This window comes from Scleropages formosus, chromosome 1 (genome assembly GCF_900964775.1).
Source record: "Scleropages formosus chromosome 1, fSclFor1.1, whole genome shotgun sequence".
NCBI lineage: Eukaryota > Metazoa > Chordata > Actinopteri > Osteoglossiformes > Osteoglossidae > Scleropages > Scleropages formosus.
Window position 1 is genome coordinate 5147152 of NC_041806.1, and position 144179 is coordinate 5291330.

General features: G+C 42.7%; 8 protein-coding genes and 1 long non-coding RNA gene across 9 annotated transcripts; all 9 read left to right on the forward strand.

Moving 5' to 3' along the window:
* Nucleotides 1-2420: 2420 nt before the first annotated feature.
* Nucleotides 2421-6819, forward strand: LOC108927844 (lactose-binding lectin l-2-like). Its single transcript, XM_018741425.2, has 7 exons — nucleotides 2421-2608; nucleotides 4143-4238; nucleotides 4579-4671; nucleotides 4837-4979; nucleotides 5214-5314; nucleotides 6417-6537; nucleotides 6769-6819. The coding sequence occupies exons 1-7, from the start codon at nucleotides 2509-2511 to the stop codon at nucleotides 6817-6819; spliced, it is 705 nt and encodes a 234-aa protein (XP_018596941.2). The 5' UTR covers nucleotides 2421-2508.
* A 4376-nt stretch (nucleotides 6820-11195) lies between these two features.
* On the forward strand, nucleotides 11196-12465 carry LOC114911081 (C-type lectin domain family 4 member E-like). The gene is made up of 3 exons (XM_029254268.1): nucleotides 11196-11259; nucleotides 11758-11906; nucleotides 12355-12465. The coding sequence occupies exons 1-3, from the start codon at nucleotides 11196-11198 to the stop codon at nucleotides 12463-12465; spliced, it is 324 nt and encodes a 107-aa protein (XP_029110101.1).
* A 5921-nt stretch (nucleotides 12466-18386) lies between these two features.
* On the forward strand, nucleotides 18387-31374 carry LOC108927843 (C-type lectin domain family 4 member E-like). Its single transcript, XM_029254276.1, has 5 exons — nucleotides 18387-18465; nucleotides 28953-29087; nucleotides 29399-29541; nucleotides 30282-30382; nucleotides 30901-31374. The coding sequence occupies exons 1-5, from the start codon at nucleotides 18387-18389 to the stop codon at nucleotides 31049-31051; spliced, it is 609 nt and encodes a 202-aa protein (XP_029110109.1). The 3' UTR covers nucleotides 31052-31374.
* Nucleotides 31375-33938: 2564 nt separating this feature from the next.
* Nucleotides 33939-36776, forward strand: LOC108927842 (C-type lectin domain family 4 member E-like). The gene is made up of 5 exons (XM_029254292.1): nucleotides 33939-33998; nucleotides 34219-34392; nucleotides 34657-34805; nucleotides 35958-36064; nucleotides 36734-36776. The coding sequence occupies exons 2-5, from the start codon at nucleotides 34242-34244 to the stop codon at nucleotides 36774-36776; spliced, it is 450 nt and encodes a 149-aa protein (XP_029110125.1). The 5' UTR covers nucleotides 33939-33998; nucleotides 34219-34241.
* A 2778-nt stretch (nucleotides 36777-39554) lies between these two features.
* LOC108927841 (lactose-binding lectin l-2-like) lies at nucleotides 39555-45118 on the forward strand (the record flags this gene model as incomplete). The annotated part of the gene is made up of 7 exons (XM_029255262.1): nucleotides 39555-39560; nucleotides 39655-39715; nucleotides 41491-41592; nucleotides 41845-41937; nucleotides 42497-42639; nucleotides 42857-42957; nucleotides 44924-45118. Coding segments are annotated over 7 exons (657 nt in total), but the record flags the coding sequence as incomplete, so codon positions are not given.
* An 8246-nt stretch (nucleotides 45119-53364) lies between these two features.
* Nucleotides 53365-70516, forward strand: LOC114911085 (C-type lectin domain family 4 member E-like). Its single transcript, XM_029254305.1, has 7 exons — nucleotides 53365-53505; nucleotides 58601-58702; nucleotides 58855-59088; nucleotides 68568-68801; nucleotides 69429-69571; nucleotides 69936-70042; nucleotides 70369-70516. The coding sequence occupies exons 1-7, from the start codon at nucleotides 53373-53375 to the stop codon at nucleotides 70514-70516; spliced, it is 1101 nt and encodes a 366-aa protein (XP_029110138.1). The 5' UTR covers nucleotides 53365-53372.
* A 56990-nt stretch (nucleotides 70517-127506) lies between these two features.
* Nucleotides 127507-129913, forward strand: LOC108927838 (uncharacterized). Its single transcript, XR_003797956.1, has 3 exons — nucleotides 127507-127524; nucleotides 129552-129653; nucleotides 129806-129913. It is a non-coding gene; the product is annotated as an uncharacterized LOC108927838 (long non-coding RNA).
* An 89-nt stretch (nucleotides 129914-130002) lies between these two features.
* LOC114909090 (CD209 antigen-like protein D) lies at nucleotides 130003-131623 on the forward strand (the record flags this gene model as incomplete). Its single annotated transcript, XM_029254360.1, has 4 exons — nucleotides 130003-130039; nucleotides 130650-130792; nucleotides 130939-131045; nucleotides 131393-131623. Coding segments are annotated over 4 exons (438 nt in total), but the record flags the coding sequence as incomplete, so codon positions are not given.
* A 5519-nt stretch (nucleotides 131624-137142) lies between these two features.
* Nucleotides 137143-138823, forward strand: LOC114911096 (CD209 antigen-like protein C). Its single transcript, XM_029254368.1, has 4 exons — nucleotides 137143-137338; nucleotides 137947-138089; nucleotides 138232-138338; nucleotides 138673-138823. Exons 1-4 carry the CDS (start codon nucleotides 137143-137145, stop codon nucleotides 138821-138823), a joined length of 597 nt encoding a protein of 198 aa, XP_029110201.1.
* Nucleotides 138824-144179: the final 5356 nt, after the last annotated feature.

Here is a 144179-nt window from a genome sequence, read left to right on the forward strand (position 1 = left end):
ATGCAGTGAGTAGTTTTTCATTTCTTAAACAACCCTGTGGGAAGACATATCCTGTGTTTAGAAAAGATGTTACTCCGTTTCAGAAGGGTCAAATTATTGGCCTCCATCAAGCAAAGAAGACAACTAAGGAGATTGCTGAAACTACTAAATTTGGGTTAAGGATTGTCTAATGCCTTATTAAAACCTGAAAGGGTAGTGGTGAACTGTCATCTCTGAGGAAGAAATGTGGTTGAGGAACAAAGTCTTGAATGATCGGAGATCACTTAAACATTTGGTGGAATCAAAACATAAAAAAAACAGAACTCATGGCTATGTTTAATAGTGAAGGTAGGGATGACTGATGGAGGCAGCAGTGGAGAATTAAGGTAGTTGGACCAAAAAGGGCTTATTTTTCTTTACTAAAAGGTGTTCAAAATGCATTAATCCCAGCCAAATACAAAACAAACATTAAGTTACAAAGAATGCGAGGCCTATGAGCCATGGGCTTAACCCCTTGCATCAACAGCAATGCAAGGATCTCCTGTTTACTGCAGGACAGTCTGTCTGCATAAGTTTGCATCAATTGGCAACCTCCACTAGTGACCTAATACAAAATTATATAGCAGTAACTCTGCCCTTCTGGCTATACCATAACAGCCTCAACTATTCCAAAGTGCATTTCCCCAGAAATTACATCCAACATAAATACTAAAACATACAAAGCCTTTTCTACTATAAATATCCCTACATTACAACTTAAAAACATTTATATTAGACAGTAAAACACCCCTGTCAAGTTGGTTGTGCCCAAGGACTCTCACCTAGAAATATCCCAAATGGTTCACCCCATCTTGTTTGCAATAGAAAATACCGCAGAATGCCAGATAGCTGAATGGTAAGCAAAAAGTTTACAGAAATGATTTTTAAAAACAAATGCATTTACTTTTCACAACCAATTGCATGTACTTGTCATACTTTGATAAAAGAATTAATGACAAACAGACAGATACTGGTAGGCCTTTCCCAGCACCCAATCTAGTTCAAACAGAAAGTGTTAAATGGAATACTGGACCAAAACAAGAAATGTAGCAGTACAAAGTGAAATGCATGTGAACAGGCAACAACAGCAACAAGGTTCAGCACTTCATTGATGGTATTTTGCTGGCATCTTACTGATTCCTTGCTACCAACTTGCTTGTCATAGCTCAGTCTGTGACGGAACGTAAGAGCATTTGCACACGCACAATGCAAAGAGAACTCAAGGGATTGGGACTAAACAGCTGTGTAGCCTTAAGAAAACCACTTATCAGTGACGCTAATTGGAAAAAGAGGCTTCAATTTGCTAGGAAGCATAAAGATTGGACTCTGGAGCAATGGAAAAAGGTCATGTGGTCTGATGAGTCCAGATTTACCTTGTTCCAGAGCGATGGGAGCATCAGGGTAGGAAGAGAGGTGGATGAAGTGATGCACCCATCATGCCTAGTGAGAACAAGAGACAGGAGCAGGCAAGAGGACAGATTAGGACAAAGACAAAACAACCAGTATAGGAACTTGGGAAACTGGTGAGAAACTGCCAGGAGCCTTGTTTTCACTAGTACACCAGCTAGTGGTTATCCAGCACCCACAACTGCACTACCCTCCTGGTAGCCTTTTATACATTTACATTTATTCACTTGGCGAACGCTTTTCACCGAAGCGATGTACATCTCATAGAAAATACGATGTGTTCATTACGTAAGCAGAAAGAGAGACATAGTTGCAGACGTGTGATTCTTAAGTGAATAATGTTGCTAAATAAATTTAAATGTAAGTGGTTAGTTTGCTTCTTTCCATCATAAGAACCATTCATCGCACAAGTAGCTACGTTAAACTTTATCCGAATATCGACAATTCCTAATCATCTCTTCCTGGTAATTATTATTTTAAATATATAAACATTTGTCGTTACATTACAGAAGTACTTGCGTAAATAGCTTGTTTTGTAGTTTCTTCTGTAGTTAAGAGAAGTTGCACTCATTTCTGCCAGTCCGCTCAGGATTGAACCTCTGATTGCTGCTGCTTATGACAATAAATAAATTAATAACTCACACTCTGAACTGCTCATCCCATAGTACGGGTTTGTGGGGAGCCGGAGCCTAACCCGGCAACACAGGGCGTAAGGCAGGAGGGGGAGGGGACACACCCAGGACGGGACACCAGTCTGCCGCAAGGCACCCCAAGAGGGACTCGAACCCCAGACCCACCGGAGAACAGAAGCCGGTCCAACCCACTGTGCCCCCTTTGTAATTTTTAAAATTAATTTCAAAATATTGCAATTCTCAGTATTTTCTTTTATGGTTACTTACTCTTTACATTGATGAACTTTGAAAAGGCAACAACGTCACACAGTGTAGAAGGTTACTACAACGAGATAAGGAAGTACAAATGAGATTCTGCACAGACTTGCAAAGCAGCGCAGGTCGAGACAGGAACTTCATAAATACGTGAAATTAGGTAATACAGAAGGAGAATATCTGCAATAGTGCAGACATGGATGAAAATATAGATGTCAATGCAGACAACACTAAGATTCATTCTAATAAAACAGAGGAGAAGGCATCAAGCTGGAGCCCTGGAACTGGACCCAAAGGTGAGAACACAGACATACACACAACTTGTTTATATTACATTCATTGACTCAATTTTTTCTAAAAATTATTTTGTGTTGTGTTGATAACTTTTCTAGTTAAGATTCTCAGTTCTGGCTCTGTGGTGGAATGACCTCCCCTTTTCACTCAGAACTGCTGAAACTGTCTACATTCATGAAGGCTCTGAAAACTCACATTTGCAGACTCGCTTCGCCCAAGACTCTCAAGCTCATGTATGGTGTAAATGTTCATGCACCATAACTTTATGATCAGCCTTTACGCAGCTGCTGCTCCTGCATTGTATGTTTGTGCATCTTAAAAAAAAAAAATATTGTTGGAAGGTGATCAGGAATCGTCTATTCCTGATACCTATACCTATACCTACTCGTGCAATGAACATTGGTGCGTCAAGTGGAAATTAACTAAGTTTACTTAAGAATCACACATCTGCAACTATGTCTCTCTTTCTCCTAATGTGCAAATTGTATTTTTTCTGATCTACGTTGCTTTTGGAGAAAAGCGTCTGCTATATGAATAAATGTAAATGTAAATATCAAATATTTTTTAGATTCAATACTGGCTTGTATTTTTATGGATGTCTTCAAAAATCAGTTTTAATAATGGAATTTAAGTGGTTACAATGATTTTCATTTCAATATCTTTTCTATTTTTCAATTATATAATCTCACTCATTTCCAGTAACTAACCTAGATTTTCAGACATGGATTTTTACAACAGGGTTTTTAGATATGGATTTGAATCTTGGTCAGTATACAAGACATTTGCATGTTCCGTTCGTGTTTCTGTGGGTTTCCTCCTAAATTCTAAAGACGTGTTTCAAATGGATTGGTAAGTCTAAATTGCTGTCGTATGTCAAAATGAGTGTGTGTGTGTGTGTGTGTGAGTGTGAGAGAGTGAGAATGTGTGTAGTTACTCTGCAATGGATTGGTGTTTTGTCCAGGGAATGTCCAACTTAGTTTAATAAGTTTAATAGTTAGTAGTTTAATAGTTTAGTTTAATAAAGCTGCAGTGAGAAAAATTGTGGTGAATTGCTGCACAACTTCACTAATGTAAAGTACTAATAGATACTAAAAACTTTCTTGTGCATTATCTAATGTAAAAGGATCAGTATGTATTGCAAAATTCTTTTAAAGGGTGTTTACTTCTGACATGCTGATATAATCTTTCATTTCTGAGAACTGGAATATTTAAGTTGTAAATAAAGCAAGATAACTTTCACTGAGAAATCTAGCAGGGACGAGTCCCTTACTCAGACTTCTTCCTGTTCTTAAGAGATTTTCAAAACAAGAGGAGACAGTAAAGATCTAGTCTGACATTTTTTTTTTTCAGAGCGATTACCTGATTCACACAGTCTGTTTTTCGAAAAATCGCTTTCGAAGAATCATTTTATTTGTAAAATGGCAAGTACATCATTTTTTTTTCTCGGAAGATTTAGCCTTACAGCACCAGCTGAGTCTGCAAGTTTTGTTGAGTAAATATGAGTTTCCTTACTGAGATGTTTGTGTCCCACTACAGAGTCTCCCGGGAAACGACTCTACAGAAGAGCTTCAGTGTGTCTAGGGTTGTTGTGTGTTCTCCTACTTACAGCCCTCATAGTGCTGAGTCTTTACTGTGAGTTTCATTCTTTCACATTACTATACTTAGAAGTATGGTGAGTTAAGTCATTGTATGTATGCTGTCTGTCTTCGGTTACATACAGCTCAATAATACATGCTTACTAGTCACAGAACTAATTTATATTTCATATTGCTAGACATTTATTTCAGTTATTCTGGACATGAAAATCCTCCAGCTTAGTTCTACCGATATCGTACAGTTGGGTGAATTGCATTGTACATGTACAGTATATTCAGCCTACTTTTGTAGGACTCTTCCAGAAACTCATCAATCTTACTGTGTGTTTCAGTGTATATTTCCTTTAATTACACCATTACTTCCATACCCCTTTCAGACAAAACAAGTGCTGAGGACACTGAGGTCCAGCTCAATGGTCTCAAAGGTGAAAGAGACCAATTGAAGAACTATTATCATTACTGCCTTGCAAGTAAGGAAAACATTTGATACTTTTTAACCAAAATGGAAAATATCCATTAAAATATATATTTGTGTTATATCCAGTCTGTAGTGTTTCTGGGTGCTTGTGCGAAGAGTAAATCCAAGGAGTAAATCATGTGCATCTTTAACACAAGTCTATGTCTTTATATTACAGAGCAAATCTGCCCCCAGGGGTGGGTAGATTTCAGCTCAAGGTGTTACTACATCTCCTGTCAGCAGAAGAATTGGTTCGAAAGCCAGCAGGACTGTAAACAGAGAGGAGCTGATCTGGCGATCATCAACAGCGGAGAGGAACAGGTGAGAAACAATGAAATAAGATTATGAGAAATTTGACCACTTCATTGTTTTCTCATTTCTCAGTTAAGATGGAAAGATGTCGTAAACACATTATGCCCTTTACCTTTTAGCAGAGTCTAATTCGTGTTATGTGAAGTACGTATTCCATGTTTTCATGTCATGCAAATAAGACGTATCTTATTCTGTTAGTGATGGTCACATATCAGGTATAATATATTTAAAATGCCAATACAGGAATTCATCAATAACTTGAACAAGAGAATTTGGATTGGACTGACAGACACAGACAAGGAAGGGTCTTGGAACTGGGTGGATGGCACAAACCTGACCATAAGGTAACAGAGCTTTTAGCCAACAGCACTACAATATCATGACTAAACTTTCAAAGCTGAAAAAGACAGTCTTTGGAAGATTACAGGTGTTCCGTGATCGCTTTGTATTAGCTTGTAAAATCACTGAAGTTTATTTTTCCTCATTTGGAACTGAAAAACTTCTTAGATTTGATAAACTTTTCTGTTTGGGTTTTGTTAAGTTCAATAACACACACACACACACACACACACACACACAGGCTGAAACCACTTGCCCCAAGCGGGGTCACGGTGAACCGGAACCTAACCCGGCAACACAGAGCATAAGGCAGGAGGGGAAGGGGACACACGAGGATGGGATGCCAGTCCGTTGCAAGGAACCCCAAGCAAGACTCAAACCCCAGACCCACCAGAGAGCAGGAGCCAGCCAAGCCTGCTGTGCCACAACGGCCCCTAAGTTCAACCATTACCACCTCATTCTTAGTCACAGTCATTCTTAGCAAAATTAAAGTTGTGCAGTGCCCTAGTTGAAGTCCAGACCTGAATTTGAAAGAGAGGCCTTGGAATTCCTGAAACAAGCACTTTGTGCCTGAAGAGTTGCCAATATTTCTGAATTTAAGTTCTACAGGAAAGAGTGGTCTCCTTCACAGTAATAATAACTAGGAAGCGTTTGGATGCAGTCATTGCAGCTAAAGGTGGTGCAACCAATTAATGAGTGTAAGGGGGTATTGCTTTTTCACCGTCCCAGCTGTTATACTGGCTAGTCTTGTTTGTCAAATATTTCAAATAAATTGGATAAAATGTTTGCTCAGGTGCTCTTCATCTGATATTATATTTTGTCTGAAGACTTGAAAACAGCTGGTGAGGCTTCAGTTGACAGAAGCTGGTCATCTTTAACAAATTAAGACAGGGGTAGGAAGGGGGTGCTGCTATATACTCATAAAACCTATAGTGTTCTGCTGTGTGAGTCAGAAACAGTCTTAAGTGCTGAATTATGTCTTTTGAACGCTTGTTTGAGAAATACTGAATTGACTATAACATAACAAAATTGCTTTACTAAAAAACTGTTGTTGAGAGACTTGACTACTATCCTTCTGGTGAATGCTTCTGTGTCTCATTGCTTTAGGTTCTGGAAACAAAATGAGCCCAATGATGCCGGTGGAAAAGAGGATTGTGCAGAGAGTGCGGTAGAATTCAACCCACAGATGATCTGGAACGATATACCATGCGAACTCCAGCGATACTGGGTGTGTGAGAGGGGGCCTGAACTAAATTGAAGCACTCCACATCACACATGGGTGGGTGAACTAGTGAAATGAAGAAAGAAATGGCCTGGTCCTTGAGGTCCTAGATGACTGTAGGCTGAAGACTGATGCTTTTTAATGCCATAGTTGCTGTACTTTGTGTACAGTTAAAAGTTACATTCAGCAGTCAATGATAACTCTGTATTTCTCTAGTCGCTGTCATGTCCTTCACAGAACATTCAGAACCACAACCTCTGCTGCACTGCCACCAACCTTCAGCCCTGAGTGAAGACCATGTGTTTCACTTACCATGGGAGTGTGTCGTATGTATAAATAACCAGGTGTAAATAATGAAGCAGGCGGTTAGTGTTCATTGTATCAGATACAAAATGCTTTATTTGAAAATTAAATTTACTTACTGAACTACTTTGATTTTTTGTGTGTATTTTAGCATGCAATTTTAAGGGGATATGAAAGGAAAACAAATTATTCACAATGTACTGTTACATGTTTTTTTTATTCTGCATACGTCTAATCAGTATGAAATAGAATTCAGTCCACCAGTTATCACTTATTGTAACAATCTGAGTGAATTACCTTAATTATAGGTATAACTGTCAAGAGGCAATACCAGGTTATCTTTCGCTGGTGCAGTGTAACTGCAACTGGCCACTGCTGCCACATGTCACCGTCATGGTCAAACAGACTGGTTTGTCAAAAAACTTTTTTTTTTTTATTTAAATAAAATTATCATAAGTCCAACTGTGCCATTACACTGTTCATTAATCATGGAAACTTGCTGTGGTCTTTGCTTAGCTGCATCATAGCCTCTATCCCAGTGTTGCCCAGTAGCAGTTTGACAGTGAATGTGGTTGGGTCTTCCTGTTTGAGCTGTACGTCACTGAGGTTTTCAGAAGAATAATTAGAACAAGTTGCCACAGGCTGCTTGAACCCACTGCCACTGAAGCCACAGGCTGCTGGAAGTGCTTTTGCTCGGTGCTCATTATATTTCATGCATGATCTTCATCACGGTAAAAACAAACACGGACCCAAAGTGCCCAGGTTCGAATCCCACCTGTAGGTGTAACACCCTTTGCCAACATACTTACCCTGAATTGCTACAGTAAAAAAAAAAAAAAAAGAATTACTTAGCTCCATAAATGGGTAAATAATTGCAAATCCCTTTGGAGAAAAGTGTCAGCTAAATGATTAAATGTAAAATAATGTATGCAAATATATGTGAAATGCATTTATTCACAATAACATTGCTTATTTTCAAATCTGGCATGGAGGAGAAAAATCCATTGTATTTCTTTTGAATTTTCACTTTTTTTTTAATGAAGAGTTGCAAAGTAGAAGTTTCCAGTGTTATCTGATAAACGTTAACCCACTGATGGCATTTAAATGAGGATCAGACATCTTGTCTTATACTGTAGTTAAACTTTTGAGGAGTTTACTTCTTCACATCCCTGTGTATGTTGATTATACTTTTTGACTTTTTATGTGCATATCTTTGTTAGTGGAGTAATTTAAAAGCAAAACTTCTTTACTTCCTTAGCTCTTAAATTTCGAGATAATAGATAAGGGCAGAAAAAAATCTTTTCAGAAAGAAACCACAGTGCATGCATCACACACTTTGCTTTGTAGCGCTGCTTCCAGGTTCATACACAGTGGTTATCGAATGGATTGAGGACAGGACAGGAAAGACACTTCTACTGACATATATCACATAGCACTGCACTGCTACACATGGGTAATAATACCTGCACCGACAGAAGCATTGATGTCGATGAAAAAGTTTACGCGAACAGAGATGTCTGTAAAATTCATATGTACGGTAAAGATGATCTCACAGCAAGAGGAAAATGTGAAAATGAACCTTCAGGTAAGAACATGAGAAGAGTTATTATACTCAGGTGTCCTTTGTAATTTTACCATAATTAATAATATATCTGACATAACTTAAAAGTGCTTTCTGATACAATGTACTTTTTAATGTTTTCTTTTGGAATTTATGCTGCTAAATTTGTATTTCATCAAATTCAGTTATTTTTGTGTCTACTGTGAAGAACTGCTTCAGAGAATTTTGTAATAGATTATATTGTGATTACTCAATGTATTAGGTTTTCAATAATAAGAAATAGTGTGTTTTAGTTGCACAAAAGGATAGTGATTACATATAGAGTTCTTGCACTGTACCTCATGCCGAGTTAAGGGACCGGTAGTAATCGTTTGCTGCAGCAACACTTTAAATACAGAAACTCTCAGAAACAGTAAATGCATCTTTACGTAACAGTTCAGGATGAGTTTGAGATCCCGCTGTGTACCAGGTGAGGACCTGGCAGGCTTGCAGTCCCCAGTCCATCGGCATACAGATGGTCCCCGACTTACGGACATCGTAGCCTAGCATACGTGCGGTGGCCATTATGGGTTTGCTGCCTTCATGCTGGGCAATTATCTTGAGTTTCTCCTCAAGAGTAATTGCCCTCCACTTCTTCTTCCCACCAGTAGCAGGGGGCACAGATGAGCATTCCTGTGACATTTTGGATGCACAAAACACAATGTAGATATGGGGGGTATCCAAAAAAATGCTGGCAACACAGAACGCTGTAGAGCATTGATGTACTATACAGCTATTGCGTGGCAGACTGGGAGATGCGGATCACTGCCTCTGCCAAGCATCACAAAAAAGTATTGTTTTGCATATCGCTTGCCTGGGAAAAAACATCAAAATCCAAAATCCGAAGTACAGTTTCTACTGAACGTCTATCGCTGCTGCACCATCATAAAGTCGAAAGATTGTAAGTCAAACCATCGTAAGTCGAGGAGCATCTGTATGCCAAATAATATGATAGCTGAGCACAGATATGCAGAAAACAGACAGATAAGAGAGAACTACACACAAACTGGTCTCTGAAAATAACAAAGACAAGCAGATAAATAAAAGTGCATTCATGCATATTTGCACCCTGCACAGCTCCTGCCCTGTGGTTTGTCTGCATACCTCTAGAATAGATCAAGAAGCACAATGTTGATGCACAGTACATTCATATAGTAGATCAGCTGAAGTACGTTCATGGAAATATCTGGTTTGTAAAATGATTTGAAAACATTTAGTAATTTACTGTTTCCGAAGACTTCCTTCATTTGCATCATAAATGTATGCAGTACAGAGCACTCTTTTTGCCATGTATTGATTAAAATGATATATACATGAAAAATAGGGTTATGATGTGAATGAAATTATTACAGGAATATGTCTGAAAATATCAAAACAATTTTGTATTCATGGAAATGTAAAGGAATTTTGAATTGTAATATAGCTTTGACTGAATTACTAATTGATGTATACATTGAGAAAAAAAGTTTAAAACATATATAAAATATATAAAGAAGAGTGAAGACCAATCCAACACTAAGAAGTGAAGGTCAAGGCAAAACGCTACTGATTTCCTAAACGTGACGCTCCAGCTCCGACCTTGATGAAGAATAAGGAAGGCAATTTGTTCCACTACTAGGACTCAGTTTGAGATGTGTGGCTGGACTTGTGTAAATAAGCCATTTTCTAAGTCAATTATAGTTATTTTAGTCACGTTTTGTAGGGGGGTGCGGTGGCGCAGTGGGTTGGACCACAGTCCTGCTCTCGGTGGGTCTGGGGTTTGAGTCCTGCTTGGGGTGCCTTGCGGCGGACTGGCGTCCCGTCCTGGGTGTGTCCCCTCCCCCTCCGGCCTTACGCCCTGTGTTGCTGGGTAGGCTCCGGCTCCTCGTGACCCCATATGGGACAAGCGGTTCTGAAAATGCGTGTGCGCGTGTAGTCACGTTTTGCTACGTATGAAACGGTGTGGATAATTTAAAGACATATCTACTTAAAGGCATGAAGTTATGAAAACTTTGACAGAATGAGTTTCAAAAGGGACCCCTGTTGTATCCTTGAGTAAGGTATTAAACATGAAAAGCCCAAAAAATAGAAAGCTGAACAGAAAAGTAAAAAGTACAAAATAAGTGGAGAAAAAATCTTGTTGGTCACTTTCATTACAGGGATCAACTGAGCGACTAAAGTAAAATGTAATAACAACAGACAGCAGTAGATACCAATAATTATAACTGGAATAACTCAGGAGATTAACAATACACTATTACTGTACAATGCACTGTTATACACTGATTAACAATAGAGTGAGTAAAACTGTTATTGAAAAAAAAAAAAAACAGTGCAACCCAGTAATGGTGTTAATTCCTTTTCAGAGAAACAGCACTACAGACGGGCAACAGTGTGTCTGGCGCTGCTGTGTTTTCTCCTGCTGACAGCCCTCATAGTGTTCATTGTTTACTGTGAGTTTGCTGTGGAAAAGTCAGTACTGTTCTACTGTATATTAAACTAGTTTACGTTTACATTTATTCATTTAAATGTCATTTTTCTCCAAAGCAACTTACAATATGAGGCTAATTTGTTGACTATGTATCCTATATCTGTTACGTACATACTTATTAGTCTTGGGATCAATGTGTGTTTAAGAAAATTAGAATTCTGCTTTCCTACCCCTGCAGATATAGGAGTTGCACATAAGGCAATGAAAGTTGAGAGAGACCAGCTGCAGATGAGTTACAGTCTCCTGGAAACAGAAAGAGACCAGCTATGGACCAATTACAATTTACTGGTAATGGCGGAAGACCAGTTACAGGAGAATTATGGCAACTGCAGCGCCACAAATGAACAGTTAAGAGGTAAGTAATGTATTTATGGCAACAGTTGTAAAAAGTGGTTAAAAAGTGGTAAAAAGCACATTCATTGTATTAACTATCTGGTTTCATATCTGTTTCACGTTACTGTGTTTAGGCGGGAAACCCGTTAAGATAGTTGCATTATGGCGAAAAACGTGGATTGTAAGTGTGCAACCACTGGGGACACTTCTGGGGAATATGATGGGGTTACCGTGTTTGCCGGTGTGTTGTGAGAGAGCTGGGGGGTGCTAGGCAGGCTGGGAAGGCTGGCTTGAGGTGCAGGTCCTGAAGGACACGGAGTCCTTGAACTGAGAGCATTCTTTCCTTGTGTGCTGGTGTTCAGTAAAACGTTCGAGATGAACGCTGCCTCTGCCTCCTTCTTTGCTTCATCCAAACCCACAACGCTGCGTGCCGCAATAGGAGAAACAAAGAAAAGTACCGAAGTGAAAAACACAATATAGCCAAGAGCCAAATTTCTCTTGTGCCACTTTTGCTCTGCAGAACTTCTAACAGCCTGTCCTCTGGGGTGGAAATGCTACAACTCAAAGCTGTACTACATCTCCACTGAGAGGAAGAGCTGGAGCGAAAGCCAAAAGGACTGTAAAGAGAGGGGAGCAGATCTGGTGATCATCCAAAGCGAAGAGGAACAGGTGAGAGATACATGTACCATTTAGTAAAATGCATACTTTAAATTGCCCAGTTATGTTAAATCGATAAATTATTGTAAGCTTCCAGCGCAGCAGCAGGTGGTGACGTGGTTACGTGGTAAAAAGGACCCAGGTTTGACTCCAGTCACCTGCTGTTGTACCTTTGTTGTACCTGTTATACATCCCATCACTTTTGTAATTTCTTTAATTTTTTTTTTAAAATTTACATTCTCATTTTTGTGTCTTTTTTTTTTAACTCCGTAAATATACTATTTCTTCTGTAATTCTGTTGCAGCTGTCTGTTCTTGTCTGTCTTGTTGTGGGGTAAAATGAAAAGAAAGAAAAGAAACAATAAAACAAGTATAAATCTTTTTGGCAGTTTCAGTAAACAGGATGTCATAATTAAATTTCCTAATTTTTAGTTATCTGTTAATTCTTTATGAACCCTCAGGACTTTATTGTTAAACATTCTGGGCCTTTCTGGATTGGACTGAGTGACACTGAGACAGAAGGAACCTGGAAATGGGTGGATGGGACAACGCTGCAAGAGGGACAAGGGTAAGAAGCGATTATTTATCATTACAAAGTGACAGAGATGATAAAATCTTACTCAGAACTTCTTGTGTGAGACCACATCACAGCTTAGGGCTCCTCACTGCTGTCAACAGTACTGGATACTCATTACCCCACATATTGAGGTGCAGAGCTATAATGCTGCTAAATCGTTTTTATACATTTAAAATTCTGGAACATGTCTTTTTGTCCACAGGTACTGGAAAGAAAATCAGCCTGATAACTATAATGAAAATGAGAACTGTGCTGAGACAAGAAAAACTGATGAAAATAATCAGAAGTCATGGAATGACCTTGAATGTGACAGTAAACTACCTTGGATCTGTGGGATAGACTTGTCTTTAACTTAAGTTTTTATACACAGATTACAGGAATCACTGAAACTCACATCTCAGGACACAGATGTAATACATGTCAGTGATTTGAGTGGATTTAAATAATGAAAAAGTGAGCTGTGCTATGAAATGTTTTGTATTCTGAGCACACGCAATAACAGTACTGCGTTGTACACACATATTGTTTAAATACGTAATACAAAACTCAACTGTTTTCCACATCTTTCAAAACTCACCTGTTTTCCATGCTCTTCTACATCTGCCTGCTTGGTGGTCCCGGGCACGAGAAGTAAAGCATGGAGGTTCTCGGTTCTGGCTCCGTTGTGGTGGAAAGACCTCCCCCTCTCACTCAGAACTACTGAATCCCTGTCCACGTTTAAAAAGGATCTTAAAACTCACCTCTTCCAGACTCACTTTGCCCACGATCTCTTAACTTCATCTAAGGTGTAAATGTTAATGCACTATAACTTTCAAATCATGCTTGGATAAACTTTTACGCAGCTACTCCTGTAATGTAACACAAAAGTTTATATGTATCTCAAAAAAGAAAAAAAAATTATACAGCTCCTCCACACCAGATTTGACTGAAACCTTTACAGGAAGCCCCCTGTTTCCTACGACCTGTGGTACCAGAGTTAATATTTTGTTGCCAGTGTTACTGTCAAGTGTTTCTTGTCCAGTTTTTCAGTTTCTTTCGTCGCTTATAATTTGAGTATTCAGTGGGTTTTAGAAAGTGGGTGTTTACTGGATGCTGGGAAAATCTTTAATCATATTATTGGGCCAAACGTATATGATGAGTTGTGCAGTTAGTAGATGTTAAATCCTCAGATCTTAAACTTCAAGTTTATTGCTAAAGTCCTGGGTTTTGAGTGGCTTTTCTGAATGCTAGAGAAAGGAACGGAGAAGCTAGACTCATCTTTGACAATATGCAGAAATAAATGGCTTTCAGTAGATTTAAGCTCTATGTGGTTTGGGTCAGGATTGTTGCACAGGAGGTTACAGTGCTGCCTTTCAGCTCCTGGACTCCTTCAGCCCTCTGGGGTGCCTTACGAGGCACTGGAGTCCCGCCCTGGATGTGTCCCCTCGCCCTCCAGCCTTGTGCCCTGTGTTGCCAGGTTAGGCTCCGGTTTTCTGCAACCTTGCTTTGGACAAGTGGTTTCAGACTGTGTGTGTATTTTCCTTGTATGTCCTCCCTTGTCTTTGTCTTCTGTGGAAATTCTGAGAAACCAAACATCTCTGTTTAGACCATTAGATGGTTTGTGTTATGAGTTGAAGAATATAACAGATAGTGGTGGTATATAACAGTGGAGAGACTGTGGGCAGATGTCTACATTTATTAAGATCTACAGATCTCTAATAAACCATTTTTAAGCTTCTTTGTGCCTCATTATTGAGACCACAGAGAAACACAAATTATTTGAAAGATATCAATTGCAGTTTTTGGTGATGATATTGATATGAGATGATAATGATATATACAGAATGATAATCTTCTATATAGAGACTGAGTGACAGACTGAGTAAAAAGGTCTGGTTGACAAGACAGGAAATAAGAAACGGGTGCATCTGCTATCTCAGTTAAGAAGGGAAATATAAAGGACTGGAAACTGAAAGCTGGAAAAGGAAGGTCTTAGAGAACAAGCTGTGGGGTTGGGTTTGCAGCAGCAGAGGATGTTGGAACTGTCACCCCCTCACACGGCGGCTCATCGACGGCACCTGGAGCTGATCATGGGGGCACGGTGTAAGAAGGCATGCCGGACTCCGGTCAGCACGGACCTCTGACGAGCAACCGCAGCATTTCCCGAGGAGCTTTTGATGATCTTTCCTGTTTTCCTGGCTTTTAACCTGTGCTTCACGTTTCCCTCGACCGCAATCCTGCTGATATCCCCTGGTGAGGTTTGCTATGCTTTCAGCCTGCACCCGACCCTGGATTTCCCTGTTTGCTTTTCCCTCTGGCTTTGTCTGCTTACCACCGATGACCAGTGCAGACAGGAGTCCTTTGCTCAATTCCTTCCGGCAGCCACGACAGGAACTGAAGCTTATCGCGACCATGCCCGCACATCAACCAGCAGGACCCGGCTCAGATTAATCAGCTGATGTTAAACGGAGCAATCGGCTAAAAAACAGCTCTCAGCCTCTTCTCAGTTGCGAAATCCCGAGCAAAGTTTAACAAAAAAAAAAAAAAATTACCTTTTGAGCTAGAGCACCGTTCTAGTATAACTTCATGTCACCACCTGACAGCTCAAAGCACTTTACAATAAAGAAGGAAGATGTACAGTATGTGTTCAAGATTTTAAATATTTACAATAAATAACATTTTAAGAATCACAACGAAAAAACGACAGAATGAACAGAGTAACAGCAACAGTTTCCTTCTCACAAGAGGAGATGGACACATGGTCTCTCTATTCAGTTGGCTTATATTCACACACTTGAAGATGAAAGAGTTTTTTGGAGAGAGGGGAACAAGACTGAGTAGCTGGCAGAGACTCAGATTTCTGAACTTTGGTATTCAGTCCCTGTCAGTGTCTCTTTGGACCCTTCAGCAGGGTCACAGGACATCTCACTGTGGATTTCAATGATTATTTTCACACTGTGCTAACATAAATTCCATTAGAAATCATTTATATCGCAACAAGAAATGAATTTAAATGGCAGATATCAGCACAAACTATTGTTCCCAATGTATGACTGCTGTATCCTGCCGGCTTATGGCAGAAGACAGCCTCACTAATAAAAGGTGTGACATTTTTTGTGCTGTTTGCACAAAGCTCTTTCGAATTCAGGGTTTCACCATTAGTATTGCGCCATATCCTCTTTCACAAAAACGAGATTTGCAGGAAACCAAAGCAATGTGGAAAAGTTTGGCACCACAAATATCAGTATGAACTGGGCAAGGACTGTTGCAAGGACTATAGACAGAACTCGATAAAGACTCACTAGTGATCGCAGGGGTTTTAGAGTTATGGTTTCAGTAATGCAGGAGAACAGTATTTACAATATAGACATGGATGAGAATATTTATGGCAGTACAGGCATCTTAAATGGAAATTCAAACAGAACAGTTGGGCAAACACCAAAGAGGAGCTCAGGAACTCAGCCCAGAGGTGAGAACATACAGTGACAATCAATTGCTGAATAACAAACTGATGTCAGCTTTTATTCAATAACTTATGATGATTATCTTCTTGTACATTTGCACATTTTATATTACAGCTAATTAAAGCAGAAATTAAAATGAAAAGGTAAAAAAAAAATTAGTTACGATTTAGACCAGAGATGCAGATGCTTTTCTGCAAAGTGACGTACAGCTCCTCCCGATTTGAACCGCACAGTCATTTACAAAATTTTAACATGCAGCCACTCAGTTGCCAAAGCATAGTCAGTTTGTCTCATGCTACTGTTACGGTCTAATGGGAAACACAAAGGTGATTATGACAGACAGAGTGTATTTGCCCTGTTGCCAGTACTGTCAGAATGGATGTGTGTTGTTATAGATGCAAGTTACTGCGTTGGACAATATAGTTTGTCACAGGTGTGATGCAAATTAAAGGAGCTGTTACATTAAAAATGAGCTTTTGAGATCCTTCTTAAACTGAGTAACTAGAAATGGATGGATACTATGACAATCCAAGTTAATTCTAATCATGAAACTAATGGAAAACAAAGCCTTAATCTTACAATTCAGAATATCTGAGTTATCATTATCAATACCCCTGGCCCCAGAAATGTGCTCTGCAACAAAATAAGACTCTTTATGCCTAAAGAGAGGCACAGTAGCCATCTGAATGAGACCTGCTATCCAATGCTTCATTACTGAAGTACATGTGTGATCAATGGTTGGCAACCCGAATAACTTCTTTGTCTTCTGCAACTAAAGACATGACACTGGTCTACGTCTTGCTTCATCCTTCAGCAAAGTGTCATGCTTTCCCATTGTTTTTAGAAGTCAAGTCCAGAGTGCTTACAGTCAAACAGAGCAGATGTGCACCAGGGAGCTGAAACTATTCCTTAGGACACAGGGGGAGGGAAGATACAGGATGGGACTTGGGCATCCTGACATGGGGTGGAGAACACAGACGAGGTGATGGCAGTTACCGTGAGCATGGTCTAAAGTCGTTATCCAAAGAATCATGGTCATGGTTTAAAAAGCATAGGTCTTGGGTAGTGTTGTGGGAGGTTCCTCCTTTAAATGATGAATACTAATGAAGCAATGATGCTGTGCACAACGTGACACATAGACCACGAGCAGCATAAGTATAAATATAAGGACAGTACGGGCTGATGCAAAACGTGCACATAGAGAACAGCACCAGATAATGACTGGTGATTCCAATGGTTTTAGTGATTTCAATAATTTCTGGTGAAGAGTATTTATAGTACAGTAGTTTATGGTAATTTTTATATGAATACACACTACTTAAAGGAAAACTCAGACAAAACAGGGGACCAAATGCCATGGAGCATCTCAGGAACTCAAACCACAGCTGAGAACATTTACAAACACACTTGTTTATTTGCATCAATCAATTATTATTATTGTTTCTTTTAAAACACACTAATTCTCAAAAGTTATAATGGTGAAGTGGTGTGCAGTGTAGGGGTTCAGGGTTCCAATCAAATGACACCAGGGTAGTGGAATGCATAATTTTGAGGATGTGTGTCCTTGTATGTCTTGTATACGGGTATTGTGTGTGTGTTTTGTATTCCATTATTGCACACCATTGTATTTATCACCTCCTGTATGCTACAAACAGCATTTAAAGATTAATGTTCCGTGCTGGATATTGATCACTAAATGCTATTTGTACAGGACATGAGGCAGAGCACCCCCTGGATAATATAGTCTATTGCAGTCACACACACATGCACACACAACAGGCAATTTGAAACCTGAAACATACATGTGGACTGAGGAAGGAAACATGAGCACTAGAAGGAAAGTCACAGGAATGCAGATAAACATGCAAACTCTGGAGAGTCTTAATTTGAATATCACATGTGCTATTAATATCTCAGAAAGAAAGGTATACAGCATTACAATTAATGGCAGAAATTAGCAGAAGCTAGTGAACCCAATTTGCACTTACAAAACAGCAGCATTAACAAAACGTGGGATGTTTTGTTTGCGCCATTTGCAGGGATGCAGCTGCATGAATCTTATACTGAACACAGTGTTCACCATTAGTGTTGTGGTCATTACCTCTCTCATATGTAAATGTGAATACTGGCGGAAACATGAAACTGTGCATAAGGCTACTGAAGCCCCACAAGCAGTACCAATAAAAACACGCATGTTGTCTTGCAAATAGTGCAGAAAGCAAAGGACTTGATACAGGCTCACTTGTGATTCCAGTAGTTTTAGAGTCATGATTTCAGTAATTCAGGAGAACAGTATTCACAATATAGAAATGGATGAGCCCTTCCTGGATTGGGGCCTTGTCGTGGCAGAATGGGTTGCGTGATCTCGGGATCTCTAGCGTTATATCGCTGGAAGCAATGTGCTCCTGGTTGGGTCTCCCAAGGCGAACAGGTCTGGAGTGAAGATCCAGACTAACAAGATCCAAAAACCCCCATGAAAAATAGTCTAGACATTGTTTACCCTGGTCACCGGGACCTACCCTTGGAGCCAGACCTGAGGGTAAAGTTCCTAGGTGAGCGCCTGGTGGCTGGGCACCCCACGTAACCCAGCCGGGCTCAGCCCGAAAAGGCAACATGGGGGGGCCATGTAGGCCCACTACCTGCAAGGTCCAACATGGGGGTTAGGTGCAATGCCTTTCAGGCAGCAGGAGGGGGTGGGGTGGCACGTGGCATCACGGCCCCTTGCAGCAGAAACTGGCTCTTAGCACATGGAATGTAACCTTCCTGGGAGAGAAGGAGCCGGAACTGGTGCCGAAGTTTGAGAGATACCAACTAGATATAGTTAGGCTCACCTTCACTCACAGTGTTGGCTCTAGTACCAGACTCCTTGATAGTGGGTGGTCTCTCTTCTACTCTGGAGTTTGACAGGGTGAGAGGTGTGCGGGTACTCACAAGCCTCCGCCTGGCTGCCATACAGTTGGAGTTTGTCCCAGTGGATAAGAGGGTCGCCTCAATGCGACTTAACGTTGGAAACAGCAGCTCAGAGAATTCAACCTTTTGGAGAAAGTGGGTGGGGTTCTGGACAGGGTCCCACCTACAGACGCCATAGTCTTGCTGGGAGACTTCAATGCTCATGTTGGCAATAACTGGGAAATCTGGAGTGGGGTGATTGGGAAGAATGACTTGCCTGATCTAAACCCAAATGGTGAAATGCTATTGGACTTTTGTGATAGCCATGATTTGTCCATAAAAAACATCATATTCAAATGCAAGGATGCTCATAAGTATACTTGGTACCAGAACGACTTTTTAGTCATTTCATCTGGCTTGACGCCTTATGTTCTGGACACTCGGGCGAAGAGAGGTGCAGAGCTGTTAACCGATCACCATCTGGTGGTGAGCTGGATCAGATGGCGGGGAAGACTGACAAACAGACCCAGTCGACCCAAGCGGATAGTGAGGATGTGCTGGGAACAACTGTCACAGGACCCTGTTCGGAATGATTTTAACTCCCACCTGCTTGAGAACTGCTCCCATGTCCTGGAGGAGGTAGGGGACATGGAGTCTGAATGGCCCGTGTTGAAAATCTCCTTTGTGGAAGCAGCCAGGCGCAGCTGTGGCGAAAAGCTCGTTGGTGCCAGTCACGGTGGCAACCGAAGAACCGGCTGGTTGACACCAGTAGTGAGAGAAGCTGTCAAGTTGAAGAAGGAGCCCTGCAAGGCCTGGTTGGCTCTGGGGACTCCTGACTCAGCAGACAGGTACCGGCAGGCAAGAAAGCCGGCAGCAGCTGCAGTTGCAAAAGCAAAATCCAGAGCATGGGAGGACTTTAGGGAAGCCGTGGAAAATGACTTTCGGTCGGTCTCAAATTGGTTCTGGATAACCATCTGGAATGGTCGGAGGAGCTCGGCTCTGGAAGGGTCGGAGGAGCTTCGTCCAAGCTGTGCTCAGCAGAAATGGAGAAACTTTGACCTCAAATGAGGACATCATTGAGAGGTGGAAGGAGCACTTTGAGGAATTCCTAAACCCAAGAGATATGCCTCCCTTACAAATGTCAGGGCCAGAGACTTCTGGGGTGTCAAAGTCCATTTCCTTGGTGGAAGTCACTGAGGTAGTTGGAAAGCTCCATGTGGCAAAGCACCGGGAGTGGATGAGATTCGCCTGGAACTGCTTAAAGCCATGGATGTTGTAGGGCTGGCAAACTGGTTGGTGGTCTCTATCTTTAAGAAAGGGGACCGGAGAGTGTGTGCCAACTATCGGGGTATCACACTTCTCAGTCTCCCTGGGAAAGTCTGTGCCAGGGTGCAGGAAAGGAGGCTCTAACCAATAGTTGAACCTCGGATTGAAGAGGAACAATGTGGATTCCATCCTGGCCATGGAACAGTGGACCAGCATTTTACCGTCTCACAGATAACTGAAGGGGCATAGGAGTTCGTTAATCCAGTCTACATGTGTTTTGTGGACTTGGAGAAAGCCTAAGACTGGGTTCCTCGAGAAATTCTGTGGGAGGTGTTTCAGGAGTGTGGAGTGCTGGGACCACTACTGTGGGCCATTCGGTCTCTGTACACTCTGAGCGAGGGCTGTGTCTGCATACTCAACATTAAGTCAAGCCCGTTCAATGTGTGTGTTGGACTCCGTCAAGGTTCTGCTTTGTCTCCACTCCTGTTTGTGGTTTTCATGGATAGGATATCAAGGTGCAGCTGAGGTCAGGAGAGCATTCTGTATGGGGGTCAGAAGGTGATGTCTCTGCTTTTCGCGGATGATGTCCTTTTGGCACCGTCACACGGATGCCTCCAGCATGCATTGGAACGGTTTGCAGCTGAGTGTGAAGCAGCTGGTATGAGGATCAGCAACTCCAATCAGCAACCTGCAATCTAAGGAATCCTTGTTGAAGGAACCATGATATCAGTGGTTAGTAACATGAATAAATTCTTTGTCTTCTACAAGTAAAGGTTGGGGACTGTGTCTTGCTTTGCCCTTCATTGCTGCCACCATGCTATTCCCAGTCAAAAAAAAAATTATGCTACTACTCATTAAATATGAAACAAAAACATTCTTGATGTCTGATAATTTCTGTTGTGATGTGAACATGTGTAACAAGTTAAACATGAATGATTCCTAGAATTATATCTTGCAGAAAAGCATCTACTGAATGAAAAAATGTACATTTAAACATAGAAACATTTCAGACTACTTCATTAACATCTTCATACATGTTAATTTTAGGCTGGTTCCTCTATTATACACAGCATTTTAAAATAGAATATGGTGATATTTTCAGTTTCAAAAGGAATTAAAACGGCCTCAGATCTTCATCTCATCCTCACATGATGGCAATGTCCATTTCATGCATACAGGTTTGTTGCTGTAGGTCTGATTCCAGCCTCAGCTGTGAAACGGTCCTTTGGCAACACGAAGAAAATGCAGTGGATGAATAACTATTATAATATTACTTTGCTTTGTCATTCACAAAGAAAAACTTATCCTGATGTTCTCTCATGTCATCTTCGAACAGAATCAAACTCTACAGAGAAACAACCCTACAGACAGAATACAGTGTGTCTGGTGCTGGTGTGTCTTCTACTGATGATAGCCCTCATAGTGTTGAACATTTACTGTGAGTTTGAAAATTTCACATTACGACTGATCTCTTTCAGTGAGTGAGTCTGGTTGCAGTAGTGGGTGTTAATTTTGAGTGTTACAGTTTTTTTTATATATATATATATATATATATATTTTATATATAAATGAAAAAGTGGCTGGATAATGCAGTGTTAAGATTGCTCCCTTTCGCATGGGAAACTGGGGTTTGAATCCTGGTCATGGCCTACCTCCAGTAGGGGCAAAAAAAAAAAAAAAAGCCTCCTTACACTTGGCTCTGCTTATCTTGGCTATGAGTTGTTGGATAGTGTAGTGGTAAGCTTACTGCCTTTCACATGGGAAACTGGGGTTTGAATCATGGCCAACCTCCAGTAGGGGGTTCTTAGGCAAGACCTCCTTATGCTTGGCTCTGCCTACCTTGGATATGAGAGTGAAACTCTTATGCTGGCTCAGATGTTGCCTGGATTAACAAGGTCTATGCCAGATGTTGGGGAACCAGGACATACTGATGATAAGTGGGCTACTGGAACTAGAACAAGGCGTGCATGGACAAGAGATGAGAATAGGGAACTGTTGGAATGCTACTACACAAGCAACCCCAGTGAAAGGGACTACATGAAGAGGATGTGGGACCTATGGATACTTCAAAACTAAGGCCTAAACAACTAGTAGCTCAGTGTTACAACATCCGCAAGAAACAACTGCTATCACAACAAGAGATTGATGAGGTACAACACAAATGTTATGGCAAGGGGGAGCCAGGACAGGTCAGGGGGGAGATATCATCATCCCCACACTCTGAGATTGGGTACCAAGTGTAACCCTGTAAATATATTGCACAATATATTACATGATTAGCAGATTTAACATAAATTAAGGGAAATAATTTTATGATAGGGAAGAATTATTTTTATTTTTTCCTAATTTCTTAGAATTGATTGACTGGGTCAATCATCCAGTAGGATGAGAGCACAACTGGAAGTCCCGCCTTCCCACGTGGCAGTTCTGTGAAGAGCGCCACTGATTCAGTCTTGTAACTGAACGTCGTGAATAGAGTGCACACGCGAAACTTTTTGACTGAGTGGGATAAAATTTAAGAAATTGAGAAAATCACTCCACTGCTGTTTCCGTTGCACACGGATTCAGTCAGTTTTAATTTTTTGGAGCAACAACGATTTTTTACGTGAAGGCGTAGATGGCGAGCCACCCAAAGAACTGAGCCTTGGATTCGGAAGACTGAAAAGGACTCGATTTCCAATCTTCAAGTGAGGAGTTTGGCAAGTTTTGTGTTATAACGAATACTATCACTACTTGATGGACACGATTCCCCCTGTTGGAACTAATTTAAACTTCGGTGACTGAACTGCTGTGTTGAAACTGGAAGCACTGAGAAATTAATATTTGAACTGTAAATACTGATTGTTTTACTGGTGTGTTAAATTTTAATTGTTAAACAAGTGTTAGCTTGGGTATGCCTAATAGTTATAATATTGGGGTGCACCCTTAGTCTAGCCCTTAGTTCCTACAATTTGTATGCTGTGTATTGTGTGTAAGCAAATTATTATTTTTTTTCCCTTGTTGCTTTAAGTTATCAGAGTTCAGTTTTATGTTATTTAAGGTAATGTTTTACTGAAAATAATGTACATGAGAAATGAGAAAAATATAGTTTTTGGTAAAGTTTAATAGTTAATTTTAATAATTGCCAAATCGAGTGGTCCTTTATTTACACCTCCACGGACTAACCTACTGGCCTTAGAACAAAACATTACACCACGTGTTGCACGTGTGTTACACAAGCTCAAAGAACAATGAGCCCTTGTAAGCTGAATGCAAGAGCAGCTCACCTAAGAGATAAGATCATGGCTAAGAAGGACGCCTGGAGCCCCTGTGGCCGATTACCAAGACCAAGTGAAGTACCTACTGAAAGTCTACTAGAAGATATGAATGCAGCACTATGAACAATCCCTACGGTGATCATCACTGAGACCAACCAGCTGATGTACAACACAGCAACAGTGATCGTTGAGATGCTTGGATACAAGATGAATACCAAGCATAAGAAGCAGTATCCTCCATGGAAAAGAAGGCTAGAGGCCAAGATCAAGTCAGCACGAAGGGAAGTTAGCCAGCTATCGGAACTGCAGAAAGGGGTGATGAAGACCATGCCTAAGAAGTACAGCAAGCTGTCTATACCTGAAGCCTTAAAAACTGCCAAGCAAAGACTCACAGCCTTGGCTAACCACCTGAAGAGGTACACAAGAGAGACAGAGGGCAGAAGAAGAAACCAGATGTTCTCCACAGAATCATCCAAAGTGTACTCTCAGTGGCAGGGTAATAACATGAGAGCGGACCCACCAAGGTTGGAGACTGAGCAATACTGGAAAAACATATGGGAGAAGGAGGCATGGCATAACAACAAAGCCCAGTGGCTAGTGAATCTAAGAGCAGACCACAGCAACCTCCCTGAACAGGATCCAGTAACCATCACAGTGTCAGACATCCAAGAAAGAGTCTCAAGTATGAAGAAGTGGACAGCACCAGGCCCTGACATGATCCACACCTTCTGGCTAAAGAAGCTAACTGCACTCCATGAGCGCCTGGCAACACAAATGAACCAGCTGCTAACGGATGGGACCCACCCTGAATGGTTAACAGAAGACCGGACAGTCCTGATCCTGAAGGACCCCCAGAAAGGAGCAGTCCCATCCAACTATCGCCCGACAACCTGTCATGGTCGCGTCAGAGGGAAGCGGCGGACCCAAGTGCAGAGCGGTAATCGTGGTGTCTTCAGGGAAATCCAAGAGAGGAGGTCAGAGGACGGGCAAAGGGTCTTCGAGGTGCGAACGTCGTAACAGGGAGGATCCAAAAGGCGAGGTCAGTGTGCAGGCAAGAGGTCGATAATCCGAAGGAGGCAGTAGATCGGGGGAACAAGGGACGGGTTCGGGGAAGGTGTTCAGGAACAGGAAATGGCTGAAGAAGGTCGCTAACGAGGAGGCAGATCAAGGTTCCGCATCAGCTGGTTGTCCGACGCAGCCTTTTATGCTGCGGTCTGCGTTGGGTCACAGGTGTTCCGTGTTGGTCCGAAGGTGTGGGCGTGGCACTCTGGACAACATGGAAGCTGCTCTCCGGTATCATAGCGGCTAAGATGAACAGGCATATGGCTCAATACATGAGCGGGGCCCAGAAAGGAATTGGTAGAAACACCAGAGGAGCAAAACACCAGCTACTGGTAGACAGAACAGTCACTCGAGACTGCAAGACCAGACAGACCAACCTGTGCACCGCCTGGATTGACTACAAGAAAGCCTATGACTCGATGCCTCACTCATGGATCCTGGAATGCTTAGAACTATACAAGATCAACAGGACACTAAGAGCCTTCATCAGGAACTCAATGGGGCAGTGGAAAACAACCCTAGAGGCCAACTCCAAGCAAATTGCGCAAGTCACCATCAAGTGCAGCATCTACCAAGGACATGCATTGTCCCCACTGCTGTTCTGCATATGCCTGAACCCCCTCAGTGAGATCATCACCAAGACTGGCTACAGATACCGACTACAGAAGGGAGTAAACATCAGTCACCTCCTCTACATGGATGACATCAAGCTGTATGCCAAGAGTGAACAAGACATTGATTCCCTGATCCACACCACCAGGATCTACAGCAATGACATCGGAATGTCATTCGGATTAGATAAGTGTAGCCTGATGGTAACAAAGAGAGGGAAGGTAGTCAGAACTGAGGGGATTGTGCTACCAGAAGGCAACATAGCAGATGTTGAGGACAGCTACAAGTACCTTGGAATCCCACAGGTGCATGGGAATCATGAAGAGGCCGCAAGGAAAGCAGCAACCGCCAAATACCTGCAGAGAGTAAGGCAAGTCCTGAGAAGTCAGCTGAATGGGAAGAACAAGGTCCGGGCTATCAACACCTACGCCCTGCCGGTCATCAGATACCCCGCTGGCATAATAAGCTGGCCAAAAGAGGAGATAGAAGCCACTGACATCAAGACAAGGAAGCTCCTGACAATGCATGGAGGGTTTCACCCCAAATCCAGCACCCTGAGGCTATACACTAAGCGGAAAGAAGGAGGCAGAGGACTAGTGAGCGTCAGAGCCACTATCCAGGATGAAACAACAAAGATCCTTGACTACATCAGAAAAAATTGCCCCGACTGATGAGATACTTAGTGAATATCTCAGGCAGCAGAAACCCGAGAAGGAGGACGAGGAAGAACAGGAACCATCATGGAAGGACAAACCCCTACACGGTATGTACCACCGGCAGATTGAAGAAGTTGCTGATATCAAAAAATCATACCAGTGGCTGGACAAAGCTGGACTGAAAGACAGCACAGAGGCACTAATCATAGCAGCACAGGAACAAGCTCTAAGTACAAGATCAATAGAGGCCGAGGTCTACCACACCAGGCAGGACCCCAGGTGCAGGCTGTGCAAAGATGCCCCTGAGACAATCCAGCACATAACAGCAGGGTGTAAGATGCTAGCAGGCAAGGCATACATGGAACGCCATAACCAAGTGGCTGGCATAGTGTACAGGAACATCTGTGCTGAGTATGGGCTGGAAGTCCCAGGATCAAAGTGGGATACACCCCTAAGGGTGGTTGAGAATGACCAAGCTAAGATCCTGTGGGACTTCCAGATCCAGACTGACAAACTGGTAATGGCTAACCAACCGGACATAGTAGTGGTGGACAAACAGAGGAAGAAAGCCGTAGTGATAGATGTCACCATCCCAAGCGATGACAACATCAGAAAGAAAGAACATGAGAAGTTTGAGAAATACCAACGACTGAGAGAGGAGCTAGAAAAGATGTGGAAGGTGAAGGCAACAGTGGTCCCCGTGGTAATCGGAACACTTGGGGCTGTGACCCCTAAGCTGGGAGAGTGGCTCCAGCAGATCCTGGGAACAACATCCGAGATCTCTGTCCAGAAGAGCGCGGTCCTAGGAACAGCTAAGATACTGCGCAGAACCCTCAAGCTCCCAGGCCTCTGGTAGAGGACCCGAGCTTGAAGGAGTAAGACCGCTCGCAAAAAAGGGGGGGGAGAGTGGGGAAATTTTTTTATATATATAAAATAAAAATAGATAAAAATATATACAAAAATCTCCCTCTCACTCCCAATGGTGTGTGTGTCTTCATCAAGCTTAGGTCCTCTACCAGAGAACTTGAAGTTTGAGGGTTCTGCTCGGTATCTTAGTTGTTCCTAGGACTACGCTCTTCTGGACAGAGTCTTCAGATATTGTTTTATTCCTGGAATTTGCTGGAGGTGGGGGGTGCGGTGGCTCAGTGGGTTGGACCGGGTCCTGCTCTCCAGTGGGCCTGGGGCTCGAGTCCTGCTTGGGATGCCTTGCGACGGACTGGCATCCTGTCCTGTCCTGGGTGTGTCCCCTCCCCCTCCAGCCATACGCCCTGAGTTGCCAGGTTAGGCTCCAGTTCCCCGCGACCCTGTATGGGACAAGCAGCTCAGAAAATATGTGTGAGAAATTTGCTGGAGTCACTGTCCTAGTTTGGAGGTCACAGCCCCAAGTGTGCTTTTTACCATTTGGACCACTCCGGACTTAACCTTCCACATTTATTCCAACTACATGCTGCAGCTGGAGGGCACAGAGGTAGTGTTGCTGACTTTTGCATAGGAGATTGAGATTTGAATCCTGGGCAGGGCAAGCCTCCAGTAATCATTTAGCAGATGCTTTTCTCCAAAGTGACGTACATCTCATAGAAAATACAATGAATTCATTACATTAGCAGAAAGCGAGACGTATTGCAGATGTGTGATTCTTAAATACAGTTAGTTTGTATATTTCCACCATATGAACCAATGTTTGCCACACGAGTAGCTGCATTATACTTTATCCCAATAGCTTAAGAACAGTTGCACGGATTTCTTCCAGGTAGCTCAGGACTGGACCTATGATTGCTGCTGCAGCTGCTGCACATGACAATAATAATTATTAAAATTATTCAAATTCAAAATATTACAGTTCTCAGTATTTTCTTTTATGGTTCCTTACTCTTTACATTAAAATGAACTTTGAAAAGGCAACAACGTCACACTGTAGAAGGTTACTATAATGAGATAAGAGGAAGTACAAATGAGGTTCTGGACAGACTCTTTCAAAGCAGCGCAGGTCGAGATAGGAACTTCATAAATACGTGAAATTTAGGTAATGCAGATGGAGAGTATCATGCAATCATGGCAAATGTTTTTTAGATACAATACTAGCTTGTATTTTTATGGATGTCTTCAAGAATCAGTTTTAATAATGGAATTTAACATGTAACTGTGGTTACAATAATTTTCACACACACACACACACACACATTAACTGCCCTGTGACTCCTTTATAGGGTCCAGACCTCTGAGATCATAACTTGGACAAGAATAAAGCTGCAGTGAGAAAAACTGTGGTGAATTACTGCACAACTTCACTAATGTAAAGTACTAATAGATACTAAAAACTTTCCTGTACCTTATATAATGTAAAAGGATCAGTATGTATTGCAAAATTCTTTTAAAGGGTGTTTACTTCTGACATGCTGATATAATCTTTCATTTCTGAGAACTGGAATATTTAAGTTGCAAATAAAGCAAGATAACTTTCACTGAGAAATCTAGTAGGGATGAGTCCCTTACTCAGACTTCTTCCTGTTCTTAAGAGGTTTTCAAAAGAAGAGGAGACAGTGAAGATGTAGTCTGACAATTTTTTTCAGAAAAAATAACTGACCCAGTCTGTTTTTGAAGAACCGTTTACAAAGAATTGTTCCCGAAGAATTGTCAAAGAATCCATTTCTTTGTAAAATGGCAAGTATGCCTTTTTTTCTCTGAGGATTTAGCCTTACAGCTTCAGCATTGTAGGTCTGAATCCAGCACCAGTTGAGTCTGAGTTTTGTTAATTAAATATAAGTTTCCTAACTGAGATGTCTGTGTCCCGCTACAGAGTCTCCCGGGAAACGACTCTACAGAAGAGCTTCAGTGTGTCTAGGGTTGTTGTGTGTTCTCCTACTTACAACCCTCATAGTGCTGAGTGTTTGCTGTGAGTTTCATTCTTTCACATTACTACGTGATGTTTATTTCAGTGGGTGAGTTAGGTCACAGTGCTCAGTGTTTACTGTGAGTTTGTTACAACTTAGAAGTATGGTGAGTTAAGTCATTGTATGTATGCTGTCTGTCTTCGGTTACATACAGCTCAATAATACATGCTTACTAGTCACAGAACTAATTTATATTTCATATTGCTAGACATTTATTTCAGTTCCTCTGGACATGAAAATCCTCCAGCTTAGTTCTACCGATATCGTACAGTTGGGTGAATTGCATTGTACATGTACAGTATATTCAGCCTACTTTTGTAGGACTCTTCCAGAAACTCATCAATCTTACTCTGTGTTTCAGTGTATATTTCCATTAATTACACCATTACTTCCATACCCCTTTCAGACAAAACAAGTGCTGAGGACACTGAGGTCCAGCTCAATGGTCTCAAAGGTGAAAGAGACCAGTTGAAGAGCAATTACAGTGCACTGGCTGCAGATAGACACCACTTACAGACCAATTACCATAACTGCATTGCAAGTAAGGAAAATATTTAATATTTTAGACTAACTCAGAAGCAAAAACAAAGATTAGGAATAAGTCATCAAGAAGCCAGCAACCCTAACCCTGCTCCCTCCCAGCATCCCCCTCTTCTGAGTTCTTCACCAGCTGCCTTAAATGTTCCCCTTGACTCTCAGTAGCTGGTCTTCATTGTCTAGATATTGTATGAGGAGACAGAGCCCATCAATAAATCCCCATCGCATCCCATGGCTCCACCTGACATCAGCTCCCAGAATCCAAGGAGTAAATCATGTGCATCTTTAACACAAGTCTATGTCTTTATATTACAGAGCAAATCTGCCCCCAGGGGTGGGTAGATTTCAGATCAAGGAGTTATTACATCTCCTGTTGGCAGAAGAATTGGACTGAAAGCCAGCAGGACTGTAAACAGAGAGGAGCTGATCTGGCGATCATCAACAGCAGAGAGGAACAGGTGAGAAACAATGAAATAAGATTATGAGAGATTTGACCACTTTATTCTTTTCTCATTCCTCAGTTAAGGTGGAAAGATGTCGTAAACACATTATGCCCTTTACCTTTTAGCAGAGTCTACTCATTGTTATTTGAAGTATGTATTCCGTGTTTTCATGTCATGCAAATTACAATACAATACAATACAATACAAGCTTTATTGTCACATCATCATCAACATAACATGTAGAGAAGAGTGAAAAATCTTGAGTGCAGCTCCAGAAAGTGCAATATTAAGAGTATGTCATAAGAAGAATAAACAAATAAAAAATAAATAAATAATTAAAAAATAGAGAAATAAAAAACAAACTATCTATATGTATGTACAGAGAATACAGGGAAATTAGACGTATTGAATGCTGTTTGTGATGTTCATGAATCAGGTGTAATATACATTTTTGCAGAATTCATTTTTGTTTTACATAATTTACAAGGATATAATATGACGTAGGTATTCCATGTTTGCCTGACGACGGACTGGTGTCCCGTCCTGGGTGTGTCCCCTCCCCCTCTGGCCTTACACCCTGTGTTACCGGGTAGGCTCCGGCTCCCCGTGACCCCGTATGGGTCAAGCGGTTCAGACTGTATGTGTGTGTGTGTGTGTGTGTATTCCATGTTTTTGTGTTATTTAAATTAGACATGTCATATTATCTTGTAAAAGTACACACAATCATGCAAAATGTATTTAAAATGCCCATACAGGAATTCATCAACACGTTCAACAAGAGAATCTGGATTGGACTGACAGACAGAGACAAGGAAAGGTCTTGGAAATGGGTGGATGGCACAAGACTGACCACAAGGTAACAGAGCTTTTAGCCAAGAGCATTACAATATAAAGACGGAACTTTTGTTTTGTGATGGGTGTGTCAAATAAATGGGTGGGGCCAAGGCACGGGATAGCAGGTTTTCCAGTGCAAAAAAGGAGGCTTTAAATGCAAACCAAACCAAAGGGGAAGGGAGAGTTGGCCCCTTGAAATCTAAACAAAACAGGTTCTGTCACAAAGACGCACACAGACCAGCTCCCTCAAGTCTCAGTTGGTGAGGCTTCAGCTGACAGACGCTGGTTGTCATTTTCCAATTAAGAAAGTGGTGGGAAGGGAGAGCTGCTATGTAGTCATAAAACCTATAGTGCTCTGCTGTGTGAGTCAGAAACATTCTTAAGTCCTGAATTATGTATTTTAAAGGCTTGTATGAGAAATACTGAACTGACCGTAACTAACACACAACCAAATTGCTTCTGTAAAAAAAGACTGTTGTTCCTCAGGAAAGACTCGACTGCTTTCCCTCTCATGAATGCTTCTACGTCTCATTGCTTTAGGTTCTGGAAACAAAATGAGCCCAATGATTACCTTGGAAAAGAGGATTGTGCAGAGAGTACGGCAGAATCCAACCCACAGATGGCCTGGAACGATATACAATGCGAACTCCAGCGATACTGGGTGTGTGAGAGGGGGCCTGAACTAAATTGAAGCACTCCACATCACACATGGGTGGGTGAACTAGTGAAATGAAGAAAGAAATGGCCTGGTCCTTGAGGTCCTAGATGACTGTAGGCTGAAGACTGATGCTTTTTAATGCCATAGTTGCTGTACTTTGTGTACAGTTAAAAGTTACATTCAGCAGTCAGTGATAACTCTGTATTTCTCTAGTCGCTGTCATGTCCTTCACAGATCATTCAGAACCACAACCTCTGCTGCACTGCCACCAACCTTCAGCCCTGAGTGAAGACCATGTGTTTCACTTACCATGGGAGTGTGTCGTATGTATAAATAACCAGGTGTAAATAATGAAGCAGGCGGTTAGTGTTCATTGTATCAGATACAAAATGCTTTATTTGAAAATTAAATTTACTTACTGAACTACTTTGATTTTTTGTGTGTATTTTAGCATGCAATTTTAAGGGGATATGAAAGGAAAACAAATTATTCACAATGTACTGGTACACGTTTTTTTTATTCTGCATACGTCTAATCAGTATGAAATAGAATTCAGTCCACCAGTTATCACTTATTGTAACAATCTGAGTGAATTACCTTAATTATAGGTATAACTGTCAAGAGGCAATACCAGGTTATCTTTCGCTGGTGCAGTGTAACTGCAACTGGCCACTGCTGCCACATGTCACCGTCATGGTCAAACAGACTGGTTTGTCAAAAAACTTTTTTTTTTTTTAAATAAAATTATCATAAGTCCAACTGTGCCATTACACTGTTCATTAATCATGGAAACTTGCTGTGGTCTTTGCTTAGCTGCATCATAGCCTCTATTCCAGTGTTGCCCAGTAGCAGTTTGACAGTGAATGTGGTTGGGTCTTCCTGTTTGAGCTGTACATCACTGAGGTTTTCAGAAAAATAATTAGAACAAGCTGCCACAGGCTACTCGAACCCACTGCCACTGAAGCCACAGGCTGCTGGAAGTACTTTTGCTTGGTGCTCATTATATTTCATGCATCATCTTCATCATGGTAAAAACAAACATGGACCCAAAGTGCCCAGGTTTGAATCCCACCTGTAGGTGTAACACCCTTTGCCAACATACTTACCCTGAATTGCTACAGTAAAAAAAAAAAAAAGAATTACTTAGCTCCATAAATGGGTAAATAATTGCAAATCCCTTTGGAGAAAAGTGTCAGCTAAATGATCAAATGTAAAATAATGTATGCAAATATATGTAAAATGCATTTATTCACAATAACATTGCTAATTTGCAAATCTGGTATGGAGGACAAAAATCCATGGTATTTCAATTGAATTTTTAGTGATTTTTATTTTTTTAAGAAATAGCTGCAAAGTAGAAGTTTCTAGTGTTATTTGACAAACCTTAACCCACTGATTGCATTTAAATGAGGATAAGACACCTATGTGTTATCTTTAAACTTTCAAAGAGTTTATTTACTTCTTCACATACCTGTGTATGTTGATTATACTTTTTATGTGCATGTTTTTGTTACTGGGGTAATTTAAAACGCAAAACTTCTTTACTTCTGTTCCTATTAAATCTTGAGATAATAGATAAGGGCAGAAAAAAATAGAAACCACACACTTTCCTTTGTAGTGCTGCTTCTAGGTTTACACACAGTGGTTTCTGAAAGACCTGAGCCCTGCAAAGCTCTGTAAAGGACAGGAAAGACACTTGTGCTGACATATATCACATAGCACTGCACTGCTACACATGGGTAATAATACCTGCACTGACAGAAGCATTGATGTCGATGAAAACGTTTATGCGAACAGAGGTGTCTGTAAAACTTATATGTATGGTAAAGATGATCTCACAGCAAGAGGAAAATGTGAAAATGAACCTTCAGGTAAGAACATGAGAAGAGTTATTATACTCAGGTGTCCTTTGTAATTTTACCATAATTAATAATGACATAGCTTAAAAGTGTTTTCTGATATGATGAACTTCTTAATGTTATCTTTTGGAATTTATGCCGCTAAATTTGTATTTCATTAAATTCAGTTATTTTTATGTCTACTGTAAAGAACTACTTCAGAGAATTTTGTAATAGATTATATTGTGATTACTCATAACATATTAGGTTTTTAATAATTAGAAATAGTGTGGTTTAGTTGCACAATAGGATAGTGATTAAATATAGAATTCTTGCAGTAAACCTAAACAAAATGTAACAGAAACATAGACTCAACTCTACTACGATAATTTTTCCACAGTACATTCTAATATCTGAGTAATGGAAAGCCAAGAAGTATTCATAGGAAACATGACATACATCGCAGTTTGAGGATTTAAAAAAAAAAAAAGAGTTCTTTTGGAGAGTGCCATGAAGCTGGCCCTCCTATGAACAGTATTGAGTCACCCAGGATGACACAACGAGTGATGAAACCAACACAGTTAACGTCAAGATTTTTTTTTTTTAATGAACAACGGAACTCAAAACATGTACATGTACGATTAACTGCAATGATTCCAGAGTGCTGTGTACACAACACATGTATTTTTTTGTAAAACCATGCCTACTTAACAGAAAACTTTCACAGAATGAGTTTCAAAAGGGACCCTTGTTGTATCCTCAAGCAAGATATTTAACATGAACAGTTAAAGTGGCTTCAGCCAATGTTTGTGTGTGTGTCTGAGCCCAAAAATATAAAGCTGAATAGAAAAGTAAAAAGAGGGAATTAAGTGGACAAAAATTGTTGTTGGTCGCTTTCTTTACAAGCATCAGCAGAGTGACTAAAGTAAAATGTAATAACAATAGAAAGCTAGATACCAATAATTATAAATGGAATAACTCAGGAGATCAACAATAAAGTAAAACTGTTATTAACAAAACCAGTGGACCCCAGTGATGCTGTTGGTTCATTTCAGAGAAACGGCGCTACAGACGGGCAACAGTGTGTCTGGCGCTGTTGTGTGCTCTCCTGCTGACAGCCCTCATAGTGCTCATTGTTTACTGTGAGTTTGTTACAGAAGAGTCAGTGTTGTTCCATATTAAACTAGTTTACATTTACATTTATCCATTTAGATGTCATTTTTTTCCAAAGCAATTTACAATATGAGGCTAATTTGTTAACTACATGTATCCTATGACATTCATCTGACTACTAGTTTCTTATTAGTCTTGGGGTAAATGTGTGTTTAAGAAAATTAGAATTCTGCTTTCCTACCCCTGCAGATATAGGAGTTGCACATAAGGCAATGAAAGTTGAGAGAGACCAGCTGCAGATGAGTTACAGTCTCCTGGAAACAGAGAGAGACCAGCTACAGACCAATTACAGTTCACTGGTAATGGCGAAAGAGCAGTTACAGGAGAATTATAATAACTGCAGAGCCACAAATGAACAATTAAGTGAGTAATGTATTTCTGGCAAAAGTGTTAAAAAGTGGTAAAAAGCACATTCATTGTATTAACTATCTGGTTTCATATCTGTTTCACGTTTCAAGAGGTAAGTAATGTATTTATGGCAACAGTGGTAAAAAGTGTTAAAAAAGTGGTAAAAAGCGCATTTATTACATTAACTATTTCTATCTGGTTTTAAGCACTGAAGAGAAATTTCTCTTTTGAGAAATTTGGCTCTCAGTTATATTCCGTTTTTTCACCTTTCATCTGCAGAACGTCTGAAAGCCTGTCCTCAGGGGTGGACATGCTTCAGCTCAAAGCTGTACTACATCTCCACTGAGAGGAAGAGTTGGAGTGAAAGCCAGAAGGATTGTAAAGAGAGGGGAGCAGATCTGGTGATCATCAACAATGAAGAGGAACAGGTGAGAGGCACATGGAGAAAGATGAGAGCGTAGAGTTATGAAACATCTGTTTTTAAAACATTATCTTGGTTACATTAAATACCAATCGGGATACAAGAAGTCAAGTCACTGTAAACGGAAAGTACCATTAAAAGTAGTGAGTAAATACAGTACTGTTTTTACATACTGCAGGTGTGTTAGATTCATCTGATACTTTTCTCTAAAGCAACTTACAGCGTTAGGGTTAAATTTATTCACCCATCTGAGAAATTTTACTGGAGCAATTTAGGGAAAGTTAACACTCAATGATTCCACAGCAAGAGCTAGGGATCAAACCTATAAGCTTTGGTTCTAAAGGCAGTAGCTCAAACCCCTGTGTTACTGTTGGGGTTTGCTTACAACTACTGTTTTGCTGTGACAAATGGCATATTAAAAAGGTTAGTTAAAAAGTTATTAAAAAATAAAAATGTGTGTAGATGAAACATAGAAGCAGGTGGTCAAGTGGTTGCAGCTTCCACCTTTTGATAAAAAGGACCCAGGTTTGACTCCAGTCACCTGCTGTTGTACCTTTGCTGTACCTGTTATACCATCCCATCACTTTGTAATTTATATTCTCATGCTTGTATATATATTTCTAACTTCTGTAATTCTGTGTCAGCTGTCTGTTCTTGTCTGTCTTGTCTGTTGCCAGAAATACTGCAAGCATCAAGCACCAAAGCAAATTCCTTGTGCGCGTCAGTGCACTTGGTCAATAAAACCCATTATGATTCTGATTCTGATTAAAGTGCAAAGTCTAAATTGCTCAGCTATGTTAAATAGGTAACTTATTGTATGCTTCCTTGGGGTTAAAGTGTCACTTAATTAAAAAACAGAAAAAGATTAAAGTTAGAAGACAGAAATACCAGTAATTATACCAATAAACAGGAGAACATATTGTAGTCTAATCATTGTCACTGAATTCTGATTGTGATCTTGGGGTTCATCTGGGAAATAAAAATACACACTCTCTCACTGTTCTTACCTGTTTGTTCAGGATACATGCTGGATGGGTCCATTGTGGGGTGAAGTGAACAATAAAACAAGTATAAATCTTTTTGGCAGTTTCAGTAAACAGGATGTCATAATTAAATTTCCTAATTTTTAGTTATCTGTTAATTCTTTATAAACCCTCAGGACTTTATTTCTCAGTTTACTGGGCCTTTCTGGATTGGTTTGAGTGATAGAGAGAGAGAAGGAACCTGGAAATGGGTGGATGGGACAACGCTGCAAGAGGGACAAGGGTAAGAAGCGATTATTTATCATTACAAGGAGACAGAGATGTTAAAATCTTATTCAGTACTTCTTGTGTGAGACCACATCACAGCTCAGGGCTCCTCACTGTTGCCAACAGTACTGGATACTCATTACCCCATATATTGAGGTGCAGAGCTATAATGCTGCTAAATCGTTTTTATACATTTAAAATTCTGGAACATGTCTTTTTGTCCACAGGTACTGGAAAGAAAATCAGCCTGATAACTATAATGAAAATGAGAGCTGTGCTGAGACAGCAAAGAGTAATAGTCAGAAGACATGGAATGACTTTCAATGTGACGAAAAACTGTCTTGGATCTGTGAGAAAGAAGGCTAGTCTTTAGCCAAAGTTTATATTCTCAGATTACAGGATTCACTGAAACTATCATCTCAGGACACAGATCTAATACATATTAGTGATTTGAGGGGAGTTAAAGAAGGAAAAGAGTGAGCTGTGTTATGAAATGTTTTGTATTCTGAACACACACAATAACAGTACTGCATTTCATTTACATTTACATTTTACACACATATTGTTTAAATACTCCATATAAAACTCAACTGCATGACCCTGAATGTTATCGGTGTGTATTCAGAAACTCACAGTGATGTTCTGCCCACAACTGAGACTTAACAACCTCTCCCCTCCTCCACAGTGTATTTGACTGGTATCTTTACAGGAAGCCCCCTATTTCCTAAGACCTGTGGTACCAGTCTCAACATTTGGCTGCCAGTGTTACTGTCAAGTGTTTCTTGTCCAGTTTTTCAGTTTGTTTGTTGCTAATAATTTCAGTATTCAATGGTTTTAGAAAGTGGGTGTTTACTGGATGCTGGGAAAATGGTTATTCATATTATTGGGCCAAATGTATATGATAAGTTGTACAGTTAGTAGATGTCAAATCCTCAGATCTTAAACTTGAAGTTTGTTGCTGAATTCCTGGGTTTTGAGTGGCTTTTCTGAATGCTGAAGAAAGGAACTGAGAAGCTAGACTCATCTTTGACAATATGCAGAAATAATTGGCTTTAAATAGATTTAAGCTCTACGTGGTTTGGGTCAGGATGGTGGCAAAGGAGGTAGCAGTGCTGCCTTTCAGCTCCTGGACTCTTTGGACTTGGGTTCAGCTAAATGGACTAGTTGCTACTAAAGGTTTATATTCAAACTTTACTATCCAGGAAGGCATTTTTCAAAGTATTCTTCATTCCCCCTACTGAACGCTGGCATTTTCAATGGGATTCAGTGGGACTTACAGCATGTTTTGAGACTAAATTATATGTGGTTTTCTAGAAAAGTGTTTGCTCAATGAATGTTGACAGACAGAGAATTTTGTGGCAGAACTGAATATTGAAATGTACTTCATTTGTTCACAGTTATAACTGACTTGATTATTTACTTTTAATTATTTGTACTTACACTATTATATTACTCACTCAATTGTATTATTTTTTTTGTTTTATTTTTACTCACAATCTCATTTATTTTTACAACAAGTATAGAGATTAAACTATTAAACTGTATGCAAGGTTACGAAAACTCGGTATTGAGGAGCTATCAACCCGATGCACGTAAAAATGATGAGGACTGTGTCTAAACCCGAAATGTTGATGGTGATCTGTGAAAAAGAAGTCTGAAATGGCAATGAAGGTAAAAGCTACTGGAAGCCCCAGACAATTTACGTGGTCACTGCTTGCTGGGTACGTAACAAAACTATTTTATTTCTTCTCTTTCACCAAATGTTGTAACAGGAAGTGTACAAGTGTCAGTTTATTGCGAGAACACCCTTAGACAGGAAAGACAGCACGGTATTTCAAAGAAAGAAGAACTGAAGTTGCATGTGATTCATCGCTTTAAAGCACTTTTTCAAAGTCTGTACACAAAGTACTGATTCTACTGTGGTCTATGTGTTCAGTGTGTTGTCACAGAAGGGTGAGCGGTCACTGTGATCCGGACCCTTGCACGCATATATTTCTCCGCTTTCCTTGCCCTGGGAGTTTTCTTTTTCTTGCTTGTCAGATGTCTTTTTTTATTTCTCTGCCTTTTATTAATGTACCAACAATATGCTGTGTCACACCCTAATGAGGACTGGAAATATGTTGTACTTAAAATATCAGTGAATGTCCTGGAAGAAGCTATAATCTCTTAAAAAATTAAATATATTTATTTCTTATTAGCCTGAAAGAACATTAAAGCTTAAACTAGAGACACACTGGCTGAAACCACTTGTCCCAAGAGAGGTTGTGGCAAACTGGAGCCTAACCTGGCAACACAGAGTATAAGACTGGAGGGGGAAGGGACACACCCAGGACAGGACACCACTCCATCACAAGGCACCCCAAGCAGGACTCAAACCCCAGACCCACCAGAGAGCAGGACTTTGCCAAACCCACTGTGCCACCATTTTGTTATTTTTTCTCCACAAAGATGAACAATTTTTTTTTTCTCTTGGTATTGATCACAGACTCAGACACTAGTCACAAACTGCAAACGCTGTTGAAGAAAGTTGAATAAAGGTGATTCCACACTCCTTTTAAGGTGTGTTTTGCAGCCACATTATGTCAGGATGTTCTGCAACGGGGGGCACGATGGTGCAGTGAGTTGGATCGAGTCCTACTTGGGGTGCCTTGCGGCAGACTGGCATCCCGTCCTGGGTGTGTCCTCCCCGGCTCCCCGCAACCCTGTATGGGACAAGTGGTTTCAGACAGGGTGCGTGCGTGTGTGTCTGTGTATTCTGCAACAGAGAGCAGTTTAAGTAAAGGAGTAAATTAAGAAAATGCCATGATAAATAAAAAATTTTGTCTTCAAACATTCATAACATGAGGAGCCTTTATGTATTGAATATCCCACAATGGTACAGCATTTACAGTGCTGAAGTAAATCTTATAGGGCTCCACTGTTTCCTAAAGACAGTGTTATCAGTCCAGTATTTCTGACAGCCAGGTGTATCAGTGTTTTATGTGTCCAACATCTGAGCAAAGGGCATTACCTGAATTTTTCCAGCCATACATCCAGCTGTATAAATGGACAGTATTATATGTGGCATTGAATAAAAGTGACGGGGGGTGCGGTGGCGCAGTGGCGCAGTGGGTTTGACTGGGTCCTGCTCTCCAGTAGGTCTGGGGTTTGAGTCCTGCTTGGGATGCCTTGCGACGGACTGGCGTCCCATCCTGGGTGTGTCCCCTCCCCCTCCGGCCTTACGCCCTGTGTTGCCGGGTTAGGCTCCGGTTCCCCGCGACCCCGTATGGGACAAGCGGTTCAGAAAGTGTGTGTGTGTGTGTGTGTGTGTGTGTGTGTGTGTGTGTGAATAAAAGTGCTGGCTCAGCAATTCAACAACTACACAACAGTGCAGTCCTCACCATTTCCTCTTGTGGCTATTTCCTCTTTACTAAATTATGTCATTACACTCCAGAATTATGAAATACAAGGCTACTAATACACCATAGTGTAAACTGAAACACCAGTAGATGTAGAGACTGGAATGAGATAAGGTATGGTATTCAGTTCATGTAGATGATGAAAATCTAAAATAATACAGACATGGAGCTAAGCGATAATGTTTATGTCAATACAAAAAACTTAAAGGTTCACTCAAACGGAACATCAGACCAAATATCAAGAAGGAGTCCTGGAGCTCAACCTGCAGGTGAGAATATATAGAGACTAGGGTTTGATGCCAGTCTCCAGTATTAGCACCATATCGGTTACCATTTTATTTTATTGTGGTAAATATCCATTTTGCAAATTTACTGTACCATTATCAGTATTTTAACCTAACAAAAGCTTTGTTTTCTATATTGTTCTCCTGAAAAAAAAAAAAAACCAAAAATGTAATGTATTTTATAAAATCATGCTTTTTTTAAAAAAAAGATGGTGATATACAATCCAATGACCAAAATGATACCCCTTTGATTTAACCACAGCATCATCCAAGTTCCTTTTTGTGTGTGGTTTAAGTTGCCAGTGTTAACAGCCTTGCTGATAAAGTAGTTTTGTGTGCCATCAGTTTTCTTTAGCAGGTAATACAGTCATCCAATAGAACTCTTACATGGATGCACTGAAAGTCAATATGCTTTTTTTATTTACTTTTTGAAAGAATGTTATTATGTATTTGTAATAGCTAAAACTGAAAATACATTAACTTCTTCAGCTTAAGTGTAACAAAAAACACACACATTTACTTGTTCACTTTGAGCTTCATTGTCAGTATCTACTTTTTAATGTGTTGTGCATGAGGTACACATTATTAATACTGTTAATGTTGCTGGTAGAACACCGCACCATCACATTGGTACCTATAGTGTCATGTATCTTTTAATTGTTAATGGTGTCTAACCCTAGAACAGACACACTTTTGTTTGTTCATTCTTCAATGTGGAAATATCACAATATCACACATTGACCCTAATTTTCACTGAATCAATTTCCCTGTTCAATTTGTGTATATGTTTAGATTTTTAAAGCAATCTTAAGTAATTTTTAAATTTTAAATTTATCCCTGATTTAGAATATACAAAGAATCATATACAGAGGTAGCAAGAGAAGCCAAAAACTCAAGTACTCAAGTATTCTTCTTGAAAACAATGTCTCCTACAAAAGTAAAGGTAGTCATCTATAATTAAGTATGAAAAAGTAACTGTCAGGTCAAAAAAGTACACGGAAATCATTAAATTGATTCAAATTATGTAAAAAAATATGCAATTTATGTGAAGTTCCATTGTTGATGACGTTCTTGTTAGAAAGAAAAGCAGACCTCAGAACTTGAATAGTTGGTAAGCCAGCTACAGAACGATTTGCTGCAATGTTTTCTTTTACGATATGATTTGAGTGGATGTGTAGTCAATTTTACCTTTTAGGTTGGATCACATCCACAGGCCCGTACTTCTGTTCCAATGGCAGATAGTACTTTGGTAGTAGTGATACTAGCAGAAAATCTGAACTGCGGTGCAACGTTCACTTTGATTCAAAGCACGATTTATCTATAGCATTTTGCGTCACTGCTGCTCTCCGTTAAAGATTTTATAGACAAAACAGACTCTTTTCAGTATGAATAAAAGCTTGGCCAATTCAAGGTTTAAGTGATCTAAAAAAGCAGGATGTGAGGCATTGTGAGCTCTGGATGTCAGTCCAACACCGGACAATCACACACACTCATTCAGTTACATACACCCACAATATGGCAGTTGTGAGCTACCAGTTCATTTAGAACACATCTTTGCATGTGGACGAAGCCCAAAGACACCAGTGCTACATGCTGCCCTACTGTGTTACTCAGAAACAGACATTTTGATAAGTAAATATACTCTGTCACGAGCAAAATAAAGGTGTTGACGATTCTGAAAGCACAGCTGTATGCTATCTTGTGATCCCATGTATTTCCAGCTATGGAGGTCTTTGTAGTTTCTTTGTGGTTCCACATAGGGTCAACGTGTGCAGGGAAACGACTCTGCAGATGCGCTACAGTGTGTCTGGGTCTGCTGTGTGTTCTCCTGCTGACAGCCCTCATAGTGCTGAGCGTTTACTGTGAGTTTGTTACTTAAACATTACTAGCGATCTCTTTCAGCAGGTGTGTTAGGTCATAGTGCTGAGTGTTTTCTGAGAAATTTTTACAGCTAAGTACTAATCATATTGTACAGTTGGATGACTTGCATTGTGCATAGTGTATACAGTATATTCAGTCTACTTTTGTAGCACTCTTCCAGAAGCTCATTAATCTTATTGTGTGTTTCAATGTATATTTCCACTAATTAGACATTACTTCCATGCCACTTTCAGATAAAAAAAGTGCTGAGGACACTGAGGTCCAGCTCAGTGCTCTCAAAGGTGAAATAGACCAGTTGAAAAGCAATTATCGTGACTGCATTGCAAGTAAGGAAATATTTAATATTTTTAAACTAAATAAATTCTAAAGCTTCCATTAGTATATATTTGTATTATATCCAGTTTGCAGTGTTTATGGGTGCTCATGTGATGAGACCTGGGACGACTATGGGGCATAAGTTTCCACATGGGCAGGAAAAAGTCTCAGGACTGCAGGTTTTGACAAAAAGGCATTTTTTTATATAACACACATCAAACAAAATGGAAAAATAGCCTCTTTAAGGCAAAACCCCAAATCAAAGACTAACTCAGAAGGAAAAACAAAGAATAAAAATAAGTAATATAAAAGCCAACAACAGAAAGCCTTAACCCCAACCCTGACCCTGTTCCCTCCCAGCATCCCCCTCTTCTGAGTTCTTCACCAACTGCCTTAAATGTTCCCCTTGACTCTCAGTAGCTGGTCTTCATTGTCCAGATCTTGTATGAGCAGGCAGTGCCCATCAGTCAATCCCCACTGCATCCCATGGCTCCACCTGACATCAGCTCCCAGAATCCAAGGAGTAAATCATGTGCATCTTTAACACAAGTCTATGTCTTTATATTACAGAGCAAATCTGCCCCCAGGGGTGGGTAGGTTTCGACACTAGTTGTTACTACATCTCCAGTGAGGAGAAGAATTGGACCGAAAGCCAGCAGGACTGTGAACAGAGAGGGGTTAATCTGGCGATCATCAACAGCAGAGAGGAACAGGTGAGAAACAATGAAATAAGATTATGAGAGATTTGACCACTTTATTGTTTTCTTATTTTTCAGTTAAGATGGAAAGATGCAGTAAATTCATTATGCCTTTTATTTTTCTGCAGAGTCTGCGAAGGTTTAGTCGAAATATGTATTCCGTGTTTTCGTGTCATGCAAATTAGACGTATCTTATTTTGCTAGTTCTGTTATATTTAAAATGCCAATACAGGAATTCATCAACACGTTCAACAAGAGAATCTGGATTGGACTGACATACAGAGACGAGGAAAGGTCTTGGAAATGGGTGGATGGCACAGAGCTGACCGTAATGTAAGTGAGATTTTCAAAGTATAATTAAAAAGTGTGGAAACCTTCACTCAAAGAACCTTACAAAAAGAGCAAAAAAGGAGAATAGCTGATGATCAACGGTGCTACAAAAATACAACCTGAGTAAAATACACTATTCAGCACCGAGAGAAGTAAAAGTGTGGTAAAAATATTTGAAAAGCAATCATTCCTTGCTTAGCTAAAAGTTGTTCTCAAACTAGATCACAGTATTTGATGCTTGTATACATGAGTATTTTTACTAAAGCTGTTTGCGGTTAGTGTTTTAATCCTGGGTATTATAGCAGTAGCGAGACTCCAGCTTTCAAACTTTCATGTTATAACAGTATTTCTTTATCCATTTTGCTATCTGCTATCATAAAACTCTCAATATCAACAAGAAACTTCAGGATGTTCAATTCTATATCACTACAGAACTCAACTTTACCACCTTTGCAGGGAAAGGTTAAGAATTAGTGGTTGGACATCGTGTCATAAATACGTACACGAGCCATCCCAGCTCACCAATAAAAGCAACTGTTTTCTTCCTTAATCTCTGTCCTCTGGGAGAGGGAGAGAGACAAGGAGAGACAAAGGCAGTTGGTGTTTCTTTCCTGTTCCTTACTGAAACCTCACCCCCGTTGACTTAAAATCAGTGGAGCTATCAGGGTTGTAGACGTTGACATTTTTTAATCACCTGCAGTAACCAGTAATAAAATGTTTGTTTCTCAGTCAAAATGTTTGTCAAAACAGGGTGCAAATATCAGACAATTTATCCTCCACTTTTGTTGAATTTTAGTTGCTCTTTCACCATATGTCAGCTATTTCAGTGTGAAAAATGATTTCGCAGCAAATTACTTCAGTTCTGTGTTTTACCAGGTTTATACCACTACCATATTAGCACATCACTCCTTCTTCAATTTCTTAGACAAGCCAGCCACCACTGCAACAATTTGACAATAATTGTGCTAATTTTGGAGTGCTGAGAGGGTGCTGCTTTGGTGTTTAACATCTTAATTTGCTATTCATTGAAGAATTTGATATAGGAAGAATTTTACATAGGGAGTACAGTTGGTTGTATGCTCAAGCTATGAAAGGATATTTTATTTCTCATATGTTCTACAAGATTAATACTTTTATTATTATAAGTGTGTGATTGTGTGTGCATGTGACTACCCTACAATGGATTGGTATCATGTCCAGGGTGTACTCTCTGGAATCGGTTGTGGAGCAGAGTAGGATTCAAAGTGGAGGACAACAGATCGGCCGAACAAAACAGGTTTTATTTTAACCCAAAAGAACCCAAACCAGATGCTTTTACGGTCCTTGTCTTGGCCATCATTATTCACTGAGGATAGCGGTAGTTCACTGGGAGCTGTCCATCCACCAAAAATAGTGGGAACTTATGTGACTTCTGTGTGTCGGAGCTTCATGATGCACATGGACAATTCTGCCAACATTTGTCTCATCCTGACCTCTGAACAACAGGATTCATTGCAAGAGAAATACCAGAATCCAGAAATATTCTACTTTAATGCACTGGCATTGAACAATCCAATCTGATCTACACTGGAATGAGGTTTTAAGACTTCTTACACTGAGCAAGATAAATCCAATGTTACAAATAAAAAAAGCAGAAAGATTATTTGGTAGTAGATCCTAGAGAAATTAGATTAGTTTTTATTAAACATAAATTAACTAAGTCTTGTTAAAAGGGAATCACATGGAATCACTTGCAGAACTAGAATTCCCTTATAGGACACCTTGTGGTGCAGTTGATTACAACCCTTCACCATATTAATTTTAGCAAATATCCAGTACAACAAATGGATGAAATCCGTAATTCTACCACCTGTATGCGCATTGGATAGCAGGATATACAGTATATAGCACTTCTACAACTGAACTTATGTATGTACTGTGTATATTTATATACATACAGTGTATAATTTCTATATCTCATTACCTTGAGGTTCTGGAGATCTGGGGAGCCCAATGATGCAGGTGGAAAGGAGAACTGTGTTGAGAGTAAACCAGAATCCAACTCACTGATGACATGGAATGACCTGGAATGCACTCAGGAACATTACTGGGCATGTGAAAGAGACCTTGACAGGTCTTGAAACCAAGAGTTTCATATCTAGAAGTCATGCGGTGAAGAAGCTGGAGAAAGGAATGAGGCACCATGTCTTCCCAGCTCTTCCAGAGCAGTTTTCAGAGATGTAGGACACATGCATGTTGCTTTACGTTCACTCTTCTTTCCAGATAATCCCAGAAAAGTGCTGCAAAGGGTAGCTTGCATGTGACCAAACTTTTTGACAGGCACGATGGGATACTACAGATGTTTTTGATTCTGCCTGAGTTGCTATGCTTTGCGTCCATTTTTTGGAGCTTTCACACTGTAAAAGTATGCTTTTCAGAAATGTATCTTTTAAAGGAATATAACTATTTTATGCAACATTCAGTAATTATTGTTGTTTCAGTCTTGATGTTCTCTGGCATCATTATACTGTTATTGTGTGGGAATGGAGATAATAAATCATATTTTTCTGTATATTTCCATTTATTTATTTAATTGACACTTTTGTTCAAAGAAACGTGCAACTAAGAGAAAACAAAATGCATTACACCAACAGATGGAGAGATGGAAATGTACAATTTTAAAAGTATGGTCAATTAGTTCAATAGCACCATTTAACCAGCATACATTACATGAATAGCTGCATATAGGATTGGTAAAGAGCACATTTATAACAGGTAATGTAGCTCATGTTTACGGAGTAGATTGGAGCCATATGTTTATTGTGAGCAATTAGTAATAGTAATATTTTGAGGGGTTCTGTCATAAAATAGAGAATTTTCATACTCCAGTTAAAATTTGTGTAAGAAAAATGACAAATTTAGAATACCTGACTGATGTCTCTACCTGTAGTGTATGAAAGTGAGTGACTACCCTGTGATGGATTGACACCCCATACCCTGAATAGCACTACATGTTTAGATATTAATTTTCATGATTCTTTTCAGCTTGCAATAACACATCACATATTAATCATTATTATCTGAAAAAGTTAAAAGTGATACTATACTACTTTACTCTAAATGCTACAACCAGTTGCAAACTAATGAGCTATTTGGAGCCTTTGCACTCAGTATGAGAGTAGTACTTGTGATTGTCTTAACAGAAACATATTGTAATTTTTAATAGCACAAAAACAGAATAAATGAAGTATTAATGAAACATACAGAATTTATATTTGATCCGTTTCTAAGGGTTCTCACAATTAGCGTTTTGGCTGTTTCCTCTTTCCAAGCTTCCAGCTGAGAAACCACAAGTAGGACAAGTATAAATATTGCGCAGTGTCTTGCAAGCAGTACAGATAAAGAAACGTCCCTGGTAAAGATTGATTTCACTGAAGCAGGTGAGAAAAATACTTACAACAATACAGAAATGAAGGAAAATATTTATGTCAATGTAAACGATTTAGAGGAAAATTCAAACAAGCCGGTAGAGCAAATAACAAGGAAAAGCCCACGAACTGAATGCACAGGTGAGAACACAAACTGACATTAAAGTCCCTTTCACTTTTATTGAATTATTTATTCCTATTGTTTTTCAATATTATGGCTGACGAAAGCAGAGGTTAAATCTGTAAAAAAAAAAAAAACATTTAAGATTTAATAATTAAAACAAATATTTATCTCTGAATATTATATTTGTTAATTTAGCGGGTGCTTTTGTGTATACTGACGTAACAAACAAATGTGCATTTCAGAGCAGTCAAAGAGCTTTAGATATAGACGCCAGTTGTCGAAGCGCCGTCAGGTTGTCTAGTACCACTGACATGTTAATATTAAATGAAATCTTTTTAAAGGATTTTAAAATTGTGACTTTTATGTGTCTTTGGGGAAAACCATCTGCTAAACGAACTAATGTCAAAGCAGAAATTCAGCCTCTATCATGTTTAGGGCTGCTTAAGTTTTTTTTTTTTTTTTTAACAGAGCATTTTAAAAATAGAATACAGTGACTTCTTTATGAAAAAATCCTGACTTCAGGAATGCTACTCACATATTGGGAATCTGGGTTTCCTACTTCAGCATCAGTTTTAATGTTTCATATTTGAATCCAGGCTTAGCTCTTAAATAGCAAACAGCCCTAAAGGAACATAAAGAATTACAATGGATAAATAACCTAAATTACTTTGTCGATCCAATGGAAAAGTGATTCCAGTGTTCTCCCATGTAATCTCCGAACAGGGTTAGTGTCGAGAGAAAAACGACTCTACCGACAGGCTGCAGTGTGTCTGCTGCTGCTGTGTGTTCTCCTGCTTACAGCCCTCGTGGTGCTGAGTGTTAGCTGTGAGTTTGTTATTTAAACTTTACCACTGATCACTTTCAGTTGGTGAGTTTGGTCACAATGCTGGTCTCTCTCACTGTACATCTACAGTAGCTCTGCTGTTACAGTTCATTACTAGTTATAACTATTTACTACTGATGGGATCAGTTTGTTTGAGTAGATAATATGTTTTCTTTCTTCCTGCTACAGATGAAGCAGGTGCTCATGATCATGTTAATCCGGAAGCCCTGAAAGCTGAGAGAGACCAGCTATGGACCAACTACAGTTCGCTGGTAACAGAGAGAAACCAGCTGTCGACCAGTTACATCCAGTCGACTGCAGAGAGAGATGAGTTACAGAAACATCTCAGTAACTGCCAAGCCAATGAAAAAAAAACAAGTATAAAGAGCTCGGAGACATACTTCAGGCTGACTGTAAACGACAGCTATCAGTAACACTGAATTGTGTTTTCACCACAGAGCAAGTCTACCCTGAGGGCTGGCGTAACTTCAGATTCAGATGTTACTACATTTCAAGAGAGAAAAAGAGCTGGTCTGACAGCCAGCAGTTCTGTAGATGGAGAGGAGCAGATCTGGTTATCATCAACACCAGAGAGGAGCAAGTGAATTAGAGAAAACATGAGAGGAGAATGGACCACTTGACAGATTTTGCTTCTCAGCTGAGCTGGAAAGATCCAAAAAACGCTCCATTGTACAGCTTGTGACAAGCTTATAAATCATATGGTGGTTAAGGCTCTGGCTTTATCCCTCATCGTTCACTACTTTCCACGTTAGTCTGTCCACAATTGCCCATTTTGCAGTAAGAAGGAGACTTAACATGGCACAATAACTTTTTGGGGGCGAGGACAAAGACTTCAATGCAAATATATCTAGAAGACCACCACCTTAAACACTTACACCTTCAACCATCTTATCCTTTCTCTCCTCTTCTGCTCATCCCGTTTAACATACTACCCTCTTTTTCCACTGTTACTGCTGTTTTTGTTTTTCAGAGAGAATCATTTTGTTATGTAAATTACACTTGTATTTTTTACATGTGCATAATCCTGTCTGATGCGCTTTTAATGACTTTTCAGGATTTCATCAAAAACTTCCACAAGAAAGTCTGGATCGGTTTGATGGACAGAGACAAGGAAGGCTCTTGGAAATGGGTGGATGGCACACAACTGACCACAGCGTAAGGCAGCCTGTCTTAACATTTAATTTAGATTCAGACAAGAGACTTAATTTAATCAAAATTGTAACAAAAAGAGTAATTCTTTTGTAATTAAGAAGTAATTTCCTAATAATTAATACATCCCTTCTTCTGTTTCTATGGTATGATCTAGTTACTTTATTAGATATTAGTACAGTTATGGGAGGGTGCGGCAGTGCAGCGGGCTTGGCTGGGTCCTGCTCTCTGCTGGGTCTGGGGTTCGAGTTCTGCTTGGGGTACGTTGCAAAGGTGTCCCGTCCTGGGTGTGTCCAATCCCTCCTCTAGCCTTGCACGCCGTGTTGCCGTGACCCCATTTGGGACAAGCAGTTTCAGACTGTGTGTGTAGTTCAGTTATCATTGCTTTGATTTTTTAATAATTTCAGTGTTGGAGTTGAACAGTTTTGCGATGTTTTTGAGTACTGATGAAGTATCCAAGACTGAAGTTCCCAAAATGACGTATCCAAGACTGGCTCAGTAAAACCTCTCATGTCAAAAGTTCTATGAATAGTTAGCCCAGCCAGAAAATCAGAAATTTTCATTAATATTGAGAAAGCGATGGTTAAGTGCTGGTTTGGACAGTCATCATGGCCAAAATATTGGTTATAGGGCTTCAAGAAATATTATGGCTTGAGTATTGTTTTACATTGTTTACTTGCTCTTGCAACTTTAGCAACTGGTTCATTGCTGAAGATGTCTTTGATTGCTTTACTGATGGAAAATCAAAAAGCAGACCTGAAATTCACATTATGGAGAAGAAATCAAGCATCCATGACTGTTAGTGACAGCTGAAGAAACTGATAGTTCCTCTGTTCTGTCATGCCCTCAGGAACAAGTGAAGCACCTGCGGTTAATTGAACCCCTGGGATATAAGGAGCTCTGAGTCCACACCATGACGCGGATTTTCGCAAACACTTTTGTGGTTTTGCAGTATCAGCATCTTTGCCTTGCTTGTTCCTGTGCTCCTGGTTTCTGACTCTCGACTCTCCTCCCTTACTACTGACCTTTGGATTGCCTGTATTGTGACGTTCATGCCCTGCAAGACCTTCACCTGTCCCTGACTTCGTTTATGTCCAGTCCTATGAACTTCGCTGAAAGATTAAAACCAACTTGCAATTGGGTCCACTACCTACCAGTGTGCACAGCTGCTTTCATAATATTGAATTTTGATTAAGGTCACGGTAAAACACTGGTAAGCATTGCTGATCTATAGCCCTTGATCTCCTTCCACAACACAAAAGTTTGCACACACTTCAGCAGCAGAAAAGCTGGAAATTTTAAATGATTGAAATTAAACTGTTATTGAAATTTTTTGGTTGCCTAAGGATTTTCATTGCTTTCTCACAGTATCCAGTAGTTCATGGTGTCAGATCACTTGAACCGGTTCAGCTCTGTGCCACCTGCCAGTGACCACTACTAACAACACATCACTTCTGCCTCCTCATGTTTCAGACACACCAGCCGCTGCTGCAGTTCTGTGACAATGACTGTGCTTAATGTAGACTTGAGGATCGTTGTTCCTACATTTTTACAAACGGAAACTTGCAGTGATTAAATTAATTATTTTTAACCACAAAGTAAATTTTTGAAATTTGTTTTCAAAGCCTTTAAAAGACATTTTGTGTTTTCAGGAATTCCCACGTGAGCCTGTTTCATTCATTTACTATACTGTAATGGGACACTGTGTTTTTCTCTGCCTTCTTCTCAAGGTTTAGAAAAGAGATTTAAAACACCAAATTCCAAACATGTTTATCTCAACAGACTTTTACATTTACCTTGCATCATATTTTTCAGTCTTCACAAAAATGTAAAGAGTAAAGATGAGTTTAAAGAAATGTTACACAAAATTCAATCTGAGATAAACCCATAATTTGTGAAAAATTATTATTTTTAATCAAAGTTTTATTTTAGCTGTTGTCACAGATTGTTCTTGCTTCTTGTACTCATGAGGTTCTTCTTCAGCAATTTACTTGGGGAATGTTTGGTGTTGGGGGGGGCGCGGTGGTGCAGTGGGTTGGACCATGGTCCTGCTCTCCAGTGGGTCTGGGGTTCGAGTCCTGCTTGGGGTGCCTTGTGATGGACTGGTGTCCTGTCCTGGGTGTGTCCTCTCCCCCTCTGGCCTTACGCCCTGTGTTGCCGGGTAGGCTCCGGTTCCCCGCGACCCTGTATGGGACAAGCAGTTCTGAAAATGTGTGTGTGTGTGTGTGTGTGTGTGTGTGTGTGTGTTTGGTGTTGTTTTCAATCCCCAGTCTCTGGCTCTTATTGTATAAAAATTCTTGATAGTGGTTTACGTACGTTCAAAGTGATTAGGATTAATACAAAATAAGCAAGAGAAGCTTTAATCAATATTATTCATTAATCATCATTAACTGATCAACATAACACAATTAGACATATGGAAAAAGAAAATCAAATGTGGAAAATACATAGTAAAATGTTCTACTTAACTAGAGTAATTTAGATGTGTTTCAATTACTTCTTACCTTTAGCAGCAATATGGTATTATCAAGAAATGATTTTGCAAGGTTAGGGTTGCTTCTTCAATTCACTGCATGGATGACTATGGGCTGTGATGAAGGATTCTGAATATCAGTAACTGAACCAATCAAGAAACCATGATGGTTTGATGGTGTTCTGTCACGTTCCTCAGTCACGGGGTGTTGACATTGCTCTGCAGGATCTACAGAGAGACAGTGCTACAGACTGGCTGCAGGGTGTCTGGCGGTGCTGTGTTTTCTCCTGCTGATGGCCGTCACAGTACTGACTCTTTACTGTAAGTTGGTGAATTACACACTGCTACCGATCTCTTTGTAACTGGGAGAGCCGGGAAATACTGAGTGACACACCTGAACATGTCCGGTGCGGGCAGTCTCCAGTTCAGGTCTTCGAGTTCTTTTTATCAACAAAAATCTCAGACTCTTGTGAAACTCTTCCCTCTAGGCTTTCAAAGCCTAGATATTTTATTCAGTGATGAACTGATTGTTTGGCTGCACCTAGTGCTCATTTCCTCTTTGACAAGCCCATCTTTAGGCGTAGCCTCCAGCTTGGGGAACTCGACATGTCAAGGCAGCAGCCAGTCACATTTACATTCATTCATCTAGATAACTTCCCCCCCAAAGCAATTCACAGTGAGCTACGCATTTAGACAATGGAGTAAATTACTGCATCAATTTAGGGTAATCTTATGGGTTGGAAATGGTAGAGAAGATTGATGGTATTCGTAGTTGCATTGTTGATTCAGATGTTCAGGTGTTCACCAAGCTTGGCATTCAGACTGCAAGCATTTCATCACCAGTCAAGGTGACATCATCAGGTGGTGACATCATCATCAATACCCATAATGTTATGGGCATTACAGCAGGAGGTGGTATTCAACCCATGTCTTCCAAGTGGAAGGTAGTAACTGTAATGGCTGCACTACGTTTTTTACCAGTGAGGGTTGCTAGCAATTGACATCAGTCACTGTTCATTTATAGCGTACAGCTCGCTATTAGAACCTGGCAAGGATCACTGTTTTATTACAGCACCTTAGAGCTTTGCTCTCCTGCCCCTACAGATAAAGAAAGTGTTGACAATTTACATTGCATTACATTACATTGCGTTGACAACATTGCTTGGGTAGTAGAGAGAGACCAGCTATGGACCAATTACAGTGCTCTACTGCTGGAGAGAAACCAGCTACGGACCAACTACAGTGCACTACTGCCGGAGAGAGACCAGCTACAAACCAATTACAGGACACTTGTTACGATGAGAAACGAGTTTCTGTCCATTTACAAAATAGTTGTAGCTGAGAGAGACCAGCTATTGGAGCAGAGCAGAAAATGTAGCGTCACAAAAGAACAGTTGGCAAGTGAGTACATTATGCTACAGCATTAAAAAAAAAAAACAATGAATAGAAGGTATCTGTAATTGGCAGATGAGTAAATTATGCTATAACGATAAAATAAGCAAACAGGTGAGTAAATGAATATGATGTATTTGTAAATTAATCTTTTTTTATTTTTTACCTGCATGTTCTTGTGTTGAGAGGGGGTGCAGTGGCGCAGTGGGTTGGACTGCAGTCCTGCTCTCCGGTGGGTCTGGGGTTCAAGTCCCGCTTGGGGTGCCTTGCGGCGGACTGGCGTCCCGTCCTGGGTGTGTCCCCTTCCCCCTCCGGCCTTACGCCCTGTGTTGCCGGGTAGGCTCTGGTTCCCCGTGACCCCGTAAGGGACAAGCGGTTCTGAAAATGTGTGTGTGTGTGTGTGTGTGTGTGTGTGTGTGTGTGTGTGTGTGTGTGTGTGTGTGTGTTCTTGTGTTTTCTACATATATACACTAAGAAATGTATTTGAAATAAAATGAAATGCAAGTTAAAGCTACAATACATCTAATGCTACGTATCTAATGTCAGTGCAAGTCTGCCCTCGGGGATGGAACAGCTTCAATTCAAGGTGTTACTACATTTCTGCTGAGAAGAAGAGTTGGGCTGACAGTCAGCTGTTCTGTCGAGAAAGAGGAGCAAATCTGGTGATCATCGACAGCAGTGAGAAACAGGTAGAAACAGAGAAAAGTGAGACATCAGCAAACACTTACTGTAGCTGTTATCTAAATAAGAAATACAACACTCGTTAAAATTGGTGCATAAATGGTTTAGTCTCTCTGTGGCTTGGGGCAAAAGTGAAACTCCTAAAATAAGTTTCATAGTATTGAGTTTCTCACATTTTTCTACGATGGTTTCTTCCTCTTTATGTTGAAATGTAAAGTGAAAATAGTGCTGCACTGCAGAAGGTTACTAAAATAAGATATACAGTTGAAGTGCAAACAATGTTCTCTATGAGCTCTTAAGTAGTAAGAAGTAGAGATCGGAACTCAAAAAAGATTCGCAATTCAGGAAATGCAGTTGGATAATATCTACAACAATACAGACATGGATGAAAATATTTATGCCAATAGAGACAACTTCAGTAGTTGTTCCACTAAAACAGAGGAGGAGGCATCAAGCAAGAGCCCTGGAACTCAACCCAAAGGTGAGAACACGCACATACACACAGCTTCTGAGGAATGTCACGCCTGAACAGGAACAGATGTTCATTGTGAATAGTAATGGACATTGGAAATTGTAGGAAAAATGTTAAATAATAGTCCAACCGCTGTGGGTCCTGACAGAGACTATAAGAGGGTGAGTGCCTGTTGGACAGTGTGAGAAGGTAAAGGAAAGCTTGAGAAAGGCTAATCAGGCTGGGATGGCTGGATTGAGGTTCAGGTCCTCGAGGAAAAGGGATTCTTGGACCAAGAGCATTATTTCCATCAAATCTCTCGTTGTGTGTTGGTGTTCAGATACATGATGAAAACGGTCCGTGCATCCGTTTCTGTCCCATCTGAACTGAAAGCGCAGCGCATAACAATGATTTGTTTTGTATCGCCTTATAATGTTTTTTTATTTATAAAAATGTTAATTAAATTTTTAATATTATATATTAATTTATAATTTCTGTATTATTGTTACGGTTGTTTGAAGAAAAGATTCATTTGAAAATCTCCACCTTTTGACATTGAAACAGCACTTCAGAAGATTATTTTCAAATCATGCCAGACCGTTTCTAAATGCGTTACTGCCTTGTTTCATGTTAAAGGAAGTCTTCAAACTCCTCCGTGAACCGCCACCTTATCGTGGTGGAGGGGTTTGAGTGCCTGAATGAGTCCAGGAGCTATGTTGTCTGGGGCTACATGCCCCTGGTAGGGTCTCCCATGGCAGACAGGTCCTGGATGACAGACGAGACAAAGCGCGGTTCAAAAACCCCTTATGACAAAAAAATCAAGGCGTCCGTTTACCCCGCCCGGTATGGGGTCACCGGGGCCCCACCCTGGAGCCAGGCCTGGGGGGGGGGCTCGCATGCGAGCGCCTGGTGGCCAGGTCTATGCCCACGGGGCCTGGCCGGGCTCAGCCCGAAGCCACAACGTGGAGCCGCTCTTCGGTGGGCTCACCACCTGCCGGAGAAACCATAAGGGGCCGGTGCGTTGTGATTTGGGCGGTGGTCGGGGCCGAGTGCCCGGCCGACCCAAACCTCGGGCGCCAACTCTGGTTTTTGGGACTTGGAATGTCACCTCACTGGCGGGGAAGGAGCCTGAGCTGGTGCGGGAAGTTGAGAGATACCGTCTAGATATAGTCGGGCTCACTTCCACTCACAGCTTGGGTTCTGGAACCACTCTACTCGATCGAGGGTGGACTCTCCACTATTCTGGCGTTGCCCAAGGTGAGAGGCGGCGGGCTGGTGTGGGCTTATTAATAGCCCCCCAGTTCAGCCGCCGTGTGTTGGAGTCTACCCCGGTGAATGAGAGGGTCATCTCCCTACGCCTTCGGGTCAGGGAACGGTCTCTCACTGTCGTTTGTGCTTATGCGCCTAGCGGCAGTGTAGAGTACCCGGCCCTTTTAGAGTCCCTGGGGGGCGTGCTGGAAAGCGCTCCCACTGGGGACTCTGTCGTTCTACTGGGGGACTTTAACGCCCACGTGGGCAGCGACAGTGATACCTGGAGGGGCGTGATTGGGAGGAACGGCCTCCCTGATCTGAACCCGAGCGGTGAGTTGTTATTGGATTTCTGTGCTAGTCGCGGTTTATCCATAACGAACACCATGTTCATGCATAAGGGTGTCCACCAGTGCACTTGGCACCAGGACACCCTGGGTCGGAGGTCGATGATCGACTTTGTAGTCGTTTCTTCTGACCTTCGGCCATATGTCTTGGACACTCGGGTGAAGAGAGGGGCTGAGCTGTCAACTGATCACCACCTGGTGGTGAGTTGGATTCGATGGCGGGGGAAAAAGCTGGACAGACCTGGCAGGCCCAAACGCATAGTGAGGGTCTGTTGGGAACGTTTGGCGGAGGCCCCTGTCAGAGAGGTCTTCAACTCCCACCTCCGACAGAGCTTCAACCAGGTCCCGAGGGAGGTGGGGGACATTGAGTCTGAATGGACTATGTTCCGCTCCTCCATTGTCGGTGCGGCTGTTTGGAGCTGCGGCCATAAGGTCTCCGGTGCCTGTCGCGGCGGCAATCCCCGAACACGGTGGTGGACACCGGAAGTAAGGGATGCCGTCAAGCTGAAGAAGGAGTTCTATCGGGCCTGGCTGGCTCATGGGACTCCTGAAGCAGCTGACGGGTACTGACGGGCCAAACGGAGCGCGGCTCTGGCAGTCGCCGCGGCAAAAACTCGGGCTTGGGAGGAGTTCGGTGAGGCCATGGAGGAGGACTTTCGGTCGGCCTCAAAGAGATTCTGGCAAACCGTCCGGCGACTCAGAGGGGGGAAGCGGTGTTCCACGAACACTGTTTACAGTGGAAGTGGTGCGCTGCTGACCTCAGCTGAGGATGTTCTCGGGCGGTGGAAGGAGTACTTTGAGGATCTCCTCAATCCCTCCGACACGCCTTCCGTAGAGGAAGCTGAGGCTGGGGACTCGGAGGGGGACTCGTCCATTACCCTGGCTGAAGTTGCTGAGGTAGTCAAAAAACTCCTCGGTGGCAAGGCTCCGGGGGTGGATGAGATCCGCCCCGAGTTTCTCAAGTCTCTGGATGTTGTGGGGCTGTCTTGGCTGACACGCCTCTGCAGCATCGCGTGGAGTTCGGGAACGGTGCCTCTGGACTGGCAGACCGGGGTGGTGGTCCCTCTTTTTAAGAAGGGGGACCGGAGATTGTGTTCCAACTACAGGGGGATCACACTCCTTAGCCTCCCTGGGAAAGTCTATGCCAGGGTACTGGAAAGGAGAATCCGACCGATAGTCGAACCTCGGATTCAGGAGGAGCAATGCGGTTTTCGCCCTGGCCGTGGAACACTGGACCAGCTCTATACCCTCACTAGGGTGTTGGAGGGTTCGTGGGAGTTTGCCCAACCAGTCCATATGTGTTTTGTGGACCTGGAGAAGGCATTCGACCGTGTCCCTCGTGGCATCCTGTGGGGGGTGCTTCGGGATTATGGGGTTCGGGGCTCGTTGCTACGGGCTGTTCGTTCCCTGTATGACCGGAGCAGGAGCTTGGTTCGCATTGCCGGCAGTAAGTCAGACCTGTTCCCGGTGCATGTTGGACTCCGCCAGGGCTGCCCTTTGTCACCGATTCTGTTCATTATTTTTATGGACAGAATTTCTAGGCGCAGTCAGGGAACGGAGGGTGTCTGTTTTGGTGGCCGCGAGATCTCGTCTCTGCTTTTTGCGGACGATGTGGTCCTGTTGGCTTCATCAAGTCAAGACTTGCAGTGTGCACTGGGGAGGTTTGCAGCCGAGTGCGAAGCGGCGGGGATGAGAATCAGCACCTCCAAATCCGAGGCCATGGTTCTCAGTCGGAAAAAGGTGGATTGCTCCCTCCGGGTTAGGGGGGAGTTGCTCCCTCAAGTGGAGGAGTTTAAGTATCTTGGGGTCTTGTTCACGAGTGAGGGAAAAATGGAGCGGCAGGTCGACAGACGGATCGGTGCGGCGTCTGCAGTAATGCGGTCATTGTACCGGTCTGTTGTGGTGAAGAGGGAGCTGAGTCGTAAGGCGAAGCTCTCAATTTACTGGTCGATCTACGTTCCTACCCTCACCTATGGTCATGAACTCTGGATCATGACCGAAAGAATGAGATCGCGGATACAAGCGGCAGAAATGAGTTTCCTCCGCAGAGTGGCTGGGCGCACCCTTAGGGATAGGGTGAGGAGCTCAGTCACCCGGGAGGAGCTCGGAGTAGAGCCGCTGCTCCTCCACATCGAGAGGAGCCAGTTGAGGTGGCTCGGGCATCTGTTCCGGATGCCTCCTGGACGCCTCCCTGGGGAGGTGCTCCGGGCTTGTCCCACTGAGAGGAGGCCTCGGGGCAGACCCAGGACACGTTGGAGAGACTATGTCTCCCGGCTGGCCTGGGAACGCCTTGGGGTTCCCCCAGAGGAGCTGGAGGAGGTGTGCGGGGAGAGGGAGGTCTGGAGTACTCTGCTCGGACTGCTGCCCCCGCGACCCGGCCCCGGATAAAAGCGGAGGAAGATGGATGGATGGATGGATGGAAGTCTTCAAAAATTCAGTTTTCAAAACTAGAAATGAATATGTCACAGCTGCGATTTTAACTTTGCTATTATTTGAATTTTTATATCATCTCAGTTCATACTCAGTAACTGCTGGTCCAATGCAGGGTTGAGGTGGTCCAGGGCCTATTCTGGAAACACAGGGCAGACCCTGGACAAGACAACATTCATTGATTCATTTCGCAGACACTTTTCCCCACAGCAACGTACATCTCATAGAAAACTAAAGTGAGTGCATTACATCAACAGAAAGAGAGACTTAGATGCTGATGCGTGATTCTAAATTTAATTTGTTACTTTCCGCCATATGAGCCATTGTACACCACACAAGGAGCTGTGCACAGCGTTATCTGTTCTTCAAGTTATTGAACATAAACATTTACACAGTAACATGCACGAAAAAGATTGTGGGAGAAGTGAGATTGAAGAGGAGAGTTTGAACACCCTTCCGTTTAATTTAGGATGAACAGAAACGGCAGTATGGTGGTGCAGCGGGTTGCACTGTTGTCTCACAGCACCTGGTGTTGAGACATGGGTTAGAATCCAAGATGAGCTCTGGTCTGCTGATAGTACAACATGGACAAGCTGAGAATAACAAAAACGATGATAAATAAAACCACAATTTTGGGGGAATAAAGAAGTACCAACAAAATATGTAACATAAAAAAGATCAGCGTGTGTTGCAAGTTCTTTTTAATGCTGTTCACTTCAGACATGCTGTCGTCATGGATTCTTTTCTAGAAACTCTGAAGTTAAGTTGCAAATAAAGGAACTTGGGTTTTTCAAGGAAACTCAAGGCACATGATTTCCTCATTAGAATAGATTTTCATTTTCAAAGGTTCTATAAGTGAGATAATATTGTGAGAATAAATTTTGACTTGAGAACAGTGAACAGACCCACACAGTCGGTTTTTAATGGTGTACAATTCATGCCAGAGCTTTTTATTCCCCTAACAGAAGTTCTGTCATTTTTCCTGAAGAATTAACCTTACAGCACCACAGTATTATGAACGTGAATCCTGTACCTGTTCAGTCCATGAGAATTTGTCCATATATAACAGTTTCATAATTGAGATGTTTGTGTCTCTACAGGATCTGAATCTCAAAGGAAACAACCCTACAGATGGGCTACAGTGTGTCTGGGGTTGCTGTGTGTTTTCCTGCTGACGGCCCTCATAGTGCTGAGTGTTAACTGTGAGTTTGTGTCTTACACATTATTACTGATCTTTCAGCAGCTGAGTTATTTCTTCCTATGTCTTTCTGTCTAATCCTAGATGTCACTGTGATTTACTTACTTCTTTACATTGGGGTAACTGTGTTGTGTTATTTTTTTCTCACCACTACAGATAAGAGTTCTGATGGTCTTCATACAAAATACAAGGCCTTGAAGGCTGAGAGAGACCAGCTCTGGACCAATTTGACCTCAATGGTGGCAGACAGAGACCAGCTACAAACCAATTACAGGACACTTGTTACGATGAGAAACGAGTCGCTGTCCATTTACAAAATAGTTGTAGCTGAGAGAGACCAGCTATTGGAGCAGAGCAGAAAATGTAGCGTCACAAAAGAACAGTTGGCAAGTGAGTACATTATGCTACAGCATTAAAAAAAAAAAGCAATGAATAGAAGGTATCTGTAATTGGCAGATGAGTAAATTATGCTATAATGTTAAAATAAGCAAACAGGTGAGTAAATGAATATGATGTATTTGTAAATTAATCTTTTTTTATTTTTTTACCTGCATATTCTTGTGTTTTCTACATATATACACTAAGAAATGTATTTGAAATAAAATGAAATGCAAGTTAAAGCTACAATACATCTAATGCTACGTATCTAATGTCAGTGCAAGTCTGCCCTCGGGGATGGAACAGCTTCAATTCAAGGTGTTACTACATTTCTGCTGAGAAGAAGAGTTGGGCTGACAGTCAGCTGTTCTGTCGAGAAAGAGGAACAAATCTGGTGATCATCGACAGCAGTGAGAAACAGGTAGAAACAGAGAAAAGTGAGACATACTAACATAAATGTGACATACTTACATAACAGAAAACTGAAATTAGTAAAATTAGGTCTCAAACATAAAATGGTGTGTCTACTGTAAACGGAAAATTAAATATAAAAAAAAAATTCAAAACTTGAATATAAATTTATAATTTTAATCCATTTCAAAAATTTAGATGTTTGTTAACAGCTTTAAAGAGCTTTTCTGGATTGGGCTGAGTGACAAAATGACTGAAGGAACCTGGAAATGGGTGGATGGCACAACACTGTTGAAGGGAAAAGGGTAAGAGTTCATTAAACACTGTCCCCATGAGTCAAACAAGGTAAAATTTCACTCTGTATTGTTAGACAGGTAGATGCATAATCCCAACTCGGAGATTTGACGCTTTTCAACACACAGTGTTCTCAGTCAGTAACGTCCAGATGAGATCTTTACTGCCAGGTCAAATAACAAGAATTTCTTGCACACAGAAACTGGAGGAACGGACAGCCTGATGACTACAGAAAAGATGAAGACTGTGCAGAGACGCAATATATTTCTGGAGACCCTCAGGCGGTTTGGAACGACTCTCCATGCAACAATGAACGATGCTGGATCTGTGAAGGCCGTCCTTTAAATGTACGGATCTTCTGAACGTGTATTTAGCAGGAAGGAACAGGAAGGAACAAATTCCAGTACTTCTTTCATTTTTCAGTGTTGAGGTTTATGTCACAAGGTAGAAGGTACTGTGGGGGGGTGACCATAGGAACTGCCAAATTCAGCACGCACCTGTTGCTTTGCGGCAGTTTGATAGGGTTGTGTCCCTCAGCACCTGGCCAGGCTTCCGGTGGCAGGGCCACGTGGTACAGGGACTCTTTCACGGCACCAAAATTGCATCCTACCGCTCACGCCATAGGTCACTGAAACCTGCTGGTGATGTTATTCCTTGTTGTTTGCAAGCCCTGCAGCTTGTAATTTCATTTATTTCTTATATTTCCCAGCTTGCAATGAAATAACAGCGCATGACAGGTCCTTTAAGGCCAGTTTAGTACCTTCACTCACAAAAACTACTATACTAGTTTACAAATAATATTTACTAACACATCTTCTTTTTTGGATTCAGCACAGAAAATAAATTGCACTCTTTTGCAACATATTGAAGTCCTGCTAAAAATATTGTTTTTTTTTTCTTGGCCTAGAGTCTTACACAGCAGATGTGACATTTTTAAATAGCCCTAAGCAGTCGCTGAGCTGCTGTGTGACTGCAGGTGTGTGAAAACCTCAGGAACCATCATGAGAAAATGCATGATATTAGAAAATCCCTCGCTTCTGAGTTAGTACTTATGTTGATATGTACAGTTGTTGATTTCACTGGTGCTTCTCTCCAAAAGTGACGTGCACTTCAGAGTATACAACAGTTTGTTTTACAGCGAGTACAATAATTTTTCATACACACTTTATTATCCAAGCACAGATTGTCTTGTACCGTTGTTATGCTGCCAAGCCTTGATTGATGCCACAGTGTAACAAATTTAATTTAATAAATTGATTTTTTTATTTGCCTTTTCCGTTGAGTTTTGTTAGATAAATTATACTTTTGGCATTAGCTATACTATATTTCAATTTTTAGAACAATACTTCATGTGTTTTTTTTAATATGTCAGTTTTTAGAAAAATATTCCACATTCCTGAAATTAGCCAATTTGGCATATTTTGGCTCTGTGTTCCAAGCACCAAATATTCCAGTACCTTTTAGGATCTGTTACTGTCTAGAATGTTTTGGTACTTTTCAGAATGTTCTGGTGCCTTCTAGAATCTGCCAATGGCTGCTGTGTTTCAGTATTTTTTTTAAAACGTGCAGAACATCTGTGTAATTTTTTTAATGCATGGTGCTGAAAATCTCTCAATAATATTCCTTGTATGTGTGAGCAAAAAATGTATTAAAACAGTGAAAGCAAGAGTTCTGTGGCTAAAACTGACACTCCAGAAGAACTAGTTGTTTTTTTTATAACCAGTAAACTTTAACTAATCATAAATCGTAAATGTTAGTTTCAGGTGTTGCAAGTAAGTTAATCCTGGCGGCTCACATCCAAGCACTTCATTGCAGTGTAAGGGAACATCTGTTGATAATACTAAAAAATTTAGTTATAAAAAAAAAAAGAAAAAAACAACAACAACAACAAACCCAACAATAACAAGTTCTCTAAACTGAGGTTTCCTGGGTGTGTTACCTCTAAGAATGAAACCAAAAATGCTGCAGGTTTCTAAATAAAATGACATGTAACACACATGACGAAACACATCAAAAGAAATGTCGTAGAATTCCCCATTAATATTGCCCGTTTTTTGTTCCGAGTTTTAATTACGCAACGTGTCTAGGCTATTTCTTTTCCTCTTTTCATATATTTCTCAAGAATCTTACAATAATATGTACTGGAGCAGGAAGCAATTTAGATGTTTCACAAAAATATTTTTTTAGAGAGTTATTTAATGTCTTCTGCATTAGTGCCAATGGGAAAGAGCATATTTAAGATATCCAAGCATTCCTATTGCAAAAAAGTTACAGTATTACAGTAAGGGTTTGTATATCATTAAAGAAAGAAAGTACACAGACACACACACACACACACACACACACTTTCTGAAACCACTTATCCCAAGTGGGGTCGTGGCAAATTGGAGCCTAACCCGGCAACACAGGGCGCAAAGCTGGAAGGGGAGGGGAGATAACCAAGACGGGATGCCAGTCATCGCAAGGCACTCCAAGCAGGACTTGACCCCCAGACCCCCCGGAGAGCAGGTACGGTCCCACCCACTGTGCCACCACACCCCCCTCAATTCCTGGTCACCTTCCCAGTAATTTTTTTTCTTTTTGGAGATACATATAAACATTTGCGTTAAATTACTGGGGTAGCTGCATAAAGGTTTATCCGAGCGTGATTTTAAAGTTATAGTGTATAAACATTTACACTTTACATAAACTTAAGAGATCATGGGCGAAGTCAGTTTTAAGACTATTTTTAAATATGGACAGGGATTCAGCAGTTCTGAGTGAGAAGGGGAGGTTGTTCCACCACAACGGGGCCAGAACCGAGAACCTTAGTGCTTAAGACAGTAGGATTTAATCAGTCATACTTCTGACATACTTCAGCATGTCAGAAGTATCAGACTGATAAAATCCTAATGTCTTATGTTCATCTTTCACAGCTTTGACCTAGTCTTCATAAGCTGAGTCAGGTAAGGCAAGACATCTGGGCTTTTCATTAAACTGTAACACTGGCAACCCACTTCTGTTCCTCCCTTGCCATGAAAACTACATGGGTGGTCAGTATGGGGCAAGTTTGACTTGATGCCAACAACATAGTGACGGACAGATTTAGAGGTCAAACAACACTTTGATGCACAACACTTTTAAAAAATTAGTTTTCAATTTTTTATTTATTTATTTTTTAATAATTTCACTGTTAATATCCTATTCCCCACAACCCTGGGGCAATCATTACAAGGCATTTATGTGAACAGCCATAGCGCACTCACATCATTACACATGCATCAGTTAGCAGCAGCACCTTAGTATTCACAGAGAGTGGAGGAGAGCAACCTGATGACTATGGAAGTGGTGAGGACTGTGCTGAGACTGACAGTGTTAAGGGTAAATCCTGAAAAGGCTTGGAATGACTGTCCATGTCACTTTGGAGTGAATTGGATCTGCACAACAAAAGTGTTTTTCTTAAGCTAACATACTTTTCTTGAAAACACACACACACAGATTGGTAGAAGCTGCTTGTCCTGAGCAGGGTTGTGGTGAGCCAGGGCCTAACCTGGCAGCACAGGGTGTGGGGCTAGAGGGAGAGGGGAGACACCCAGGAGAGGATGCCAGTCTGTCACAAGGCATCCCAAGCGGGACTCGAAGCCCAGACCCACCGGAAAGGAGGACCCGGCCAAACCCGCTGTGCCACCACGCCCCACACCCTGCGAAAACTGTAATGCAAAATTTCAGCGAAGTTACTTTCCAGAAAACCAAGCGGAAAGGAATTTTTTTCCTGAAATGTAATCCAAATGGTATGACTTACAAATTAAGTACAATTAAAGGTAATTTATAAATGTACATTTTTTTTCTTAAAATTTGTCTGAAAAAAGTTTATATGTGGTTCAAACAAGCCCCCACGCACCACAATATAACTTGTAGTGGTGTATTCATTAAAACTGTCAATCTGTTGAGCAGCGGTGAAACTGAACCTGTTTAGACCTTCAATAAACTGACCAATGACACACAAAATGATTAATAGAAAGTTTGTTAAAAGTAAAGTACAGTTCAAATTGATTAATAAAATACCTTCCACTGTATTTGTGTGTTGACAAAAGTTATCTATTAAAATGGAACAAATCTGACTCTGTGGGGTCACATCATATTTTCTTCATTAATAAATAGACTGTTCAGCTGTGAAACACAAAATTATCAGTAAAACATACAAAATGCTCATGACTGGCACTACAATATACACTTTGTGTATATTTCGTTCTGTCATTAACTGAGTTACTGAGTACCTCTGAGTTCCTCTAGCTATACAAAAGAGTTATGCGATATTTTCCATTTGGAAACTCCCTGAAAAGGGCCTGAAGGTTAAAGAATGTCCACCCCGTACAAATTTTGACAGCTTAGCTATTCATTAATCATTCTGGAAAATCAGAGCTAAAATTTATTTCCACTGACCAAGGGTACATAAAGCAGCACAGATTAAGAAGAGAAGCCTATTCCGTCTGAACATTATTGAAATTATGGCAACAGAGAATAATATCTACACCGTTACAGAAACTGATGCCGACAGAAATGCTTACAAAAATTCAGACAACAAAGCTCATACCATCAGCACATGGGATCTAATTTCAGATGGGGACCAAGGAACTCAACCCACAGGTAAGAACACACAAATGCCTGCATAATCACAATCGACTGTAAATAACACACAATTCTGATATACTCTACGCTCACATATATAGACATGTACAGTACATACACAGAAACACTGTATTGACTACAATTTACATTTACATTTAACATTACATACAATTTACAAAACATACATTTTGCATTAATTTACATTTGACTACAATTTACATTTACGTTATATACAATTGTATGCACACAGACGAACCATCAGGAATGCATTTTACGAGTGATACATTAAGAAGCAAAAGGATGATTAAAAGATTCAGGGGGACATGTTTTTATTTTCTACATTGCCTGTTGTGTTACACTTGGAAGTGGGTAACTGAACAATCAAGGGCCGTTAACCACTAACTAAAACCTCAGAACACAAAACTAAAAGTAATGGCTTATTATGCTGATAAATCTTCATATTGCATAACATTCAAATTTTGCACTACCTGCTAAGCAGCCTTTTTATAGCAGTAATAGCACCAATGCCAAGTACTAATACCTGAATGTCCCTATTTTACTCAGATGTGCTATATACACTCTATTTTACCTTACTATTTTATGCCCCCCGTCCTGGGTGTGTCCCCTCCCCCTCCGGCCTCACGCCCTGTGTTACCGGGTAGGCTCCGGTTCCCCGTGACCCCGTATGGGACAAGCGGTTCTGAAAATGTGTTTGTGTGTGTGTGTGTATTTTATGCCTTAGTTCTATATCATACAAAGTAATCACATATGTTCAGATATCAAAACAAAAACTCGTAGTCATAGTGCCAAGTGTTTATTGTGAGCTATTTACACTTTATTACTGATCTCTTTCAGTGGTTGAGATGGGTGATAAATAGTTATGCAGATAGACACTTTTTTTAACATAAATTAAATCTTTTATTGTTATATTTTCATTCTTTTGTTTATTACAGGGGTGCGGTGGCGCAGTGGGTTGGACCACGGTCCTACTCTCCAGTGGGTCTGGGGTTCGAGTCCCGCTTGGGGTGCCTTGCGACGGACTGGCGTCCCGTCCTGGGTGTGTTCCCTCCCCCTCCGGCCTTACGCCCTGTGTTACCGGGTGGGCTCCGGTTCCCCGTGACCCTGTATGGGACAAGCGGTTCTGAAAATGTGTGTGTGTTTATTACGAATGACTGATTGTTTAATGTGAGGGTGTTTAGGTCTGGAGTCTGTTTTAACTGACGTCGAGAGATTTTCATTGATCGCAACACAGTGGCTTTATTTGCGCAGCTCTAATGTTATTATAGCACTTTCAATTATTCCATAACTGAGTTATTAATTACCGACAGTTTATTTCGCTAAGAACTCCACATAAAATATAAATTTCATTGATGCTATTCCACTCCCGTCAGCGTGCAGTGTGTCTGCAGCAATACAGGCTGAACCCAACGTGGCCACATACTGACTTTGTGTTCACACTTGGGAAGTGAGTCTGAGGAAGTACAGTCACCTGGTGACACTGGACACTGTTTCAATGTCTAGTGTCTCTTACCATGAATGTTGTTAGTTGGAGTTCAGTGTCATCTACAGTCAATTTGATCACACACACACACACAGACATTTGCTGAAACTGCATCTCCCAAGGGGGGTTGCGGCGAGCCGGAGCCTAACCTGGCATCACATGGCACAAGGCTGAAGGGAGAGAGGACACACCCAGGATGGGATGCCAGTCCATCACAAAGCACTTGAAGTGGGGCTCGAACCCCAGACCCACCAGAAAAGAGGACGCAAGCAAACGCGCTGCACTGCTGCGCCACTGCACCCCCTCCTTGGTGTGATCATTGCTCAGTTTTTCCTTCAGACCCTTTAGAAAACTGCATTTCAGCATGATTGCATCCTGCTGTATGAACTGTTTCTTTTTTAACCATCATGCATTATGTACAATTCAGACAATAAAACCCATTCAATAAGAACAACAAATGTTCACTGCATGAGGAACCTTAAAGACCAATTAAAAATTATACCCCAAGACTCTGAAGTCTAGACACCCATTTAAAAACGTATTATTGTGACAGGGGTGCAGGGGTGCGGTGGCGCAGTGGGTTTGACCAGGTCCTGCTCTCCAGGGGGTCTGGGGTTTGAGTCCCGCTGGGGGTGCCTTGCAACGGACTGGCGTCCTGTCCTGGGTGTGTCCCCCTCCCCCTCCGACCTTATCCCCTGTGTTGCCAAGTAGGCTCCGTGACCCCGTATGGGACAAGCGGTTCTGAAAATATGTGTGTGTATTGTGACATGATCCCTTTAATGCATTCTTACATGCAACAAATAAAAAGACCATTTTAACAGAAGATACAAAAAATTCTTGACAAACACCCACATCCAATGAAAAAACTGCAGTATAGTTAACTACACCAAAAATATGTTAAAATCACCCAAAATTTAGTATTTGTTTTAAAGGGCTTCTTAAATCCTGCATGCATGGTGATGCACAAAGGAGGATAAAAAAAGTTAAATGGATTAAGTAACAATGTTTATACATGGAGGGGGGTGCGGTGGCGCAGTGGGTTGGGCCACGGTCCTGCTTTCCGGTGGGTCTGGGGTTCGAGTCCCTCTTGGGGTGCCTTGTGACGGACTGGTGTCCCGTCCTGGGTGTGTTCCCTCCCCCTCTGGCCTTACGCCCTGTGTTACCGGGTGGGCTCCGGTTCCCCGTGACCCAGTATGGGACAAGCGGTTCTGAAAATGTGTGCGTGTGCGTGTGCGTGTGTGTGTGTGTTTATTTATACATGTATAAAACCCAACATCCTACACCCTTCGCTAACATAGAACCCAACACACAACAAAAAACACTGGGCAGGAAGGGGAAGAAGGTCAGGAACAGGGATCCTTGGACCGAGAACATTTTTTCCTTGATGCCGCATCCATATCTCGTGTTGTGTGACGGTGTCCCGATTCATAAGATTCATAATGAAAATTGTCTCTGCGTCCTTTCCTGTCCCATCAGAACTCAGAACACAGCACATTGTCTGAACCACTTGTCCCATACAGGGTCATGGGGAGCCAGAGCCTAACCCAGCAATACAGGGTGTAAGGCTGGAGGGGAAGGGGACACACCCAGGATGGGATGCCAGTCCATCATAAGGCACCCCAAGCGGGACTTGAACCAGACAGACCAGTGAGCAGGACCCGGTCCAACCCACTGCGCCACCCCCTCCCTCAGAACACAGCACCTTACAATAATTTATTTATGTATTCTTATTAAGGTTGGTTAAAGAAAGGATTCATATGAAAATGATGACATTTTGATATTGAAACACCCTTTCAGAAAATTGTTTTCAAAGCACTCCAGATCGGTTCTAAATGCATTATTGACATGTTTATTTTTTAAGGATGTCTTCAGATATCTGTTTTTAAATCCGGAAATGAATATGTCACAGTTGCAATTTTCATTTTATTATTAACAAAAAACCATGATAAATAAAAACAGAATTTTATTGGGATAAAATACTAACAACCTCCCCGTAAAATATGCACGATTAAAAAGTTCTGTTTACCGCTGTTCACTTCTGACATGCTGTTTTCATGGAATCTTTTCTTGAAACTTTGAGGTTAAGTTGCAGATAAAGGAACTTGGCATTTTCAAGGAAACACAGAGCCCATGATTTCCTCATTAGAATCGATTTTCATTTCTATAGGTTCTTAAAGTGAGATGATATTGTGAGAATGGATTTTGACATCAGAGCAGTTAACTGACCCACACAGTCAGTTTTTAATGGTGTACAATTGTTGCCAGAGTTTTTTTCCCCTAACAGAAGTTCTGTGATTTTTCTCTGCAGAATTAACCTTACAGCACCACAGTATTATGAATGTAAATCCTGTACCTGTTCAGTCTGTGAGAATTCATCCATATATAACAATTTCATAATCAAGATGTTTGTGTCACTAGAGGATCTGAATCTCAAAGGAAACAACCCTACAGATGGGCTACAGTGTGTCTGGGGTTGCTGTGTGTTTTCCTGCTGACGGCCCTCATAGTGCTGAGTGTTAACTGTGAGTTTGTGTCTGACACATTATTATTGATCTATTATCAGCTGAGTTATTTCTTCCTATGTCTTTCTGTCTAACGCTAGATGTCACCGTGATTTACTTACTTCTTTACATTGGGGTAACTGTGTTGTGTTTTTTTTTTTTTCTCACCACTACAGATAAGAGTTCTGATGGTCTTCATACAAAACATGAGGCCTTGAAGGCTGAGAGAGACCAGCTCTGGACCAATTTGAGCTCAGTGGTAGCAGACAGAGACCAGCTACAGACCAGTTACTACACTGCAGTAAAAGAGAGAGACCAGCTGCAGTCCAGTAACAGCGTACTGACAACAGAGAAAAACCAGCTGGAGACGAATTACAGGAACTGTTCTGTCTCAAAAGAGCAACTGGAGAGTGAGTTCTTCAGCACAATAGAAATACGTCAATGAATTTATATTCACCACGTGTCCTGATCAGGGTCACATTAGTTCAGGCCCTATCCTGGAATCACTGGGCACAAGGCGGGGGGTGTGGGGGTGGGAGTGAGTAGCGCTGCCCCCTCCCGGTGCCTGGGTGGGGCGAGAGATCATGGGTTTGATTCTTGATTGGTCGCTGTGGAGTTTGCATGTTCTTCCCGTGTGTGTGTGTGTGTGTGTGTGTGTGTGTGACTTCTTCCTGGTGCTCTGAATTCCTCCCTAAGACAAGCAGTTCAGTTACATTAGTCACTATGTAGCTCATGGAGTGTGAAGGGGATGTGTCTGCGGCTACCCATGACCTGGGTGTACCACCCTCAGCCTTGTGCCCAGTGCTTCCAGGATAGGCTCCAGATCACCAGGACCCTGCTCAGGCCTACCAGTTGTTGAAACTGGAGGAAACACATTGAAGAAAGACTTGGATGTGTCGTAGGGTAGAATGTATATGTTTATGTGACACAGTAAATCTTTTCGCTCTGTGGTCTTATCAGAGTGCAGCCACTCATCTGTACCCAGTAGGGAATAAAAATTACTGTCCATTTTCAACACATACCTGTCTGTGCTGCAGAGCAAGTCTGTCCAGAACGGTGGAACAGCTTCAAGTTCAGCTGTTACTACATTTCTAATGAGGAGAAGAACTGGGATGACAGCAGGCAGTACTGTACAGACAGAGGAGCAGATCTGGTGATCATCGATAGCAAAGAGGAGCAGGTGAGATGATCAAGAAGAGGGAAAAATTTAAATCATGTAAATGTTCGACAGTTTGCATTGTGTCCCTATAATTAACAAAAGCTGCTGTTAAGTAAAGCAGAATTACAGTGAGATGATACCACACACACACACACACACACACATTTTCAGAACCGCTTGTCCCATACAGGGTCACGGAGCCAACCCGGTAACACAGGGCGTAAGGCCAGAGGGGGAGAGGACACACCCAGGACGGGACGCCAGTCCGTCGCAAGGCACCCCAAGCGGGACTCGAACCCCAGACCCACCGGAGAGCAGGACTGTGGTCCAACCCACTGCGCCACCGCACCCCGAGATGATACCAAATTGTGACATTTCACTTCAGGCCTTCATTGACCTCTTTAATGGTTATTTCTGGATTGGACTGAGTGACAAAGAGAGAGAAGGAACCTGGAAATGGGTGGATGGCACAATAATGCCACAGTACGAAGGGTAAGAGCTCAAAAAACACTCTTGGAGAGTAACCCAGGCTCTTACTCAGACTAACACTCCTCAAATCCCTTAACAAATGTAAAAATCTAAAGAAAAGTATTGAGCACAGACCTCTGCATAATAGAAACCATAACAGTTCTTTAACAAGAAAGCTGAGTCGAACCCTTGAAAAACACCACTGACACCTCCAAAATAGTTCATATACAGACAACGTCATCACTGTTACCGTGACACAAAAATCACACACAGCATTCACATTCAGAGCAGGAGTTTTAGAGTCAGATCTCATTAACACATTTCTTTATGTTTATTTTTGATGCCCACAGAACCTGGTGTTCTGACCAGCCTGACAACTTTGAACGAAGTGAGGACTGTGTAGAGACCAGGCTTATGGAACCTGAACCCAATAAGAGATGGAACGACCTGTCCTGTGACAGTGTTCTGCGATGGATCTGTGAAAAAAAAAGCCAGTAGCTAACGGATTACATTCACAAGTGAATTTTTCCTTGCTCTTGTTGTTATTAATTTCTGTCTTCTTAAAACATCGCAACTCATTTCCAGCTGCCTTGAGTGTGTCTCAAAAACTTATGTACACACATAATATACATCGTCTCACAAATGTGGAAGTGCCTTTGCCTTCCTTTGCGTTAGCCGACCGTTCTTAACACCAAATATTTACCTCCAGTAAAATATATGCAAAGCATTTTTTGTACATTGAAGTGTGTATGCATTTTCTGAGACACTATGTTTACCTAATGCAATTCCTTTCTGTATGAAAAATATTTTGATTTTACCACTGATTAATTTTTACATTTTTATGTTTACGCTCTACGTAAACTGATTGTTCTTATGTAAGTCGCACACAGTAATTGTGTATATTCATTGCTCATTGGGTCCCACTTTGCTGGCGGAAGGAGGAGGAGCTGGTACCGTGGTTCTTGAGGACCTCTGTGCTCCTCAGTGTCTCACTGTGTGTCCGCACTCCACTCCACCAGCCCAAGTCCACCTCTGTTCCACTTTTAGGCTCCTATAACCGTTCACCTCCACATTGTCTTTCCCGAAAACTTCATTCTGTGTCTTTGATTCCCACAATCCCACATCACCTCCACTCAATCCTATATCATTGTTTGGGCAATTCCCATTGTTATGGGGTGGAATTGCTAATGTTGCTTATGAAAAAATGTCATAATTGGCTTCTTTGTGGAAAATATGCCGCCTCAAATCAAATAAAATACTTTCATTAATTACATTGACCCAGCATATTTTTTACATACATTAAATCTTCTATTGCTATATTTTCATTTGTTTGTTTAATACAAATGACCGATAGTTTAATATCAGGATGTGTAGGTCTAGAGTCTATTTTAAGTGAGGTCAAGTGATTTTCATTGATTGCAACACGGCAGCTTTATTTACTCAGCTCTAATATTACTAAAACAGAGGGATGCAGTGATACAGTGGCACAATGGCTTGTATTGGGTCTTGCTCTCTGATGGGTCTGGGGTTCAAGTCCTGTTTGGGGTGCTTTGTGGCGGACTGGTGTCCTGTTCTGGTTGTGTCCCCATATATATCTATGGAGTACGTACACAGTAGCAAGGATAATGCACCATGTATGTACAGATAATATACATATTATATATCTATTTTATACATATAAATAAATAAATAAATATATACGTTTATCCATATTATATACACATACATACACATATATATATATACATATACACAAGGATAACTAGGACATTCTATGAATTATCAATTATTTAAAATTATAATTATTATTACTATATAGAGATAACATCGGAAGTACAAGGTGGAGCAGAACTGCACAATGCTTACAGGCAGTTAAAAAAAGTAAAGCGTCAGTGAGACATCAGTGACCTAAACGGTGGAGTGTAGAGTTCAGTAGGGTGATGACTCTAAGGAAGAAACTGGCCCTGAACCTGCTGGTTCTGGTACGAATGGCCCTCTATCTTCTCCTGGATGGAAGGAGGTTGAACAGTTTGTGACTGGGATGTGAGGAGTCCTTGATGATTTTGTGTGCTCTGCGCAAACATCCGTTATGTTGAAAAAGCTCAATGGCAGGTAGTTGTGTGCCAATGATGCGTTGGACATTTTTCACCACCCTTTGCAGGGCTTTTCTTTCACACACTGTAGAGATGCTATACCTCACTGTGAAGGAGTTTGTCAGGATGCTCTCAATGATACAGCGGTAAAAGTTAGTTAAAATCTCAGGGGGCAAATGAGCTTTCTTCAGTGTTCTCAAGAAGTAAAGACACTGTTGCGCCTTCCTAACCAGAATTGAGGTGTTCTGATGCCAGGACAGATCCTCAGAGATGTGGACACCCAGGAACTTAAAGCTGGAGACACGCTCTACTTCAGTACTGTTGACGTAGACAGAGGGGGTGTCTGCTGCTGTTAGATTTACTGAAGTCCACAATGAGCTCTTTGGTCTTCTTGGCATTGAGGGTGAGGTTGTTGCTGGAACACCATGCTGACAGGCGTTGTATCTTCTCCCTGTAAGCCGTTTCATCGTTGTTACTGATCTGGCCAATCACTGTGGTATCATCTGCATACTTGATGAAGATGTTGGAGTTATGCAGAGGAACACAGTCATGGGTAAACAGGGAGTAGAGCAGTGGGCTCAACACGCAACCTTGTGAGACACTGGTGTTCAAAATGAGGGTTGAGAACATGCAATTGCCCAACCTTACCGTCTGGGGTCTGTTGGATAGAAAGTCCAGAATCCATATGTGTATGGGTGTGCACATACCCAGGTCACTGAGCTTTGTGATCAGTTTTGTGGGAATGACCGTGGGTGAGAATGATCGTGTTAAATGCGGAGCTAAAGTCAATGAAGAGAATCCTTACGTATGTGTTCTTGTTTCCAGGTGGGTGAGGGCTGAATGAAGGGCAGTGGAAATGGCATCCTCTGTCGACCTGTTGGGCGGTAGGCAAACTGGTGTGGGTCCAGTGTAGGTGAGAGGACTGCTATGATGTGATTCAGTACCAGTTTATCAAGGCACTTCATAACAATAGCGGTGAGTGCAACAGGATGAAAATCATTCACACACACACACACACACACACACACACACACACACACACACATTTTCAGAACCGCTTGTCCCTTACGGGGTCACGGGGAACCGGAGCCTACCCGGCAACACAGGGCGTAAGGCCAGAGGGGACACACCCAGGACGGGACACCAGTCCGCCACAAGGCACCCCAAGCAGGACTTGAACCCCAGACCCACCGGAGAGCAGGACTGCAGTCCAACCCACTGCGCCACCGCACCCCTCAGTGAAAATCATTCAAACACTTTGCATTTGAATGCTTAGGCACAGGTATGATAGTTGTACTTTTCAGACATGTGGGAACAGAGGCCTGGGCCAATGACAGGTTGAAAATGTCAGCGAAGAGTTGTGCCAGTTGACCAGCACATGCCCTGAGCACATGCCCGGGTATGCCATCAGGGCCAGCTGACTTACGTGCATCCACTCTACTCAGTGCTGAGTACACCTCAGTTATGGAGAGTGATAGTGGGGGGTCAACAGAGGAGGAGTTAGCATTTGTGGTGTGATGTCTGATACCTTGGTCAAAGCAAACAAAGAAGTGGTTGAGCTCGTCTGGGAGGAAGGCATCGCTGCTTGGTGGGGACTGTGTTGTTAGTTTGTGGTTGGTAATAGATTGAATGCCTTTCTGCATGCGTCTGGGGTCGGAGTTGTTGTGGAAGTGATCCTCAAATGTGAAGTTTATATGAATGCTTGGCTTTCCTAATGCCCCTTTTCAGGTTAGCCCTGGTTCTGCTGTAGGCCTCTGCATCGCCGGATTTAAAAGTAGCATCTCTTGCTTTCAGCAGGAGGCGGACCTCATAGTTCATCCACGGCTTCTGATTAGGAAAGTTTTTCACATGTTTAACGGTAGTGGCGGTGTCAATACACATGTTGATACGGTCCAGTACAGAGGATATATAAATATCGATGTCTGTGTGTGAGCCCAAGGTGGCCTGTGAGGAAAACATATTCCAGTCAGTGTCCTGAAACTGTTGCTGTAATGAAGAAATAGCCCCCTCTGGCCATACCTTCATTGTCAACACTGATGGCTTCACACGTTTGATGAGTGGTGTGTTTTTGGGTAGCATGAACAAAGAAAGATGATCAGACTGACCCAAATGAGGGAGGGGAATGGAGTTGTACGCTTCGGCAATGTTTGTATGTAGCCCACCCACTCGATTCTGATGTTTTTTTCTCTAGCATGGGAGGTGAATCGGTGGTGTCTACAGCACAACTTTGGGATGCGTGTACTGTCGCCCCCCCCCAACTTCGGGGTATGGCTCTTGCTAGGGTGAGGAGAGGCCCAGTTAGCGTAGTACAGCTATACTGTTATATTACAGTCGTATAAACCTCCCATACTTCACACACAGCGACCCAGCCCCGCCTTCCTTTGCCGTAAAAAAGAACATTCACACCTACACAGGGACGGTTACAACATTCAGGTGAAATAAGCCCAACAAACATTTAATATAAAACGTCCACACAAATAATTCACACCACCAAAACGAACACGTTTTTTTTTCCTTTTATGCGACTCAGTCTCTGGTGCCGGCGTCGTCTCGTTGGCGCGCTTTAGTCTGGAGCTCCTTATCCACCACCGAGGGAAATTCCCGCCGTTACTCACGGTTTTCGTGCAGGGCAGGAAACCGACAGCGACCTGTCCTCACAGCCACTCTCTCTCCAGTGAGGATGGCGGGACGATGATGGCGAGTCCTGGCGACCTTCTCTCCGGGGCCAATCGCGCTGGCCAAACCCTAATCCTCCACTCCCCAATCCTCGCGGGCTGGTTCTCGCTCGCGCCGGTTTTTTTTTTCACAAAACCCCCTTCGCGCGAGAACGAACCCAAAACTGCTCGTTCTCCTCGCCCGGTCTCCCCCAAAAAAAACAACTCCCCTTTTTCCCCCGGAACATCCCGCCCCCAAACATCCAACTACACGAGAACAAGTTGCGTAGGGGCTACACTCTTCCCCCACCAAAATTTGTCATGTCCTCATGACAAGCAACCCACATCACGTCCCATCCTTTCAACATCATATTAGAACAGAATATATACATTCCCTTCAACCTATCCACTTGTACAAAGTGCTGGTGTATCTCCGGATAGGAGGTGAAGAGAAACTAGCGAAACCTTCCCCAACCTTAACTGAAATAGCTCTATGTGTGCTAACAGCTACTGTAGTGGGGCTCCCCAGCTTATCATAGGTGAGTCGGGTAGGGGCCCTTCTCAGTCGCTGAGGCCGCGCAGACCCCGCCGAGTTCTCTGCGACATTATCCCGTCCCTCACTCACTTCTTCTGCTGTCCGTACCCCAGCACTACACTCGACTTCATCTCCCGGAACATCCGTCCTACAAGTTGCAGTGGGTCCATCCACGTCCATCACTGCCGGCCCCTCAACCGCAGTCATTTCCAGCCCTGAGCCATTCGTGAGAACATCCAGACCCAAATCCAGGTCAACGAGTTCAACAGATCCACTGCTTAAAGGCTCTGGCTCCGGTGACCTCCTCTGAGGATAACAGTCATACCAGACCCCCGTTTCTTCTTCTTCTGAATCAGACTCAGGCTCCCTTGCACATTCCAGTTCAACCGCTGGCAAGCATGAGCGACCACAACTCTCATCTCTCGTTTGGAGCCGCTTACTAGCCCTCCTTTTAAATTTGGATGCCTCTGTAGTCTTTTCAGACCGCCACCGTACCTCCTGCCCAATAGGCAGAATGTGATTGCGGTGCAGTACTTTCCCAGGGCCCAATTCACCCTCTGGCTTCAATCTGAACACAGGCAACCCAGGAAGTTGATCCTCCACAACATAAGGGGTGTCCTTCCAGCGGTCAGCAAGCTTGGCCTTCCCCTGCAGTCCAAGATTTCGAATCAAGACGCGGTCACCAGGAGCTAAAGGGCAGTAACGGACCCTCTGATCGTACTGTCGCTTGTTCCCTTCATTCCTCTTTTTCGACACACTCTCAGCCAACTGATATGCAGCTTGAAGCTCACGCTTCATGTTTTTGACGTATCTTGTATAGGATTTGTTGGAGGTACCGTCACCCGATGCTCCAAATGCCACATCTACTGGCAACCTAGCCTCTCGACCAAACATTAGGAAATACGGCGAGCAGCCGGTTGACTCATTCAGCGTGCAGTTGTACGCATGTACGAGATAGCCAATGTGCTTACCCCATTTCCTTTTGTCTGGCGCGTCAAGGGTCCCGAGCATATCAAGCAGAGTTCGGTTAAACCGCTCCGGCTGGGGATCGCCCTGAGGATGGTAAGGTGTAGTTCTTGATTTCTTTATGCCGAGCATGCCCAACAACTCATGGATGAGCCGACTCTCAAAATCCCTGCCTTGATCAGAGTGCACCCTCTTGGGCAGCCCATAGTGGATGAAGTATTTCTCCCACAGAACCTTAGCGACAGTTTCCGCCTTCTGATCCCTAGTTGCAAAAGCTTGAGCATAGCGGGTGTAGTGATCTGTAATCACAAGCACGTTGAAGAGGTTGCTGGAATCAGGCTCAATCGTCAAGAAATCCATGCAAACGAGATCCATCGGTCCATCACTGCGAAGATGCGACAACTCAGCAGTTCTCTTGGGCAGTGTTTTCCTCTGAATACACCTGAGACAGCTTTTACAGTACCTTTCAACCTGTGTCTTCATGCGAGGCCAATAAAACCTCTCTCGTAGCAGCCCATAGGTCTTCTCAAACCCAAGATGGCCCGACTGGTCATGTAGAGACTGGAGTACTGTCTCTCGGAACTCTTGGGGAAGCAACAGTTGCTGGCGAGGCGGCTTGTTGGGTGGCTTACTCATCCTGTACAATACGGAATTCACAACCTGTAACTTATCCCACTCTTTCAGCAGCAAAGACACATCAGGATGTCTCACTTTGTTGGCACGCTCGGCATTCTTCTGATTAACCGCATGCCACACTTCGCCAATGCAGGGGTCTTTCTGCTGTGAATATGAGAGGTCTGTTGGAGTCAGTTGGGGCAGCTGCTGAATATTCAGGAAAGACAAGTTGCAATAGGCTTTGGGTACCGCCCCTTTTGATGAGCCCATGAGATCAATCGCTCTGCAGTGACGATAGCGAGGTGGTCTGACTGAGGACATCTGGCAGATAGCTTGGACTGAGTCAGCTGGCATGGCCCCTCTCCCCTGAGATGCCTCAGGAGGGACATGTGAGCGCCGTGACAAGGCGTCTGCCTCAACATTCTGCTTCCCGGGGCGGTACTTCAGGCTGAAATCATATGTGGCCAGTTCTGCCAGCCATCGATGCCCTGCTGCATCCAACTTGGCTGTGGTCAGGACATAAGTCAATGGGTTATTGTCTGTGTGCACCTCAAACTTAGCTCCATAGAGGTAATCATGCAGCTTGTCGGTAATCGCCCACTTTAATGCCAAAAACTCTAGCTTATGGGTGGGGTAATTTTTCTCTGCTGGGGTAAGGCTTCTGCTGACAAAAGCCACAGGGCGCAGGCCTGCTCCCTGATCCTGATAGAGGACACCCCCCAAACCTTCTCTACTAGCATCAACATGTAGCACATAAGGCAGTCCTGGATTGGCGATGGCCAAAACTGGGGCCTCTGTGAGACTCCTTTTTAGCGTTTCAAAAGCTTTCTCGCAGTCCTCATCCCACCTAGGACCAAACGGCTCTGAAGGGTGGTGCCACTCCTTTGGACACAGACCTGATGTTGGTTTCCTTCCATGCTGAGAGGCAGTCTTAGCCCCTGCCACTCTTCTTGGTCCTCTAGCTACGATGCAGCCCTGCAGCAGCTGATTTAAAGGATAACAGACCTTGGAGAAATCTTTCACAAACCGTCTGTAGTACCCACAAAACCCGAGAAAAGAGCGAAGAGCAGTAATGCTCTCTGGGCGTGGCCACGACTTCACTGCGTCAACCTTCGAGGGATCTGTAGCAATGCCATCTCTGGACACAACATGACCAAGGTAAGTCACCGAAGGGCAGCAGAACTGGCACTTGTCCAAAGACAACTTCAGTCCCTCCTCCTTTAGTCTGTCCAGCACCTTTAGAAGGCGCTGCTCATGCTCTTCCAATGTTCGCCCAAATACAATGATGTCATCAAGATACACCAGGCATTCCAGAAGATTCATATCTCCTACAGTCCGCTCCATGACCCGTTGGAAGGTTGCTGGGGCCCCACATATCCCTTGGGGCATCCGCTCAAACTGGTAAAATCCTGCGGGACAGATGAATGCGGTCTTTTCCTTGTCTGCCGCGCTCAGAGGGATCTGATAATAACCACTTCTGAGGTCCAGCACACTGAACCACTGGCTACCACTCAGGCAAGCCAAAGCATCCTCCACCCGAGGGACTGTGTACTGATCAGGAATTGTTCTCCTGTTCAGGGTTCTGTAGTCCACACACATACGTATGGTTCCGTTTTTCTTCCGAACCACCACTATCGGAGAAGCGTAAGGACTCCGAGATTCTGAGATGATTCCAGCCTCCTTTAGATCATGGAGATGTTTCCTCACATCCTCTAGATCCCCTGGCGGTAAACGTCTAGAACGCTCTCTGAAAGGCGTTTCATTCGTCACTCGAATGTGGTGCTGCGTACTCTTAGCACACCCTACATCAAACTCACTGCAAGAAAAGACCTCTTTCCTCTCCATCATTTTCCAACACAGTCTATCCTTCCACTCAATAGACACAGGAGAGTCCCCAAAGTTGAAAGAGGAGGGGGATAGTTGAGACATATGTGGCATCGTCTCCTCCCTACCTAGCCCCTTATTCATCACATCCACTGGGAATAGGTGCGCAATAGGCATTCCACGTTTTAATGTCACCGGCTGCTGAGACACATTCCTCAAAGTGACTGCGAGGTGACGGCACTGGACAGTTCCTGGCTCCTCTACAACAGGCATTACCAGCAGCCCTTCCGGGAAAGGGCCCTCCTCTGGGTGATCTACAACCACGGCCTGACTATTCAGGTGCCCAGGAAACTTTGGAGTGCCAATCACTGTAGCAACACCCCCTGGGGCCAGAGTGAAAGGCTTGCTCCTCGTGAACCAGACGGTCCCTCGCCTTTCCTCGGCCAGGCCGTCAGAAGCTTCCTGGAACTTCTCATACGCTTCTTTTATTACTGGGTGAACAGCAAGGGTAGCTAAGAAATTTCCCCCCTTTTGATTTATGCAAGACTGGAAGAGCCTCCTAACTATGGAGGTGTTTGTACCAATCACCCCAGAAACCTCCCCTTTCACAACCGGGTCTGGACACACAAGCACAAGCGTTTCTATGGTCTCCACTACTCCAACTACGTCTCCAGTGAACTCCAGTTTCACGCACAGATAGCCATCATATGGATATTGCTCCACACTAAGGCCCCAAATCTCTAGGCACTCGATAGGGGTCAAAGGCAAGTGCTTCAAATACTGGTCATAGAAGGAGCGATACAGTAGAGTAATCTGGGAACCGCTATCGAGCAAAGCTTTAGCGTAAATGCCCTCAATTTGTACCGAGACAATAGCACTGGGTCCAACTAAACCCTCTGGCAATATAGCCTCCCTTTGCCGTAGCATATCACACCTGGTGGAACGTGTCTTCTCCGGGGCGGCAGGCCGTTCCTTCACTGGGCCCCTGGGAAGTTTCCCGGCGGCTGCCTTAATTTCAATAGTCGGTTCGTCACCTTTCGAAGGTTCTCTGGATTAGGACACTCTCGCTGGAAATGCCCATCTTCACCACATCGATAGCAAAAAACACCAGCACGATACTGGGGTCTGGGAGCACCCTCCCTTCCGCAGGCATACAAGGTCCCTGTACCCTTCGGATTGAGATTCTGCATGGTCTGCTGTGGTATGCCATCGGAGGCCGCTATCGAGGCAGAAAACAGCCGGGCAACCTCCGTCTTTAGCCCTCTGAACTCTTCCCTGAGCCGTTCTATTTCCTGACCATTCCCCGCTACCACAGGTACTGCAACATTTTCAGGCTGCACTGGTACGGGGGAGGGTGTAGCGCACCCCACACACCTAACCATTGCTGGAAGAGCAGCGTTCCCCACACTTTGCCTTGCCAGGATCATTTCCTCTTCTTCTCGGACATCACGGAGCAACTCTGTGAAACTTGGAGGAGGTTTAAGCTTATACATCGTTCGGATGCGCATGGCAACAAGATCATGGGACAGAGCTCCTCGTGCAACCTGCTCAATGCGAATTTGGTCCAGGTCGGCCACCTCAGCCCCACCTTTACGATGAACTGCATGCAACAGTTTGTCTAGACGGAACAAGTATGCTGATAGTTTCTCACCTTCCTGCTGGAATGTACCACGGAACCTTACCATGAGATCAGCCGCACTGTCTGTGGTCCCAAAAGCTGCCTCCAGGGCTTTGAGGTAATCATTGGCAGTGACAGAGGGGTTACTAACCCTTAAGCACCGGACAATGTCTGCTGCCGGCCCTTTGAGACTCTCAGCTATCCTCTGCTTCTTGACAATATCTGAACACTGCCATTCATCCAACATGTGAGTGGTCTGCTCAGCCCAGGCATCATACTCTTCCTCTCCCGGTGGAGTTGGTTTCACACCGGAGAACAAGCGAAGTTTACGATAGCCGAGTCCGTCCATAGGCGTGGCTTGGCATTTCTCCACAAGTGAAGAGATGGCATCCACGAGTTTGGTGTTCAAGTCTGGAGCGACAGGTGGCGCTGGAGTAGGCCCAAACCAGCCTGAGACATCAGCTAGAGTCTTCCCTTCACTTGCTAGGAATGACAGGAATTTTGCCTGGAAACTGCCTCTTTCACCAAGTATTGGACATTCTCGGGTCTCGCTGACATTAACCACCCAGGGCCCCGACTCACCTCCAAAGGCTAACTGTTCAGGTATGGTAGCCTTAGTCATATCATTTGTGGTTTCAACCAACACAAGTTGGTTGTCTCCAGCCGGTTCTAAACACCGTCCCCTTACCTTACAATGACCAAATACTCCCACCCCATCCAGCACCTTGTACACAGTCTCATCAGTAATGTCAACAGAAACCCCACTAAGCACAACAGCTTTTCTTATATCAATACCCTTGTCGTTACACCATTGGACTATCTGCTTTGACTCCATGTTACAACAACTTTCCAGACATCAAACCACAAATCATATCAAAGAGACATCAAATCATACAAAAATATACTCACAAATACAGAAAACAGTAATCATATCCCGGACGAGCCCCCAAGTGTAGCCCACCCACTCGATTCTGATGTTTTTTTCTCTAGCATGGGAGGTGAATCGGTGGTGTCTACAGCACAACTTTGGGATGCGTGTACTGTCGCCCCCCCCCAACTTCGGGGTATGGCTCTTGCTAGGGTGAGGAGAGGCCCAGTTAGCGTAGTACAGCTATACTGTTATATTACAGTCGTATAAACCTCCCATACTTCACACACAGCGACCCAGCCCCGCCTTCCTTTGCCGTAAAAAAGAACATTCACACCTACACAGGGACGGTTACAACATTCAGGTGAAATAAGCCCAACAAACATTTAATATAAAACGTCCACACAAATAATTCACACCACCAAAACGAACACGTTTTTTTTCCTTTTATGCGACTCAGTCTCTGGTGCCGGCGTCGTCTCGTTGGCGCGCTTTAGTCTGGAGCTCCTTATCCACCACCGAGGGAAATTCCCGCCGTTACTCACGGTTTTCGTGCAGGGCAGGAAACCGACAGCGACCTGTCCTCACAGCCACTCTCTCTCCAGTGAGGATGGCGGGACGATGATGGCGAGTCCTGGCGACCTTCTCTCCGGGGCCAATCGCGCTGGCCAAACCCTAATCCTCCACTCCCCAATCCTCGCGGGCTGGTTCTCGCTCGCGCCGGTTTTTTTTTTCACAAAACCCCCTTCGCGCGAGAACGAACCCAAAACTGCTCGTTCTCCTCGCCCGGTCTCCCCCAAAAAAAACAACTCCCCTTTTTCCCCCGGAACATCCCGCCCCCAAACATCCAACTACACGAGAACAAGTTGCGTAGGGGCTACATGTATATACATGGTCCAGTGTGTTGTGCCCTCTAGTAGAGCAGGAGACATGCTGATGAAATTTGGGAAATACAGTTTTTAAGTTGGAGTGGTTAAAGTCTCCAGCAATAATAAAAGCTCCATTGGGGTGTACAGACTGTTGTTTGCTTGTTGCTGCATGCAGTTCTTCCATAGTTAACTTAGCACTAGGATCCAGAGGGATGTACACTGCAGTCAAAACAAATGACTGAGAATTCTCTTGGTAAATAGAAAGGTCTGCACTTAATCATCAAATACTCTAAATGAGCCGAGCAATGACTTTCAGTTACAGCAGAGTCTGTGCACCATGATTTGTTAACGTAAATGCACAGTCCTCCACCCTTGCGCTTACCAGAGTCCACTGCAGTTCTGCCTGCCCGGAAAACACTGCGACCCTCCAGCTCAATGGCGCTGCTGGGAATATTGGTGTTAAGCCATGTTTCCGTAAAAATCATGACGTTGCATTCCTTAGTCCATTTGTTTGTTGTTATCTGGAGTTGCAGTTCGCCCATTTTGTTCACCAGAGACTATACGTTATACGCTATACTAAAAATATGATAAAATCACCCAAAATTTAGTGATAGTTTCAAAGGGTTTCTTAAATGCTGTTTTATGGTGATGCACAATGGAGGATAGAAAAAATTAAACTGATGAAATAACGTTGTTTATGCATGAATAAAACCTAACATCCTGGGCCTCTTCTGAAAACAAAGGGTAGACCCTGCACAAGACAACATTCATTGATTCATTTCGCATACACTTTTCTCCATAGCAAAGTAGATCTAATAGAAAAATAAAATGAGTGAGTCAACAGAAAGAGAAAAAAATATGATAATTGGCTTCTTTATGAAAAATATGCCTCGTCAAATCAAATAAAGTACTTTCACTCATTACATTGACACAGGATTTTTTTTTTACATACATTAAACCTTCTATTGTTATTCTCTGATAGGCCAAAAAAAAAAGTCACCACCTGGATTTAACTAAGCAAATAGGAAAGAGCCTTCCATTGGATAATTACTGCAGTGATTAATATGTTTCAGCTGGCAACAAGTTATTTAACTCTAACTGATGCAGTGGGTACAGGGGGGCGTGGTGGCGTGGTGGCGTGGTGGCGTGGTGGCGCGGTGGCAAGGTGGGTTGGACCAGAGTCCTGCTCTCCAGTGGGTCTGGGGTTCGAGTCCCGCTTGGGGTGCCTTGCGACGGACTGGCGTCCCGTCCTGGGTGTGTCCCCTCCCCCTCCGGCCTTACGCCCTGTGTTGCCGGGTAGGCTCCGGTTCCCCGTGACCCCGTATGGGACAAGCGGTTCCGAAAATGTGTGTGTGATGCAGTGGGTAACTTCTCATTTCTTAAACAACCATGTTGGAAGACATATCCTGTGGCCATGGAAAAGATGTTACTCTGTTTCTGAAGGGTCAAATTATTGGCCTGAATCAAGCAAAGAAAACAACTAAGGAGATTGCTGAAACTACCAAAACTGGATTAAGAACTCTCCAACGCATTATTGAAACCTGGAAGGATAGAGGTGAACCATTATCTTTGAGGAAGAAATATGGTCAGAAAAAAATCCTGAATGATTGTGATCGAAGATCACTTAAACATTTGGTGAAATCAAAACTTAAAAAAACAACGGTTGAACACATGGCTATGTTTAATAGTGAAAGTAAGAACATTTCCACATGCCCCATGTGAAGAGAACTCAAGGGATTGGGACTAAACAGATGTGTAGCCTAAAGAAAACCACTTATTACTGAGGCTAATCGGAAAAAAAGGCTTCAGTTTGCTAGGAAGCATAAAGATTGGACTCTGGAGCAATGGAAAAAGGTCATGTGGTCTGATGAGTGCAGATTTACCCTGTTCCAGAGTGATGGGTGCATCAGGGTAAGAAGAGAGGCAGATGAAGTGATGCACCCAACATGCCTATTGCCTACTGTACAAGCCTGTGGGGGCAGTGTTATGATCTGGGGTTGCTTCAGTTGGTCAGGTTTAGATTCAGCAACGTTATGTGCCCAAAAAATGAGGCCAGCTGACTACTTGAATATACTGAATGACCAGGTATTCCATCAATGGATTTCTTTCTTCCGATGTCACGGGCATATTCCAAGATGACAATGCCAGGATTCATTGGGCTCAAATTGTGAAAGAGTGGTTCAGGGAGCATGAGACATCATTTTCACACATGGACTGGAGACCACAGAGTCCAGACCTTAAGCCCATTGATGTGCTGGAGAAGACTTTACGCAGCGGTTCAACTCTCCCATCATCAATACAAGATCTTAGAGAGAAATTAATGCAACTATGGACAGAAACAAACGTTGCGACATTACCTAAGCTTATCGAAATGATGACACGGCGAATGCGTGCCATAATCAAAGCAAAAGGTGGTCCACCAAAATATTAGAGCGTGTGACTTTTTTTTGGGCAGGCAGTGTATTTTGCTATATTTTGTTTATTATGAGTGAACATTTGTTTAATTTGAGGATGTGTAGGTCTGGAGTCTATTTTAACTGAGTTCAGATGATTTCCATTTATCGCAACACGGCGGCTTTACGCAGCTCTAATCTTATTAAAGCAGTTTCAATGATTCCATAACTGAGTTATTAAATACTGACAGTTTATGTCTATAAGAACTCAACATAAAATATCATTTCATTGATGCTATTCTTCTCCAGTCAGAGTGCAGTGTGTCTGCAGCGCTACAAGCTGAACGTATTGTGGGCACACACTGATTTTGCATTCACACTTGTGAAGAGTGTCTGAGGGTGGGTGGGGAAGTACTGTCTTCTGGTGACATTGACACTGTCTCAGCATGAATTTTGTTAAGTATCCAGTCTTTCTTACATGCAGTGTTATTGGAGTTGAGTGTCATCTACAGTCGCTGTGCTCAGCGCTCAGTTTTTCCGACAGACCCTGAGAAAACTGCATTTCACCATGATTACATCCCACTGTACAAACTGTTTCTTTTTTAACCATCATGCATTATGTAAAATTCAGACAATAAAACCCATCAAAGAGAAGAACAAATGTTCACTGCATGAGGCCCTATAAAGACCAATTAAAAACTATATGCCAAGACTCTAAAGTTTACAAAACAATTTAAACACGTATTATTTGTGACATGACCCCATTAATATATTCTAGATGAAAAAAATAAAAAGAACATTTTAACACCCACCTCCAGCGAGAAATCTACAGTATAGTAACAATACAAAAAATATGTTAAAATCACCCAAAATTTAGTGATTGTTTTGATGTGTTTCTGAAATGCTGCATGCATGACGATGCACAATGGAGGATAAAAAAAGTTAAACTGATTAAATAATGTTGTTTATGCATGATGCATGAATAATACCCAACATCTTACACCCTTCCCTAACATAAAACACAACACACAACAAAGAAATACAACACTCATTTAAATTGGTGCATAAATGGTTTAGTCTCTCTGTGGCTTGGGGCAAAAGTGAAACTCCTAAAATAAGTTTCATAGTATTGAGTTTCTCACATTTTTCTACGATGGTTTCTTCCTCTTTATGTTGAAATGTAAAGTGAAAATAGTGCTGCACTGCAGAAGGTTACTAAAATAAGATATACAGTTGAAGTGCAAACAATGTTCTCTATGAACTCTTAAGTAGTAAGAAGTAGAGATCGGAACTCAAAAAAGATTCGCAATTCAGGAAATGCAGTTGGATAATATCTACAACAATACAGACATGGATGAAAATATTTATACCAATACAGACAACTTCAGTAGTTGTTCTACCAAAACAGAGAAGGAGGCATCAAGCAAGAGCGCTGGAACTCAACCCAAAGGTGAGAACACACACATACACACAACTTCTGAGGATTGTCATGTTTGAGAAGGAACAGATGTTAATTGTGAATAGTTATGGATATTGGGAATTGTAGGAAAAATGTGAAATAATAGTCCAACCGCTGTGGGTCCTGACAGGGACTATAAGAGGGTGAGTGTCTGTTGGACAGTGTGAGAAGGTAAAAGAAAGCTTGAGAAAAGCTAAGCAGGCTGGGATGGCTGGACTGAGGTGCAGATCCTTGAGGAAAAGGAATCCTTGGACCGAGAGCATTAAATCCATCAAATCTCTCGCTGTGTCAGTGTTCTGATTCATAATGTAAACTGTTCATGCGTCCATTTCTGTCCCTTCTGAACGCGTTACAATAATTTGATTTGTATTGTATTATACAGTATTGTCTTTCTATATAAAAATTTTAATGAAATGTTTTGTAATTTATATGAACATATAATTTCTGTATTCTTGTTGCGTTTCTTTAAAGAAAGGATTCATTTGAAAATTCTCACCTTTTGACACTGAAACAGCACAGCAGAAAATTATTTTCAAATCATGCCAGATCACTTCTAAATGCGTTACTGCCTTGTTTCATGTTAAAGGAAGTCTTCAAAAATCTGTTTTCAAAACCAGAAATGAATATGTCACAGCTGCGATTTTAACTTTGCTATTATTTGAATTTTTATATCATCTCAGTTCATACTCAGTAACTGCTGGTCCAGTGCAGGGTTGAGGTGGTCCAGGGCCTATTCTGGAAACACAGGGCAGACCCTGGACAAGACAACATTCACTGATTCATTTCGCAGACACTTTTCCTCACAGCAACGTACATCTCATAGAAAACTAAAGTGAGTGCATTACATCAACAGAGAGACTTAGATGCTGATGCGTGATTCTAAATTTAATTTGTTACTTTCCGCCATATGAGCCATTGTACACCACACAAGGAGATGTGTTCAGCGTTATCTGTTCTTCAAGTTATTGAGCAGAAACATTTACACAGTAACATGCACGAAAAAGATTGTGGGAGAAGTGAGATTGAAGAGGAGAGTTTGAACACCCTTCCGTTTAATTTAGGATGAACAGAAACGGCAGTATGGTGGTGCAGCGGGTTGCACTGTTGTCTCACAGCACCTGGTGTTGAGACATGGGTTAGAATCCAAGATGAGCTCTGGTCTGCTGATAGCACAACATGGACAAGTTGAGAATAACAAAAACGATGATAAATAAAACCACAATTTTGGGGGAATAAAGAAGTACCAACAAAATATGTAACATAAAAAAGATCAGCGTGTGTTGCAAGTTCTTTTTAATGCTGTTCACTTCAGACATGCTGTCGTCATGGATTCTTTTCTAGAAACTCTGAAGTTAAGTTGCAAATAAAGGAACTTGGGTTTTTCAAGGAAACTCAAGGCACATGATTTCCTCATTAGAATCGATTTTCATTTTCATAGGTTCTATAAGTGAGATAATATTGTGAGAATAAATTTTGACTTGAGAACAGTGAACAGACCCACACAGTCGGTTTTTAATGGTGTACAATTCATGCCAGAACTTTTTATTCCCCTAACAGAAGTTCTGTCATTTTTCCTGAAGAATTAACCTTACAGCACCACAGTATTATGAATGTGAATCCTGTACCCGTTCAGTCTGTGAGAATTCATCCATATATAACAATTTCATAATCAAGATGTTTGTGTCTCTACAGGATTTGAATCTCAATGGAAACAACCCTACAGATGGGCTACAGTGTGTCTGGGGTTGCTGTGTGTTTTCCTGCTGACGACCCTCGTAGTGCTGAGTGTTAACTGTGAGTTTGTGTCTGACACATTATTATTGATCTATTATCAGCTGAGTTATTCCTTTCTATGTCTTTCTGTCTAACGCTAGATGTCATTGTGATTTACTTACTTCTTTACATTGGGGTAACTGTGTTTTATTTCTCACCACTACAGATAAGAGTTCTGATGGTCTTCATACAAAATACAAGGCCTTGAAGGCTGAGAGAGACCTGCTCTGGACAAATTTGACCTCAATGGTGGCAGACAGAGACCAGCTACAGACCAGATACAGAGTACTGATAACTGAGAAAAAACAACTTGAGACGAATTGCAGGAACTGTTCTGCCTCAAAAGAGCAACTGGAGAGTGAGTTCTTCCGCACAATAGAAATACGTCAATCAATTTACATTCACCACATGTCCTAATCAGGGTCACATCAGTCCAGGCCCGATCCTGGAATCACTGGGCACAAGGCAGAGGGGGGAAAAGTGAGTAGCACTACCCCCTCACAGTGCCTGAGTGGGGTGAGCGGTCATGGGTGTGATACCTGATCGGTTTGTGTGGAGTTTGTCTGTTCTTCTTTGTGTGTGTGTGTGTGTGTGTGGCTTCTTCCTGGTGCTCTGAATTCCTCCAAGAGACAATCAGTTAAGTTGCATTACTCACTCTTTGTAGCTCATGGTGTGTGAAGGGGCTATATCTGCGGCAACCAATGTCCTGGGTGTACCGCCTTCAGCTTTGTGCCCAGCGCTTCCAGGATAGGCTCCAGATCACCATGACCCTGCTCAGGTCTACCAGTTATTGAAACTGGAGGAAACACGTGGAAGAAGGACTTGGGCATGTGGTTGGACAGAATGTATGTGTTTATGCGACACACTAAATTTTTTTCACTTTGCGGTCTTATCAGAGTGCAGCCACTCATCTGCACCCAGTAGGGAGTAAAAATTACTGTCCATTTTCAACACATACCTGTCTGTACTGCAGAGCAAGTCTGTCCAGAACGGTGGAACAGCTTCAAGTTCAGCTGTTACTACATTTCTAATGAGGAGAAGAACTGGGATGACAGCAGGCAGTACTGTATAGACAGAGGAGCAGATCTGGTGATCATCAACAGCAAAGAGGAGCAGGTGAGACCATCAAAAAGAGGGAAAAATTTAAATCATGTAAATGTTCGACAGTTTGCATTGTGTCCCTATAATTAACAAAAGCTGCTGTTAAGTAAAGCAGAATTACAGTGAGATGATACCAAATTGTGACATTTCATTTCAGGCCTTCATTGACCACTTTCAAGGCCGTTTCTGGATTGGACTGAGTGACAAAGAGAGAGAAGGAACCTGGAAATGGGTGGATGGCACAATAATGCCACAGTACGAAGGGTAAGAGCTCATAAAACACTCTTGGAGAGTAACGCAGGCTCTAACTCAGACTAACACTCCTCAAATCCCTTAACAAATGTAAAAATCTAAAGAAAAGTATTGAGCACAGACCTCTGCATAATAGAAACCATAACAGTTCTTTAACAAGAAAGCTGACTCGAACCCTTGAAAAACACCACTGACACCTCCAAAATAGTTCATATACAGACAACGTCATCACTGTTACCGTGACACAAAAATCACACACAGCATTCACATTCAGAGCAGGAGTTTTAGAGCCAGATCTCATTAACACATTTCTTTATGTTTATTTTTGATGCCCACAGAACCTGGTGTTCTGACCAGCCTGACAACTTTGAACGAAGTGAGGACTGTGTAGAGACCAGGCTTATGGAACCTGAACCCAATAAGAGATGGAACGACCTGTCCTGTGACAGTGTTCTGCGATGGATCTGTGAAAAAAAAAGCCAGTAGCTAACGGATTACATTCACAAGTGAATTTTTCCTTGCTCTTGTTGTTATTAATTTCTGTCTTCTTAAAACATCGCAACTCATTTCCAGCTGCCTTGAGTGTGTCTCAAAAACTTATGTACACACATAATATACATCGTCTCACAAATGTGGAAGTGCCTTTGCCTTCCTTTGCGTTAGCCGACCGTTCTTAACACCAAATATTTACCTCCAGTAAAATATATGCAAAGCATTTTTTGTACATTGAAGTGTGTATGCATTTTCTGAGACATTATGTTTACCTAATGCAATTCCTTTCTGTATGAAAAATATTTTGATTTTACCACTGATTAATTTTTACATTTTTATGTTTACGCTCTACGTAAACTGATTGTTCTTATGTAAGTCGCACACAGTAATTGTGTATATTCATTGCTCATTGGGTCCCACTTTGCTGGCGGAAGGAGGAGGAGCTGGTACTGTGGTTCTTGAGGACCTCTGTGCTCCTCAGTGTCTCACTGTGTGTCCGCACTCCACTCCACCAGCCCAAGTCCACCTCTGTTCCACTTTTAGGCTCCTATAACCGTTCACCTCCACATTGTCTTTCCCGAAAACTTCATTCTGTGTCTTTGATTCCCACAATCCCACATCACCTCCACTCAATCCTGTATCATTGTTCAGGCAATTCCCATTGTTATGGGGTGGAATTGCTAATGTTGCTTATGAAAGAATGTCATAATTGGCTTCTTTGTGGAAAATATGCCGCCTCAAATCAAATAAAATACTTTCATTAATTACATTGACCCAGCATATTTTTTACATACATTAAATCTTCGATTGTTATATTTTAATTTGTTGGGGTGCGGTGGCGCAGTGGGTTGGACCACAGTCGTGCTCTCCAGGGGGTCTGGGGTTCAAGTCCCGCTTGGGGTGCCTTGCGACGGACTGGCGTCCCGTCCTGGGTGTGTCCCCTCCCCCTCCGGCCTTACGCTCTGTGTTGCCGGGTAGGCTCCGGTTCCCCGTGACCCCATATGGGACAAGCGGTTCTGAAAATGTGTGTGTGTGTGTTTAATACAAATGACCGATAGTTTAATATCAGGATGTGTAGGTCTAGAGTCTATTTTAAGTGAGGTCAAGTGATTTTCATTGATTGCAACATGGTAGCTTTATTTACTCACCTCTAATATTACTAAAACAGAGGGATGCAGTGATACAGTGGCACAATGGCTTGTATTGGGTCTTGCTCTCTGATGGGTCTGGGGTTCAAGTCCTGTTTGGGGTGCTTTGTGGCGGACTGGTGTCCTGTTCTGGTTGTGTCCCCATATATATCTATGGAGTACGTACACAGTAGCAAGGATAATGCACCATGTATGTACAGATAATATACATATTATATATCTATTTTATACATATAAATAAATAAATAAATATATACGTTTATCCATATTATATACACATACATACACATATATATATACATATACACAAGGATAACTAGGACATTCTATGAATTATCAATTATTTAAAATTATAATTATTATTACTATATAGAGATAACATCGGAAGTACAAGGTGGAGCAGAACTGCACAATGCTTACAGGCAGTTAAAAAAAGTAAAGCGTCAGTGAGACATCAGTGACCTAAACGGTGGAGTGTAGAGTTCAGTAGGGTGATGACTCTAAGGAAGAAACTGGCCCTGAACCTGCTGGTTCTGGTACGAATGGCCCTCTATCTTCTCCTGGATGGAAGGAGGTTGAACAGTTTGTGACTGGGATGTGAGGAGTCCTTGATGATTTTGTGTGCTCTGCGCAAACATCTGTTATGTTGAAAAAGCTCAATGGCAGGTAGTTGTGTGCCAATGATGCGTTGGACATTTTTCACCACCCTTTGCAGGGCTTTTCTTTCACACACTGTAGAGATGCTATACCGCACTGTGAAGGAGTTTGTCAGGATGCTCTCAATGATACAGCGGTAAAAGTAAGTTAAAATCTCAGGGGGCAGATGAGCTTTCTTCAGTGTTCTCAAGAAGTAAAGACACTGTTGCGCCTTCCTAACCAGAATTGAGGTGTTCTGATGCCAGGACAGATCCTCAGAGATGTGGACACCCAGGAACTTAAAGCTGGAGACACGCTCTACTTCAGTACTGTTGACGTACACAGAGGGGGTGTCTGCTGCTGTTAGATTTACTGAAGTCCACAATGAGCTCTTTGGTCTTCTTGGCATTGAGGGTGAGGTTGTTGCTGGAACACCATGCTGACAGGCGTTGTATCTTCTCCCTGTAGGCCGTTTCATCGTTGTTACTGATCTGGCCAATCACTGTGGTATCATCTGCATACTTGATGAAGATGTTGGAGTTATGCAGAGGAACACAGTCATGGGTAAACAGGGAGTAGAGCAGTGGGCTCAACACGCAACCTTGTGAGACACTGGTGTTCAAAATGAGGGTTGAGAACATGCAATTGCCCAACCTTACAGTCTGGGGTCTGTTGGATAGAAAGTCCAGAATCCATATGTGTATGGGTGTGCACATACCCAGGTCACTGAGCTTTGTGATCAGTTTTGTGGGAATGACCGTGGGTGAGAATGATCGTGTTAAATGCGGAGCTAAAGTCAATGAAGAGAATCCTTACGTATGTGTTCTTGTTTCCAGGTGGGTGAGGGCTGAATGAAGGGCAGTGGAAATGGCATCCTCTGTCGACCTGTTGGGCGGTAGGCAAACTGGTGTGGGTCCAGTGTAGGTGAGGGGACTGCTATGATGTGATTCAGTACCAGTTTATCAAGGCACTTCATAACAATAGCGGTGAGTGCAACAGGACGAAAATCGTTCAAACACTTTGCATTTGAATGCTTAGGCACAGGTATGATAGTTGTACTTTTCAGACATGTGGGAACAGAGGCCTGGGCCAATGACAGGTTGAAAATGTCAGCGAAGAGCTGTGCCAGTTGACCAGCACATGCCCTGAGCGCATGCCCGGGTATGCCATCAGGGCCAGCTGACTTACGTGCATCCACTCTGCTCAGTGCTGAGTACACCTCAGTTATGGAGAGTGATAGTGGGGGGTCAACAGAGGAGGAGTTAGCATTTGTGGTGTGATGTCTGATACTTTGGTCAAAGCAAACAAAGAAGTGGTTGAGCTCGTCTGGAAGGATGGCATCGCTGGTTGGTGGGGACTGTGTTGTTAGTTTGTGGTTGGTAATAGATTGGATGCCTTTCTGCATGCGTCTGGGGTCGGAGTTGTTGTGGAAGTGATCCTCAAATGTGAAGTTTATATGAATGCTTGGCTTTCCTAATGCCCCTTTTCAGGTTAGCCCTGGTTCTGCTGTAGGCCTCTGCATCGCCGGATTTAAAAGTAGCATCTCTTGCTTTCAGCAGGAGGCGGACCTCATAGTCAGCTGGCATGGCCCCTCTCCCCTGAGATGCCTCAGGAGGGACATGTGAGCGCCGTGACAAGGCGTCTGCCTCAACATTCTGCTTCCCGGGGCGGTACTTCAGGCTGAAATCATATGTGGCCAGTTCTGCCAGCCATCGATGCCCTGCTGCATCCAACTTGGCTGTGGTCAGGACATAAGTCAATGGGTTATTGTCTGTGTGCACCTCAAACTTAGCTCCATAGAGGTAATCATGCAGCTTGTCGGTAATCGCCCACTTTAATGCCAAAAACTCTAGCTTATGGGTGGGGTAATTTTTCTCTGCTGGGGTAAGGCTTCTGCTGACAAAAGCCACAGGGCGCAGGCCTGCTCCCTGATCCTGATAGAGGACACCCCCCAAACCTTCTCTACTAGCATCAACATGTAGCACATAAGGCAGTCCTGGATTGGCGATGGCCAAAACTGGGGCCTCTGTGAGACTCCTTTTTAGCGTTTCAAAAGCTTTCTCGCAGTCCTCATCCCACCTAGGACCAAACGGCTCTGAAGGGTGGTGCCACTCCTTTGGACACAGACCTGATGTTGGTTTCCTTCCATGCTGAGAGGCAGTCTTAGCCCCTGCCACTCTTCTTGGTCCTCTAGCTACGATGCAGCCCTGCAGCAGCTGATTTAAAGGATAACAGACCTTGGAGAAATCTTTCACAAACCGTCTGTAGTACCCACAAAACCCGAGAAAAGAGCGAAGAGCAGTAATGCTCTCTGGGCGTGGCCACGACTTCACTGCGTCAACCTTCGAGGGATCTGTAGCAATGCCATCTCTGGACACAACATGACCAAGGTAAGTCACCGAAGGGCAGCAGAACTGGCACTTGTCCAAAGACAACTTCAGTCCCTCCTCCTTTAGTCTGTCCAGCACCTTTAGAAGGCGCTGCTCATGCTCTTCCAATGTTCGCCCAAATACAATGATGTCATCAAGATACACCAGGCATTCCAGAAGATTCATATCTCCTACAGTCCGCTCCATGACCCGTTGGAAGGTTGCTGGGGCCCCACATATCCCTTGGGGCATCCGCTCAAACTGGTAAAATCCTGCGGGACAGATGAATGCGGTCTTTTCCTTGTCTGCCGCGCTCAGAGGGATCTGATAATAACCACTTCTGAGGTCCAGCACACTGAACCACTGGCTACCACTCAGGCAAGCCAAAGCATCCTCCACCCGAGGGACTGTGTACTGATCAGGAATTGTTCTCCTGTTCAGGGTTCTGTAGTCCACACACATACGTATGGTTCCGTTTTTCTTCCGAACCACCACTATCGGAGAAGCGTAAGGACTCCGAGATTCTGAGATGATTCCAGCCTCCTTTAGATCATGGAGATGTTTCCTCACATCCTCTAGATCCCCTGGCGGTAAACGTCTAGAACGCTCTCTGAAAGGCGTTTCATTCGTCACTCGAATGTGGTGCTGCGTACTCTTAGCACACCCTACATCAAACTCACTGCAAGAAAAGACCTCTTTCCTCTCCATCATTTTCCAACACAGTCTATCCTTCCACTCAATAGACACAGGAGAGTCCCCAAAGTTGAAAGAGGAGGGGGATAGTTGAGACATATGTGGCATCGTCTCCTCCCTACCTAGCCCCTTATTCATCACATCCACTGGGAATAGGTGCGCAATAGGCATTCCACGTTTTAATGTCACCGGCTGCTGAGACACATTCCTCAAAGTGACTGCGAGGTGACGGCACTGGACAGTTCCTGGCTCCTCTACAACAGGCATTACCAGCAGCCCTTCCGGGAAAGGGCCCTCCTCTGGGTGATCTACAACCACGGCCTGACTATTCAGGTGCCCAGGAAACTTTGGAGTGCCAATCACTGTAGCAACACCCCCTGGGGCCAGAGTGAAAGGCTTGCTCCTCGTGAACCAGACGGTCCCTCGCCTTTCCTCGGCCAGGCCGTCAGAAGCTTCCTGGAACTTCTCATACGCTTCTTTTATTACTGGGTGAACAGCAAGGGTAGCTAAGAAATTTCCCCCCTTTTGATTTATGCAAGACTGGAAGAGCCTCCTAACTATGGAGGTGTTTGTACCAATCACCCCAGAAACCTCCCCTTTCACAACCGGGTCTGGACACACAAGCACAAGCGTTTCTATGGTCTCCACTACTCCAACTACGTCTCCAGTGAACTCCAGTTTCACGCACAGATAGCCATCATATGGATATTGCTCCACACTAAGGCCCCAAATCTCTAGGCACTCGATAGGGGTCAAAGGCAAGTGCTTCAAATACTGGTCATAGAAGGAGCGATACAGTAGAGTAATCTGGGAACCGCTATCGAGCAAAGCTTTAGCGTAAATGCCCTCAATTTGTACCGAGACAATAGCACTGGGTCCAACTAAACCCTCTGGCAATATAGCCTCCCTTTGCCGTAGCATATCACACCTGGTGGAACGTGTCTTCTCCGGGGCGGCAGGCCGTTCCTTCACTGGGCCCCTGGGAAGTTTCCCGGCGGCTGCCTTAATTTCAATAGTCGGTTCGTCACCTTTCGAAGGTTCTCTGGATTAGGACACTCTCGCTGGAAATGCCCATCTTCACCACATCGATAGCAAAAAACACCAGCACGATACTGGGGTCTGGGAGCACCCTCCCTTCCGCAGGCATACAAGGTCCCTGTACCCTTCGGATTGAGATTCTGCATGGTCTGCTGTGGTATGCCATCGGAGGCCGCTATCGAGGCAGAAAACAGCCGGGCAACCTCCGTCTTTAGCCCTCTGAACTCTTCCCTGAGCCGTTCTATTTCCTGACCATTCCCCGCTACCACAGGTACTGCAACATTTTCAGGCTGCACTGGTACGGGGGAGGGTGTAGCGCACCCCACACACCTAACCATTGCTGGAAGAGCAGCGTTCCCCACACTTTGCCTTGCCAGGATCATTTCCTCTTCTTCTCGGACATCACGGAGCAACTCTGTGAAACTTGGAGGAGGTTTAAGCTTATACATCGTTCGGATGCGCATGGCAACAAGATCATGGGACAGAGCTCCTCGTGCAACCTGCTCAATGCGAATTTGGTCCAGGTCGGCCACCTCAGCCCCACCTTTACGATGAACTGCATGCAACAGTTTGTCTAGACGGAACAAGTATGCTGATAGTTTCTCACCTTCCTGCTGGAATGTACCACGGAACCTTACCATGAGATCAGCCGCACTGTCTGTGGTCCCAAAAGCTGCCTCCAGGGCTTTGAGGTAATCATTGGCAGTGACAGAGGGGTTACTAACCCTTAAGCACCGGACAATGTCTGCTGCCGGCCCTTTGAGACTCTCAGCTATCCTCTGCTTCTTGACAATATCTGAACACTGCCATTCATCCAACATGTGAGTGGTCTGCTCAGCCCAGGCATCATACTCTTACTCTCCCGGTGGAGTTGGTTTCACACCGGAGAACAAGCGAAGTTTACGATAGCCGAGTCCGTCCATAGGCGTGGCTTGGCATTTCTCCACAAGTGAAGAGATGGCATCCACGAGTTTGGTGTTCAAGTCTGGAGCGACAGGTGGCGCTGGAGTAGGCCCAAACCAGCCTGAGACATCAGCTAGAGTCTTCCCTTCACTTGCTAGGAATGACAGGAATTTTGCCTGGAAACTGCCTCTTTCACCAAGTATTGGACATTCTCGGGTCTCGCTGACATTAACCACCCAGGGCCCCGACTCACCTCCAAAGGCTAACTGTTCAGGTATGGTAGCCTTAGTCATATCATTTGTGGTTTCAACCAACACAAGTTGGTTGTCTCCAGCCGGTTCTAAACACCGTCCCCTTACCTTACAATGACCAAATACTCCCACCCCATCCAGCACCTTGTACACAGTCTCATCAGTAATGTCAACAGAAACCCCACTAAGCACAACAGCTTTTCTTATATCAATACCCTTGTCGTTACACCATTGGACTATCTGCTTTGACTCCATGTTACAACAACTTTCCAGACATCAAACCACAAATCATATCAAAGAGACATCAAATCATACAAAAATATACTCACAAATACAGAAAACAGTAATCATATCCCGGACGAGCCCCCAAGTGTAGCCCACCCACTCGATTCTGATGTTTTTTTCTCTAGCATGGGAGGTGAATCGGTGGTGTCTACAGCACAACTTTGGGATGCGTGTACTGTCGCCCCCCCCCAACTTCGGGGTATGGCTCTTGCTAGGGTGAGGAGAGGCCCAGTTAGCGTAGTACAGCTATACTGTTATATTACAGTCGTATAAACCTCCCATACTTCACACACAGCGACCCAGCCCCGCCTTCCTTTGCCGTAAAAAAGAACATTCACACCTACACAGGGACGGTTACAACATTCAGGTGAAATAAGCCCAACAAACATTTAATATAAAACGTCCACACAAATAATTCACACCACCAAAACGAACACGTTTTTTTTCCTTTTATGCGACTCAGTCTCTGGTGCCGGCGTCGTCTCGTTGGCGCGCTTTAGTCTGGAGCTCCTTATCCACCACCGAGGGAAATTCCCGCCGTTACTCACGGTTTTCGTGCAGGGCAGGAAACCGACAGCGACCTGTCCTCACAGCCACTCTCTCTCCAGTGAGGATGGCGGGACGATGATGGCGAGTCCTGGCGACCTTCTCTCCGGGGCCAATCGCGCTGGCCAAACCCTAATCCTCCACTCCCCAATCCTCGCGGGCTGGTTCTCGCTCGCGCCGGTTTTTTTTTTCACAAAACCCCCTTCGCGCGAGAACGAACCCAAAACTGCTCGTTCTCCTCGCCCGGTCTCCCCCAAAAAAAACAACTCCCCTTTTTCCCCCGGAACATCCCGCCCCCAAACATCCAACTACACGAGAACAAGTTGCGTAGGGGCTACATGTATATACATGGTCCAGTGTGTTGTGCCCTCTAGTAGAGCAGGAGACATGCTGATGAAATTTGGGAAATACAGTTTTTAAGTTGGAGTGGTTAAAGTCTCCAGCAATAATAAAAGCTCCATTGGGGTGTACAGACTGTTGTTTGCTTGTTGCTGCATGCAGTTCTTCCATAGTTAACTTAGCACTAGGATCCAGAGGGATGTACACTGCAGTCAAAACAAATGACTGAGAATTCTCTTGGTAAATAGAAAGGTCTGCACTTAATCATCAAATACTCTAAATGAGCCGAGCAATGACTTTCAGTTACAGCAGAGTCTGTGCACCATGATTTGTTAACGTAAATGCACAGTCCTCCACCCTTGCGCTTACCAGAGTCCACTGCAGTTCTGCCTGCCCGGAAAACACTGCGACCCTCCAGCTCAATGGCGCTGCTGGGAATATTGGTGTTAAGCCATGTTTCCGTAAAAATCATGACGTTGCATTCCTTAGTCCATTTGTTTGTTGTTATCTGGAGTTGCAGTTCGCCCATTTTGTTCACCAGAGACTATACGTTATACGCTATACTAAAAATATGATAAAATCACCCAAAATTTAGTGATAGTTTCAAAGGGTTTCTTAAATGCTGTTTTATGGTGATGCACAATGGAGGATAGAAAAAATTAAACTGATGAAATAACGTTGTTTATGCATGAATAAAACCTAACATCCTGGGCCTCTTCTGAAAACAAAGGGTAGACCCTGCACAAGACAACATTCATTGATTCATTTCGCATACACTTTTCTCCATAGCAAAGTAGATCTAATAGAAAAATAAAATGAGTGAGTCAACAGAAAGAGAAAAAAATATGATAATTGGCTTCTTTATGAAAAATATGCCTCGTCAAATCAAATAAAGTACTTTCACTCATTACATTGACACAGGATTTTTTTTTTACATACATTAAACCTTCTATTGTTATTCTCTGATAGGCCAAAAAAAAAAGTCACCACCTGGATTTAACTAAGCAAATAGGAAAGAGCCTTCCATTGGATAATTACTGCAGTGATTAATATGTTTCAGCTGGCAACAAGTTATTTAACTCTAACTGATGCAGTGGGTACAGGGGGGCGTGGTGGCGTGGTGGCGTGGTGGCGTGGTGGCGCGGTGGCAAGGTGGGTTGGACCAGAGTCCTGCTCTCCAGTGGGTCTGGGGTTCGAGTCCCGCTTGGGGTGCCTTGCGACGGACTGGCGTCCCGTCCTGGGTGTGTCCCCTCCCCCTCCGGCCTTACGCCCTGTGTTGCCGGGTAGGCTCCGGTTCCCCGTGACCCCGTATGGGACAAGCGGTTCCGAAAATGTGTGTGTGATGCAGTGGGTAACTTCTCATTTCTTAAACAACCATGTTGGAAGACATATCCTGTGGCCATGGAAAAGATGTTACTCTGTTTCTGAAGGGTCAAATTATTGGCCTGAATCAAGCAAAGAAAACAACTAAGGAGATTGCTGAAACTACCAAAACTGGATTAAGAACTCTCCAACGCATTATTGAAACCTGGAAGGATAGAGGTGAACCATTATCTTTGAGGAAGAAATATGGTCAGAAAAAAATCCTGAATGATTGTGATCGAAGATCACTTAAACATTTGGTGAAATCAAAACTTAAAAAAACAACGGTTGAACACATGGCTATGTTTAATAGTGAAAGTAAGAACATTTCCACATGCCCCATGTGAAGAGAACTCAAGGGATTGGGACTAAACAGATGTGTAGCCTAAAGAAAACCACTTATTACTGAGGCTAATCGGAAAAAAAGGCTTCAGTTTGCTAGGAAGCATAAAGATTGGACTCTGGAGCAATGGAAAAAGGTCATGTGGTCTGATGAGTGCAGATTTACCCTGTTCCAGAGTGATGGGTGCATCAGGGTAAGAAGAGAGGCAGATGAAGTGATGCACCCAACATGCCTATTGCCTACTGTACAAGCCTGTGGGGGCAGTGTTATGATCTGGGGTTGCTTCAGTTGGTCAGGTTTAGATTCAGCAACGTTATGTGCCCAAAAAATGAGGCCAGCTGACTACTTGAATATACTGAATGACCAGGTATTCCATCAATGGATTTCTTTCTTCCGATGTCACGGGCATATTCCAAGATGACAATGCCAGGATTCACCGGGCTCAAATTGTGAAAGAGTGGTTCAGGGAGCATGAGACATCATTTTCACACATGGACTGGAGACCACAGAGTCCAGACCTTAAGCCCATTGATGTGCTGGAGAAGACTTTACGCAGCGGTCCAACTCTCCCATCATCAATACAATATCTTGGAGAGAAATTAATGCAACTATGGACAGAAACAAACGTTGCGACATTACATAAGCTTATCGAAATGATGCCACGGTGAATGCGTGCCATAATCAAAGCAAAAGGTGGTCCACCAAAATATTAGAGCGTGTGACTTTTTTTTGGGCAGGCAGTGTATTTTGCTATATTTTGTTTATTATGAGTGAACATTTGTTTAATTTGAGGATGTGTAGGTCTGGAGTCTATTTTAACTGAGTTCAGATGATTTCCATTTATCGCAACACGGCGGCTTTACGCAGCTCTAATCTTATTAAAGCAGTTTCAATGATTCCATAACTGAGTTATTAAATACTGACAGTTTATGTCTATAAGAACTCAACATAAAATATCATTTCATTGATGCTATTCTTCTCCAGTCAGAGTGCAGTGTGTCTGCAGCGCTACAAGCTGAACGTATTGTGGGCACACACTGATTTTGCATTCACACTTGTGAAGAGTGTCTGAGGGTGGGTGGGGAAGTACTGTCTTCTGGTGACATTGACACTGTCTCAGCATGAATTTTGTTAAGTATCCAGTCTTTCTTACATGGAGTGTTATTGGAGTTGAGTGTCATCTACAGTCGCTGTGCTCAGCGCTCAGTTTTTCCTACAGACCCTGAGAAAACTGCATTTCACCATTACATCCCGCTGTACAAACTGTTTCTTTTTTAACCATCATGCATTATGTAAAATTCACACAATAAAACCCATCAAAGAGAAGAACAAATGTTCACTGCATGAGGAACCATAAAGACCAATTAAAAACTATATGCCAAGACTCTAAAGTTTACAAAACAATTTAAACACGTATTATTTGTGACATGACCCCATTAATATATTCTAGATGAAAAAAATAAAAAGAACATTTTAACACCCACCTCCAGCGAGAAATCTACAGTATAGTAACAATACAAAAAATATGTTAAAATCACCCAAAATTTAGTGATTGTTTTGATGTGTTTCTGAAATGCTGCATGCATGACGATGCACAATGGAGGATAAAAAAAGTTAAACTGATTAAATAATGTTGTTTATGCATGAGGGGGGGTACGGTGGTGCAGTGGGTTGGACCGCAGTCCTGCTCGCCAGTGGGTCTGGGGTTCGAATCCTGCTTGGGATGCCTTGAGGCGGACTGGCGTCCCGTCCTGGGTGTGTCCCCTTCCCCCTCCGGCCTTACGCCCTGTGTTGCCGGGTAGGCTCTGGTTCCCCGTGACCCCGTATGGGACAAGCGGTTCTGAAAATGTGTGTGTGTGTGTGTGTGTGTGTGTGTTTATGCATGATGCATGAATAATACCCAACATCTTACACCCTTCCCTAACATAAAACACAACACACAACAAAGAAATACAACACTCATTTAAATTGGTGCATAAATGGTTTAGTCTCTCTGTGGCTTGGGGCAAAAGTGAAACTCCTAAAATAAGTTTCATAGTATTGAGTTTCTCACATTTTTCTACGATGGTTTCTTCCTCTTTATGTTGAAATGTAAAGTGAAAATAGTGCTGCACTGCAGAAGGTTACTAAAATAAGATATACAGTTGAAGTGCAAACAATGTTCTCTATGAACTCTTAAGTAGTAAGAAGTAGAGATCGGAACTCAAAAAAGATTCGCAATTCAGGAAATGCAGTTGGAATAATATCTACAACAATACAGAGATGGATGAAAATATTTATGCCAATACAGACAACTTCAGTATTTGTTCTACCAAAACAGTGAAGGAGGCATCAAGCAAGAACGCTGGAACTCAACCCAAAGGTGAGAACACACACATACACACAACTTCTGAGGATTGTCATGTTTGAGAAGGAACAGATGTTAATTGTGAATAGTTATGGATATTGGGAATTGTAGGAAAAATGTTAAATAATAGTCCAACCGCTGTGGGTCCTGACAGGGACTATAAGAGGGTGAGTGTCTGTTGGACAGTGTGAGAAGGTAAAAGAAAGCTTGAGAAAGGATAAGCAGGCTGGGATGGCTGGACTGAGGTGCAGATCCTTGAGGAAAAGGAATCCTTGGACCGAGAGCATTAAATCCATCAAATCTTCCGCTGTGTCGGTGTTCTGATTCATAATGTAAACTGTTCATGCGTCCATTTCTGTCCCTTCTGAACGCGTTACAATAATTTGATTTGTATTGTATTATACAGTATTGTCTTTCTATATAAAAATTTTAATGAAATGTTTTGTAATTTATATGAACATATAATTTCTGTATTCTTGTTGCGTTTCTTTAAAGAAAGGATTCATTTGAAAATTCTCACCTTTTGACACTGAAACAGCACTTCAGAAAATTATTTTCAAATCATGCCAGATGATTTCTAAATGCGTTACTGCCTTGTTTCATGTTAAAGGAAGTCTTCAAAAATCTGTTTTCAAAACCAGAAATGAATATGTCACAGCTGCGATTTTAACTTTGCTATTATTTGAATTTTTATATCATCTCAGTTCATACTCAGTAACTGCTGGTCCAATGCAGGGTTGAGGTGGTCCAGGGCCTATTCTGGAAACACAGGGCAGACCCTGGACAAGACAACATTCATTGATTCATTTCGCAGACACTTTTCCCCACAGCACCGTACATCTAATAGAAAACTAAAGTGAGTGCATTACATCAACAGAGAGACTTACATGCTAACGCGTGATTCTAAATTTAATTTGTTACTTTCCACCATATGAGCCATTGTACACCACACAAGGAGATGTGTTCAGCGTTATCTGTTCTTCAAGTTATTGAGCAGAAACATTTACACAGTAACATGCACGAAAAAGATTGTGGGAGAAGTGAGATTGAAGAGGAGAGTTTGAACACCCTTCCGTTTAATTTAGGATGAAGAGAAATGGCAGTATGGTGGTGCAGCGGGTTGCACTGTTGTCTCACAGCACCTGGTGTTGAGACATGGGTTAGAATCCAAGATGAGCTCTGGTCTGCTGATAGTACAACATGGACAAGTTGAGAATAACAAAAACGATGATAAATAAAAACACAATTTTGGTGGAATAAAGAAGTACCAACAAAATATGTAACATAAAAAAGATCAGCGTGTGTTGCAAGTTCTTTTTAATGCTGTTCACTTCTGACATGCTGTCGTCATGAATTCTTTTCTAGAAACTCTGAAGTTAAGTTGCAAATAAAGGAACTTGGGTTTTTCAAGGAAACTCAAGGCACATGATTTCCTCATTAGAATCGATTTTCATTTTCATAGGTTCTATACGTGAAATAATATTGTGAGAATAAATTTTGACTTGAGAACAGTGAACAGACCCACACAGTCGGTTTTTAATGGTATACAATTCATGCCAGAACTTTTTATTCCCCTAACAGAAGTTCTGTCATTTTTCCTGAAGAATTAACCTTACAGCACCACAATATTATGGATGTGAATCCTGTACCCGTTCAGACTGTGAGAATTCATCCATATATAACAATTTCATAATCAAGATGTTTGTGTCTCTTCAGGATCTGAATCTCAAAGGAAACAACCCTACAGATGGGCTACAGTGTGTCTGGGGTTGCTGTGTGTTTTCCTGCTGACGGCCCTCATAGTGCTGAGTGTTAACTGTGAGTTTGTGTCTGACACATTATTATTGATCTATTATCAGCTGAGTTATTCCTTTCTATGTCTTTCTGTCTAAGGCTAGATGTCACTGTGATTTACTTACTTCTTTACATTGGGGTAAGTGTATTGTGTTTTATTTCTCACCACTATAGATGAGAGTTCTGATGGTCTTCATACAAAATACAAGGCCTTGAAGGCTGAGAGAGACCTGCTCTGGACAAATTTGACCTTAATGGTGGCAGACAGAGACCAGCTACAGACCAGATACAGAGTACTGACAATTGAGAAAAAACAACTTGAGACGAATTGCAGGAACTGTTCTGCCTCAAAAGAGCAACTGGAGAGTGAGTTCTTCCGCACAATAGAAATACGTCAATCAATTTACATTCACCACATGTCCTAATCAGGGTCACATCAGTCCAGGCCCGATCCTGGAATCACTGGGCACAAGGCAGAGGGGGGAAAAGTGAGTAGCACTACCCCCTCACAGTGCCTGAGTGGGGTGAGCGGTCATGGGTGTGATACCTGATCGGTCTGTGTGGAGTTTGTCTGTTCTTCTTTGTGTGTGTGTGTGTGTGTGTGTGGCTTCTTCCTGGTGCTCTGAATTCCTCCAAGAGACAATCAGTTAAGTTGCATTACTCACTCTTTGTAGCTCATGGTGTGTGAAGGGGATGTGTCTGTGGCTTCCTATGTCCTGGTGTACTGCCTTCAGCTTTGTGCCCAGTGCTTCCAGGATAGGCTCCAGATCACCAGGACCCTGCTCAGGCCTACCAGTTGTTGAAACTGGAGGAAACACATTGAAGAAAGACTTGGATGTGTCGTAGGGTAGAATGTATATGTTTATGTGACACAGTAAATCTTTTCGCTCTGTGGTCTTATCAGAGTGCAGCCACTCATCTGTACCCAGTAGGGAATAAAAATTACTGTCCATTTTCAACACATACCTGTCTGTGCTGCAGAGCAAGTCTGTCCAGAACGGTGGAACAGCTTCAAGTTCAGCTGTTACTACATTTCTAATGAGGAGAAGAACTGGGATGACAGCAGGCAATACTGTACAGACAGAGGAGCAGATCTGGTGATCATCGATAGCAAAGAGGAGCAGGTGAGATGATCAAGAAGAGGGAAAAATTTAAATCATGTAAATGTTCGACAGTTTGCATTGTGTCCCTATAATTAACAAAAGCTGCTGTTAAGTAAAGCAGAATTACAGTGAGATGATACCAAATTGTGACATTTCACTTCAGGCCTTCATTGACCTCTTTAATGGTTATTTCTGGATTGGACTGAGTGACAAAGAGAGAGAAGGAACCTGGAAATGGGTGGATGGCACAATAATGCCACAGTACGAAGGGTAAGAGCTCATAAAACACTCTTGGAGAGTAACGCAGGCTCTAACTCAGACTAACACTCCGCAAATCCCTTAACAAATGTAAAAATCTAAAGAAAAGTATTGAGCACAGACCTCTGCATAATAGAAACCATAACAGTTCTTTAACAAGAAAGCTGAGTCGAACCCTTGAAAAACACCACTGACACCTCCAAAATAGTTCATATACAGACAACGTCATCACTGTTACCGTGACACACATATCACACACAGCATTCAGGGTCAGAGCAGGTTTTTAATACCCAGACAAAATTAACACACACACTGTCTGAAGCCACCTGTTCCAAGTGGGGTTGCGGCAAGACGGAGCCTAACCTGGCAACACAGGGCGCAAGGCTGGAGGGGGAGGAGAAACACCCCGGTTGGGAGGCCAGTCAGTCGCAAGACACCCCAGGCAGGGCTCAAACCCCAAACCCACCAGAGAGCAACACCCATTCAAACGTGATTTGCAACCTCACCTCAGTTCAGTTTTTTATATTTATTTCTGTTGCCCACAGAACCTGGTGTTCTGGACAGCCTGACAACCATCGTCAACGTGAGAACTGCGTAGAGACCAGGCTTCTGGAACCTGAACCACATAAGAGATGGAACGACCTGTCCTGTGACAGTGTTCTGCGATGGATCTGTGAAAAAAAAAGCCAGTAGCTAACGGATTACATTCACAAGTGAATTTTTCCTTGCTCTTGTTGTTATTAATTTCTGTCTTCTTAAAACATCGCAACTCATTTCCAGCTGCCTTGAGTGTGTCTCAAAAACTTATGTACACACATAATATACATCGTCTCACAAATGTGGAAGTGCCTTTGCCTTCCTTTGCGTTAGCCGACCGTTCTTAACACCAAATATTTACCTCCAGTAAAATATATGCAAAGCATTTTTTGTACATTGAAGTGTGTATGCATTTTCTGAGACACTATGTTTACCTAATGCAATTCCTTTCTGTATGAAAAATATTTTGATTTTACCACTGATTAATTTTTACATTTTTATGTTTACGCTCTACGTAAACTGATTGTTCTTATGTTTAAGTCGCACACAGTAATTGTGTATATTCATTGCTCATTGGGTCCCACTTTGCTGGCGGAAGGAGGAGGAGCTGGTACCGTGGTTCTTGTGGACCTCTGTGCTCCTCAGTGTCTCACTGTGTGTCCTCACTCCACTCCACCAGCCCAAGTCCACCTCTGTTCCACTTTCAGACTTCCATAACCGTTCACCTCCACATTGTCTTTCCCGAAAACTTCATTCTGTGTCTTTGATTCCCACAATCCCACATCACCTCCACTCAATCCTATATCATTGTTTGGGCAATTCCCATTGTTATGGGGTGGAATTGCTAATGTTGCTTATGAAAGAATGTCATAATTGGCTTCTTTGTGGAAAATATGCCACCTCAAATCAAATAAAATACTTTCACTCATTACATTGACACAGCATATTTTTTTTACATACATTAAATCTTCTATTGTTATATTTTCATTTGTTTGTTTAATACAAATGACCGATAGTTTAATATCAGGATGTGTAGGTCTGGAGTCTATTTTAAGTGAGGTCAAGTGATTTTCATTGATTGCAACACGGCAGCTTTATTTACTCAGCTCTAATATTACTAAAGCAGTTTCAAACTAAAACAAAGGGGTACAGTGGCACAATGGCTTGTACTGGGTCTTGCTCTCTGATGGGTCTGGGGTTCAAGTCCTGCTTGGGGTGCCTTGCGTTGGACTGGGGTCCTGTTCTGGTTGTGTCCCCTCCCCCTCCAACCTTAGGCCCTGTGTTGCTGGGTTAGGCTCTGGCTCCCTGTGACCTTGTATCGGACAGGTGGTTCAGATGCTGTGTGTAGTGTTACTGCAGTAGTTTCAATGATTCCATAACTGAGTTATTAAATACTGACAGTTTATTTCCATGAGAACTGCACATAAAATATCATTTCATTGATACTATTCCTCTCCGGTCAGTGTGCAGTGTGTCTGCAGTGCTACAGGCTGAACCTGTTGTGGTCACACCATGATTTTGCATAATACACTTGTTAAGTGTTTCTGAGGGTGGGTGGGGAAGTACTGCCATCTGGTGCCATTGGACACTGTCTCAGCATGAATGTTGTTAGTGTCCAGTCTTTCTTACATGCAGTGTTATTGCAGTTCAGTGTCATCTACAGTCGCTCTGATCAGTGACGTACCCCAAGTGTCTAAAGTGTACAAAACCATATCATTCATGACCCTGTTACATTTAGTCACTTAGCAGATGCTTTTCTCCAAAGCAACTGCCAATGAACTCTATGTATTGTTATCAGCCCACACACCTTATTCACACTGCTTGCAATAGGCCACTCGTCCATACATCAGTCAAACACACTCTCTCTGTGTGTCATTCACACACGATGGGGGAACCTGAACAGGGTGTCTTTGGACTGTGAGAGGAAATCCACACAAACACAGGCAGAATGTGCAAACTACACACAGACTGAGCAGGGATTGAACCCACATTCTCTCACACTACCCCAGCAGTGTGAGACAGAAGTGCTACTCACTGTGCTACTATGTTGCTTATTAATGCATTCTTTCGTGCAACAAGTAAAAAGAACATTTTAACGGAAGTTACAAAAAAATCTTAAGAAACACCCACGAAAAATCTGCGGGGACAGTAACTATACCAAAAATATGTTAAAATCACCCAAAGTTCAGTGATCATTTTAAAGGGCTTCTTGAATGCTGCATGCATGGTGACTATGCAGCACAAAAGTTAAATTGGTGAAATAACATTGTTTATTCATGTATAAAACCCAACATCCTACACCCTTCCCTAACATAAAACACAACACAAACAAAGAATGACGACACTCACTAAAAATTGGTGTATAAATGGCTTAGTCTCTGTGTGTCACGTCCACGCTCACAACACAAGCGACAACACCTGACTCTGCACTAGCTCCTGAGTAATCGCTCACCCTATAAAGACCCTCTTCAGCTCCTGTACCGTTGCGGAATCTCATTTGGGACAACCGCCCTTCCTCGCGGTACTTTGCGCGCACACTTACACTTACACTTACACTATTCTCTGTTCGAGATCTCCGGTTTTCTGACTCCTTGATTCGTTTTCCGACCATGCCCATGGAGGACGTGCCTGTCCTGTTTGCCGATCGACCAATGCTTCGCCTGTCCCTGGTTTTGAGAACTTGCCTCTTCCCTCAACTTCAGACGAACAACGCTGCACTTGGGTTCAGCCGTCCCAGCTTCCTGTGTTCCGCATGACACACTGTGGCTTGGGGCAAAAGTGAAACTATTATATTAACTTTCATTGTACTGAGTTTCTCACCTTTTTCTATGATGGTTTCCTTCCTTTTTATGTTGGTATGTACTGTGAAAAGAGTGCTGTACTGCAGAAGGTTACTAAAATAAGATTTGCAGTAGAAGTGCAAACAATGTTCTCCTTGAACTCTTAAGTTCTAGAAAGTAGAGATTGGAACTCAAAAAAAATACACAACTCAGGAAATGCAGCTGGATAATATCTACAACAATACAGACATGGATGAAAATATTTATGCCAATAGAGACAACTTCAATAGTTGTTCTACTAAAACAGAGGAGGAGGCATCAAGCAAGAGTCCTGCAACTCAACCCAAAGGTGAGAACACACACATACACACAACTTCTGAGGATTGTCATGCTTGAGCAGGAAAAGATGTTAATTGTGAATAGTTATGGATATTGGGAATTGTAGGAAAAATTTGAAATAATAATCCAACCGCTGTGGGTCCTGACAGAGACTATAAGAGGGTGAGTGTATGTTGGACAGTGTGAGAAGGTAAAGGAAAGCTTGAAAAAGGCTAATCAGGCTGGGATGGCTGGTTTGAGGTGCAGGTCCTTGAGGAAAACGGATCCTTGGACCGAGAGCATTATTTTTGTCAAATCTCCTGCTGTGTCGGTGTTCTGATTCATAATGAAAACTGTCCGTGCATCCTTTTCTGTAACTTCTGAACCCAGAGGGCAGCGCATTACAATGATTTGCTTTGTATTGTCTTATATTGCTTTTCTATATATAGGAAAATATTTAATGAAATGTTTTATAGTATATATGAATATATAATTTCTGTATTCTTGTTGCGTTTGATTAAAGAAAAGATTAATCTGAAAATTCTGACATTTTGACACTGAAACAGCAAGCTACTCCCTCTTTTCAGTTTTACGGAAGTCTTCAAAAATCTGTTTTCAAAACCAGAAATTAGCATGTCACGGCAGCGTTTTTAATTTCACTATTGTTTGAATTTTTATATCATCTCAACTCATACTCAGTAACTTCTGGTCCAATGCAGGGTTGAGGTAGTCCAGGGCCTGTTCTGGAAACACAGGGTACACCGTGGAAAAAACAACATTCATCGATTCATTTCACAGATACTTTTCTCCAAAGCAACGTACATCTCATAGAAACCTAAAATGAGTGCATTACATCAACAGAAAGAGAGACTTAGATGCTGATGCGTGGTTCTAAATTTAATTTCTTACTTTCCACCATATGAACCACTGTACATCACACAAGTAGCTGTGTGAAGCATTATCTGTTCTTCAAGTTACTGAGCATAAACATTTACATATTAACATGCACCTAAAAGATTGTGGGAGAAATGAGTTTGGAAGAGAACACTCTGAACACCATTCCTTTTAATTCAGTATGAACAGAAATGGCAGTATGGTGATGCAGCAGGTAGCACTGTTGCCTCACAGCACCTGGTGTTGAGACATGGGTTAGAATCCCAGATGCGCACTGGACTGCTGAGACCACAACATGGACACGGTGACAATATCAAAAAACTATGGTAAATTAAAAACTAGTACCAACAAAATATGTGAAAAAAAAAATCAACATGTGTTGCAAGTTCTGTTTAACGCTGTTCACTTCTAACATACTGTTATCATGGAGTCTTTTCTAAAAACTCTGAAGTGAACTTGTAGATGAAGGAACTTGGCTTTTTCAAGGAAACACGGGGTGCATGATTTCCTCATTAGAATAGATTTTCATTTTTATACATTCTTAAAGTGAGGTGATATCGTGAGAATAAATTTTGAAATCAGAACAGTTAACTAATCTGCCACGCCTACGTCGTTGGCATGACAGGGCACACCTGGGGCTCGACAGAGACAGAGGCAGAACGAAGTCAAATGTGGTACCTTGTTCGCCAAACCGCCTCTAGTCAGCCTTCGCCCCGTGTCCCTTCCCCTTCCCCTTCCCCTTCCTGAACCCAGATCAGTCTTCTTGTGTTTTGACCACCTGCCTATTTCCTCAACCACCTTTCTGGATTGTCCTTGCGTACGACGTTTGTCGATCAAAGACCTGCGTCTGTCCCTGGCCACACTTCCTGTTCCTCCTTGTAATAAACTGCTGTTCGCTCTGTAATTGAGTCTGAAAGATCCTTCAGGAAGGAACCATATCAGAATCCACAGTCAGTTTTTTAGGCTGTTCAATTCTTGCCAGAGCTTTTTTTCCCCCTAAAATAATTCTGTGATTTTTCTTTCTGAAGAATTAACCTTACAGCACCACAGTATTGTGGGTGTGAATCCTGTACCTGTTCGGTCTGTGAGAATTCGTCCGTATATAACAATTTCATAATGAGATGTTTGTGTCTCTACAGAATCTGAATCACAAGTCAAACCCTACAGATGGGCTACAGTGTGTCTGGGGTTGCTGTGTGTTTTCCTGCTGACGGCCCTCATAGTGCTGAGTGTTAACTGTGAGTTTGTGTCTGACACATTATTATTGATCTATTATCAGCTGAGTTATTCCTTCCTATGTCTTTCTGTCTAACGCTAGATGTCACCGTGATTTACTTACTTCTTTACATTGGGGTAACTGTGTTGTGTTATTTATTTCTCACCACTACAGATAAGAGTTCCGATGGTCTTCATACAAAATACAAGGCCTTGAAGGCCATGAGAGACCAGGCCTTGACCAATTTGACCTCAATGGTAGCAGACAGAGACCAGCTACAGATTCATTACAACACTGCAATAAGAGAGAGAGACCAGCTGCAGTCCAGTAACAGAGTACTGACAACTGAGAAAAACCAGCTGGAGACGAGTTACAGGAACTGTTTTGCCTCAAAAGAGCAACCGGAGAGTGAGTTCTTCAGCATAATAGAAATACTTCACCAGATTTACATTCATGACGTGTCCTGATCAGAGTCACATCCGTCCAGGACTTATCCTGGAATCACTGGGCACAAGACAGAGGGTGAAATAGTGAGTAGCGCTGCCCTCTCACGGTGCCTCGGTGGGACGAGAGATCATGGGTTTGATTCCTGATTGGTCTGTGAGGAGTTTGTATCTTCTTCCTGTATGTGTGTGTGTGTGTGTGTGTGTGTGTGTGTGTGTGGCTTCTTCCTGGTGCTCTGAATTCCTCCCTAACTCAAGCAGTTCAATTGCATTGCTCACTCTGTGTAGCTCATGGTGTGTGAAGGGGGTTTGTCTGCAGCTACCCATGTCCAGGGTGTACCGCCCTCAGCTTTGTGTCCAGTGTTTCCAGGATAGGCTCCAAATCACCATGACCCTGCCCAGGACTACGAGTTATTGAAACTGGAGGAAACACTTGGAAGAAAGATTTGGACATGTGGTTGGACAGAATGTTTATGTGATCACTTTGTGGTCTTATCAGAGTGCAGCCACTCATCTGTACCCAGTAGGGAGTAAAAATTACTGTCCATTTTCAACATATACCTGTTTGTGCTGCAGAGCAAGTCTGTCCAGAACGGTGGAACAGCTTCAAGTTCAGCTGTTACTACATTTCTCATGAGAAGAAGAATTGGGATGACAGCAGGCAGTACTGTAAAGAGAGAGGAGCAGATCTGGTGATCATCAACAGCAAAGAGGAGCAGGTGAGACGATCAAGAAGAGGAAATACTTGCAGTCATGTAAATGTTTGACAGTTTGCATTCCGTCCTTATAATTAGCAAAAGCTGCTGTTAAGTAAAGCTGAATGACAGTGACTTGATACCAAATTGTGACATTTCATTTCAGGCCTTTATTGACCACTTTCAAAGCCCTTTCTGGATTGGACTGAGTGACAAAGAGAGAGAAGGAACCTGGAAATGGGTGGATGGCACAATAATGCCACAGTACGAAGGGTAAGAGCTCATAAAACACTCTTGGAGAGTAACGTTAACTTGTACTCAGACTAACACTCCTCAAATCCCTTAACAAATGTAGAGATCTAAAAAAGTATTGAGCACTGAGCACAGAACTCTGGATAATAATAATAGAAACCACAACAGTTCTATAACAACAAAACCAAGTCGAGCACTTTAAAAACATCACTGACATCTCCAGAACAGTTTACATACGGACCACGCCATCACTGTTACAGTGACATGCAAATCACACACAGCATTCAGGTTCAGAGCAGGATTTTCATACCCAGATCACATTAACACATTTATTTATGTTTATTTATGATGCCCACAGAACCTGGTGTTTTGGACAGCCTGACAACTTTGAACAAGATGAGGACTGTGTACAGACCAGGCTTACGGAACTTGACCCCAGTATGAGATGGAACGACTTGTCCTGTGACAGTGCTCTGCAGTGGGTCTGTGAAAAACAGTCCGGTAGCTAATGAATTACATTCACACGATCATTTCTTCTTGCCCTCGTTGTTATTAATATACTTCTTATTAAAACACAGCAAGTGATTTCTAGCTGCCTGCAGAGTGTCTCAAAATTATGAACACACATGTTACTCATTGTCTTGCAAATCTGCACTTGCCTTTGCCTTCCTTTGCGTAAGTTGACCGTTCTTAACACCAAATATTTACATCCAATAAAATATATGCAAAGCATTTTTTTACATTGAAGTGTGTATGCGTTTTTTGAGACACTATATTAACCTAATGCAATTCCTTTCTGTATCTAAGATATTTTGATTTTACCACTGATTAATTCTAAAATTTTTATGTTTTACGCTCTATGTAAACTGATTATTATGTAACTCGCACTCAGTTAATTATGTATATTCATTGCTCATTGGGTCCCACTTCGCTGGTGGAAGGAGAAGGAGCTGGTACCGTGGTTCTTGAGGACCTCTGTGCTCCTCAGTGTCTCACTGTGTGTCCTCACTCCACTCCACCAGCCCAAGTCCACCTCTGTTCCACTTTCAGACTTCCATAACCGTTCACCTCCACATTGTCTTTCCCGATCAGTTCTCAGTTTTTCCTACAGACCCTTGATAAAACTGAATTTCACCATGATTACATCCTGCTGTATGAACTGTGTTTCATTTTTAACAATCATGCATTATGTAAAAGTCAGACGATAAAACCCACTGAATAAGAACAACAAATGTTCACTGCATGAGAAGCCTTAAAGACCATTTAAAAACTATACCCCAAGAATCTAAAGTTTACAAAACTGTTTAAAAATGTGTTATTTGTGACATGACCCCATTAATGCATTCTTACATGCAATAAATAAAAAGAACATTATAACACCTACATCCAGCACAACATCTACAGTACAGTAACTATACCAAAAACATGTTAATATCACCCAAAATTTTTTGATCATTTTAAATGGCTTCTTAAATGCTGCATGCATGGCGATGCACTATGCAGCATAAAAAAAGTTAAACTGATGAAATAACATTGTTTATGCATGAAAAAACCCAACATCCTACACCCTTCATTAAAATAAAAGACAACACAAACAAAGTAATGCAACAGTCACTAAAAATTGGTCCATAAAGGGCTTAGTCTCTCTGTGGCTGGGGGCAACAGTGAATCTATTACAATAACTTTTGTTGTACTGAGCTTCTCATGTTTTTTCCATCATGGCTTCTTCCTTTTTATGTTGATATGTACTGTGAGAACAGTGCTGCACTGCAGAAGGTTGCTAAAATAAGATATGCAGTAAAAGTGCAAACAATGTACTCTGTGAATTCTGCAGTAGTAAGTAGCCAAGATCAGAACTCAATAAAAAAAACACAATTCAGGAAAAGAAGTTGAATAATATTTGCAACAATACAGACATGGATGAAAATATTTATGCCAATACAAACAACTTCAGCATTTATTCTTCTAAAACAGAGGAGGAGGCATCAAGCAAGAGTCCTGGAACTCAACCCAAAGGTGAGAACGCACACATAAACACAACTTCTGAGGATTGTCATGCTTGAGCAGGAACAGATGTTCATTGTGAATAGTTATGATATTGGGAATTGCAGGCAAACTATGAAATAATAGTCCAACTGCTGTGGGTCCTGACAGGGACTATAAGAGGGTGAGTGCTTGTTGGACAGTGTGAGAAGGTAAAGGAAAGCTTGAGAAAAGCTAAGTAGGTTGTGATGGCTGGATTGAGGTGCAGGTCCTTGAGGAAAAGGGACCCTTGGACCGAGAGCATTATTTCCGTCAAATCTCCCGCCGTGTGTCGGTGTTCCGATTCATAATGAAAACTGTTAGTTCATCTATTTCTGTCCCTTCTGAACCCAGAGCACAGCGCATTACAATAATTTGCTTTGTATTGTCTTATAATGTCTTTATTTACATTAAAAATTTTAATGAAAGATTTTATAATATACAGGAACATACAATCTATGTATTCTTGTTACGGTTGTTTAAAAAAAGACTAATTTGAAAATTCTCACATTTTGACACTGAAACAACACTTCAGAAAATTATTTTCAGATCTTGACAGATCATTTCTAAATGCATTACTGCTTTGTTTCAGTTTTAAGGAAGTCTTCAAAAGTCTGTTTTTAAAAGAAGAAATGAATTTGTCACGGTAGCAATTTTAATTTCACTACTGTGTGCGATTTTTTGATTATATCATCTAAACTCATACTCAGTAACTGCTGGTCCAATGTAGGGTTGCGGTGGTCCAGGGCCTATTCTGGAAACCTAGGGTAGACCCTGCACAAAACAACATTCATTGATTCATTTTGCAGACACTTTTCTCCAAAGCAACATACTGTAAAAACCCCACGTTATTACTGTTTTAGGAGGGAAACGCCTAATGCTGGGGGGCGTGGTGGCGCAGTGGGTTGGACCAGGTCCTACTCTCCGGTGGGTCTGGGGTTCGAGTCCCGCTTGGGGTGCCTTGCGGCGGACTGGTGTCCCCTCCTGGGTGTGTCCCCTCCCCCTCCGGCCTTATGCCCTGTGTTGCCGGGTAGGCTCCGGTTCCCCGTGACCCTGTATGAGACAAGCGGTTCTGAAAGTGTGTGTGTGTGTGTGCCTAATGTTGAATAGTTGCATTGTGGGGAATAATGTTAAATGTGGGTGTGCAACCACTGGGGGCACGTAGGGGGAAAATGATGGGGTGACTATGCCTACAAGTGTGTTGAAATAGTGCTTGGGGGTGCTAAGGAGGCTGGTTGCAGGTCCTGAAGGAAAGAGGGTCTTCAGACTGAGAGCATTGTTCTTCTGGTGCTGGTGTTCAAGTAAACTGTTCATAATGAAGGATGTCTTCTTGTTTTTCTTTGTCTCTGGTGCTGTGTACCACATTAGTGTCAGAAGTGGGATGGGGCAGGACAATAAGAAGCTGGGTTTATGAGTGACTAACCACCGAGCAGGAAGAAAGGGAAAAGGGTACCACACTGAAGGCTAGTGGGACAGAAGAATGGCGTCTGGCAGAAGAAGCATCTACATTACATCAACAGAAAGAGAGACTTAGATGCTGATGTGTGTTTGAATTTATTTTGTTACTTTCCACCATATGAGCCATTGTACATCACATGAGTAGCTGTGTAAAGCATTCTCTGTTCAAGTTATTGAGCATAAACATTTACACATTGACATGCACTTAAAAGATTGTGTGAGAAGTGAGTTTTGAAGAGGAGAGTTTGAACATCCTTCCCTTTAATTTAGGATGAACATACATGGCAGTATGGTGGTGCAGTGGGTAGAAACACTGAAGTTAAGTTGCAGACAAAGGAACTTGGCTTGTAGAAGGAAACAATCTATTCTCAGGAGGAAATCATGTGCCTTTTTATTTTTAGAGGTTCTTAAAGTGAGATGATACTGTGAGAATAAATTCTGACCTCAAAGCAGTTAACTGACCCACACAGTCGGTTTTTTAGGGTGCACAATTCTTGCCATGAAGAAGAGGGGAAAATTAAAATCATGTAAATGTTTTACAGTTTGCATTGCGTCCCTATAATTAACAAAAGCTGCTGTTAAGTAAAGCTGAATTACAGTGATATGATACTGTCACGCCCACGCCGCCGAGCCAACGCGGAACACCTGGCGTGCGGCATAGACTGATGCATATGAGGCAGCATCAGAGCAGGGACTGATGTGGAACCTTGTTCAGCCTTGTTACTTGCAACCTCCATGCTATTGTTCATCTCCTTCCTGATCCCTGAGTCCTTTTCCACTCCCTTACTCCTAATCCCTAGTCCTAGTACCTCCTTATGATCTTCGACCTCTTGCTTGAGTATCGACCTCGTCTTTTGGATTACCCCTTCAAAGACGTTTGCGCCTCGGAGACCTTTTGCCTGTCCTGTGATAAAGCCTCACAGATTTTCCTGAATAAAGCACCGGAACCAGCCATGAGAGATACCAAATTGTGAGATTTCATTTGAGGCCTTTATTAACCACTTTCAAGGGCCTTTCTGGATTGGACTGAGTGACAAAGAGAGAAGGAACCTGGAAATAGGTGGATGGCACAATAATGCCAGAGTCCAAAGGGTAAGAGCTCATAAAACACTCTTGGAGAGTAACGCAGACTCTTACTCAGACTAACACTCATCAAGTCACTTCACAAATGAGGAGATCTAAAGAAAAGTATTGAGCACTGAGCAAAGAACTCAAGTAATAGAAATCACAACAGTTCTATAAGAACAAAACTGTGTCGAATTGTTGGAAACCACCCCTGACAATGAGGAAGTGCAACCTCCAAAATAGTTTACATACAGACAACATCATCACTGTCAGAGTGACACACATAGCATTCAGGATCAGAGCAGTATTTTTACATCCAGATCACATTAACACATTTGTATTACCCACAGAACCTGGCACTCTGGAGACCATGACAACTATGAACGAGGTGAGGACTGTGTAGAGACCAGGCTTAATGAACCTGAACTAAGGTTAAGAGCTCATAAAACACTTTTGGAGAGTAACGCTAACGCTTACTCAGACCAAGACTCCTCAAATCCCTTAAATGTAAAAATCTAAAGAAAAGTATTGAGCACAGACCTCTCCATAGTAGAAACCATAACAGTTCATTAACACACACACTGTCTGAAGCCACTTGTCCCGAGTGGGGTCACGGCAAGCCGGAGCCTAACCTGGCAACACAGGGCGCAAGGCTGGAGGGAGGAGAAACACCCCGGATGGGAGGCCAGTCAGTCGCAAGACACCTCAAGCAGGGCTCAAACCCCAAACCCACCAGAGAGCAAGACCCAGTCAAACATGATTTGCCACCTCACCCCAATTCAGATTAACATGTTTTTTTATATTTATTTCTGTTGCCCACAGAACCTGGTGTTCTGGACAGCCTGACAACTCTCGTTATGTGAGGACTGCGTAAAGACCAGTATTCTGGAACTTGACCCCTTTCAGAGATGGAACGACCTGTCCTGTGACATTATTCTGCGATGGATCTGTGAAAAAAAGGCCAGTAGCTAGTGGAATACATTGACACGTTCATTTCTTTTTGCTTTCCTTGTTAATATCCATCTTGTTAAAACATAGCAAGACATTTCCAGCTGCCTGCAAAGTGTCTCAAGAACTTATGTAAACACAAAATATACATAGCCTCACAAATGTGGATGTGCCTTTGGGTTAGTCTTAACACCAAATATTTACTTCCAATAAAATATATCCAAAGTATTTTTTGTACATTTATATCATGCTGGTGCACCGGAAGGAAACCGTCAGACCCAAGCGCGGAGCATCAGGGTTCAGAAGGGAAATCCAAGAACTGTGGTCAAAAAACAATCCAAGGGTTGCTGGTGTACAAACGTAACCAGAGGAACAATCTGAAAGTTGGAAACTGTGAGATAAGCAGGAGATTGTGGAAGTCATGGAGATGAGAGAAGAAAGAGAACAGAGAACAAGGTTGAGGACAGGGGAGCCAGGCAAGATGGGTAATCAGGAAGCACATACACTAGAGCAGAGAGCAAGGCTGAACAAGGTTACACCTGTGAATGAACTCTGGACTGCCCTTTTATGTGGTTGTCCCCTGATCTGCCTCAGGTGATCCTCGTTGCACCGAGGAGGGCGTGACAATTTAAGTGTGTATGCATTTTTTTAAGACACTATGTTTACCTAATGCAATTCCTTCCTGTATGAAAAATATTTTGATTTCTACCACTGATCAATTTTTACATTTTTCTGTTTTACGCTCTACGTGAACTGATTGTTATTATGTAAGTCGCACACAGTAATTGTGTATATTCATTGCTCATTGGGTCCCACTTCACTGGAGGAAGGAGGAGGAACTGGTACCGTGGTTTTTAAGGACCTCTGTGCTCCTCAGTGTCTCACTGTGTGTCCTCACTCCACTCCACCAGCCCAAGTCCACCTCTGGTCTACTTCTCGACTCCCATAACCTTTCGCTTCCACATTGTCTTTCTCATAACCCTAACCCGGCAACACAGGGCGTAAGGCTGGAGGGGGACGGGACACACACAAGACAGAACGCCAGTCTGTCACAAGGCACCCCAAGCGGGACTCAAACCCCAGACCCAGAATGCTACCGTGCCCCCCCCGCCCCCCCCCAACAACTTAAAAATGTGTTATTTGTGACATGACCCCATTAATGCATTGTTATATTTATTCATTCAGCAGATGCTTTTGTCCAAAGTGACATCCATCTCAGCAAAAGTACAATTTATGCATTACTTTAAGAGAAGGAGACATAGCTGCAGACATGAAAGCCTCAAGCAAACCTAATTTGTTCCCTACCACTTGCTGCACCGAGGTTCATAAGACACACAGACAGACACAGACAAAGACACTTCCAGAAAAACTTGTCCCATACGGGGTTGCGGGGAACCGGAGCCTACCCGGCAACTCAGGGCGTAAGGGACACACCCAGGACGGGACGCCAGTCACCCCGCAAGGCACCCCAAGCAGGACTCGAACCCCAGACCCACCAGAGAGGAGGACCCGGTCCAACCCACTGCACCACCGCACTATCCGCGTAAGACACAGGATAGACAAATCCCGATACACTCCCACCAATTTTTTTTTTTTTAAATATTATATGATACACAAATGAGCAAGTACAATTCCAGAGTAATGGCTGAATAAAGGTTATATCTGGGGATGCTTATTGAGTTATGATGCGTGAACAGTTACACCGTAAATGAGGTGGAGAGATCTTGGGCGAAGTGGATCTGGAAAAGGTGAGTTTTTAGACCCTTCTTGAAAACAGACAGAGTTTCTGCAGTTCTGAGTGACAGGGGAAGGTCATTCCACCACAACGGACCCAGAAATGAGAACCTCCGAGCTTTGCCTTTCGTGTGCGGGACCACCAAGCGAGCAGAAGTAAACGAGCAAAGTGGCCTGGCTAGGGTGTACCGGTTGGTTAAGTCTTGTAAATAGGTGGGAGCAGTTCTATTGATGGATTTGTACACAGTAACCAGGGTTCTCAATTTGATTCAGGCAGCTATAGGAAGCCAGTGCAGAGAAATGAGTAGAGGAGATACATGGGAACACTTTGGCAAGTCAAGCACAACTCGTGCAGCAGTGTTCTGTATCAGCTATAGAGGTTTGATGGCAGTAGCAGGAAGGCCACACAGGAGAGAGTTTCAGTAGTCCAAATGGAAAGTCACTATGTGTAACTGTCTCAAAGACAAGTTTCATATTGAGAGTTTTGGTTCATTTTTTTGTAATAAATTTCTTTCATTCGAGTTTGGTCAGTTTTTCAAATCATTAAAATGTAATAAATACCGTGTGATATTATGAATGTAACTCTTTAAAAATGGGTTGTTAAATGAAGAGTTTAATGGGTCACGTGATCTGAGTTTAACTGAGAGAGGGAATGTTGAATTGTGGGTAAGATGTTATGGATGCAGAGGAAGGACGTGCAGCAGCGATGCACAACTTCTGAAGCGACATTTTCTGCATAAGGTTCAAAGGGCGCACACGGTAATTGTCACTTTAATTTAGTTTATATTGTGTTATAATGGTCTTATTTGCTTTATGTGGAAAAATGTGATTGCTTTGTACATATTTATCATGTTAATTATATTTCTGTTGTAACAATGTGGTCATGCTGGTATGTTAATGGATGCTAATATGAGAGAATTTAAACTGTGTGAAAGGTGTATCCTTGAATATTTTTATGTCTTTGTATTTTTTAGTTTTCACGGTGTCTGAATAAATGGTAGAAGACATCACTATGAAGTGTGGCTATCCTTTCATTGAACCAGTGCCGCCATACCTGCCACGCCCACACCTCCGGGCCAACACGGAACACCTGTGACGCAACGCAGACTGCAGCATAAAAGGCTGCGTTGGACAACCAGCTGATGCGGAACCTTGATCTGCCTCCTCGTTAGCGACCTTCTCCAGCCATTTCCTGTTCCCGAACCCGTCCCTTGTTCCCCCGATCTACTGCCTCCTTCGGATCATCGACCTTGCCTGTACACTGACCTCGCCTTTCGGATCCTCCCTGTTACGACGTTCGCACCTCGAAGACCCTTTGCCCGTCCTCTGACCTCCTCTCTTCTGGATTTCCCCGAAGACACCACGATTACCGCTCTGCACTTGGGTCCGCCGCTTCCCTCAGACGCGACCATGACAGAAGGTTCCGCCACATATACGGATCCAGCGGAGCTGAACCATCTCCAGGCGGAGTTGGACTCACGTGAAGCGCGCTTAGCAGGTATGGAACAGACGCTCCACAACCTCATCGCCTCTTACAAGCAGGTGGTAAGCGTGCTGAATACGTCGCGTGCGCCCACACAGCCCATTGAGAAACGCGCAGCCGGTCCTGCAGCGCCTGACTCGTCGAACGCAACTCCTTCTCCATCATGCAGTTTCCACTTGTCTCCCCCGACCCGCTTTGACGGGACCCCAGCACAATGTGAAGGCTTCTTGTTTCAATGTGAGCTCGTTTTTTCCAGTATGCCCCTAGTTTACAGCACAGAACAGAGCCGGATCACCTACATCCTCTCTCTGCTCACGGGCAGAGCACTTGAGTGGGCGACAGCAGTCTGGACAAATGGCTTCCCCAGCACTTATGCGCAGTTCAAGAGCCGGTTCCTCGCCATTTTCGGGCTGGCTCACCCGGAGGAACAGCTGAGTGAAAGACTCATGAATCTACAGCAAGGTGACCGACCCGTGGCAGATTACGCCATAGAATTTCGTGTTCTTGCAGAACGCAGTGATTGGGGAGAGAGAGCCTTGTTGGCTAGTTTTCGCCGTGGTCTAAACCCACGCATCTGCGGTGAAATGGTGTTCCGAGGAGAAAGATGGACCCTTGATCGGTTCATAGAAACCGCTGTTACCTTAGATAACCAGATCAGAACCCAGGGACCAGCCTCAGAACCGGCTCCAGAAAGATGCGGTCCCGAACAGGAGGAAGCAAAGCCGATGCAACTGGGGCTGGGGCGCCTGCCCCTCACCGAACGACAGCGAAGACTACGAAAACGCCTCTGTCTTTACTGTAGTGACCTTAGTCACTTCCGTCTCCAGTGCCCTGTCCACCCTGAGGCCAAGGTGAGTGGCACCCTCTGTTGTAACCGCCTCGCGGTACCCGTAATGTTATCCTGGGGAGCAGGACAGATACAGACGCAAGCAATGGTGGATTCGGGAGCAGCAGGGTGCTTCATGGACATTGAATTTGCTCGGTCACATAGTATCCCTTCCAAACCCATTGGGGGGCGTCTTAAAGTGACCGCCCTAGATGGCCAGCCCCTCGGGAAGGGTTTTGTGGACCAGCAGACAGCCCCTGTAACTGTGAGAGTAGGTGTATGTCACCAGGAGATGTTGAGTTTCTATTTGATTTCATCTCCGGAGTTGTCCCTGATTCTCGGGTTCCCTTGGCTCTCCAAGCATGACCCGGTTTTTTAGTGGAGTACTGGGGAGTTGGTGTCTTGGGGACCCCAATGTGAGAGAACCTGCTTAAAGCTACCCTGTCGAGCTATGTCTATAGAAGGCTCAGAATCGGCACTGCAGGTGCCAGTTCCTCCCGAGTATCAGGATCTTGCAGAGGTTTTTAGCAAGAGACACGCATCCGAGCTCCCACCGCATCGCCCCTGGGACTGTGCAATTGATCTCTCGCCAGGTACCACACCTCTGCGTAGTCGCATTTACCCGTTGTCCAGACCCGAACAATCAGCCCTCCAGACTTATATCACCAAAGCCTTAGAGACAGGAATTATACAACCATCCACGTCCCCCGTGTCTGCCGGGTTTTTTTTTCATCGAGAAAAAAGATGGGGGGTTACGCCCCTGTATTGACTATCGGGGGTTGAATAATATTTGTGTGAAATATCCACATCCTCTGCCTTTGATCACAGCCGCCCTTGAGAACATTCAGCAGGCGCAATGGTTCACGAAGCTAGACCTGAGAAGTGCGTGCAATCTAGTCCGTATCCGGCAGGGTGACGAATGGAAGACTGCTTTCAGTACCACCCTGGGTCATTACGAATACCTGGTTATGCCTTTTGGTCTTGCGAACGCACCCAGTGTATTCCAGGCGTTTGTGAATCATGTGCTCGGGGACATGATCCACAAAGGCGTCCTGGTATATCTTGACGATATCCTGATTTATTCTGATACGTTGGCCAGGCATGTACTGACTGTCCGACAGGTGCTCCAGAGACTGTTGCAAAACAGATTATATGTGAAGTTGGAGAAATGTGAATTCCACAAGCAGAAGGTCTGCTTCTTGGGGTTCATACTTACCCGAGAAGGCATTGCTATGGATCCAGGTAAGGTCCAGACCATCCAGCAATGGCCTCGCCTAACCACCACTAAGGCTCTCCAGCGATTTTTGGGGTTCTCCAATTTTTACCGCCGGTTCATCAGGAACTTCAGCATGATCGTCGCACCATTGACAGCGCTTACAGCGAGTAAAACCCCTCGTCTCCCATGGAACCCAGAAGCCCAACGAGCCTTCGAGAACCTCAAACTCAAGTTCTCTACGGCCCCCATTCTGCATCAACCCGACCCTGAGTTGCCATGACCCAGTCTTTAAGTGGAGCACAGGAGAGCCGGTGTCTTGGGGACTGCAATGAGGAGGGCCATGTTTGCAGCTCCCCTGTAGGGCCACTTCAGTCGAGGGTGCTGATTCCTCTCTGCAGGTGGCGATACCCGCTGAATATCAAGACCTGGCTGAGGTGTTCAGTAAGGAGAAGGCAGCGGTGCTCCCAACACATGGACCCTGGGATTGCGCCACTAACCTCCTTCTGGGAGCGACGGGGGCCGGGTCTACCCGCTCTCCATACCCAAGCAGCAAGCCATGCAGCAGTACATCACGGAGGCCCTCGCAGCGGGGATCATTTGTCCGTCTGCTTCACCCGCTACAGTGGGGTTCTTCTTTATTGAGAAGAAGGATGGGGGCCCCCGTCCTTGCATCGATTATCGAGGTTTGAACCATGTCACAGTGACTTACCCGCACCGCTTGCCTCTCATTACAGCAGCCCTGGAACACGTCCACCGAGCACAGTGGTTCACAAAGCTGGATCTACGCAGTGCTTACAACCTGGTGAGGATATGCAAGGGTGATGAGTGGAAGACTGCTTTTAACACTGCCCTCGCCCACTACAAATATCTGGTCAGGCCATTTGGTCTCGCTAACATGCCCAGTGTTTTCCAGGTCTTTGTTAACCACATCCTCGGGGATCTCATCAGCTGCGGAATTCTGGTCTACCTGGATGGCATTCATATCTATTCCCGTTGGCGGGGCAGCATCCTGCAGTAGATGGTTGACTGGAAGGGCTATGGGCAGGAGGAACAGTCCTGGGTGACCGCTTGGGATATCTTGGACCCGTACCTGCTCTCAGCTTTCCACATAGACAATCCTGACCGCCCCGCGCCCAGGCCTCAAGGGTGTTCACTGAGTCGTCGCAGAGCGGCGAAGGCCGCTCGTGGAGGAGGGGGTACTGTCACATCCTCCACCTTGGCACAACGAGGAACACCTGTGGCTGATCACAGGCCGGGCACATAAACGGAAAGCATGGAGTGAAGGCAGACGTGGAACCACGTTCATCCTTACTGCTCGCTCACATTTCTCGTATCGCTTTGCCTACCTTTCCTGACCTGCCCATCCTTCTTCCTGTTCCTTGATCTTCCTCCTGACTCTCCTAATCTTCTTTGTGACCCTCGACCCATTGCCTGTTCTTTGACTCAAAGTTTTCGGATTTGCCCTGTAACGACACCTGCTCCTCAGTGACCTTCGCTAGTTTTCTGACAACGCCTCTCGGATCATCCCCTATCCTGTGCACCTCTGCGCTGCACTTGGGTCTGAAGACTCGCTTCCCTGTCGGAAGAATAACACGTTGTTTATGCACAAATTAAACCCAACATCCTACACTCTTCCCTAACATAAACCACAGCAGACAACAAAGAATCTCAACGCTCACTAAAAATTGGTGAATAAATGGTTTAGTGTCTCTGTGGCTTGGGGCAAAAGTGAAACTATTAAAATAACTTTTGTTGTAGTGACTTTGGGGGTGCGGTAGCGCAGTGGGTTGGCCCACAGTCCTGCTCCCCGGTGGGTCTGGGGTTCAAGTCCCACTTGGGGTGCCTTGCGATGGACTGGTGTCCTGTCCTGGGTGTGTCCCCTCCCCCTCCGGCCTTACGCCCTGTGTTACCGGGTAGGCTCCGTGACCCCATATGGGACAAGCGGTTCTGAAGGTGTGTGTGTGTGTGTGTGTGTGTGTGTGTGTGTGTGTACTGACTTTCTCATCTTTTTCTATGATGGTTTCCTTCCTTTTTATGTTGATATGTACTGTGAAAACAGTGCTGCACTGCAGAAGGTTACTAAAATAAGATATGCAGCAGAAGTGCAAAAAATGTTCTTATGGACTCTAAGGTAGTAAGAAGTTAAGATCAGAACTCCATTAATATACACAATTCAGGAAATGCAGTTGGATAACATCTACAACAGGACAGAGATGGATGAAAATATTCGTGCCAGTAAAGACAACTTCAAGATTCGTTCTACTAAAACAGAGGAGGAGGCATCAAGCAAGACCCTGGAACTCAACCCAAAGGGGAGAACACACACATACACACAACTTCTGAGGACTGTCATGCCTGAGCAGAAACAGATGTCCATTGTGAATAGTTATGGATATTGGGACTTGTAGGAAAAATGTGAAATAATAGTCCAACCGCAATACATTTCTAATGAGCAGAAGAGCTGGGATGACAGCAGGCGGTACTGTACAGACAAGAGAGCAGATTTGGTCATCATCAACAGCAAAGAGGAGCAGGTGAGACCATCAAAAAGAGGAAAAAACTTAAAGTCATCTAAATGTTTGACAGTTTGCATTGCATCCCTATAATTAACAAAAGCTGCTGTTAAATAAAGCTGAATTACAGTGACATGATACCAAATTGTGACATTTCATTTCAGGCCTTTATTGACCACTTTAAGGGGCGTTTCTACTGATTCCTACATCATGTCTGCGTTACATAAGGTAGATAATAGGAATTTATACTGTTTTGGGATTAGGGCACATACTGTGGTGGTAAAACTTACGACTTGGTACATCCATTCCTCCAATATCATGTTTAATTTGTTCGGTAAAATCAGCTTGTTAGGGCAATTCCCATTGTTATGGGGTGGAATTGCCAGTGTTGCTTATGAAAAAAATGTCATTACTGGCTTCTTTATGGAATATATCCTGTCTCAAATCAAATGATGTACTTTCACTCATTACATTGACACAGCATTTTTTTTTACATACATTAAACCTTCTATTGGTATATTTTGCTATGTTTTATTAATTACAAATGACCGATTGTTTAATATGAAGATGTATATGTCTGGGGTCTGTTTTAAGTGAGTTCAGATGATTTTCATTTATCGCAACACAGAAGCTTTATTTACGCAGCTCTAATGTTACTAAAGCAATTTCAGTGATTCCATAACTGAGTTATTAAATAATGACAGTTTCTTTCTATAAGAACTGGACATAAGTTACCTTTCATTGACACTATTCTTCTCCCGTCAGTGTGCCCGCAGTGCTAAAGGCTGACCCTAACGTGGTCATACACTGATTTTGCATTCACACTTGTGAAGAGTGTCTGAGAGTGGGTGGGGAAGTACTGTCATCTGGTGACACTGGACAGTGTTTCAGTGTCTATTGTTTCTTACCATGAATGTTGTTAGTGTCCAGTCTATCTTACATGCAGTGTTACTGCAGTTCAGTATCATCTTCAGTCACTCTGATCAGTGCTCAGTTTCTCCTTCAGACCCTTGAGAAAACTGAATTTCACTATGATTATATCCTGCTGTATGAACTCTGTTTCTTTTTTAACCATCATGCATCATGTAAAATTCACACTATAAAACCCATCAAAGAAGAAAAACAAATGGTCACTGCATGAGGAACCTTGGAGACCAATTAAAAATTATACCCCAAGACTCTAAAGTCTAGAAAACCGTTTAAAAATGGATTATTTGTGACATGACCCAATTAATGTATTCTTACATGAAACAAATAAAAAGAACATTTTAACGGAAGTTACAAAAAATCTTAACAAACACCCACATCGAACGAAAAATCAGCTGGACAGAAACTATACCAAAAATATGTTAAAATCACCCAAAATTTAGTGACCATTTTAAAGGGTTTCTTAAATGCTGCTTGCATGGTGATGCACAACAGAGGATAAAAAAGTTAAATGGATGAAATAGCGTTGTTTATTCACGTATATAAAACCCAACACACTACACCCTTCCCTAACATAAAACACAACACACAACAAAGGAATACAACACTCACTAAAAACTGTTGCACGCACACACACACACACACACACACACACACACACACACACACATTTTCAGAACCGCGTGTCCCAGGGAACCGGAGCCTACCCGGTAACACAGGGCGTAAGGCCGGAGGGGGAGGGAACACACCCAGGAGGGGACGCCAGTCCGTCGCAAGGCACCCCAAGCAGGACTCGAACCCCAGACCCCCCTGAGAGCAGGACTGCAGTCCAATCCACTGCGCCACCACACCCCCTAAAACTGTTGCATAAATGGTTTAGTCTCTCTGTGGCTTGGGGCAAAAGTGAAAGTATTAAAATAACTTTCATTGTACTGAGTTTCTCACCTTTTTCTATGATGGTTGCTTCCTCTTTATGTTGAAATGTAGTGTGAAAACAGTGCTGCACTGCAGAAGGTTGCTAAAATAAGATTTACAGTAGACGTGCGAACAATGTTCTTCATGAACTCTTAAGTAGTAAGAAGTAGAGATCGGAACTCAAAAAAGATTCGCAATTCAGGAAATGCAGCTGGATAATACCTGCAACAATACAGACATGGATGAAAATATTTATGCCAATACAAACAACTTCAGTAGTTGTTCTACTAAAACAAGGGAGGAGGCATCAAGCAAAAGCCTGGAACTCAACCCAAAGGTGAGAACACACACATACACACAACTTCTGAGGATTGTCGTGTTTGAGCAGGAACAGATGTTCATTGTGAATAGCTATGGATATTGGGAATTGTAGGAAAAATGTGAAATTATAGTCCAACCGCTGTGGGTCCTGACAGAGACTATAAGAGGGTGAGTGCTTGTTGGACAGTGTGAGAAGGTAAAGGAAAGCTTGAAAAAGGCTAATCAGGCTGGGATGGCTGGTTTGAGGTGCAGGTCCTTGAGGAAAAGGAATCCTTGGACCAAAAGCGTTATATCCATCAAATCTGCGTCGGTGTTCAATTCATAATGAAAACTTTCCGTGCGTCCATTTCTGTCCCATCTGAACCGAAAGCTCAGCTCATTACAAAGATTTGCTTTGTATAATCTTTTATTGTCTTTATATATAAAAACTTTAATGAAATGTTTTATTTTATATATGAATTTGTAATTTCTGTATTATTGTTAGGGTTGTTTCAAGAAAAGATTAATTTGAAAATTCTCACCTTTTGACATTGAAACAGCACTTCAGAAAATTATTTTCAACTCATGCTAGATCATTTCTAAATGCGTTACTGCCTTGTTTCATTTTTAAGGAAGTCTTCAAAAATCTGTTTTCAAAACCAGAAATGAATATGTCACAGTTGTGATTTTATTTTCATTATCATTTGAATTTTTATATCATCTCAACTCATACTCAGTAACTGCTGGTCCAATGCAGGGTTGCGGTGGTCCAGGGCCTATTCTGGAAACACAGGGTACACCCTGGACAAGACAACATTCATCGATTCATTTTGCAAACACTTTTCTCCACAACAAAGTACATCTAATAGAAAAATAAAATGAGTGCATTACATCAACAGAAGGAGAGACTTAGATGCTGATGCGTGATTCTGAATTTAATTTGTTATTTTCCACCATATGAACCATTGTAGATCACACAAGGAGCTGTGTAAAGCATTATCTGTTCTTCAAGTTATTGAGCATAAACATTTACACGTTAACATGCACCTAAAAGATCATGGGAGAAATGACAATTTAAACATCATTCCTTTTCATTTAATATGAACAGAAACGGCAGTATGGTGGTGCAGTGGGAGCACTGTTTCCTCACAGCACCTGTTGTTGAGACATGGGTAGAATCCAGGATGCACACTGGACTGCTTATACCACAACATGGACAAGTTGAGAATAGCAACAACGATGATAAATAAAAATACAATTTTGGGGGAATAAAGATGTACCGACAAAATATGTAACATAAAAAAGATCAGCATGTGTTGCAAGTTCTGTTTAATGCTGATCACTTCTGACATGCTGTCGTCATGGATTCTTTTCTAGAAACTTTGAAGTTAAGTTGCAAATAAAGGAACTTGGGTTTTTCAAGGAAACTCAAGGCACATGATTTCCTCATTAGAACAGCTTTTCATTTTTATAGGTTCTGTAAGTGAGATAATATTGTGACAATAAATTTTGACCTCAGAACAGTTAACAGAACCACACAGTCGGTTTTTTAGGGTGTACAATTCATGCCAGAGCTTTTTATTCCCCTAAAAGAAGTTCTGTCATTTCTTTTCTGAAGAATTAACCTTACACCACCATAGTATTGTAACGACCCCGCGTTACTGTTTTAGGAGGGAAACTCCTAAATATAAACAGTTGCATTATGGGGAATAATGTGAACTGTGGGTATACTGCCACTGGCGGCATTAGGGGGAAAATGATTGGATGACTGTGTCTGCCAGGGTGTTGGAGAGAGCCTAGGGGTGCTAAGCAGGCTGGGAAGGACGGTTGTAGCTGTAGGTCCTGGAGGAACCGGGATCCTTGGACTGCAAGCATTATTTTCCTGGTGCCAGTGTTCTAATAAACCGTTCGTCATGAACACTGTCTCTGCGTTCTTCTTCGCCCCATCCAAACCCACAGCGCTGCGTACAACAGTATTATCAATGTGAATCCTGTGCCTGTTCAGTCTATGAGAATTTGTCCATATATAACAATTTTAAAATTGAGATGTTGGTGTCTCTACAGAATCTCAATCTCAAAGGAAACAACCCTACAGATGGGCTACAGTGTGTCTGGGGTTGCTGTGTGTTTTCCTGCTGACGGCCCTCATAGTGCTGAGTGTTAACTGTGAGTTTGTGTCTGACACATTATTATTGATCTATTATCAGCTGAGTTATTCCTTTCTATGTCTTTCTGTCTAAGGCTAGATGTCATTGTGATTTACTTACTTCTTTACATTGGGGTAACTGTGTTGTGTTATTTATTTCTCACCACTACAGGTAAGAGTTCTGATGGTCTTCATACAAAATACGAGGCCTTGAAGGCTGAGAGCGACCTGCTCTGGACCAATTTGAGCTCACTGGTATCAGACAAAGACCAGCTACAGACCAGTTACAACACTGCAGTAAAAGAGAGACACCAGCTGCAGTCCAGTAACAGCGTACTGATAACTGAGAAAAAACAACTTGAGACGAATTGCAGGAACTGTTCTGCCTCAAAAGAGCAACTGGAGAGTGAGTTCTTCAGCACAATATAAATACGTCAATCAATTTACATTCACCCTGTGTCGTGATCAGGGTCACATCAGTCCAGGCCCTATCCTGGAATCACTGGGAACAAGGCAGAGAGGGTAGAAGTGAGTTGCACTGTCCCTTCACGGTGCCTCGGTGGGACGAGAGATCATGAGTGGGATCCCTGGTGTGTGTGTGTGTGTGTGTGTGTGTGTGTGTGTGTGTGTGTGTGCGTGTGGCTTCTTCCTGGTGCTCTGAATTCCTCCAAGAGACAAGCAGTTCAGCTGCGTTGCTCACTATGTAGCTCATGGTGTGTGAAGGGCGTGTGTCTGTGGCTACCCTTGTCGAGGGTGTACAGTCCTCAGCCTTGTGCCCAGTGCTTCCAGGAAAGGCTCCAGTTCACTCTGACCCTGCTCAGGTCTACCAATTATTGAAACTGGAGGAAATACGTGGAAGAACGACTTGGACATGTGGTAGGACAGAATGTATGTGTTTATGCGACACACTAAATTTATTTCACTTTGTGGTCTTATCAGAGTGCAGCCACTCATCTGTACCCAGTAGGGAGTAAAAATTACTGTTCATTCTCAACACATACCTGTTTGTGCTGTAGAGCAAGTCTGTCCAGAACGGTGGAACAGCTTCAAGTTCAGCTGTTACTACATTTCTAATGAGGAGAAGAACTGGGACACCAGCCGGCAGTACTGTACAGACAGAGGAGCAGATCTGGTGATCATTAACAGCAAAGAGGAGCAGGTGAGATGAACAAGAAGAGGGAAAAATTAAAATCATGTAAATGTTCGACAGTTTGCATTGCAACACTAACCCTAATTAACAAAAGCTGCTCTTAAGTAAAGCTGAATGACAGTGACATGATGCCAAAGTGTGACATTTCACTTCAGGCCTTCATTGACCGCTTTAATGGTCGTTTCTGGATTGGACTGAGTGACAAAGTGAGAGAAGGAACCTGGAAATGGGTGGATGGTACAATAATGCCACAGTACGAAGGGTAAGAGCTCATAAAACTCTCTTTGAAAGTAACACTAACTCTTACTCAGACTAACACTCATCAAATCACTTAACAAATGAGGAGATCTAAGGAAAAGTACTGAGGACAGAGCACAGAACTCTGGATAATAGAAACCACAAAAGTTCTATAACAACAAACCTGACTCGAACCCTTGGAAACCACTCATGACACTGAGGAAGTGCAATCTCCAGAATAGTTTATATACAGAGAACATCATCACTGTTAGAATGACACATATATCGCACAGAACATTTAGGTTCAGAGCAGAATTTTTATACTCAGATCACATTAACACATTTATTTGTATTTATTTATGTTACCCACAGAAACTGGAGGTCTGGAGAGCCTAACAACTATGAACGAGATGAAGACTGCGTAGAAACCAGAATAATGGATCCTGAACCCAATAAGAGATGGAACGACCTGCCCTGTGACAATGTTCTGCGATGGGTCTGTGAAAAACAGGCCAGTAGCTAATGGATTACATTCACACGTACATTTTTTCTTGCTCTCATTGTTATTAATATACTTCTGATTAAAACATAGTAATTCATTTCCAGCTGCCTGCAGAGCATCTCAAAACCTTATATATATATATATATATATATATATATATATACACACAAACACACACACATTTTCAGAACCGCTCGTCCCATACGGGGTCACAGGGAACCGGAGCCTACCCGGCAACACAGGGCGTAGGGACGGAGGGGGAGGGGACACACCCAGGACGGGACGCCAGTCCGTCGCAAGGCACCCCAAGCGGGACTGGAGCCCCAGACCCACCGGAGAGCAGGACCCGGTCCAACCCAATGCACCACTGCGCCCCCCCACATAATATGAATCATCTCACAAATGTGGAAGTGTCATTGCCTTCCTTTGCGTAAGTTGAGCATTCTTAACACCAAATATTTACCTCAAATAAAATATATGCAAAGCATTTTTTTGTACATTTAAATGTGTATGCATTTTACGAGACACTATATTTACCTAAAGCACTTCCTTTCTATACGAAAAATATTTTGATTTTACCACTGACTAATTTTTACATTTTTCTGTTTTACGCTTTATGTAAACTGATTGTTATTATGTAACACGCACTCAGAAATTGTGCATATTCATTGCTCATTGGGTTCCACTTTGCTGGAGGAAGAAGGAGGAGCTGGTACCGTGGTTCTTGAGGACCTCTGTGCTCCTCAGTGTCTCACTGTGTGTCCTCACTCCACTCCTCCAGCCCAAGTTCACCTCTGTTTCACTTCTCGACTCCCATAACCGTTCGCGTCCACATTGTCTTTCCCGAAAACCTCATTCTGTGTCTTTGATTCCCACAATCACACATCACCACCACCGATTCGTTCATCCTTTCTGTGTTACATAAGGTAGATAATAGTAATAATACTGTTTTGGGATTAGGGTATACACTGGTGCTGTTTTGTGGTAAAGCTTACGACTTGGTACATCCATTCCTCCTATATCATGTTTAATTTGTTCAATAAAATCAGTCTTTAAGGGCAATTCCCATTGTTACTTATGAAAAAATGTCATAACTGGCTTCTTTATGGAAAATATGCCACCTCAGATCAAATAAAATACTTTCACTCATTACATTAAGACAGCATATTTTTTACATGCATTAAATTTTCTATTGTTATATTTTCATTCGTTTGTTTATCACGAAGAGGGGCGTGGTGGCGCAGTGGGTTGGACCGCAGTCCTGCTCTCCGGTGGGTCTGGGGTTCAAGTCCCACTTGGGGTGCCTTGCGACGGACTGGCGTCCCGTCCTGGGTGTGTCCCCTCCCTCTCTCCAGCCTTACGCCCTGTGTTGCCGGGTAGGCTCCGGTTCCCCGTGACCCCGTATGGGACAAGCGGTTCTGAAAATGTGTGTGTGTGTGTGTGTGTGTTTATCACGAATGACCGATTGTTTAATATCAGGATGTGTAGGTCTGGAGTCTATTTTAACTGAGGTCAAGTGATTTTCGTTGATCGCAACACGGCACCTTTATTTACTCAGCTCTAATGTTACTAAAGCAGGGGGATGCAGTGGTGCAGTGGTGTAGTGGGTTGGACTGGGTCCTGCTCTCTGGTGGGTCTGGGGTTTGAGTCCTGCTTGGGGTGCCTTGCGTTGGACTGGGGTCCTGTTCTGGTTGTGTCCCCTCCCCCTCCAACCTTAGGCCCTGTGTTGCTGGGTTAGGCTCTGACTCCCTGTGACCTTGTATGGGACAGGTGGTTCAGATGCTGTGTGTAGTGTTACTACAGTAGTTTCAATGATTCCATAACTGAGTTATTAAATACTGACAGTTTATTTCCATAAGAACTGCACATAAAATATCATTTCATTGATATTGTTCTTTTCCCATCAGTCTGCAATGTGTCTTCAGCGTTACAGGCTGAACCTAATGTGGTCACACCATGATTTTGCATTTATACTTGTTAAGTGTTTCTGAGGGTGGGTGGGGAGGTACTGTCATCCGGTGCCATTGGACACTGTCTCAGCATGAATGTTGCTAGTGTCCAGTCTTTCTTACATGCAGTGTTATTGCAGTTCAGTGTCATCTACAGTCCCTCTGATCAGTGATGGACCCCAAGCATCTAAAGTCTACAAAACCATATCATTCATGACCCCATTAGATTTAGTCACCTAGCAGATGCTTTTCTCCAAAGCAACTGCCAATGAACTCTATGTGGTGTTACCAGCCCACACACCTTATTCACACTGCTTGCAATATGCCACTCATCTATCCATCAGTCAAACATACTCACTCTGTGTCATTCACACACAATGGGGGAACCTGAACAGAATGTCTTTGGACTGTGAGAGGAAACCCACACAGACAAAGGGAGAATGTGCAAACTACATACAGGCTAAGCAGGGATTGAACCCACATTCTCTCACACTACCCCAGCAGTGTGAGACAAAAGTGCTACTCACTGTGCTATTATGTTGCCTGTTAATGCAATCTTTCGTGCAACAAGTAAAAAGAACATTTTAATCGAAGCTACAAAAAATCTTAAACACCCACATCCAACAAAAAATCTACAGTACAGTAACTATACCAAAAATATGTTAAAATCACCCAAAATTTAGTGATCATTTTAAAGGGCATCTTAAATGCTGTATGCATGGTGACGCACAATGGAGGACAAAAAAAGTTAAACGGATGAAATAACGCTGTTTATGCATGAATAAAACCCAAAATCCTACACCCTACCCGAACATAAAATACAACACACAACAAAGAAACACAACACTCACTAAAAACTTGTCTATCGATGACTTAGTTTTTATGTGGCTTGGGGCAGAAGTGAAACTTCTAAAATAAGTTTCATTATACAGAGTTTCTCACCTTTTTCTATGATGGTTTCTTCCTGTTAATGTTGATGTGTACTTTGAAAATAGTGTTGCACTGCAGAAGATTACTAAAAGAAGGTAGGCAGTTGAAGTGCAAACTGTTCTCATATAGTCTCTTAAGTAGAAGGAAGTAGAGATCGGAACTCAATAAAAATACACAATTCAGGAAATGCAGTTGGATAGTATCTACGACAACAGAGAAATGGATGAAAATATTTATGCCAATACAGACAACTTCAGTAGTTGTTCTACTAAAACAGAGGAGAAGGCATCAAGTAAGAGCCCTGGAACTCAACCCAAAGGTGAGAACACACACATACACACAACTTGTTGACATCACGTTGACTCAATTATATAAAAGTAATGTAGCGACCCACATTCCAAAGGACTATCAAGCTTGAGCAGGAACAGATGTGCATTGTAAATAGTCATGGATACTGGGAATTGTAGGAAAAATGTTAAATAATAGTCCAACCGCTGTGGGTCCTGACAGAGACTATAAGAGGGTGAGTGCCTGTTGGACAGTGTGAGAAGGTAAAGGAAAGCTTGAGAAAGGCTAATCAGGCTGGGATGGCTGGATTGAGGTGCAGGTCCTTGAAGAAAAGGGATTCTTGGACCAAGAGCATTATTTCCATCAAATCTCTCGTTGTGTGTTGGTGTTCAGATACATGATGAAAACGGTCCGTGCATCCGTTTCCGTCCCATCTGAATTGAAAGCACAGCGCATTACAATGATTTCCTTTGTATCGTCTTATAATGTCTTTTTATATATAAAAATGTTAATTAAATTTTTAATATTATATATGAAATTATAATTTCTGTATTATTGTTACGGTTGTTTGAAGAAAAGATTCATATCAAAATCTTCACCTTTTGACATTGAAACAACACTTCAGAAAATTATTTTCAAATCATGCCAGACCGTTTCTAAATGCGTTACTGCCTTGTTTCATGTTAAAGGAAGTCTTCAAAAATTCCGCTTACAAAATCAGAAATGAATATGTCACAGTTGCGATTTTAACTTTGCTGTTATTTGAATTTTTATATCATCTCAACTCATACTCAGTAACTGCTGGTCCAATGCAGGGTTGAGGTGGTCCAGGGCCTATTCTGGAAATACAGGGCAGACCCTGGACAAGACAACATTCACTGATTCATTTCACAGACACTTTTCCTCACAGCAACGTACATCTTATAGAAAACTTAAGTGAGTGCATTACATCAACAGAGAGACTTAGATGCTGACGCGTGATTATAAATTTAATTTCTTACTTTCCACCATATGAGCCATTGTACACCACACAAGGAACTATGTACAGTGTTCTGCCCGCAGATTTGTTTAGTTCATGTGATTAATTGCTTTGCTGAGCGGAACCTTTATTTCCGTAAGTTATACGCAATTTGTGCACATGCGCTATTTCCATGATGCGCTACTGTTGGGATAGGCATAGTGGAAGCGTCTTGAGTTCTGTGTGCTTTCCTACGCCCATGGAAGCAATAACTTTTCACTCGAATTTTCACATTTGGAGACAATAAAGGAGCAAGACGCTCATAATCCTGGCTCGTGAGAATCGAGTTTGGCTTGCTGTTAAACTGCGTTAACGTACTGGGTGTGCACAACACGCAGGGAGAACAGTACATACAGCGTTATCTGTTCTTCAAGTTATTGAGCATAAACATTTACACAGTAACATGCACGAAATAGATTGTGGGAGAAGTGAGATTGAAGAGGACAGTTTGAACACCCTTCTTTTTAATTTAGGATGAAGAGAAATGGCAGTATGGTGGTGCAGCGGGTTGCACTGTTGCCTCACAGCGCATGGTGTTGAGACATGGGTTAGAATCCAAGATGAGCTCTGGTCTGCTGATAGTACAACATGGACAAGTTGAGAATAACAAAAACGATGATAAATAAAACCACAATTTTGGGGGAATAAAGAAGTACCAACAAAATATGTAACATAAAAAAGATCAGCGTGTGTTGCAAGTTCTTTTTAATGCTGTTCACTTCAGACATGCTGTCGTCATGGATTCTTTTCTAGAAACTCTGAAGTTAAGTTGCAAATAAAGGAACTTGGGTTTTTCAAGGAAACTCAAGGCACATGATTTCCTCATTAGAATAGATTTTCATTTTCATAGGTTCTATAAGTGAAATAATATTGTGAGAAGAAATTTTGACTTCAGAACAGTTAACAGACCCACACAGTCGGTTTTTAATGGTGTACAATTCTTGCCAGAGTTTTTTTCCCCTAACAGAAGTTCCATCATTTCTTTTCTGAAGAATTAACTTTACAGCACCACAGTATTATGAACATGAATCCTGTACCCGTTCAGTCTATGAGAATTTATCTATATATAACAGTTTCATAATTGAGATGTTTATGTCTCTTCAGGATCTGAATCTCAAAGGAAACAACCCTACAGATGGGCTACAGTGTGTCTGGGGTTGCTGTGTGTTTTCCTGCTGACGGCCCTCATAGTGCTGAGTGTTAACTGTGAGTTTGTGTCTTACACATTATTACTGATCTTTCAGCAGCTGAGTTATTTCTTCCTATGTCTTTCTGTCTAACGCTAGATGTCATTGTGATTACTTACTTCTTTACATTGGGGTAACTGTGTTGTGTTTTTTTTCTCACCGCTATAGATGAGAGTTCTGATGGTCTTCATACAAAATACGAGGCCTTGAAGGCTGAGAGAGACCTGCTCTGGACCAATTTGACCTCAATGGTGGCAGACAGAGACCAGCTGCAGATTCATTACAACACTGCAGTAAGAGAGAGAGACCAGTTGCAGACGAGGTACAACACTGCAGTACGAGAGAGAGACCAGCTGCAGGCCAATAACAGCGTACTGACAAGAGAGAAAAACCAGCTGGAGACGAGTTACAGGAACTGTTCTGTCTCAAAAGAACAACTGGAGAGTGAGTTCTTCAGGACAATAAAAATCCTTCACCAGATTTACATTCATGGCATATCTTGATCAGAGTCACATCCATCCAGGCCTTATCCTGGAATCACTGGGCACAAGACAGAGGGTGAAAAAGTGAGTAGCGCTGCCCCCTCACGGTGCCTCAATGGGGCGAGAGATCATGGGTTTGATTCCTGATTGGGCTGTAAGGAGTTTGTATGTTCTTCCCGTAAGTGTGTGTGTGACTTCTTCCTGGTGCTCTGAATTCCTCCCTAAAACAAGCAGTTCAGTTGCATTACTCACTCTTTGTAGCTCATGGTGTGTGAAGGGGCTATATCTGCGGCAACCAATGTCCTGGGTGTACCGCCTTCAGCTTTGTGCCCAGTGCTTCAAGGATAGGCTCCACATCACCATGACCCTGCTCAGGTCTACCAGTTATTGAAACTGGAGGAAACACGTGGAAGAAAGACTTGGATGTGTGGTAGGAGAGAATGTATATATTTATGTGACACACTAAATGTGTTTCACTTTGTGGTCTTATCAGAGTGCAGCCACTCATCTGTACCCAGTAGGGAGTAAAAATTACTGTCCATTTTCAACACATACATGTCTCTGTTGAAGAGCAAGTCTGTCCAGAATGGTGGAACAGCTTCAAGTTCAACTGTTACTACATTTCTCATGAGAAGAAGAATTGGGATGACAGCAAGCGGTACTGTACAGACAGAGGAGCAGATCTGGTGATCATTAACAGCAAAGAGGAGCAGGTGAGATGATCAAGAAGAGGGAAGAATTTAAATCATGTAAATGTTCAACAGTTCGCATTGTGTCCCTGTAATTAACAAAAGCTGCTGTTAAGTAAAGCTGAATTACAGTCACATGATACCAAATTTTGACATTTCATTTCAGGCCTTTATTGACCACTTTCAAGGGTCTTTCTGGATTGGACTGAGTGACAAAGAGACAGAAGGAATCTGGAAATGGGTGGATGGCACAATAATGCCACAGTATGAAGGGTAAGAGCTCAAAAAACACTCTTTGAGAGTAACACTAACTCTTACTCAGACTAACACTCGTCAAATCACTTAACAAATGAGGAGATCTAAAGAAAAGTACTGAGGACAGAGCACAGAACTCTGGATAATAGAAACCACTACAATTCTATAACGACAAAACCGAGTCAAACCCTTGAAAAACATCACTGACACCTCCAAAATATTTTATATACAGACAATGCCATCACTGGTAACAGTCACACACGTATCACACACAGCATTCAGGTTCAGAGCAGGAGTTTTAGACCCAGATCACATTAACACATTTATTTGTATTTATTTCTGATGCCCACAGAATCTGGTGTTCTGACCAGCCTGACAACTTTAAACGAGGTGAGGACTGTGTAGAGACCAGGCTTATGGAACCTGAACCCAATAAGAGATGGAACGACCTGCCCTGTGACAATGTTCTGCGATGGGTCTGTGAGAAAAAGGCCAGTAGCTAAAAGATTACATTCACACATTCATTTCTTCTTGCTCTCGTTGTTATTTATAGCCTTCTTATTAAAACATAGCAACTTATTTCCAGTTGCCTGCAGAGTGTCTCAAAAACGTATGTATACATGTAATACTCATCGTCTTACAAATATGGAAGTGCCATTGCCTTCCTTTGCATTAGTCAATCGTTCTTAACACCAAATATTTACCTCCAATCCATTCCTCCTATGTCACGTTTAATCTGTTCAATAAAATCAGCTTCTTAGGACAATTCCCATTGTTATGGGGTGGAATTGCTAGTGTTGCTTATGAAAAAATGTCATAGCTGGCTTGATTATGGAAAATATGCTGCCTCAAATCAAATAAAGTACTTTCACTCATTACACTGACAATGTTGTTAGTGTCCGGTCTTTCTTACACGCAACGTTATTGGAGTTCAGTGTAATCTACAGTAGCTGTGCTCAGCGTTCAGTTTTTCCTACAGACCCTTGATAAAACTGCATTTCACCATGATTTCATCCTGCTGTATGAACTGTGTTTCTTTTTAGTAACCATTATGCATTATGCAAAATTCAGATTATAAAACCCATCAAAAAAGAACAACAGATGTTCACTGCATGAGGAACCTTAAAGACCAATAATTAAAAACTGTACACCAAGATTCGAAAGTCTATGAAACCATTTAAAAACGTATTATTCGTGGCATGACCCCATTAATGCATTCTTATGTGCAACAAATAAAAATTACATTTGAATCAAAGTTACAAAAAGACCTTAAACACCCACATCCAGTGAAAAATCTACAGTATAGTAACGATACCAAAAATGTGTTAAAATCACCCAAAATGTAATGATCATTTTAAAGGACTTCTTAAATACTGCATGCATGGTGATGCGCAATGCAGGATAAAAAAGTTAAAATCATCAAATAACGTTGTTTATTTATGTATAAAACCCCACATCCTTCACCTCTCCCTAACATAAAACACAACACACAACAAAGAAATGCAACACTCACTAATAATTGGTGCATAAATGGCTTAGTCTCTCTGTGGCTTGGGGCAAAAGTGAAAGTATTAAAAACTTTTGTTGTATTGAGTGTCTCTCTTTTTTCTATTACAGTTTCTTCCTTTTCATGTTGATATGTACTGTGAAAAGAGAGCTGCACTACAGAAGATTACTAAAATAAGATATGCAGTAGAAGTGCAAACAATGTTCTCTATGAACTCTTAAGTAGTAAGAAGTAGAGATCGGAACTCAAAAAAAATACTCAATTCGGGAAATACAGTTGGATAATATCTACAACAATATAGACATGGATGAAAATATTTATACCAATACAGACAACTTCAGTATTTGTTTTATTAAAACAGAGGAGAAGGCATCAAAGAAGAGCCCTGGCACTCAACCCAAAGGTGAGAACACACACATACACACAACTTCTGAGGATTGTCATGACTGAACAGGAACAGATGTTTATTGTGAATAGTTATGGATATTGGGAATTGTAGGAAAAATGTGAAATAATAATCCAGCCGTTATGGGTCCTGACAGGGACTATAAGAAGGTGAGTGCTTGTTGGACAGTGTGAGAAGGTAAAGGAAAGCTTGAGAAAGGCTAAGCAGGCTGTGATGGCTGGTTTGAGGTGCAGGTCCTTGAGGAAAAGGGATCCATGGAGCAAGAGGATTATTTCCGTCAAATCTCTCGCTTTCTGTCGGTGTTCTGATTCATAATGAAAACTGTCCTTGCATCCATTTCTGCCCCATCTGAACCCAAAGAGCAGCACATAACAGTAATTTGCTTTTGTACTGTATTTATATATAGAAAAAGTTTAATGAAGCATTTTATAATATATAATTTCTGTATTCTTGTTATGCTTGCTTAAAGAAAGGATTAATTTGAAAATTCTCACATTTTCACATTGAAACACCACTTCAGAAAATTGTCACAGTTGCGATTTAAATTTCAGTATTATTTGAATTTTTATATCAATCTCAGTAACTGCTGGTCCAATGCAGGGTTGCAGTGGTCCAGGGCCTATTCTGGAAACACAGGGTAGACCCTGGACAAGACAACATTTATCGATTCATTTCACAGACACGCAGAAACTGAAATGAGTGCATTACATCAACAGAAAGAGAGACTTAGATGCCGACGCATGATTCTGAATTTAATTTGTTCCTTTCCTCCATATGAGGCATTGTACATCACACAAGTAGCTTTGTAAAGCGGTATCTGTTCTTCAAGTTATTGAGCATAAACATTTACACATTAACATGCACGTAAAACGTCATGGGAGAAGCAAGACTGAAGAAGACAGTTTGAACACCCTTCCGTTTAATTTAGGATGAAGAGAAATGGCAGTATGGTGGTGCAGCGGGTTGCACTGTTGTCTCACAGCACCTGGTGTTGAGACATGGGTTAGAATCCAGGGTGAGCTCTGGACTGCTGAGACCACGACATGGACAAGTTGACAATAACAAAAACTATGATACATCCATCCATCCATCCATCCATTTTCTGTCCCGCTTGTCCTAAAAGGGTTGTGGTGACAGCAGGAAGAGCAGAGAGGCCCAGCCGCCCCTGTCCCCCGCAACTTCTTCCAGCTCAGCCTGGGGGATCCCCAACCGTTCCCAGGCCAACTGTGATATATAATCCCTCCATTGGGTCCTGGGCCAACCTCGGGGCCTCGTCCCAGTTGGCCGTGCCAGGTATACCTCCAAAGGGAGGCGCCCAGGGGGCATCCTTATCAGATGCCCGAACCACCTCAACTGGCTTCTCTCAATGTGAAGGAATAGCGGCTCTACTCTGAGTTCCTCCTGGAGGTCCGAACTCCTCACCCTGTCACGGAGAGTGAATCCCAGCACCCTGCGGAGAAAAATCATGTCGGCCGCTTGTATCCGCGATCTTATTCTTTCAGTCATCACCCAGAGTTGATGACCATAGGCGAGGGTAGGGATGTAGATCGACCGGTAAATGGAGAGCTTCGCCTTATGGCTCAGCTCCCCCTTCACCACTACAGTCCGGTACAGCGACCGCATTACTGCTGCCGCTGCTCCCAGTCTGTGGCCAATCTCACGCTCCCTTCTTCCCTCACTCGTGAACAAGACCCCAAGATCAAGAGCATTCACATTGGTCAATGACGAACCGTTCTGCAACAACCGAGCGAAACGCGAAAAAAATGTTTTCGGGTGCCGTCTCTTCCCTTTTTTTCATTCGGTTTCGAACCCACTACACTTTCCCCTATTTTTTTCATGTTCCATGTTATCTACTCTATTATTTCTTCAGTAAGTATGGTCATGACAGTAAGAACAGCATGGATGACTGAGCATAGGGCAGTAGTAAGGGATGTGAAGTGTGCACCAAGCTGGGATATACCACAGTGACTTCACTTCCTCTCTCCATGGTCTGTATGACGGGTGACCGAGGGAGTCATAAGTAAGTACTTTCCTCAGCCTTCCAGTCCTTTGAGATCTCCTTACATTCCCTTCTGTTTCAATCGCATCCATTCCTCTCTCTACATTCTCTGTCTCTTTTCTTTCATCCACCTTTCCCATCTCCAACTCATCTGTCTCTCTTTGATCCCCATCTTCCATTGCTTGCTGGTGACTGGGAAGCTGGGGAGACTGTATCTGTCCATCTTGAACCACTCCCGTGTCCTGACTTTCTCTGACGCTCCTCTCCGTGGAAGGACAAAATTCGCTACACGACGGTTGGAGCTCTGTAGAGGGCTCTGTTGTACCTTGTCCATTTTCAGTGGCTGAGGTTCACAGGGTTGGTAACAAGGTATTTGTCTTCGAAGATCATAATGGTAAGTGTATTCTTCTCATCTGAGTCAGTCTCTGGCTAGTGACAGGTCGAGGTTATAAGTGTCTTTTCTGTCTTACTCTCCTTGTCTTCTGTTCTGCAGGAACTTGGCTTTCAATGGGTAAGTCATTGACGGGCAGTAAGAGATGGCAATGTAGTATCCTGGAAATCTGGCTGCCACTTTCTGACTGTACCTTCTACACTGGACCATCGCCCACTCTTTCCACCACCTGGTGTACTTGCTTTTCCCAGTAGGCACGCAGTTTTCCTGGGCCACCTCTCTCAGACAGGTTCCTCACTAGCACTCGGTCACCTGGTTGCAGGGTAGCACCTCTCACTGTCCAGTCATAGTATTTCTTGCCCTTGGTGGAAGATTTCGGACTAATTTCTGCGGCAATATAGTAAGCTTCTTGCATTCTGCCTGGCCACTTCTGCGCAAAAGTATTACTGTCTGATTTCCCAGTCTCCAGTTTGAAATTAAACAAGTCAATGGGCAATAATGGAGCCCTGCCACAAAGGAGAAAAATGGAGAATATCCAGTTGCTTCATGCCTTGTACAATTGTAGGCATGCACTATATGGGGCAGGTGATTTTTCCATTCACTTTTCTTCTTCTGCTCTAAAGTCCGCAACATCTGAAGAAGCGTCCTATTCAACCTTTCCACTGGATTGCCCTGAGGATGATATGGAGTAGTTTGTGAGCGAGTAACTCCTGACAATTGCTGTAGTCTTTGAAATAAGTTATTCTCAAACTCATGTCCTTGATCATGGTGAAGTTTTTCAGGGTAGCCAAATCGAGGAATGAAGTCTTGGAATATCTTTTCGGCAGCTGTCTTTCCAGACTCATCTTTTGTTGGGTAAGCTTGAACAAAACGTGTGAAATGATCGAGTAGGACTAGGACGTATCCATATCTCCCTTTACTTGCTTCCAGATGCAAATAGTCTATGCTCACCAACTCAAATGGTGAACTGGAGGAAATGGAGGCCATTGGTGCTCTGTGCTGGGCATGAGGGTGCTTCTGTTTTATGCAAGCACATTTTTTTTTGTCTCTTTCTGCATGAAGGGCCAATAGAATCTTTCTCGGGCAAGGTGGGTCACTTTCTCTATTTCCACGTGCCCCATATCATCATACAGATTCTTTAGTACCATCCCTTTAAGCTTCTGGGGGAGTACTAGCTGCTTGTGTTGTGCTGTTTTCCTGTACAAAATTCCATCTTCCAGTTCCAGTTTGTTCCATTCATATAGTATTCACCTAGTTTCTTTCTTCAGGTGTTTCTTCTCCTTTTCATTCAGAATCCAACCTTTTTCTTTCAGTGAAATGATTTCGTTGATGGCACTATCTTCTCTTTGAGCTGCTTTAATGTTCTCTGGTGTAACAACTGAAACACTTCCCACCACTAGATTACCTTCATCCTCAGAGTTCATTTGCAAGGCTATTGCCCATGGAATATTGTCATCTCTCACCCCTTCACGGCCTTGCCACACTGCCGACACCATTTCTGGGGACAATGTTTCTATGTACTCATTCAAATGGTCCTGGAGTTTTAAAGGATACCT

Bases quoted from the DNA above. Each gene is read 5' to 3' on its own strand.
- LOC114911081 (XM_029254268.1), top strand. From the start codon at position 11,196: ATGGCGGAAGACCAGTTACAGGAGAATTATGGCAACTGCAGCGCCACA. The intron at 11,260-11,757 runs GTAAGTAATGTA...TTTGCTCTGCAG, and splicing joins CACAAATGAACAGTTAAGAG to AACTTCTAACAGCCTGTCCT. The intron at 11,907-12,354 runs GTGAGAGATACA...ATGAACCCTCAG, and splicing joins TCCAAAGCGAAGAGGAACAG to GACTTTATTGTTAAACATTC.
- LOC108927844 (XM_018741425.2), top strand. From the start codon at position 2,509: ATGGATGAAAATATAGATGTCAATGCAGACAACACTAAGATTCATTCT. The intron at 4,239-4,578 runs GTGAGTTTCATT...TACCCCTTTCAG, and splicing joins CATAGTGCTGAGTCTTTACT to ACAAAACAAGTGCTGAGGAC. The intron at 4,672-4,836 runs GTAAGGAAAACA...TTTATATTACAG, and splicing joins TTATCATTACTGCCTTGCAA to AGCAAATCTGCCCCCAGGGG.
- LOC114911085 (XM_029254305.1), top strand. From the start codon at position 53,373: ATGCAGTTGGATAATATCTACAACAATACAGACATGGATGAAAATATT. The intron at 53,506-58,600 runs GTGAGAACACGC...GTGTCTCTACAG, and splicing joins CCCTGGAACTCAACCCAAAG to GATCTGAATCTCAAAGGAAA. The intron at 70,043-70,368 runs GTAAGAGCTCAA...TGATGCCCACAG, and splicing joins ATAATGCCACAGTACGAAGG to AACCTGGTGTTCTGACCAGC.
- LOC114911096 (XM_029254368.1), top strand. From the start codon at position 137,143: ATGGTGGCAGACAGAGACCAGCTGCAGATTCATTACAACACTGCAGTA. The intron at 138,090-138,231 runs GTGAGATGATCA...ATTTCATTTCAG, and splicing joins TTAACAGCAAAGAGGAGCAG to GCCTTTATTGACCACTTTCA. The intron at 138,339-138,672 runs GTAAGAGCTCAA...TGATGCCCACAG, and splicing joins ATAATGCCACAGTATGAAGG to AATCTGGTGTTCTGACCAGC.
- LOC108927842 (XM_029254292.1), top strand. From the start codon at position 34,242: ATGAAAGTTGAGAGAGACCAGCTGCAGATGAGTTACAGTCTCCTGGAA. The intron at 34,393-34,656 runs GTGAGTAATGTA...TTTCATCTGCAG, and splicing joins AGCCACAAATGAACAATTAA to AACGTCTGAAAGCCTGTCCT. The intron at 34,806-35,957 runs GTGAGAGGCACA...ATAAACCCTCAG, and splicing joins TCAACAATGAAGAGGAACAG to GACTTTATTTCTCAGTTTAC.
- LOC108927843 (XM_029254276.1), top strand. From the start codon at position 18,387: ATGAAAAATAGTCTAGACATTGTTTACCCTGGTCACCGGGACCTACCC. The intron at 18,466-28,952 runs GTGAGCGCCTGG...TACCCCTTTCAG, and splicing joins CCTGAGGGTAAAGTTCCTAG to ACAAAACAAGTGCTGAGGAC. The intron at 29,542-30,281 runs GTGAGAAACAAT...ATGCCCATACAG, and splicing joins TCAACAGCAGAGAGGAACAG to GAATTCATCAACACGTTCAA.